A 141,601-nucleotide genomic window follows, 5' to 3' on the forward strand; every position below is an offset into this window, starting at 1 on the left:
GGGCCGGCCGGGCATCCTCCCGCACGCCGCAGGGGGCCGTAGTCGCCCAAGCCCGGGCTGCCTCTGCGTCGGCTCAGAGACCTGCTTTCTCCACCGAGGGCTTTGCTCTGGCCCGGCCCCCACCCTGCCATCCCAAGTGACCGCGGCTCCCCACCTAGCGCCCGGGTACAGCCACCTGCCGCGGAAGGGGCTGCCCCCTGCGGAGCGCGCTCGTTTGTCCCAGCTCCCGGATCCTCAGGTCCCCACCCCAGGCACGCGTCCCCGCCTCTCCCTTCCCGCCCTCCCCTCTAGGGTGCTCTGCCCCCTCCCGTTCAACCTCCCAGCCACCTGCAGTCCCTGATTTCCCGCCCGCTCTCTATGGGGGACTCTGCACCTCATCAGGTACCCCCTTCCAAATCCCTACCGTTTGCTCCGTGTCCCCACCTCACACCATATAACCCCTCTCCATCTTCCTTGGCTCGTTGCCCCTTGACCTAGTGCCCCTGTCCCTCTCTTTCCCCCAGACCCCTGGTGGCGGTCCGTTCTCACCGACGACGCCCACTCAGCCTCTGCTCAGGTCCCTCCCTTTGGCCTCCCGCGCATCCCACCTCGTCCTCCGGAGCCCCTCGGGCCTGACGTCCTCGCCCTCCGCCCCCCGCCCCCATGGTCCCCGAGCCCGGCCCCGCCAACCACAGCACCCCAGACTGGGGGTCGGGGCCGCCGTCGCACCCCGCGGGCAGCGGCTGGGTGGCGGCCGCGCTGTGCGTGGTCATCGTGCTGACGGCGGCGGCCAACTCGCTGCTCATCGCGCTCATCTGCACGCAGCCGGCGCTGCGCAACACGTCCAACTTCTTCCTGGTGTCGCTCTTCACGTCGGACCTGATGGTGGGGCTGGTGGTGATGCCGCCCGCCATGCTGAACGCGCTGTACGGGCGCTGGGTGCTGGCGCACGGCCTCTGCCTGCTCTGGGCCGCCTTCGACGTGATGTGCTGCAGCGCCTCCATCCTCAACCTCTGCCTCATCAGCCTGGACCGCTACCTGCTCATCCTCTCGCCGCTGAGCTACAAGCTGCGCATGACGCCGCCGCGCGCCCTGGGGCTCGTCCTGGGCGCCTGGAGCCTGGCCGCGCTCGCTTCCTTCCTGCCCCTGCTGCTGGGCTGGCACCAGCTGGGCCGCGCGCGGGCCCCTGCCCCGGGCCAGTGCCGCCTGCTGGCCAGCCTGCCCTTTGTCCTCGTGGCGTCGGGCCTCACCTTCTTCCTGCCCTCGGGCGCCATCTGCTACACCTACTGCAGGATCCTGCTGGCGGCACGCAAGCAGGCGGTGCAGGTGGCCTCGCTCACGACCGGTGCCGCCGGCCAGGCCTTGGAGACGCTGCAGGTACCTGGGACCCGCAGGGAGGCCCGGGCTTGGGGGATGGAGAGCCATGAGCAGCCTCTGGGTGCCCACAGGGCATCTGTCACCTAATATATACCTTTGCTGGTGACCTCCAAGTGGCCATTTCCAACACACCCGACTCTTCTGCGCTCTAGACTCAGTGCTGACTGTCCCCAGGACAGCTCCGCCAGCATGCGGGGTTGGCTTCCGGAAGGTAACATGGGCCAAGGGAATTCTGGGTGTCCTCCCCCCCCCCACCTGCTCCTCTCCCTGTCTTTCCCATCATGGCAAGTGGGCACATCAGGGCATCACCCCACAGAAACTTAGGAATAATTTCTCTCCCTCATGCTCATGGGGTTCATTATCAAGGCCTGTTGGTGCTGTCCTCCCGAACACGCCCCACCTCTAAGGCCACCCTTCGGCAGCCCACCATTGCTTCTTTCCCGGAAGCCGTCACTAGTCTCCTGCCGGCTTCCCCTGCTTCCACTCCACACTCACTCGGGTCGACTCTCTGCCCGGGAGCCAGCGCTTGACAAAACAGAAGTGGTCCTGTCTCTCTTAAGATAAAAGCGGAGACCCCTGTTGGGATCCGGCCTGGGAATGTGCCTCTGCCAAGCTCTCCAGCTTTACCTCCTCCCCTTGCCTTCACCAGCCCTTCCGATGTTTCTGGAAGGCACCGGATTGTGGTTGGTGTCCAGGACTTGGCCTCGCTGTTCCCTCTCTGCCTGGCCGGCTCTTCCCCTGGGGCTGTCCTGCCTGCCTCCTTTTCAGCTCACAGGTCACCTCTCCCCAGCGTCTGTCCCGGACCACCCTGTCTGCAGACCGTCTAAGCTCCCTCACCCTGTTATTCTCTATCCCAACCGCAGGTTTATGTGTCGACTTGGTCATTGTCTAGCTCCCCCACGAGAGTGTAAGCTGGGCGCATCCGGTGTGGTTTTGATCCTCATGGTACATCCTGGGTGCTCACTAATGACTTGTGAGTGCTAAGGCCCTGCGGTGACTGGAGTGGGGTTGTCTGCTTTTGTCACTCGGACCATATGGCACCCGAGTCTGACTGTCCATAGTTCTAAACCCCCAAAGAATGGGGCTTTAGCTTGACCAGGCCTGAGGCACAGAGAATTAGGGGGCAGGCCCCGAGGAAGGTCCTGAGGGCTTCTCTGGTCTTGATGTAGTCCCAGGGGGAGGAGCCTCATGCAGGATGGGAGGTACTGGGGGTTTGTGTGGATGGTGGGGGGTGGCTGAAAGGCAGGCCTTGGGAGCAGCTTGCCTGACACCCCCCGACCCCCAGGCCCTGCGTCCTGGAGCTGCAGCTACCCTATCAACCAGGGGGTCAGGCCTTCAGGGAACCCGAAGTCAAGGCTGCAGTCCTACTCCCTCCCTCTGTCTGTGCGCACTGGAGAACATTCCTGAATCCCAGTAGGTGGCTGTGACTCTCACTTGGTTCTCCAGCAGTAGAAAGGCCGCCCTGAGCCATGCACCCTCTCCCCCTGGGTTCTTGTAAAGGAGCGTTTCCCAAACTGGAGGCATCTGGAACCACGTGGGACTTTCTGCCTTCTCTCCACCCACCCATGCGCCTCAGGGGCTCCCTTCTTCTGCATTTTGCATATTTCTCTCCGCTGCCTCACTTATCTTTTTCCTTCCATGCCTTGGTTTAGAAAGGACCCTTCTTATCTCTTCCAGAAATGGAAACTCAGTACCTTGGCCACAAACAGAAGGTGGTCCTAAAGACAGCTGCCGTGCACTCTTCAGGAACCCCAGCTGTGTTGCTGGAGTTCGGAGGGGAGGTCCGAGGGGCCCAGCCCCAGGCCCGTTTTCTCTTTGGTGCTAGCGGGTTGTTAAAGACTGAGTGGCATCAACACCCACTTTCTCTTGACACAACCAGAAAAGGAGCTGGGAGAGTGCTGGAAAAGTCTCATGTTCTCGCTCCGTCATTGAGTTCTCTTACGGGTCATCTTATGCTCCTGCGCCTCGGGGAGCTCTGCGCGAGTGACCAAGGATATGAGGAGGTGGCTGTTCTTGGTGAGGTTGAGGTGGGGGGGGGTCTGGATTCTCCGTGCCAGTGGTACCCGTGACACAATTTCTGTCCCTGAGGCTAACTGGCTGGTGCCAGGATTGGACCTGAGACTGTGGCCCGGAGCCCCGGGGTGCCGACCGCCGCAGTCCCACGGTTTCTCTGTGCCTGCCATGTACTGACACTGGGCTAAGCTTGTCCCCCAAACACCCACCATCATCCCCATGGGGCAGATGGGGAGACTGGGGTTCCGAGAGAGGGGAGGGGTCTGACCCCACCACTTCCCAACCACTCAGCTCCTTAGCCAGCCTCCTGTATGCCTGCTTTCTGGCTCAACTGCCAGCATTTGGGGATTTTGTTCCTGGAACACGGCCTCTCCTCCATTTTCCTGGGTCACAACCCCTTTCCTCCCACCCAAGCTGGCCTGTCCCAGAACCTAGGCTTCCAGCCGGGCAGCGGAAGCTCCAGTGCCTGGACTAAAGGAACTGATGAAAATGAACACAACTTGGGGTGCCTTGGACCCCTTTCCTCCAGTCCTCAGCCCTACTTAGCCCTGAGCTCCCTTCCCCAGTCCGGCTGCTAGCTTCTCCGCAGGGGACGGGTGGGGGCACATGGGTTTCGGAAGCCCCAGCTCGGGTTTGAGGACACGGAAACTGAGCAGGCTCAAGTATTTTAATCGCTCCTCCCCGCCCCGCCCCCCACATCGGCCTCGTTGTGTGAACTGGCTTTTCAGAAGCCACTGGTTAGCTCGGCGGTCTCAGCCAGGGCTTCGTGGCCCTGCGGCTGTGAGGTAGGGGTCTCCCTGCCAGCTGCAGCAGAGACTGGGCTGGGATGAAGAGCGGGGCATGGGGAGAGTGGCTTCAGAGTCAGTGAGATGCTGCCAGTGTAGGGGAGAGAGGGAGAGAGAGACGTGCAGAGATCTGTGCCGGGGCGGGACGCCGCTTGTCCTCGGGAGGGACCAGTGGGGGAGGTCAGCGATGGAGAGCAGCAGGGGAGAAGGAGGTCTGCCGGGTGTTTGCCTCCCCAGCCTCTTTGTCTCTGCGTCAGGACCTGTGCCTTTGGTTCGCAGCCCTTTACCTGCCGCCTCCCTCTGCACATCCTCTTCCTCCGCTTTCCCCAGCCTTCTCCCCTCCAGGTCCACCTCGCCTGCTTCTCCGCCTTCTCCATCTTCCCATCTGCCTCTCCCCCTTCTCTCCATCAGTCCCCCCCCCCCGCCTCCTCCACCAGCCTTTTCCACCCTCCCTCACCCAGCTCCGCATCACTTTGTCTTAGCGATCTGTCTTCCCTTCCATTGCTGTCCTTCCTCCTCAGAGGAGGAGGCTGTGATCACAGAAATATCTCAGAGGGGGTGGAGGGGGCTGAGCTGGGGAGAGGCTGACAGAGCAGTGAGGCTGAGCATGGCAGACTGGGCTGCTGATGGGAACAAGGGGGTCCGGGGCAGCCAGGGCTGGCTGTAGGAGCTTGGGCATCCGGCTGGTCAGGGGTTCAAATCCTGCTTCCAGCACTGCTGATGACTTTGGACAAGCCACTCAGCTCCCACTACCCCAGGAGCAATGCTACTTATGACTTGGGGCTGTTTGAAGGATCGGCGAGACGACGTATGTCAGCCTGGCACACACTAGGTGCTCAGCATGTGTTTGTTCCTCCTCTTTCCTCTCGGTGGTGAGATACGTGGTTTTGGAGAAGTCATCCCTCGGAGTGTCTTTAGGGAAAAAAAAAAAAAACAAACCTTCGTTGCTGCCAATAACAGCATCATCACCAGAATCAAAGAGCTGAGCCGGACTCTAACAACAGAAATGCTGGCTGACGCTTCCGTGGGGCTTACTGAGTGCCAGGCTCTGATCAGCTGACTCTGTGCGTGCTACCTTCGCTAGTCCTTACTACAACCCTGTGGGGCGGATGCCCCTGTGATGGCCATTTTACAGATGAGAAAGCTGAGGCACAGAGAGGTGAAACTCCTTGCCTGGGGTCACACAACCAGTTAGTAACAGAGCCAGGATTTGAAACCAGACCGTCTGGCTCCAGAGTCTGTCTTAGAACCCTCACACTACAAGTAGGTGATTATAAAAATTTTGAATTATACAGGGGAATACATAAATACACTTTAAAATAAAAATCCAGAGGGTGCCTGTCTGGCTCAGTTGATAGACCATGTGGCTCTTGATCTTGGGGTCCTGAGTTCAAGCCCCACGTTGGGTGTAGAACCTACTTAAAAAAATAGATAAAAAAATTTAAAACTATCCAGCCATAGAGATAAGGTGAAAGAACCTCCCAAGTCCCACCCAGCCACCTTTGATTCCTAGGGATATTCTTACTGATTTAGGATGTGTCTTTCCACTCCTCTGTGTGTGTGTGTGTGTGTTTCCATGTTTGTTTATGTATCCAAAGAGACTTAGTGCTTTGTTTTGTGTATTTTTTTTGTTTTGTGTATTTTTTATTTTTATTTTTTTACTTAAAAATATTTTTTGAAGATTTTATTTATTTATTTGAGAGAGAGCGAGTGAGAGCGTGAATGCACACAAGCCGGGGAGAGGGAGAAGCAGGCTCCCCGCTGAGCACGGAGCCCAAGGCGGGACTCGATCCCATGATTCTGGGATCATGACCCGAGCTGAAGGCAGATGCTTAACCAACTGAGCCACCCAGGTGCCCCTGTTTTGTGTAATTTTAAAGCAAATGGAGTCCTGTTGTACCTACCATTTTGAAACTTGCCATTACCACTTAATATTGGTATTATGTCTTGGAGATCTTGTCATTTGACCAATTATATTCTTGGCTCCCGGGGAGGCACTGCCAGCCTGTCACCCAGGCAGCTGCCCTCGGCAGTGGTAGGGGTGTGCAAACAACAGCACATGGCCGCGAGGGCAGAGAGAAGTGGGCAGTTGCAGCTGGCATGAGCTAGACCTCAGGGTGAGGCCGGCGGCTGCCACTGGCTTCTGCCCCATGAGGGCCTCTGTGACAGTGCTGGGGTTTCTGTAATCCCCCGCATGCAAGCAATTTCTGGAGCTAGGAATACAGTTTCTGGGGCTAGGAATGCAATTTCTGAAGCTAGGAATGACTTTGAATCCCAACTCAGCCCTTATCTGCTGTGTGGCTACGGGCAAGTTCTTTTGCCTCTCTGAACCTTATCGGCAAAATGGGGATATTAATACCTACTTCGCGTCAAGGCTGAATGGCACGAGGAAGATCAGATGCTGACACACAGTAGTGCTCCTTAAATGCGGACAAAGTGCTGATTGGGGTCACTTGGAGTGCTTTGCTTTGAGGCCTTGTGCTGGGACAGTATGACCTAGGGAAGGTGCCCTATCCTCTCTGGGCCTTCTCTCTTCCCTTCTGCTTGTGTTCTTGGGTTAAATCTTTGGGGGAGAAGAAGAGAAAGAAAAACCCAGGTTTTTCCCAGGAAGATTCCTAGAGAGGGAACCTGAGGCCATCTTTAATCCCTTCTCTGGAGCTCCTTTCCCAGTGATTGCCTCCCATCCAGATATCTCTCCAGGGTCTCAATTCCCCAGTGCCCTAGAGCTCTGACAAGATCAGGGCTGTCTCTTGCCCCGCCCAGGTTGCCAGAGGTCAGGGGGGTACCGGCGTGAGTGGCTTCTCTGGAGATGGTAGCTCCCTCTTTCCCTATCATCTGTCCCCATCCATGGCAGCAATGTGAGAGCATGGAAGATCTTTGGAGGAAGCAGGAGGCTCTCCAGGCTGACCATGATGGGGCCACAGGAGCCATACAGAGTCTACCCTGGGAGGGAGAAAAGGAGACAATGAAAGAGAAGAACAGAGCCTTTCTCCCTCCCTAGTTACAGCATGGTGAGTCAGAGCGTTTGTCCTGACATCTGTGCTGCTTTGGAGAGGCTGAGCTGCTAGCAGAAGGACGGGGCTCCTGAGGGTGCTCAAAATTCCCCCAGCCTCCAACACACAGCACTGAACCGACCTCAGGGCTACTGTGTATGTAGCACTTAACTCCGCATCAGGCACTGTGCATGCATTTATTATCCAAAGCCTCGCAACGACTCCACAAGCTGAGTATTGTTTTTCCCATTTTACAGATGTGGAAACAGAGACTGTCTCAAGATCACAGAGCGAGTAAGTGGTAGAGGCATGACTTGAAGCCAGATCACTTGTCTTAAAAGTCCAGCTCTTGCCTCCGCACAAGGCGGCCCCACCAAGACGGAGGGGAGAAATCAAAGGCTTCTCTTAGGCTGTGCTTTGTGAATTTGTCCTTGGTATTCATATAACCAGATTTCACCTGGATAAACATACTGAGAGGTGGGAGTTACAGTGTGCTTCATCTCCCCACTCCTGCCTACCGCCATTCTAGCCTCCTTAATCTTAAAGATAGATAGCATCTACCTGGGCTTTCAGCACCATGGACAGGACACCAAAGGGGAGGCAGGGAGAGATGGGCAGGGCTGAAAGGGGGCATTTCTGCGCCAGAGCCGGGTGGGGGTTTGGCTTTGGTGCTCCCGGGACTAACACATCTTCTTGGCTTTGCCTCCTCCACCCCCTTTCCATCTGCGAAGGTTGCCTGGAAATCTGGTTCCCTTCCTGCCTCCTTCTGACTTTTTCAATTACTCTGTACTCAGCCCACCTCTGGCTCCCTCAAGAGCTAAGCTGGGCTCTCCTGCAGTATAGGAAATTTTGGAGGAGGAACACCTGGCTGGCTCAGTTGGAGGAACTTGCAACCGTGAGTTTGGGGCTGTGAGTTTGAGCCCCACGTTGGGTGTAGAGATTACTTAAAAATCTTTTTTGTTTAAGATTTTACTTATTTGGGGCACCTGGGTGGCTCAGTGGTTTAAGCCTCTACCTACTGCTCAGGTCATGATCTCAGGGTCCTGGGATGGAGCCCCATATCGGGCTCTCTGCTCAGCAGGGAGCTTTCTTCTCCCAACTCCTCTGTCTGCCTCTCTGCCTGCTTGTGATCTCTGTCTGTCAAATAAATAAATAAAATCTAAAAAAAAAAAAGATTTTACTTATTTATTTGACAGAGACACACACACACACACACACTGAGAGATAAGTAGGCATAGAGGCAGGCAGAGAGAGAGAGGGGTAAAGCAGGTTCCCTGCTGAGCAGAGAACTTGACGTGGGGCTTGATCCCAGGACCATGAGATCATGACCTGAACCAAAGGCAGAAGCTTTAACCCACTGAGCCATCCAGGTGCCTCAAGTTTACTTAAAAATTTTAGAAAGAAAGAAAGAGAAAAGAAAAGAAAGGAAGGAAAGAAGGAAGGAGAAAGAAAGAAAAAGAGTAGAGGAATCCCTCGCTTCTAAAGGCCAGGCATGGCTCCAGGCTACACACATGACCTTTACATAGTTCAATGAACTGTGCATACCTTGGCATACTGGTATTTACTTAAATTATAAATGTAAGTTGGTCTCACTTTGTGTAAAACTAGTGTATGAAAATCCAAATTGATTACAACATGCACTTTAGAGGGGGGTTTCTATGTCCCAGCAGCTTTTGTGGGCATTGGGGGTTTCGTGGCTGGGCCTCAAGGTGGTCTCTGAATCCACTGGAATTATGGGATGTTTCTTCCTTCTCTGTGTGTGCATGTGTAACAATTTATATGCTTTTTGTTTTCTGGGGAATTGTTTTGTAGATTGCATTAGATTCTCAGTGAGCTCAGGAGGTCGAAAAATTTGAGGTAAGAGCTGGAGAGAAGGATCGTCTAGTTCAGAGCTTTTTAGTGTTTTGGGACTGCTGGTCACCAGTCTGCAAACTCAAATTCTTTTTTTCTTTTATAAGTGTCTTTTTTAAAAAAAGATTTTATTTATTTATTTGACAAACAGAGATCACAAGTAGGCAGAGAGGCAGGCAGAGAGATTGAGAGAGAGAGAGAGAGAGGAGAAAGCAGGCTACCTGCCGAGCAGAGAGCCCAGTGTGGGGCTCCATCCCAGGACCACGGGATCATGACCTGAGCTGAAGGCAGAGGCTTTAACCCACTGAGCCATCCAGGTGCCCCAGCAAACTCAAATTCTAACCTCTTCATGCCTGCATCCCCTTCAACAGCAGTTGGGGGAAGCTCCTTTCTCCTTCTTTTCTTCCCCGTGCTCTAGCTCTTGAGGTCAATGTTTGGGAATGAAGATGTCTGTCAGTTCACAGTGTAATTTGAGTTGTTCAATGCCGAGGTCACTAGCACCCCTAGGAGTCTAAAATGGATTTATTGAAAACATATACTCCGTGCATGTGTTTTCAGAAAAGCACCGTATTCTGTGCGATGTAAGGGTAAGTGTGCAGGCAAAATCATTACTATCTTTACTCCCAAATATGAGGGAAATCTCTCTATGAAGAGATTGCCAGGTCCTGGGCAGTGGCATGGCCTCTTTGGTCAAGTATGGTTTAATTGCAACTAGTTGTTGAAGGGTCAAAGGCTTTGTGTGGTGCTGGGGCTCATGGCCACATGTGTTGACTTGTACTGAGTGTTGTCCTTGGCGAGGTGGGCAGGGGCTCCCCTGAACTGATAGTGTTGGCTTTGTCTTACTATCCTTCCTAAAGCGCCTCGTGTCAGGGTCAGGGCTCAGTCTATTGCTGAACTCAAGCCACAGTCTGGGCTAAGGTTGGGATCAGTGCTCTCCAGGGTCGTGGCTCCGTTTGAGACCTTGGTTACACAGGTCTCAATCTATGGCAACTATCCGGGCTTAGTCTGGGACCCTGAGCAGGGCTTGGTTTCTTGTTGATGTTGGTGCATGGTCTAGAGCCAAGATCAAGGTTTGCTCTGGAGTCAAGGTCAGTTCTGCTGTTGGGGAACCTAGGGCTATATAGCTGGGCCTCGGTCAAGGATCAGAATGGCTCAGTTTATTGCTGGCACTAAGGCTCAGTCTAGAATTAGGATTGAGGCTTAGTCTGTGGCTGGGATTAGGGTCAGACTGGGGCTCTTCCTCAGGTAACTTATGGATGTGGCCTTCCTTCCACAGGTACCCAGGACCCCACGCCCGGCGATGGAGTCAGCTGATAGCCGACGTCTGGCCACCAAGCACAGCAGGAAGGCCTTGAAGGCCAGTCTGACACTGGGCATCCTGTTGGGCATGTTCTTTGTGACCTGGCTGCCCTTCTTTGTGGCCAACATAGCCCAGGTAATGCCACCCCAGGGGGCAGGTGGGTCCAGGCCTCGCTGGGGAGGCCCCGACCTGCACCCCAGCCCAGACATGGGGATAAAAGGAGGGTGGGCTGCCTCTCGGGGCATAGGTGTTTGTGGTGCCTCTCCCACCCGTGCTGGCTGGGGTGGCCTGTGACCCTGCTCCGGGACCAAGCATGACATACGCCATTTCTCCAGGCTGTGTGCGACTGCATCTCCCCAGAACTCTTCGACGTTCTCACGTGGCTGGGTTACTGTAACAGCACCATGAACCCCATCATCTACCCACTCTTCATGCGGGACTTCAAGCGGGCCCTGGGCAGGTTCCTGCCATGTTCCCGCTGCCTTGGGGAGCGCCGTGCCAGCCTTGCCTCGCCCTCTATGCGCACCTCTCACAGCGGCCCCCGGCCGGGCCTGAGCCTGCAGCACGTGCTGCCTCTGCCCCGGCCACCTGACTCCAATTCTGACTCGGGCTCAGCTTCCGGTGGCTCCTCCGGCCTGCAGCGCACGGCCCAGCCCCTGCTGCCTAGAGAGGCCCCCACGGGAGCCCCCAGCCTTGGTCAGGGCTGCCGCGGTGGTCAGTTTCTTCAACATCGATCCCGTGGAGTCCCAGCTGCAGCTCCGTCCACTTGGGGCTCCCACGAACTGACCCGGGCTTGGAGCTGGTCGGTGGGGAGCTGTACTGGATAGAACCAAGTCCCCAAGGCCTTGGACCAGCTCTTGGCTAAGGCTGGGAGGCTGCGGGTATCCTGGGAGCCCTCGGAGGGTCAGCGGGGGCACTAAGCCAGCCCCCACTGCCCCCCCCCTCGGGGGGAAAATAGCTGGTTCAGACGGTTTTCTCCAGGATGCCTCACTGCCGAGTAAAACCTGTGTGTGTGTGTGTGGAGGTGGCTGGGGGACTCTGGCAGAGGGGAAAAGGACTTCTCGGTTCAACTTAGGGTGAAGACAATCATCTTTGACATTTCATGAGTGTGCAGGGGAGGGTTGCCTCTGCTTGCAGAGGTGGATGAGGGCTGGGCTGGCTCCCTCATTCCTCAAAGTGTAGTCCTCAGGCCACCAGCATTTGTGTCACCTCCTTGGAGTTTGTTACAAATGCACACCCTGACACCTCCCCCCCCACCCCAAGACCTGCTGCGTCAGAACCTGCATGTTAGCAAGAGCCCCCGGTGAACTGTGCCCAGTGTAGTTTGAGACGTGCAGGTTTGGATGATCTTTAACTGTGAGGATGAGGATGTTCAGTCGGGACAGCGTCTTGGGGCGGGGTGGGTGGGTTGTGTGTGGAGCCGCACAGAACCTGACCCAGGAGTCAGGAAGACAGAAATCTGAATCTCCGCTCCAGTACTCACCAGCTCTTGCACAGGTCCCTTAACCTATCTGAGTCTGGTGTTCCATGTACAAGTGGGGGTAACAATGCCTGATCATAGGGTGTCACGAGAATTAGGAGAGCACGTACAGACTACCCAGCACCCACAAGGAGTGCTGTAGGTGATACCTGCGGTTGTCAAACTCCCGGGCTTCCAGCCCCCGTGGCCTCTCGCTGTGGGCCAGAAAGGGCTGTTTGTTCCCCCATTTTTCCCGTTTCCCTCCTCTTCTTCAGGCCTGGCCCAGATCCCACCACCTGACTGTCCGTGGCTTCCCAGCTTCTTGCTCTGGATGCTGGGTGGGGCTCCCGTCCCCGCTCCCAGGCTGCTGCACTGTCTCTCCTGGAGAGCAAAGCAGGAGCTGGTAGTTTCTTGCTCAGCACCAGGAATAGGTCTCCCTCCATCCTGGACTTCCTCGGGCCTGGAAGGGAACCAGCTGATGGGGATACATCAGCCCAGGGCCCCACCTCCCCCTGGCATTGCCTGGGTCAGCCAGAGAAATGGGACTGGAGCCTGCTTAGGAACGCAGAGTGGAGCACAAGAAGTTGGTGTGGGTTGCTGCCCTCAGGCAGCTTGGTGAACCCTGGCATAGGGTCCTGGGTCGTTTTTGAGGGGGACTCTTGGTTCCCACAGTTTACCTGCCATAAGGTCCTTTTAGGTCCGAGTCCCCCCGGATCCATCACCCCAAACTCCCAGGGAGCCGTCCACGCGTGGCCTGGCGCTCTCCTTGGTGCTGATTTGATTCAACTCTGGCCCCAGTCACTGGCCACAGAGGGGCCGTGGTGCTCGTTGGGGCTTCCCCTCTGCCCCAGGCCTGCCTGTGTGGACTCTTAATAAACACTAGCTGAGGCCGTGACTGTGGTGTGGACTGGATTTGCCTGAGGGGCCCTGGGGTTGGAGAAGCAGCTGGTGAAGTGGGACGAGACCCTGGGCAACATGAACTGTCTGGACTGGCAGAAGCGGTTCTATAAATATTTGTTGAATGAACAAGCAAACACACACACACACACACACACACACACACACACACACACACACACTTCAGCTCTAATATTCTAGTTCCTTCTGCAGTCCTCCAATGGAATGCCTCCCCTGCCCCGCTCAGAGCTTGTCAATACTTCCTCTGCCTGGGTTCTGGCTTCCCCATCTGCACAATGGAAGACCACCATCTCTGGCCTCTCATTCAAGGACAGTGGAAGGAACCCAGGAAGAGGTTCCCAGGGATACAGATATAGTGGCCGAGAGCCGGGCTCTGGAATCTGAGACTGACCAGCTGTGTGATCTTGAGCAGGTTAACTAACCTCTCTGGGTCTTAAGAACTTTCAGTTACATGAAGATAATAGCAGCGCCTCATTAGGTTATTGGTAGGGTCAGCTGAGACAGTCCATGTAAGCACTCTGTTCCAAATTCTCAATTATTATTTATTATAAGCATTATCTCCCCTTCCTGCTTTAGGAAATTCTTCCCCTGTGTAATTCATCCTTGTCACCGGGCCCACTTCTCACCCATAGTGCATGCTGACTCAGCATATATTCAACATGCTGTGACACTTACATCCAGGGTGCCACATAGCACAACTGGGAGTACCCTTCACATACATCCATGTGGTTCATGCTCTTGGGGTTCTGCAGTGCACAGCCTGCACAACTGTACAGGAACATCTGATTGCACATCCTCAGAGCAGTCAGCTGCTGGCTCCCCACCTATACCCGCTCTGTAGGTGTATCAGTGGTGCCTGTGGGCTGGCGGGCAGCCCTGGCGTGTGGATGGAGGAGCAGGTATCTACCTGGATTTACTGGGGCTGGGGGAGCCCCCTGGGCCCCCAGATGGCCAGCCAGCCCCCACAGCTGTGGCCTGAAATACAGGAAGCCCAAGGCTGACAGGGTCCCTAGGGCTCTGAACTGTGCTGGTTGTCTCTGCAGGGCTCTGGCCTTGCTTCCTTGGGGAGGGGAAGCGGTCTATTTTTGACTCCCCTCCTTCCAGTTCCTTTCTTTTCGATCCCAAAGCTTTCAGCTTGGGAAAGGCACTGATGGAAATTCCGAGCTCACGTGGGGCAGCTGGTGGAGGGCTAAGGGAGTGCTACATGGAGGAACCTGGGAAGGCAGCTCAAGTCCCCTTCCATGGTCAGTCCAGCCCTGGGCAAGGCCCCTGGGTCTCGCTGGCACAATCGGGGCAGCCCAGTGGGTTGGGGCCCATGCCGTGGCTGCAGATCTCGGCGCTCTCAGCCGGGCTGGCAGCGGCAGGAAGGGAGGGTCCTTCACACTGGTCCAGTCCTTTTGGCGCCTGGGCTTGGCTAGAGTCGGTAGATATGGCCAGTTTGGGGTTGTCTCCGGGTGTGGCCTTGTCCGATGAGGAAGCGGCTGCTGCCTGGTGATGCTGCCCTTGGGGCAGATTGCCTGGAGCCAGCAGGAGCCCTGTTTCATCCAAGCCTGGCTTGGTGGGGATGCCCACAGTCTTCAGGATGACTTCCATCTGCTTGGCATAGTCCAAGTGGCCGCTGACCTGCAGAAGGACAGTGAGTGAGGGCCCCGGGGGGCGGTGGTCAGAGCCCTGCCTTCCCCAAAGCCCCCAGCTGAGCTCTCAGGCCTCACACTCTCCCTCAGCAGCCTCAGCCACCCGGTCACCAATGCCAGGACTCCAGCTCTCAGCGACTCTCAATCGAGTGGGGTGGGAAGCCTCTGGGTTCAGGACCACTCCAGAGTTCATTAAATAAAGGTGAAGGATGTTTCTCTATAAAATCTGGATCCTTTGGCGCAGGAATCATCACTAAGACAAGGTTGAGAACTCAGAAAGGCCAACCTTCTTCCTCAAAGAGTAAAGATACCCCATTTTGTGCTGGGATGTGTCAATGCGTAGAAAGTAGGGGAGACTGAGAACATCCGATGCCTCCCGGTGATCATGGACAATGCCCCGCGCGTAGTATGTCCTTAACACACTGTAGATGAATTTATTGGATACAGTCCATTGACAGGTATTGGCTGCTGACTGGAGCTGAAGGAATTGAGCCTTGGAGAGGCAAGGTCATATAGCTAGGTTGCCCGAGGTCATATAGCTAGGACGGGTCAGAGTTGGGTTTTAAATCTGGGCCTGTTCTCTTCACAGAAATGAGCTGGGGAGGGGAGCTTTGAAAACCACTGCCAGTTTACCAAAGAGGAAAGCAGTGTCCAGAGAGGGACGTGGTTTGCTTAATGGCACGACCTGTGAAGAGCAAAGCCCCATGGGGCTCGGGCGTGAGATGATGCCTGGACAGTCTGCTCAGCTCAGATCTGCTCCTTAAATGCAGCCAAGAGCTCCCGCCACCAACGCGCCACCATCCCCCCCACCCCAACGCTCAGTCCACAGGGTCTGCTTCAGTGCCAGAGGCAAGCGCAAGACAGAACATTCCTTTTTGTTTAGAAAGAAGGGTGAGGGGAAACGCTGGGGACACTTCGGGAACCACACAAAGGCTCCGTTGATAACATCTGCATTTCCATTTGAATCACAAATCACTCTGAGCTATTCAAATGAGTTTTCAAGAAAGCAAGAAGACAATTCCCTGTACGGTTTTGTTACTTTCTCATAACCAGAGCCTGCTGACTTCTCCTTCCTCCCCCCCACCCCCTTTTTTTTTTAAGATTTTATTTATTTGAGAGAGAGAGAGAGAGAGAAAGAGACAACACAAGCAGGAGGGGCAGAGGGAAGAGGGAGAGAGAGAGAATCCCAAGCAGACTCCACGCCGCGTGCTAAGCTTGACACGGGGCTCAATCTCACGACCCTGAGACCTTGACCTGAGCTGAAACCAAGAGTCAGACACTCGACCGACAGTGCCACCCAGGCGCCCCTCGTTCTGTTCTTCACAAATGCTTTTAAACAGTGTTCAGTGAACACAGACCTGTACACACCCATACGAGGGACTTTTTAGATCCCTGGGTTCAGGTCAAGGGGGCAGTGTCTTCCCGCAGAGGGTGGACATTACTGACTGTGAGGCACTAGAAAGAACTTAAGCTTGGCATCAGAGAAACAGGGGCTCCAGCCTCAGCTTACTCTTACTAGTAACTGGATGAGTCTTTACCATGTCCTGAATTCCAGCTTCTCCATCTGTAAAATGAGAATCAGGAAAGTCTGCTACAAGAGTTCAAGGGCCCAGCACTTTGTAGGAATCAGCATATGCGACTTCTAACTATTAAGCTCCATATATGGCCCAAAACACTTTCACGGGGAAGTTACCCAATTAGAATTAGTCATACCTACCTCATGGGGTGGGTGGGAAGAAATAATACACACAAACCATGAAGTATAGCACTGGCGCATTGCCAGTGCTGCACAAACCTGAGCTCCCTTGCCTCAGTGTTCTTGGAAGGGGTGATGGGGGACAAAGGGCAGGGCCTCAGCAGGGCTGATCCATTTGGGAACCCAAAATGGCTGCTGAAGCTCTAGCCATCACATCTCAATTCCTGCCAGCAGAAACCTAGACCCACAGAGACAGACAAGAACTGCTGAAGGGCTGGTGCTGGGCTGGGTGGAGGCAGACAGGATGGAAGGGAGATATTCGTGGGCACTGGCTATGAACCTGATTCCAGGTGGAAATCCCACCAGGCAGCTCTTCTAGAATGCATGGCTCTGGCCTTCCTTGGCTTCACGTTGGCCCACGTCTCGGCCAACCCTAGGCTCTGACCTGCCACTCTGAGAAGACACAGGGGAACCACTCGTTGGCAGAGTTCCAGTTTTCCAGTTAGTCAAAGGGATGGGAGAGCCCAGGTGAGGCCAACTCATGAGTGGGAGCAGAATCTCTTCTCGGTGGCGGGAAGGTCCGCTGTGGCTGGTGTAGGACCATCTCCCCGGCTGTCTATGGAAATGGGCCACTCATCTGGATTCACACTGGGTGCCACTGGTGCTGAGAAGCCCTCCTCGACCTTCCCATGCTGGCTAGGGACCGTCCCTGGGGCTCCCCGGTGACAGTGCTTGCCGTGCCCCGTCGTCTTCATCTGCTCATGCAAACGAGGGAGCGCAGGGGCCGCTTCCGACTCCCTTGGTGCCCACGACTGGCCCCGAGCAGTGCCACCTGTTGGCTGCCTTGCAAGGCACCGTAGGACTTGCCCAAACTGGGGCTGCTGTCCCCGCCTCCGCCTGCCACCAAATGCCTTCCAGGCCTCTCAGGTCCCTTCAGGGCCCTTTCCCACTCCTGGGACCTCTGTGTCCCCATCTGTAAAACGGGGCCATTGAAGGCACCTGCACTGTGTGTGCGGGGGTGAGGAGTCAGGGAGCTGACACACGGGGCAGACTCCGTGACCCGGAGCTGGAGGTCACTGACGGCACACGGGAGCACTGTAGCAAGGAGCCTGGGCTCTGGTAGGCTCCCTGGGCTCCAGGCCTCACAGGCCGCCTCGGCTTGCACACCTGTACCGCAGCGCCGCTGTCCCTCCCTCACCTGATGCTGTGCGGGCTGACGACACGAGATCTCTAGTGCAGGGGGGCAGCGCCTGGTACGAGCCAGCTTTGTTATCATGAGTCCCTGCCTGGCCTTGGGCTAAGTTCTAGAAGTCAGATGGCATTTCCTTTGGGATATGAGGAGTCTGGAGACCCCCATGCTGGCTCTCCAGCCCTCCAGAAACCTCATGAGTCGGTCCCGAGGGTGGCGGCATCCCCCACCCGCTGCACCCCTGCCTCCGCCCGGGGGGAGGCCAAAAGGCAGGTGGGTGGCCCAGCCTTCGTCTCCTCCATTCGCCCCCTTAGGAGATGGCCCCCGCCTGGCCACAACAGGGCCAGCCCCTCATTCTCTGCCGGCTCAGGCTTGTCCAAGGCCAGGAGCCACTGCAGATCACGTCTGCGACCACGTCCGAGCACGTCTGGATCGGTGGCTGACGTGGGGCTGGTTCATGAAGGCTCGGCCCGAGTCGGTCCAGCAGGGACAAGGCGACTGTGCAGGCCTCGGCTCTGAGCTCAGGGCATTGGCGTGCATCCCACAGCAGTAACTGAGGGCAACTCTCTTGCCAGGGGCCCCTCCTCCAGCAAGAATTCTCAAGAAAAACAGGAGGGCAGCACAAAGGCAATGCTAATTACCTCCAATTACCCAGAAGAGAAAGGCACTGCTTTTCGTGCTGTGCACTCCTGATGTGTGACAAAGGGCTATGATCAGGTAAGAGCCGGGAAGCTGCCTCAACACAGCCTGACGGGTCTCAGGGGCAAAATGGGGTGGCAGGAGAGGAGGGAACTAGTGTTGAAATGAAGGCCTCTTAGGGGCCATGCGTCTTACATGTGCTGCTCTGGAAGGTGATTCCCTCCATTTCATAGATGAGAGAACTGAGGCACAGAGAGGTTAAGTCGCGGCCTGAAGTCATACAGCCAACACGCCAGCAGCAGAGCCTGGCCTCTCTGGAGCCAAAGCCTGTGCTCTTGCCACTGCCTCCTACTCAGGCTCTTCCCAGGGCAGAATGTGGGTCTTGTCCAGGGCTCTGTGGTGTTTAAAGGGAATTTCATTTATGAGCGTTTCTTCTAATCCTTTTTACTTTTGATTCAATAGGACAACGACCCCGGGACACAGGTTGTGAGGCCTTGCTCTTGTCCTGTGGTGTCGCGGTCTGGTCACTCATCTTACCTCACCCCGCAGGGAGGTGGACTGCACAGCCCTGGGCCTGGTGGCCGGCTGTGCTGGGGGCGGGGTCCAGGTGCCTAGCTCCACCCACCATTAAGGTGTGGGGCTTGGGCCAGCCAGGGGTGGGGGTCACTGGCGCAGGCTGCTTAGGAGCCTGGGGGGGTGGGTGAGGCCTGAGTCCTCCAGAATGCCCCTCCCTCGGGGCGTTTTAGATGCCCATGGAGGGGTCTGGTCTGTCTGCTCTGTCTGCAAGGGGGTGCCTTGTGTGGAACCTTGGGGAACGGGGATGTGCTGGGAAGGGCTTGGCACTTGAGCGCTGGCTGGCAGCCAACAACGTAGTAACTAGAAGCCCTCGGTTCTTGCTCTCATGGGCCGCTCACATTGCAAGCATTTGCACTGGCCCAAGTCTGCCTGGGGACGCGACTACGGCTGAGTGCCCTCACCCTCCGGGTGGCTCACCGCTCTCCCACTGCCGGCCGTATCTCCCCGAGCAGGAGCGATGCCCACTGGCCTGGGTTTGAGTCCTGCTTGGCCGTGTGCCCGCTGTGTGACCCTGGGCAAGTCCCTTCGCGTCTCTGAGCCTCAGTGTCCTCATCTGTACAATGGGGATGCTGGTGTGTGCAAAGGCTCAGGGCGGAGCTGGACAAGGAGACTGCCCCACATGAAGCTCTCGGCTCCCTGTGACAGGCGAGTGCAGGAGGACGAGGGTCCGCTGAGCCCGAGAGATGGCTCTAGAACCTCAAGTTCAGTGCGTCCCACTCCATCCCCAGCAAGAATTCTTTTGAACCCTCTGTACACCTCCAACCTAAGCCTAGTCTTCCACGTCTAGGACTGTTGGGGATAGCGGGGGCCAGTTCGATAGCAGGTGGCAGGCGCTGCTCCCAGAGACCAATCTAAAGGTCTGTGCATGGGGCCCTGGGGTCTGCATTTTATTCATTTATTTATTTACATTATTATTTGTTCTCGGTGTCCCTGGGAAGAGGGGGCATCCTGCATTTCAGTTAAACCCCCAGATCACTCCAAGGTGGGGGTTCCTGGAACACCTTCCCTGCTCTGCATTCCACAGTGTCACAGCCCGGCCGTCAGGGGCTTCTGTAGTCTGGCCCCTGCCCTCCACCTGTGTCCTCTGGGGGCTCTTGGGACTTCTGGGGGAACTGGACCGTCCTGACAAGTAACGGGGTGGGGAGGGCACTAATGTAGGTCCCAGAGCAGGGGCTCTGGAGGTGCACATTCGGGCTGCTGATGGCCACGTGTGTGACAGGAACTTTCCTAAACCTCAGTTTCCTAGTCTGTGAAATGGGCACAATCACGGCCGCCCCAGGGGCTGGGTGAGGTTTGGAGACAATGTGTGTGAACGATGCGGTGACAAAGCGCTGGCAAAGAGACACAGACAGGAGTTACTCCTCCCCACCGCCCTCACCCCCCAACCCCAGCAAATTCTTAAGAACTCCCTTCTCCAGGGTGAAACGGGCCAGTGTCCCTGGGGCCAGGGGTGGCTGGGCTGTAGTCACAAAGCAGCCTTAGCTGGCAGATGCAGAGCCCAAGGGGGGATAGGCGGTACTCACGACAGATGACAGGTCCACGTTCTCCACCCTCCTGTCCCGCAGCTGCACGGGCTGCAGGCCGGCCACGCGGAGCTTCACAGAGGACGTGCGGTACACGAAGCTCAGCAGCCAGTCCCCCCTGCGGGCGGACAAGGGAGCAGTGTCAGCCGGGAGCCCTACCTGGCCCTGGGAAGCCCGGTTGGCCCCGTGTGCGGGCAGCCAGGGCCCCGGCGGCTCCATGGAGCAGGACTGTGGAAAGCAGCTGTCTCTTTGGGGGTGCTGTCTGGGCCACGGCCGCCCCAGAAGGCTGTCCGTTTGTCCCTGTGGGGCCCCCAGAGCTGAGAACAATGCCTGGTGCGCAACGGAGAGCGCCTGGTGGATGCAGGCATGGGGACCCTGGACCACGTCCTCACGAGTCAGCACGTGGCTTTGGAGGGGTTTCCAGTTCCCGGGGTGGTGGGTGACTGCTCTAGGGCTCCGTGGGAAGAGCAAGGCAGCAGAGGTCCTCCAGGGGTGAGCGGACCGTGGGGGCTGGGAGCTACTGTGCTCCGGGGGACAGAACCCGGGGCTCTGGGTTCCTGTGAGCTGGGGGGCTCAGCTTGCCCTCGGAGTCAGGTCCGGCCCAGACAACTTGGAGGTGGAGAGGCTGGCCGCCCAGGGCAGGTCCCGGACTAGGAACACCCTTCCAAGTACGCAGGCGTGGTGAAGCCCGTTCCCGGCACCCTCCTCCCCAGCCAGCCACACCCCTACAGCACTGAGAGAAAATAACCCTGGATCCTATGCTCCCTGTTTCTTCAGGTACCGTGAGCGCTATCCACAGAGGACATGGTAGGAGGGGCCACGGGACAGCCTCCCCCTCGAACCCTTGACATTGTCTGGCTGAAGCCAACCCAGCCAAGAGCTGTGCACTTGGCCTCACTGCCCAGCAGGTCTGTGCGAGGGGACACACCTCGTCTCCCCTCTGCAGCCAGGACTATCCCACTTAGCACATCTGGTTGTCTTTTATTGAGACCGGTTCCAACCCTGGTTTGCATGGCCACGTGAGACCATGACTTCAGCGCACGCGTGTGGAAGAACGTGAGCTAAGAAGGGGCTCGGAGTTGGGGCCCCTGGCCTGTCTCTGTGACTGCTCTCTGGGGCCCGGGGTGTGGGGTCGCTCTCCAGGCCCCCCCGCAGGTGGTCTCTGACCACGAGAGTGCTCCTGTGCTTACACCCCAGAAGCCCCCAGAAAGACTGGGGCGCAGAGTTGAGGGGCCTCTGTAGACCCTCCTGTGTGTCCCACACGGAGCTGGCCAGCCCTTACTCCCCCTCCACTGCGGGGGGAGTGCCCAGTCCCCCGGGGCAGACACCGGTGAGGTGATGGCAGGCCCCCCTTTCCCCAACGACCAGCCCAACACAGTGGTGATTATTACCGGCACACATACCGGTCCCTTTGGCTCCAGCCCTGAGATCAGACCATCCAGCCTCCACAGACCAGTGCAACGGCCTCCTGCCTGCTCTCCCTGCTCCTGGCCTCACCTCCCCCACGCCACCACTGATTTCCTGAAACACCCATCTGATCACAGCCCTTCTCTCTTAGAAGCTGACCGTGCCTCCCCATTGCCTGTAGGCATTCTCTTCTAGAAAATTCCTTTACTCTCTCCAGAGAGCAACGCTTACAAGTCCCAGGGATTATCTTAACACTGAGGGCCCAAGAAGCACCGTCTCTAACCACGGATGGCTGAAGGGAGAGGAAAGATTCACTCGTGTTGCTTTACTGCGCTGACTGTGACCTCTGTGCGTCACATGCTGGGTACGAGGGTGGTCCGTACACATTTCTGATACAGACAGTTAGAAACGAGCCAAGTCAGCCTCATCCCTTCCACATTGTTTCTGTCTTCATCATGACAACACTCTACTTAAAATGTTAATTGCTTCTGGCCTGCAATGTTTCTGCTAAAAAAAAAAAAAAGTTAATTGCACTTCCTTGTGTACATTTAGGGACAGAACAGGGACATATGTTAGAAGGTTCCATATCCTCTAAACTGTGCTGAGTAAACCACAGGGTCTTCCCTGGCACTCGAGACCCCTCTCCATCTGGCATCTGTCTCTCTCGCCCGAGGAGGGCCACGATCCCACGCACGAGACCACACAGAGCCAGGCTCAAGTCCTGCCTTGTCAGGTACTAGCTGTGTGAGCTTGGGCGAGTTGCTTGGCCCCCCTGGGCCTCAGTCTCCTCACTGCATCTTGCCGGCCAGGGTAGGCAGGTAGCACACCATGGACACAGTGCTCACGCACGTGAATACTCAAGAAGCATCTGGTCCGATTATGCCTCCCGCTCTTGGAACCCCTTGCTTGGCCTGGTCTTCCCGTGTCTGATGGGCTCTTATCCAACCTTTCAAAATTCAGCTTGGACACCACCTCCCCCAGGGAGTGTCCCTGAGCCCCTCAACCTGATACTATTAATCCTTTTTGTCCCTCATGTGCCTGGAGTATATGCTCCTTTGGGGACATGAGTCCAATGTCCTTTGTGTGTCCATTCCTTTTTTTTTTTTTAAGATTTTATTTATTTGCGAGAGAGAGTGAGAGAGAGCATGAGAGGGGAGAGGTCAGAGGGAGAAGCAGACTCCCTGCAGAGCCCGGAGCCCGATGCGGGACTCAGTCCCAGGACTCTGGGATCATGACCTGAGCAGAAGGCAGTTGCTTAACCCACTGAGCCACCCAGGCGCCCTGTGTGTCCATTCTTGAGTTTTTCCTTCTCTAGGCAGAGAACTTCCTGAAGGCAGGCCTGTGCCTTAGTCCCGTGTCCCGTATCCTGAGCTGAAACAGCGCTCCCTGGTGGGGACCCAGCAAGCCAGGTTCCCAAAGCCCTCAGGCTTTAGGGATGCACCAGCCACAAGGGAGCTCTTGATTTGCCACCATGTGGCCTGTGGAAGGGCTGCCTTGGTTACTCACAGGCCTGGAGGGCACGGGCAAGCAGGAGTCATCCCCTCCTCACGGGGCACTTGGAGCAGTGATCACAGGAGTGCCCCAGGAGGCTCCCGATGACAAGCTCTCTCCATGGAGGGAGATGCGCCTGCCTCCGTTCCCATCCTGGCTGTGCTGTGTGACCCTGGCAAAGCCCCTGACCCTCTCTGAGTATGACAGAGAGCAGTACCACTCGCCCCGGCTAGCTTCCAGGGGCTTCATGGAAACCCAAGTAAGGAGATGGATTTGCAAAGAACTTTATTAATGTATATGATACATTTATAAATGTGTAATTTGGGGGAGTTTTGGCCTGAAGCTCCCCCATCCCCCACCCTCCGTGTTTAAGGAGTTTTGAGGCAAGTAAATCACCTTTGGGGGCCCAGACGATGAAATCCTGCTTGGTGCTTAGTTTGACCAAGAAACTAGAGTTCTTGCTGGTCTGTGTTCCTTCCCCGACTCAACCTGCTTCCCCCCTCCTCTCACTCTCGCTCTCCATGGCTCAGGATCTCACAAAATCATTGAAAACCAAGCTTATTAGCCTCAGGTTTGCAGCAGAACAGATGGGTTTAATAAGTTTTTGCTGCTTTCATATGCACCCATGCAATTTTAATTCTTTCCCTTTGCTGTTTATGAAAAGCACCAGAAAATCATGCACTATGCGAACGGGCCCAGTTATTAAAACTGCTGGAGTTTAATGGGCATCTACTAAGTGTCTGCCCTTTTCCTAAATAAGATCATTTAATCTCCCCAGAAGCCCTGTGCAAGAGGAACTATTATTCAGTAAGTGACAGGCAGAGCCAAGATTTTAACTGAGGACTTTTTTTTTGGAGAGAGAGTAAGAGCATTGGGGGGGGGTGGTTTGGGGGGATGGGGAGGGGCAGAGGGAGAGGGAGAAGGAGAAAGAGAATCCCCTACTGAGTGTGGAGCCTGACCCGGGGCTCGACCTCACGACCCTGAGATCAAGACCTGAGCTGAAACCAAAGGTCGGAGGCTTCGCCGACTGAGCCCCCCAGGCGCCCCAACTGAGGACTGTTTCACATCAAAGCTGCGGTGATTCCCTTTGAGCACGTGTGTATCTAGTCCAGCAGGGTCGCAGAAATCAGAACGTGTGGCATCAGAAAACTGGCACACTAACAATTTTGGTGGGTATGGCCACTTGTTCTCCAGAAAGTAGTTACTAAATTCAGCTGTCACTAACAGTGTATGGCCGTGCCCAATTCTCCACATCTTCACCAACACTGAGTGTTATTCCCATTTCAGATATTTGATAATCTGATGGGCGATAAATATTATCTGATTTTAATCTGCATTTATTTCACTCATAATGAGATTGGGCATCTTTTAAAAAACTTATTGACTGTGGGGCACCTGGGTGGCTCAGTTGGTTAAGCGTCTGACTTGATTTTGGCTCAGGTCATGATCTCGGGGCCATGAGATTGAGCCTGCACTGGCCTTCAAGCTCAGTGGGGAGTCTCCCTCTCCCTGTCTTCCCCCATCCTCTAAAAAAACCAAGCAAATCTTTAAAAAAGCTAATTGACTATATTTATTCTGTGAGTTTATGTGTAGGTATCCTTTGAACATTTTCTTACTAGATTTTTTGAATTGATTTTCATGGACTCTTTATATATTATGGCTCTGTCTTTGTTTCTTTGTTTTTCCTACCGTATCCTAATTAAGAACTCAGCTTCGAGCCTAAGTGAGAGAGCCAAACTGATGGTCAGAACTCCTGTGTCCTGGCTAATGTCCTCTGTTTGTGGCTAAAAATCATCTTTTTCTTTAGCTCTGAACTGTACAGCTATTGCTGTGGGCTAAATCATCAAATGATAAAGACTTTACCAAACTGTTCCATTTAATTTGGTTCCTACTTAGGGTGGTTTGGCTTAGGTAAAAATTAAATTTAACTGGCCTCAGTTTTCTCATTTGTATATGGGGATTAAAGTACTAAGACCACAAAGTTTAGGGGAGGTTAAGGGAGATCATAGTCACGAAGACAGGGGCAGGCCAGAGAGCCTAATACTCCTCATGTCCCTTCCCTCACATTGGGGCCTAGTTGTGTTTTTAGTTTTGACTTTTTAGTAATTGTCTATTTCCGTATGTGCCCTTTCCACTAGCCTTGAGCCTCTCTCATTCTGCCCATCTTCACATTTGCGTGCCCAGCTATGGTGTTGGGCACAGAATGCTGGATGAACCCATGTCACACCCAACCTCGGCTTGGAGCCTTTTCCTCTTTGCAAACACCAAACATATTCTCTAGACTTGGGAGGCCAGCACTTTGCTTGTTCTCTCTGCTTTGCCTTTCCAGGGCTGTCCCCTGCTCTTTGGTTTCAGTGGAAGCTGGGGACCCCACTGGCCCTCACTCCAGCTTCGGCTTCTCAGAGCTCTAGTGCCCCGTGTCCAGTCGGTTGGGGGAAGCATCATGTTGGTGACCCAGGGGATCTGCTGCTTCCCCGAGTCCTACCTCCTTGTTTGCTAAATTGTCATATTTTAAGTTGTGTTCTTGGCGCCCACAGCCAGTCAGCCAACCCTCCTGTTTTCTAAACTCCAAACCTGTTCCTTGGATCTGGGCTTAGAATGTCACCTTCTCGTCCATACCCAGTGCTTTGTGTGGCAACCATAAAACATGGGTCCCTTATCTAAAATCCAGAAGGCTGAATGTGTTCCAGAATTCAGACCCAGGGCTGTGCAATTCTTAATCACTGCTCTCAACACGGTCACCCCACTGTGGCCTCCTGTGCAAGCTGAGGGGCCGAGCCCCTTCCCAGGCTGCCTTCTTGTGGTCTCAGTGGCGGGCTTCCTCTTTCCTTCCCCAAAGTCTGGGGCATGGCCTTGGCCAAAGCTCCCGAGTCCCTCTTCTCCGAGTCCAAACAAAGGGTGCCTCTCTCTAGCCTCACAGGCCCCCCACATCTGGCTGAGGGGCATTACTCAGGGTCCTGACTCCTCCATCGTTGGCTGACTGTTCTGTCGCCCCGCCTGGAAGGGTGCTTTGAGAGCTCGGCTACACACCCACCCACCCCTCCCTGCACTGCCAGGTAGCACCCCCAGGAGCTCCACAGCCAGCGTTCACAGAACTCCCCCTGGGACCCACATCCCCTTCCCCGGCCATGGTGACCAGCCCGGCCTCTCCTGTCACCTGGTAAGCTGGCCTCCGACTGACCCAGGGAACCCCTTTTCCTTCATCCTATGGGGACAGAGGCCTCCCCAGTCAGAACACGTTGCCCGTAATAGGCCAGAGCCCCACTGGTCCCTGGGATCCTCCAAGACCGGGACCAGGCCTCGGACATCTGCCTGCTATGTGCTCAGTGAGCACCGTCACCCCCCGGGGCAAGGCTCGGACTGACCTGCTGTAGCCGTTAACGATCCTTCCACACACCACCTTCCGGAAAGGCTCCCAGTGCTTGGCCTCCCCTTCCACGGGTGCGCCCAGCAGGACGACATCCTCAATGATCCCCTGGCAATCTGGGAAAAGAACCCCGAAAAGGCGGTCAGTGTCGCTGGCCACAGCAGGTCCTGAAAGGGACACTCCAACAGTGGGGGAGGAGATGGCTGTCACACGCCCATGTGCTCACACACACACCTGTGCTCACACACACACATGCTCACGCAGTAGTGGGGGCCTCCACACACTGAGTCACAGGCCAGGGGACTGATCTCTTCCTGCAAAGCGCTATCATCTCTAACTCAGAGTTAAGGAAAACCACAGACATGGTCAAGGTCACATGGCTCAGAAGTGACACAGCCTGAGACGGGACCCGGATCGATGCTCAGCATCCGTGAAGCTCACAACCAGCCATGGACTCGGAGGGGACATCTTTAGAAGGGACCAGTGCACACCGGGAGGGAGACGCCCAGCCCAGTAGCTTCCTGGGGCCCGGGCAGTGTGGTGGGAAGGTGGGGGCGCCCAGGTTCCAGGGCAGGGGGTACACTCAGCAGCTGCACAGACCAAATGGTTCAGGTATGTTTTAGGCGGGGTTGCTCAAAGTGCGATTCGATGGACCAGGGCTGGCCCCGGGATGGTCCGTCCTGTAAAGACAGACAGAGGGAAGCCACATTTCTTCTCCCCCGTGGCAGACTAGAAGGCAGGAATTGTTGGACGGGGGTGAGCACACCTTGAGAAGCCCTTCTCCTGACGGAGGAGGGGGGCACACACGTCCCTCCTCCCTCCCCATCACTCTCTGTCCCCTCCTCGGCTGTGTTTTCTTCTTGTCCTGACCGCTTGTTTCTGTCTGTCCAGGTGCCGGGAGGGCGGTGCTCTGGCCGTCTCCATCCCAGCTCTACGGCCGGGTCTAGAACAGTGCCTGGCCTGTGCCGGGAGCTCAGGAAAGATTTGAATCAATGAACAAAGAGGAAGTCAAGCGCCGTCCCTCAGGGAAGCCAGTATATGGTCTTTGCAAAGCCTTTGTAAAGCCGTGGCTTCGAATAACTTGAGTTGGGGGCTGAACTTCTCTGAGTCCACAAGGGGGTGATGACACTGGCCTCGAGGGTCTTTATGAGAAAATCAAGTCACAGCGTGGGAACCACCCAGCACAGGGGAAGCACAGCGGAAGTGAGTGTGGTCGCCCTCTGCTCTGCGCCCCCGCCTCCCCAAAGGTGGCTCTTTCTTATGCTTCTGGGTGTCTGCATGTCCCGGGAAGCAGCATGCTCAGTGTCACTCCTGGGGGATGTGCCCAAGAGGGACCACTCTGCCCTGTCTGCCACTCTTCTCTTGTTGACGGACGCAGGCCTGGTGGCTTCCTCTCTCTGGGCTCCCATTTCCAACCAGAGTGATTCTAACTGTTCTCCGTCTGGGATTCCAGCTCAGCGCTGGTCTGAGTAAAGGGTTCCAGGCTAACAGGTGTCCAGGAACCCCTACCGTATCACATGTTCTAAATGCTCCCCTGTCTCTGATCTCGAGAGATGCCCTGGCACAGAATTCTGATTTCACTCCTTTTGCTTCCAGGGAGACGATAACCTGGCAGATGGACCTGAAACCTCAGGAAGTCGGCAGTGTGTGCTGAACAGCAAGGGAGACTGAGGGGACCCTTGAGAGAAGGGCTGTGGATAATGGGGTTTTATCCTAACCCTGTCTCTTGGCAGGTAGGGAAACTGGTTCTCAGAGGGGGATGGGAGAAGTCCAAGGTCACCCAGGTAGTGGGAATGAAGCTGAGCCCAGAGCCCAGACTGCTTGGACAGAAGTGGCTGGGTCCTTGGGGCCATGCTCTCTGCTGTTTGCACTAACACCACAAAGCACCGGGGTCACGTATGGGTCGTCACTGTTCCCAGAGTGCCAAACGGTTGTTGACCCTGTGAGTCAGCTGAGCTCATCGGCTTTCTCTAGGGGCCCGCGGCTCAAAGCACCTGCTCAAGGCCCCACAGAGTCTGGCCTTCTCTGGGGGGCGAGGACCCCTTGTGGCCAGCGGTGGTAACGCAGCATTCTGGATGGGTTGGATCCTGGCTGTTAGGAAAAGCCAAAAAAGGTAGTTGCCGGTGACCTTGAACTGACACCAGCAGTTGAACCTCACAAAACAGTCCAGAACCCAACCAAATCAAGTCAGGATGGGCAGTGAGCTGGAAACACATGTACCCATCAATGACGCCTGGCTGGCTCTGGGTCATCAGGCCAAGGTAGGCCACACTCAGACACGTGCCTTAAAGGTTTGCTGTCTGCGAGGCTGCAAACCCGGACACAAGCCACGTGCGAGGCTCTCAGGAACGCACAGGTGTTAGCTGAGGGAAGTCGGCGAGAATTACTTTAGACCCACCCAAGGTAGACCCTCTACTGCAGGTCATGGCCACCTGCCCAGTCCTGGGAATAGGATGGTCCAGGAAGGAAATCTGGGGTCAGAAGAGGACGCTGGCTGCTGTAGTAGATGCTGGAAAGGAAAAAATGTCAAATTTAACTGTTTGTTTCCAAACCTCATAATACCTGAAGATTTCATTCTTCTGGGTAAAAGAGAGAAAACTCTCACTCAGGCCCTGCTTTAGTGTCAAATAGTGTCCTCGCTGCCTTTCTGCTTCAGGGACAATTGATGAGGGAGCAGGAGGCTGGCTGAGGACAAAGCAAGAGCTGGCGCCTTGCACCCCCTCTTCACCCGCTCCCCTCCATATGTGTGGCATTCCTCAGGCACCCCTGACTGCCATAAAACGATAAATAGTTAACTTGCAGGGATCGCAATCCTGCAGAACAGGAATCTCCGTTGCTCTACAAGATGTCCTAGAGACCTAAACAGGGAGGTTACCTTACCAATAGCACAAATTTCCAGAGGCAAATAACTCTTGGTTCCTGAAGCCCTAATGTCCCCCTCCCACCATAAACTGGAGGAGACTGGAGTAGAAAGGAATGTAAATGATAGCCAGATCATAATGCCCCACCAAGAATCTCCCAATTATCTTGATGTTAATGCCTGACCTAAAGACGACATTGATCAAGCCATAAGGGCAAAGACTCCCCCCCACCCCCGGCACCTTGTAGGCCCTCCCTAGCATGTGAGAACTCTGTCGAAATCTCCCATTCCTTCACCACCTCCCTCCAACCGTGGGGTATATAACATGCCCACCTTCACAACCCGGGGCAGCAGCTCTTCCTGCCCACGGGTCCTGTCCCTGTGCTTTAATAAACCACCATTTTGCACCAATGACGTCTTAAGAATTCTTTCTTTAGTCGTCGGCTCCGAACCTCCTCACCCCACCGAACCTGACTTAGGTTCTGGGACTTCATCACAATGAATGTTTGCTGAAACACGCTTGCATTTGGATTTACTCCTGTTGCTACCATCGACTTTTCTTCTTGTGAATTCTTTTTTTTTTTTAAGAGAGAATGTGTGCATCTGTGGGGCAGGGGAGGAGCAAAGGGAGAGGGAGAGAATCCTAAGCAGAGTCCAACATGGGGTTTGAATTCACAACCCTGAGATGGTGACCTGAGCTAAAATTAAGAGTCAGGTGCTTAAAAGACTGAGCCACTCAGGTGCCCCTCTTTTTATGAATTTTTAAGGTATGAAGATAGTTCTGTAGCTTCATAAATAGACTTCTGATAAAGGGAGGGAGGGATCCAACATGGGTTCGGTCGCCTTCAAGTCAGGAGACATGGCCTTTGAGGCTTGGATGTCTCATTTAAAAAAAAAAAAAAGAATTTATTTACTTTAGAGAGAGCGAGTGAGTGAGGGAAGAAGCAGAGGGAGAGGGGGAGAGAGAGTCCTAAGTAGACTCTGTGCAAAGCATGGAGCCTGACACATGGGGCTCGATCTCACAACCTCGAGATGAGGACCTGAGACGTCAAGTGCTGGACACTCAGCTGACCGAGCCACCCAGGCGCCCCAGATTCCTCACTTTTTGAAACAATTCTCTGTATGTTATTAATATCCTACTTTGTGGGGCGCCTGGGTGGCTCAGTCAGTTAAGTGACTGACTCCTGGTTTCAGCTCAGGTCATGATCTCAGGGCTGTGAGATCGAGCCCCACACTGGGCTCTGTGCTGAGTGCAGAGTCTGCTTGGGACTCTCTTTCTCTCCTTCCACCCTCCTCCCCCCCTGCTCTCTCTCTAATAAAAATAAATCTTTATTTTTCTTTAATTAAAGGTTTTAATTTATTTGTCAGACAGAAACAGCACAAGTGGCAGGGGGCAGGAAACAGGTGGAGGGAGAAGCAGACTCCCCACTGAGCAGGGAGCCCGATTAGGGACTCGATCCCAGGATCCCAGGGTGGATGGATGCACCCGACCACGTGCCTCACCTCCCTTCCTTGATTTTTCTCCATTGCCCTTAAGACTGCCTGATTCCTACCTGTCTTTTGCTTTTAAAAGCCTCATTTATGGGGCGCCTGGGTGGCTCAGTAGGTTAAAGCCTCTGCTTTCGGCTCGGGTCATGATCCTAGGGTCCTGGGATCGAGCCCCGCATCAGGCTCTCTGCTCAGCGGGGAACCTGCTTCCTCCTCTCTCTCTGCCTGCCTCTCTGCCTACTTGTGATCTCTGTCCGTCAAATAAATAAATAAAATCTTTAAAAAAAGGAAAAGCCTCATTTATAGTCTGTCTCTTCCTAGCATGCAGGTTCCCCAGGGGCTGCTCTCCAGTGACTCCCCAGTGCCTGGAACAGCGCCTGGCACAGACACTGAGCTCCCCAGCCATGTGGAATGAACGAATGAATGAAATGGTTGTGGCATGAATGAAAGCGAGCAACGCGACTGAGCGGTAGGAGCCCTTCATGGTGAGGACACATGGAAAGAGGTTCTTTCTTCTTTTTCTTGTCTCCCCGCCCCCCCAGCCCGACTTCTTCCCAGCAGCTATAGCTGGGGATCTCCAAAGACTGGCTAAAAGCAGAAGAAAAGCACTACCCCAGCTGAGAGTAAACAACAGCGTCTTTAACCATGGTTCTCAGCTCTCCAGTTGCTCATTTCCAGTGCTCTGTTCCGGGGGGACGGACGCTACTGCACATGACGGCGGTCTGCAGTGGGCGGAAGAGTGAGCGATCCTTCTGAGGCTACCACTGGCCTTGTCTCTTCCCCCGGCCTCAGAGAACGTGATCCAAAGGCTCAGGCTAACTCTCCCGAGAAGCATCTGACGTCGGCTGTATTTTTAGATTCCCTTGCGTCCAGCCTACCTAAGGAGACTCAGGGTCGCCAGCCCCTTCCGGAGATCCACAGTGCCGCTCCGGGGTGCCCCGTCTCTGGGGGGCAAAGATCCAGAGCGATTCTGGGAGCCTAAGAAACTGCATAAGCACCAGTTGCTGTCGGTCCACCCGATGCCTCCAAGGACTCACACATCAGGTGTCAGGATTTCAAGACCATGAGGGTGCCGTGGGGACTCACACGATTCCGGGTCAAGGTCGCTTGGGGTCATTACCTATCTTCTCAACCAGGAGACTCTGCAAAGGGGACTGCTGCCCTGGGCAGGTCTGCGAAGACATCTGCCATTAGCAAGGGCCCACGTGCTCGAGAAGGCTGGGTATCACGGGTCCAGGGAAAGCGGTCTGGCCAGCAGCATAAGAGATACCTGGGATCAAATCCCAGTGTTGCTGTGTTCTGAACAGAGGTCAGTTATTCAATAATGTGGATTCTCAGCCCTAAACTGGGGTTCAACACTTTAACCCACTTAACTTTTCTTTAAACAGAATTTTAAATTGTGGTAAAAGGCACATAATGTAAAATTTACCATCGGACCATCTTTAAGCGTTCAGTCACTTTTCAGTCGCAGTTCAGTCGAATTAAGAATGCTCCCATCGTGGAGTCACGGACCCTCACTTCGATCAAGCGGAATCTAGATAAACTGGGGAATGTCTTGTCTTGCATATTCTTACACTTCCTGGAGTTCCCACTGTATGCTCGACAGGACCCTTTTACCACTGGACCCTCTGAAGATGGTCTTAGCTTTTCAAGAAAAAAAATCAAGAGCTGGAGACACCTGGGTGGCTCAGTTGGTGAAGTGTCTGACTCTTTTTTTATTTTTTAAAGATTTAAGTTATTTATTTGACAGAGAGACACAGCGGAAGAGGGAACACAAGCAGGGGGAGTAAGAGAGGGAGAAGCAGGCTTCCCGCTGAGCAGGGAGCCCGCTGCTGGACTTGATCCCAGCACCCTGGGATCATGACCTGAACTGAAGGCAGATGCTAAATGACTGAGCCACCCCCAGGTGCCCCCGAAGTGTCTGACTCTTGATTGTGGCTCAGGTCATGGTCTCGGGGTCATGAGATCAAGCCCCACGTTGGGCTCCATGCTGGGTGAGGAGTCTGCTTGAGATGGTCTCTCTCCACTCCCCCTCCCCCTCCCTCTCCCTGTTGTAATGAAAATTAAGAGCTGAGAACAGACAGCTTCAGTATGACAGCAAATTTCTGTTTACACTGTAACACGGGTCTTGAAAATTGTATACAAGTTCAGTTTTTTGTGAAACTAACCATTCTTACAACATACTGAGTAGGGTCTGTTCTTCCAAAGAGCCCTGTGGAGAATCTTTATGTATAGTGGGGGGTCCCTGTGTCCCTGGGAAGGACCCTCCTAACTTCCCCTCTGTCATTTTGTCTTAACCATACAGTGGGCTTCCTTCCAGTGAGGCAGGCCTGCGCAGCGCTTTCTAGGTATTTCCAAACAAACCCCTCTAGGAGTTCACAGAAATCTCATCAAACGGCTGGCGTGGTGACAGGACAGCCTCCCACACGCCTGTCACGTTGTCCGTAACGCGATTCCCCTGGCTTGCAAACACCAAAGGACCTCAAACTTGAGAAGCAAAAAAAAAAAAGCAGCATTTTTCCCCTCCTGGCAGGGGGTCCTGTGTGCACGGAGTGATAAGGCGGGAAACGATGAAGGAAGTTGCTGCCTGACTGCGGATCCGGAAAACAAACCGCATCTAAAACAAACAAAATCCATGCCAAAGGTACATGCGTGCGCGTGCGCGCGCACACACACACACACACACAGGCACACGCACATGCTAAACACACGGACAGAAGTGGCCGGAGAAGGAAGGAGGCCGGTGGCCGGGCAGGAGAAACGGAGGCTCTGACTGTCTGCCTGTCCCCCACCCTCCGGGAATGATGTTCACATTGGGAAGAATCCCCTTGGGGAGCCTGTCTGGACAGACTCTAAGAATCTGGGATGAATTCTTTAGGGAACGAGGAAGCCTTTATCCTCTCCCTACCCCCATTCCCGGCTCGATTCCCGTCTCTTTGATTTGGTCGTGCACAGTGGTTTAAGGCTGTCGCCAGCATCCTGGGACCCTGGAAATTCATCTGCAAGCCTGACCTCTCCTTGCTTTTATGGGGCAGGGTTGGGGGGCGGGGAAGCCTGGTCTGTCTGAGGACAAGGGAACGGGTAAGTGCGGTTCCACGTGAGGGAAATAAATCACATCAAACGTGAGGTCTGCTATCGCGGACATGAAAGGGCCAGATGACCACCCGGCCGTCTGTTCTGCGAGTCAGCTGGCTTCTAGCGACAGCTCAGAAATAGTTTTCAGCCAAGCGGGAGATTAGCGATTCAAGGGCCAGGAGGCTGAAATAATTCTGTGTGAACTTATTCACGAGCTCTTTTGCCTTGGGTTTATCTTGCAGACATCAGGGGTGGTGATGTGGGTCCAACATCTTAGGGGCTGGGAATGAAACTGGAGAGAGAGATCTCATGGCAAAGGTTTTTTCTTCTTTTTTTGTCATAAACAAAACTCTAGAATTTGATTTCATAATCCCTCTTCTTCATTTCTTTATCATCATTACTGTCATCACAGCTTACTTTGGGAGAAATAACATTCACACATGTTATTTCGTTACCCCGCATAAGGATCCCAGGAGGTTAGCCAGACTACTCCCATTCCAGGATGGGAAAATCTTGCCTCAGAGACACTAAGCAGTCTGTCCCAGGTCACACAGTACGTGGCATCATGGCATCTTTCATACACGTTCTCTCCTATTCTCTGTCCCTTTTCCCTTGGCTATCAGATATAGCCTTGAACCAAAAGCCATGTTTATGGATAACTGCGACATCTTCCAAAATTGTGTATTAAATATAGAACATGCACAACCTACTAAGACGAACATTTCCAATGTGGCTGATTCAGGAGACACATTAGCGGGTTAAAATTTGTTAAAAGGTTAATTTCCTGATGCATGCACCAGGCCAAGGGTATGTGGTCTTTTGTTTCGGTAATCTCGGGTACATCTACCAAACCAAGTGGGTGAACAGATACTGCTGACAGAGAGAAAGCACAGTCCTGGGTTCTGGCCATGTGCTAGATGTCCTCTTTGTACTGAGGACCTATTTCCTCCAGATCAGTCTGGTATCGATTATTTGATTTGGGGATTCCTGGATCCCTCAGGTGGTATACGGTTGAACCCTACATCCAAGTGAAGCATGGTCCTGTGTCTCTGAATTCCCTCAGTTCAGTCAAAGAGATGTTTCTCTCCCCTCCCTCCAGCCAAGGAACACGCTCACGGCTCTCATTTTCTGCTTCCTCCTTGTTTCTCATCTTGGAATGATTTCCTTTAATTTGGGGAGTGCTGCCTTACAACACTTTATTCCACTCGCAGTGATCCCTGGCGAGGGACGGCCAGGGCAGAGAGCATGGACCGACCTGCTGCTGGTAATAAGTCTGTAGGACAAACTCTGTCATCTCTTTGCATGAGCTGCCCCGCCAAATGGTAGACCCTGAGACTGTGGGACGGCCGAGATCCAGCAGCAGCCAGCATCTTTGAGTGTCCCTGTGATCATGAGTGTGCCTCTGTGGACCTCGGAGCCTACGCTCAGGTCACCGGTGACCTTGATCATGAACTTGGCCGTTGCACTTCCATCTCTCTGCCAATGACTTTCTCCACTGGGGCCCCTCACCATGGCAGGGGCCTCCCGGTGTCCTCTGGGATGCTGTGGAATTCTCAAAGACAGCCCCACCTGAGAGCCCCTTCATTTTTAAAGCATGCCACACCATCCTGCTTTCGTCGAGTTTTGGTCATTTTCAAAAAAAGGTGGCTTGTCACTGATGGGATCCAATTTTTCTTCGTATTTTCTTATAAGAAATTCTTTATCAGACTATTTCCTCTTGATTTTCATTTGCAAAAATGTGAGGTCCCTGAAATAGCAGCGCACTTCGGGCAGTCGTGCTTGGACGGGCAGTGCTTTGGCTCAGAGAACGTGTAAGCAGGGGTCTGAGACCGGCCCTGTGCCGCCTCGCTGGGGGAGTGGGACAAGAGGGAGCCTCTCTGTGTCCTCATCTGGAAAGTGGTCCAAGAATCCCTAACTTGAGGGGCTGCTGGGAAGGTTCCAGGGATGAGGTCTGGAAACCCCTGTTACAGCAGGGGGGGGGGGCAGTATCAGTTCCTTCCCCTCTCTGTATCTTTGGTGCCTAATAAATTCAAACACAGAGGGCACAGGTGGGTGCCTGGGAACTTCTCAGGAAGCAGGAGCAGTTGCTGGGCTCCTCAATGAGGGCAGTCTGTAGACCCTCCCCAGTCAGCCCTTGCTGGAAACCAGCCCACGCTGGGCTTGGAGGAACCCTTTCCCACCACAAGGTGGTGCTATGGCGACCAAAACGCTCCTTCTGTCTCCAGCACAGGGTGTGTGGGGAGGGGTCCTACCAGAGGGGCTTCCTGGAATGCCATTCAGGTTAGACAGGGTGGGGGCGCCCCTTCAGGGGGTGGGCTGACCACATTGCTGAATGCCTGTTTCCCTGGGGATCCCTGAGAGGAGCCACCATAAGAAGAGGGATCTGGCCCTGGGCCCTCAGGGCACGTTGGGTAACCGCTCAGCTAAAAAATCAAAGGCAGGGGTGCTTGGGTGGCTCCATCAGTTAGGCCTCCGGCTCCTGGTTTGGGGTTGGATCAAGATCTCACAGAGCCCCAACTCGGTTCCACGCTCAGTGGGCAGTCTGCTTGAAGATTCTCTCCCTCTGCCCCTGCCCCATTCATGCTCCCCCTCTCTCAAAAAATGTCTTTAACAATGAGAGGGACAAGTCAAGGGACCCTGTGGGTGGCACAGAGGCCGGCTGTGGGAGTCTTCGCTTGCATCTGTGTCACTGTGGACAAGCTCCCCGGGCTCTCTGAGCCTGTTCTCTTGAGCAGCAGGGATGGCCTGGCACTCCCTCCCCCGCTGCTATGACGGCTGATGATAGCTGTCCTCATGCTCCAGCTCCAGCCCCGGGAACTGGAGTGAGAAAAGAGGCCGGGACAGCCTGATGGGCGGGTGGGCGCAGTTGCAGGGGGAGTTGCCGAGGGACGTGGAGGGAGTGTGGCTGGCAGGGAGGTCCTGTCCCCTCGGAGATGCCCGCAGGTGGTGCTGGCGACCTCTGTGCCCTGAGCCCTGAGCAGTTACAGTCACAGGGGTGGTCTTCTCAGCAGGACTCTGCTGACCAATGGATAAATAAACACAGCAGGGAAAGAGCCGCTAAGATCAAAGACTCGAGGCGGGTGCCTGCATCCGGGTCTCTGCATTCCATTTGGCAGGTCAGGCTCCTGAGTTGTGGGCTCACCTCTCCAGCCTGACTTCTCCCAGCTTCCCGGAGAAACCTGGGCTCCGGATGCCTGCCTTCCCTAGATCGTCCACCTTCCTCCCTCTGGATCTTTGCTCTCGCCAGTCCTGGGCTCGGAGGCATCCGGTCTTCCTCCCAGCTTGTCAAGGCTCATCTTTTCTTCCAGGCCTGCCTCTGCCCTGAAGCCACCCCTGCCTTCTGGAAGGAAAGCCTCTCTCCTTTGAACTGCTTAACATTTGGTCCATGCGATGTAGCATTTGGTACTGTTTTTTTTTGTTTTTTGTTTTTGTTTTTGTTTTTTTTAATGGTATCTATTCTCCTCCCTAGATTATAGGCAACTTGAGGGCAGCAAACTTGTCATGAGACGCAGCATAAGAAGGGCTCACAGGAAATGGTTTGGAGTCAGATGCGCCCGTGTTAGTATCCCAGGTGGGGCTGTGTGTCATCCCAGATTACTAGCTGTGTGTCCTTGGACAAGTCGCTTAACCTCTCTGGGCTTCAGGCCCATCCGTAAACATGGGAAATTCAACACCTGCTTCCAGGTGTAATAATGCCCACACCTTCCAAGATCGAGAGGGGTCCTGTTCTGGCCAGCACACGGCTGGTGCTCCACGAAGATCAGCTCCCTTCCCCACACCCCACCTTGGAAAGATGGTTTCTTGTTTTGGAGGTGAGCTGTTGTTCTCTGTCGAACTTCAGGAGAGCGAGGCAGGGTGAACTAAAAACCGTGCTTTCCACAGCTGTCTGAGCCTGTGATCCAGGCTCAACCACTGTCCCCGAAGCCTCAATCTCTAGCAACTGCTAAATGACAAAACGTAAAATCACCCACATGGAAATGCACCTGGAGACTTGTCACCTAATTAGCAGAGTCTCCCAAACACCTGGCTGCTTGTGAGAGCTCGAGGGACCATCATCTCCCTCTGAGTTTCCAAAGAAGCCCCCGCGCAGACCTTCCTGATAACAGTGAAGCACCCTGGGAAGCTCATTCCCAACCACGACAACGTCCTCATAGCCATTCGAGACCTTTCCAGGGCGCTCAGCTCCTAAAAGTCGAGGGCGCGTGTGGACAGAGTACGTCAGGGGGAAACGGAGCGTCTGGCTCCGCATGGAGGTGGCATCTCCACGCCCCCTCCCGGAAGTGAGAAATCCGCACTCGTGGCTTTCCACGACTTTGTTGGGAAGCTAATAGCGAAATTCCCAGCTCAGTTATAGCAACTGGGTAATAACAGGAGGATGTATAATAAGAGGGACAGCCTGGAGGTTGCTGAATGCCGATTACGTGCCAGCCATTCTGCTGAGTGCTTACGTATGTTATCCCCTTTGCTTAGCTTCTGAAGAAAGTACTATGAGACCCATTTCACAGGCAAGGAGACTGAGGCATAGGGACTAAGGGTCTGTTTGTGGAGCAAGTGAGCGGCAGAACTGGAATTCGGATCCAGGCCAGGCTGTGGGGTCTGAGCTCCTTCTGCCCCAGGCCCTGCTCCCCTGTGTCTGAGTTTCCCGGCCAGCTCAGGCCTCTACTCACACGAACGTACTTTCCACCCCGGATGTTTACACTTATCCGAAAGTTGTTGGATAAATGCTGCACACGGCCCTGGAGGCTATCTGTCCTGAGAAGTCCTGCAAGTCCTTTGAGGAAGGAGATGGAGCTTTGCAAAGTTTAATAAATGGGCATTCGAGAAAATGAGTGACCAAAAGATGGAAGAAATAAACAATAATGAAGACTATTCTAGAGACTGGAAAGGTCAGAGTTCATGAGGGGACATCCCGCACTGGGGCGGCAGGGACAGGGACCCCAAATCTCAGACCCTTCATTAAAATGTCAAGGACAGGACACACTGACTCACAGGAGAGAACGTTTTTATCTTCTGCTGCAAAACAGGCCAGGCCAGTGCTGGCTAAGCAGGCCTGATGATCACGCGCGTCTTAGCTACAAGGAAAAACCCCAACAGTTTCCATTTCAGAATGCTGTGAACTGAGGTGGTTAATTAATATGTAAATCAGTGGGACTTGGGGTTTTTTCTTCCCTGGTTGGAATCCACCTAACCCCCATGGGAGCATGTGTGCTTTCACTGCAGAACGTCTGGGTTCTTCCACGCCTATCAACCGGGGCTCACGCAGAGCATCTACTTACACAAAATTCTGAGTGAGGGGCGGCCGAGGAGGGAAGGAAACCGACAATGGCCATGAGAGGTGGGACCTGTCCATGAGACTGGGGGGTGGGGGCATTTACCAGGGCTGACCATGGCCAGGAAAAGGAACACTCCTCGAGACCATCCCCTCCCTGGCTCTGTGCTCACCACAGAAATTCTGGCAGATCATCTGTTTCCCCAGGAGCCTGGGCAGTGAGCACGGACATCTGCTCCATCTGCTGTCATCAGAGGGTGACGATTATTGGTGACCTAATGAATCAGCATTCAGTTCCCAGTACTGTGTCTTGTGAGTTTGTCTGATGGGACTCTGATCAGCTCTGGGTGCAAAGGAGACAGAATCAGGTTTCTGAAAATCCCAGAAGCAGACCTGGGGATGTGCAGGCTGCTCAGGTGTTGTAGGGCTTGGGGCGCTCTGTCGCCATGCCAGCGGGCCCCCTGGACAGCATTTGAATGTGAGCAGCCTCAGCAGATATCCTGGACAGAGCCTGCTGTTCCCCAGGCCACAAGCCATTGATGCTCAGATGAAACAGACCCGTTCCTGAATTCCTAACCACGCTGGGGCTGAGTAGTAAGCTTCCTGTCACTGGAAGCAATTAAGCAGAGGCTGGTAGACACCACTGACGGATGAGGTCAATGTATGTATGGGGGTCCTGTATGCGTGGAGTTCTGAACCAGAGGATTCCGGGTAACCCCTTGGAACCCAGATAGAAGAGTCTGTACTTCCCGGGGTTCACGGGATGGGAGAATGCACTGAGGCCCTTGCTGACCGACCCCAGGGATATTGTGAAATTCTCCTGGATCAGCAAACTGATTAGACTGAATGGTGAGTGGCCCTTCCAATGTTCTAATACTTTCAACACGCAAACCACCTCCTGTATCATAGCCAGTGATCAAGCATTTCCTACGTGTCAGGCTGGTGCAAGGTGCCTACTATGTGCTGTTTTCTTTATCCTCATGGTATCTCCATGAGGTGGGTATCATTAGGTCTATTTTACTCGAGAGGAAGGCTTGAAGAAATTCTGTAGCCTGCACAGGGTCGCAAGGTTGGTAGTGGAACCAGGATCTGAGCCCAGGGCTCTCTGACCCTGAGCCCATGATTTTAACCCTGGGGTATTAAGAACTGTGGCCTTCTACAACTTCTCATAGAGTTAACCCTCTAACATCACGGTTAGGAGGAAGAAGCATGTCTACAAATGGTTAGGGTAGTAGGAAAGACACTCCAGGGGGAGAGGCTGATTTCTAGAGGTAAGTGGGCTCATCTAGTAGGCGCTGGGGGCTGGGGGTGTGGGCTGACGGTGGAGCAGAGAGGCCAGCCCCAGAGGCCAGGCGAGACAAGCCCACCAATCCTTGCCTTCTTCCTACAACCAACCGGGACAACCCAGGTTCTCCGTGTGAGTAAATGTGTTTCAGCAGGTGGCAACGGCCAAAGTCAAGGGTGTCTGCATCCCCAAGAGAACGCAAGCACCTTTCCAAGGGAGTCAGCGGCCTAATCTGCAGCCAAGCCTGGCAGAAAGACCCTGTTAGTTTAGACGAAAACAGCGAATGGATCCCATGTTCTGATGAATCATTCCTGCCCTGGGAGCCGCCGTTGGAAGATGATCCTGTCTTACGGCAAGCTCAGACCAGTGTGTGTTACAGCCTCGGAGAGAGACACCTGGATGAGCGAATGGAGAAGGGACAAAGGCATTCTTGTGTACTGAGGTCCTCTGCGTGGCAAGCACTGTGTTGTCACATCTGCTACACGGAAAGGCCAACAGAGCGCTAGAGTTGAAGCCCGGGCCCGCCATCCGTACGCGATCGCACCTCTGCCCTGTCCCAGGTCCTGTCCCAGGGGCTGGTGACACAGGGGAGAAGGGAAGTCCCTGCCTTCAACCTCTTCACAGACAGAACAGGAGTGTCAATACCTAGACCTTAGCACTGTCTGTACGTTAAGCAAAGTGCTTAGCGCTGCGCCTGGCCCGTGGTAGGTGTTCGATAAACAGAAGTTACCGAAGCCCAGAACCAGCCCGAGAGGCGTCAGTATCCCTATTTACCAACTAGGCCAAAGCTCAGAGGGGGAGTGACTTGCTTTCGGGGACCCCAGAGAGTTAACAGAATAGCGGAGCCTGGATTTGAACTCGGGTTTCTGCACTCCAGATCCAGTGCTCCTTGATGTCATCTGGCTTGGCGGCCACAGTCCCTTGCATCTTGAAGATCCAGGAAAAGCAATCCAGGGGCACCAGCTTACAGATGGAGCAGGGACTGGGGGGTGGCCAGGACCCACTTAACACATGCACCCCGGGGCCCGGAGTGCAGCACGCCTGGCCGCCTTTTATCTGCGGAATGAACACGCCGACAGGAGGGCTGGCGCATCTCAGACGTCTCGCTGACTATGCGGACAGGGCCACGGGGCAGGGACAATATGTAATGCCTCTAATTAATTCCCCTCAAATCCTTTTGGAACGAAGAGGAGGATAAATGCGTCAATGAACTGAAACGGAACCGATTTTTTGGTTCACGCGGCCATTTCCTGGCTCAGCCTGCTACCATGAGTCAGCCTGAGCTGGGCTCGCTTTCCAGCTACTTAATTCTTGAAAGCTTTTAGAGCAAACACATGGAGAAATGAGCAATCCGTTACGATCGGGGGCCCAGAGCCTCTCAGCAAGTGCCTGGATGGTGGCTCTTCCTGGCACCAGGCTCTGCTCCCCCACTCCTGCCACCTGCCGGAGCCAGAAATACCCTTGGTTGGCGGGTCCGTCACTCCCCAAGCCCATTCATCCCGCCGGCTGGCAGACGGGCCGTCGGAAGGTGCCCGTTCGTCTCTGGGAATTCTGGCTCCATGCATTTCCTGCCCATGGGCACAAACGTTTGTTGGCAGGTGCACATTCTATCTCAGTTGGGAATGGGTAGGATCATGGCGTGGGGAGTACGCGTGCTGGGTGGTCTGGAAGTAGAGCGACCCGGGTGCCCTGGGTCACTGGGAGGCGGGGCCAGGCTGCGGGGGGCTGTGTGCTGTCCTCTGCAGGCAGCGCTCATGGTGAATGTCATGGCTGCATTCCTGGGCCTCCATGAATTAACTACTAACCTGTATTGGGCACCTCCTATAGGCCAAGACCTGGGAAGGAGCTGAATCCAACAGGCAGGTCCTCCATGAGGCTGACCACCCTCTGGTCGGGGAGGGAGACCCGCAGGCCGTCCAAGCAGAATGGCCCCCACTGAGGGCCTGGGTACTGGGCAGGTACCCCAGCTCGGCCACCTCCCTGGCTCTGCCTTTGGGCAAATCCCTTCAGCTCTCTGAGTCTCTGCCTCCTTCTCCGCCTTTCTGGACAATGGGACGAGGACTGCCCGCCTCGTGTGATGCTGTCGTGAGGCTCGGGGATGAACACTGCTCCACGAGGGCCTAAGCACCACGTCCCACCCCGTCGCGGCCAACACCCCACACAGAAGAAAGCCCACGCTACGCCTGTATCCTCTGAGAGAAAGCAACAAGAGGGTGACCTCGTCAATGCTTGTTCCTAAAGTGTGTGTGTGTGTGTGTGTGTGCGCGTGCACGTGTGTGTGTTAAGCATAGCCTTTTCAAGTTTGACTACTTACACCTTTCTGCAAGAAACACCCATTTTCTATTTTTTCTTTTTCTTTTTTTAAAAAGATTTGTTTTGCATGGGTGGGGAGGGGCAGAGGGAGAATCCCGAGGAGACTCCCACTGAGTGTGGAACCCAACGCGGGGCTCAATCCCACAACCCTGAGATCACAGACTGAGCCGAAATCAAGAGTCAGATGCTTACCCGACTGAGCCACCCAGGCGCCCCCCAAAACATGTTTTCCTTTCTAATTGCTCCAGAGACTTCCTTCCATGAGGCTATTGTGCACACAATCCTGAAACGGTGCTGTTTTTCACCCATGCTCCAAGCAACATCTTTGCCTTAGAATAGAAGTGTTTTATCTTATGTGAGTAAGACTACTAAAAGCCATTTGTTGAACTCCTCAGAACAATACGGTGTTTAAGCCACTTGTCAAGAGGGGTTTGAGAGCCACATCCTGAAAAGGTTGTGTCTGAGCTTGCCCTGGGGTTGGGAGAAGGCCGAGAACCTTCTGGGCAGCAAGACAGGGACCCAGTCCGGGAGGCTCTGCCCAAGCAGAGAGGAGTTACCCTGAACCTGCAGTTTTCTTTCTCAGGCACGGGAAGCTCTGCGGGAAGGACAGCTGATGGGGATCTAAAGCCAAAACATCCTAATGGACACACCTGGAAATATCACTTGGCCTCACACGGCGCCTTCGATGCAAAAGGTAGATAATTATCCTGACCTTAGGTTGTCATAAGGATCAGCTGCCACAGTCGTGAATCAGAGCAGGGCCCAGCTGCGGTGGACGCGAGTTCCCGCTGCATCATTACCAGCTCTGTAGCCTAGGCTAGGTGCTTTATCTCTGTAAGCCTCCATTCCTTCATCTGTAAAATGGGGATAGGTAGACTCTCACAGGATTATCGTGCGGATCAAATAAAATGTGGTGTGCATTGTATTTAGCTGTGCCTGGCGCATCGCAGTGCCCGCTGTCAGCTGGGGAGAGGACCAGGAGGAGGAGGACAGGTCGGGGGGTGGGAGAGGGGGCTGGATTCTTGTGTTTCCTTCTGTTTCCTGAGGCCAGTGCTTACGGGAGCCCGTGGTCTCCCCCAAGGGCAGGACACTCAGGTTAAGGATGTCAGCCCCCACCTGGTGGCTGCCCTAGAAGTTGGTAGCACAGGACAGTAAGAACACCCCATACCGAGCACCTACTGTGTGCCAGGTGCTTTCCAGATGACTGACGCACGTCACTGCCGACCCTGCGAGACCCCAGCTCGTGTCTCAGACGGCGGGTTACTTGTGAAGATCGGACTCTAAGGTCCATGGGGAGAGGGGCTGTCCTGACTTCCTCACTGCGGCTTCCCCAGGGCCCTGCACCTCGCCCAGCGCACACCAGGTGCTGAATGCGCAGGAGCTGATGGAGTGAATTTCATTTAGAGAACTGCCATATGGCAGGTGTGAGCTGAGCTGCGGAAGGGGCAGAGAGAGTCTGATGCAGACTCCGTGCTGAGTGTGGAGCCTGATGTGGGGCTCCATCTCACGACCCCGAGATCACGGCCTGCGCCAAAACCACAAGTCAGAGGCTTCACTGACTGCGTGCCCAGAGACACTCCCATGTCCCCCCATGTTTCATATACATCAGGGCAGTGGAGATGCCTCAGTGATGGGCAGGGTGCTGGGTCTGGGACTCCGAGGGGACACTCTCACTCCAGAGCCCACTGCTCACAGCTCCTACTTCCCGGTGGGGGAAGGGCTGAGCTGCCCGTCACCGTCACCGTGTGGCTTTGCAGCCCTGTGTCTTGTCCCCTCCTTCCTGCTGTGCCCTGTCTGCTGGGTGGGGACGCTGGATGGCCAGCTGTGGAGCTCCGGGGGCCAGCGGCTTGCCGTATTGCTGGTAAGTGGGTGTGTGCAGCCGGGCTCTGCGGGCTTCCCTGGAGGGCATCTGTGTAAACACACACGGCTGTGAGCAGGTGTGCATTTTTGTGAGCACGTGTGTGTCCGTGTTTCTATTTGTTTTACTGTCTGGTGTGGGTTAAACAAGGGTGGCCACAAGGTGCTGCTGGAGTCCCGCCTGCGCCCTCGGCCTGCCCCGCCCCCAACCCCAAATGCCGGGGAGTCCCAGTCTTGGGATTCAGGCCCTTTCAGCTCCCCTTCGCAGGTGGGTGGGTGCCATCAGGAGTTCCCTCACTTTCCGAAAGAGAAAGGGAAATGGGGGAGGGGAGGTGCTTAGAAACGGCTCTGAGGCCCAGCTTTGGAGAGGTGGCCCCTCCATGTGGAGCCACTGAGAAGGCCAAGGGTGTGAAGCGGCTACACACCCTGGGCCAGGGAGGGGCCATCTGGCCGGGCCTGCCAGGCCACTGAGGTGTGCCCAGCTGCAGAGGGTTACCGGAGCGCTCTTGCCTCCTGTCCAGATACGGGGTGGGATGGAACATTACTAACAGGGGGACAAGATCAGAACAATCAAGAATAAAGGCTTTCTCAGGGGCGCCTGGGTGGCTCAGTCAGCTAAGCGTCTGCCTTTGATTCAGGCCATGATGCCGGGGTGCTGGGATGGAGCCCCGTGTCTCGGGCTCCCTGCTCAGCAGCGAGTCTGCTCTCCTTCTCCCTCGGTTTCTATTCTCCCCATCCCCAACTCATGTTCTCTTTTTTCACACTCTGTCTCAAATAAAGAAAATCTTTAAAATAAGTAAAACACAAATAAAATGCAGAGGTTTTCTCAATAAATGTAAATGAGCTATGCTACCAACATAAAAAGGCCTCCCTTTATCCTGCAAAAACTTACAAGCATCTGTGCTCGGCATGAAGCTGAGCAGGACCTGGTTCCCCCCTGCAAGGAGCTTCGAGAGTGGGGGAGGCTGACATGCAGATCCCGCCCCAATGCGTGGTGAGGCTCATTCCTCTACTTGGTTCACTCTCACGGGTCCATCGAGTACCTAGTACATTCGGGCAGGTGACAGGCTCAGGGAGCAGGGATGAGAAAGAGCAGCAGCACCCTGGAGCCCATCTGTGTTGCGGTTCCTGGCCGGGGCTGCACGGCGGGGAGCCCCAGCATATTGGTTTTGGGAAAGAATTGCCCAGGTAGTTCTGCTGTGTGCTCCGAGGTTACAGTTAATGGGTCGGCGGGACTGACGAGTAAACAGGCAGTTCTTAACGACGCCAGAGCTGGAAAAGATGCTCAGGCAAGAGCAGAACAGTGGCTTAGAGAGACGGTCTGGCACTGGGGTAGAGATCACACAACTCTTAGCTGGACTGCCTGCTCTGCTACCCGCCAGCCGTGTGATTTGGGCAAGTTACCTACAGTCCATACTTCAGTTTGCTCATCTGTACAATAGGGCTGATAGGGCTGCTGGGGAGGGTTATGTGAGATGACAGGGTGAAGACGGTCAGATGTACGTGCGACACACAGGCTCCTCGGCACAGACCCTTTCACAGGACCTGCTCAGCTGCTCATTTCTTCCATGATTCAGAGGCTGAGCATCTAACCAATCAGTTCCAGCTGCTTAGCCCGGCGTTCGAGACCTTATACCAGGCTCCTCTCCTAACCATCTCCCACTGTCCCACAGTCTCCTTTCCGGGCTACAAAAATGCTGGGCACCCCGAGAATCCCTCCTTTGCTACGCCAGCCTGACTCTCTGCAATGCCCTTCCCTCTTGCCTCACTGGATGACCCCTGCCCACCGTTCAAGGTCAAGGTCCTCTGCAAAGTATAGCACAGGGGTTGAGAGTGAGGTTTCTGGAGCCGGGTGCCCTGGGGTGGAAGCTTGTCTCCAGCACTTGGGATTTGCGTGGCTTACCCTGGAGGTCTGTGTTTTCTTGTTCGCGAAGCATGGAGTATGGCTACCTCCCAGGGTCGCTATCAGACTGAACGAGATCCTGCACGTAAGTGCTTTCTGTGTGGCAGGGTGCACAGTGGGTCCACACATGGTGCATGAGCCCATCAGCCTGTGCTTGAGTCCCTTGCCCCAAATCAAGTTCCTCCATCTTCCTGAGCACTCAGTGCGAGCCAGGCACAGACGGGGCTGGGGGGCTGGGAGGGTGGGGGATTGGAGGGAGGCTCAGACAGACCCTGCCCACCTGGAGTTCCTGGTCTCATGTGGGGGTGGGGAAATGGACACAGAATGACAAGCTCCTTTATCTACACCGCATTCACTAACGTTCCCTAACTCTAAACTCAGAGTTTAGAAGCAGAAATACTCTGAGTGTCCCCAGATCACAGCATCTCCTCCACATACATCATCTCATTGTCTCTTGAGTAGCCTTCGAGGTAACGGGTATCAAGCCTGTATTCACATGAGCACTCTGGGGTTCAGAGAGGTTAAGTGATTTGTCCAAGGTCCCACAGCTGGTCAGCAAAGAAGCTGGGACCCAAATCCAGGTCTACCTAATACAGAAGCCCCAATTCTTATGGGCAGGCCATGAAGATGCAGGGGAAGGAGCAGTGAGCAGGAAGGAAGTCGCCTTGGAAACCAGCCCCCAAAAGGTTGAGGTGCAGGGACATCTCAGTGTCTCAGCACCCCCTTGTCACCGAGGGGCCACTTGTCTCCCTCCTGGCAGTTCCCTGCCTCACATGCACATACACCAGGGTGACCTCACTTCTGAATATCACAGCCAAATGGACGATGGTAATTAATTCAATCTGTTCAGCAAGGAAATTGAAGACTTGGCTTATATTACTGATCTGACATTAACAAGTAACTTATGCTAGTTGGGGCCACAGACATGCCTTTCTCCTCTGAACTGAGAATGTGTCCTATAGAAGACCATGTCCCTCCAGCTAATGAGGAGCCTGGCAGGTGGTCAGCTGCTTGGGTTGAGGGAGAGATGGCCAAGGATGAGCAAGATGATGTCAGCACAGAGGATGACAATTCTTCCAGAACTCCCAGGGAGAAGCAGATTCAGAGAAGCGGGGGTGGGGGGGGGTAGTCTGCAGCCAGTCCTAGACCGGTAGGGGGCCCCACAGTCTGAGTGAGATGCTAGAGGACGTGTTTACCAGGACCCAGCGTGGGGCTGGGTGCCTGACCTCCATGTTCTCCAGCCTTTGCCACTGCCCGCAGCCAACATTAGCCTCTTGCTGCAAACAGACATATGGAGGTCCAGGGAGGCTGTGTCCTTCCCCAGCCCCAGTGACCCAGCCGAGCAGAGTCAGAACTCAGATCCACGTCTCCATGGGCTGCAAAGCCAAGCTTTCCTCACCCTGGCACAGAGTCTGGATTGCTCTTTGGCAATTTGCTCCTCTCCCCCTCATGGTGGGTAGAACACACTGTCCCACACTGACCATCCAGGGCTTGGCCGTCGCTTTCTTTGGCCAACAGAATGTGCGGAAAATTAAAAATTGCCGAAAACGCTTTGCCACGCCTTGCATTCGGGGAAAGCACTTCCCCTCTGATCTCTTGAATCTGGTCTGGCCTGTGACTTGTTCTGACCCACAGCATGTGGCGGAAGTGATACGTTCTGGGACCGCCTTCTGAGGTTTTGCCCCGTTCACTCCTGCCTTCTTGAAATGCTGCCCAGAGAGAACCCATGAGGACATCAGGTGAGCCTGCTGGAGGATTCACAGTCTGCTGGGAAGGACTGAGGCATGCCGGGGACCCCCAGCCAGCGGCCAAGCAATGAAGGAGGTCGGCTCCCCTGTTGCAAGCATTCCAGCTCTGGCTGCAACCACACCAGTGAGCCCAGGCGCGAGGAGGAGAGGAACTTCCTAGTCAACCCACAGGACTATAAGAAATACCCAGTTATTTGCGTTTTAAGCCACTAAGTTTGGAGAGGTTGTCTGCAGCAATGAACAGCTGATACGGAATGGTGGTAAAGACAGCACGGCCAGAGGTCTAGAATGTGCATGTGTGGTTTGCCTTGGCCCTGGCCCTCTAGTGCTCTAACCTGAGAGGAACATGCCCTGGGGGGCCGCTGCCCCATTCGGCTCCACCGTGACACTCGCACATGGGGCAGATGTGAGCGCAGCCTGCAGCCTGGGGCCAAGCCTGTCCAACCCATGGCCAGAAACAGAGCCTGTTCTAGAACAAGCGAACCACCGTAGATCCTGGAACATGGCAAGGGTGTGGTGTAACCCTGTGAGTTTGGGGGTTAGCTTGTTACCCAGCATTACCCCGGCAGAAGCTGACCGGTACACCTGTCTTGCCTCTCTTTAACCCACACATTTTAAGCAAGAGTCCTGTGTCCTGCATGAGAAATGCCAGCACCTAGTTTTCCTGAGAGATTCTGACAGCCCTGTTATCATTTGCATAAAGTCATAGGAGCAGAACATGACATGATGTTGGGGACGTCAGTGGTGCGGCTGTGGTTCCAACAAAGCCCTTTCCCACAGGGGATCAAAGAGCTGAAGGCGGGGAGACACGTGGGCCTCAGGGGGTTCCTCCCAGCTGTCCAGAAGGTCCCAGGCAGATTATCTGTACTAGGAAGAGCTGCAAAGGCAGGGGATTGATGACTTTCTGACTTGCTCTGCTCTGGTGATATCTAGTTAGGGGAAGAACTTACAGAGAATGTATGACGTTCTCTATGCTCGAAGTGGAAAATCACTGATACCAGAGCCCCAGATTCAGCCCTGCTTCCTGGGTGGTTTCTGCCTGACCTCTGACCCCAGCCTGAATTTTCCTGGTGCAGACAGCTCCAAGTTGACTCCCCAGGCCCTTCTGGATGGTGGTCCCAGGTTACCCAAAGCTACTGGAAACAGGACAGAGGCGTCTCCCCGTTGCTTAGCGATGCAGACAAAACCAAGTGACAAGGGGGCTGTTGAAAGCTACGAGGGAGCAGGGTACGATGTGGGGGGGGGGTCCTCCAAAATGACAGAAGATGAAGCCTCTTCTGCAGGGCTCACCCACAGGGGCTTGGGCCACGGTCAATGGACCATTCCATGGTCAATACCAAGGACAGCACACCCGCCTTACTTGCGTGACCAGGAAAATAGCTCTGGTCCCCAGTCCAAGGTGGGGAGACATTTTAGCAAAACAGAAAGAACAGGAATGAAGCAGACCCCTTAGCCCCAGGGTCTGTCCCACGCCCTCTGGGGATGCCAAGGATGAAGAGAACACCAGTCGGGCCGGTCTGGCTCCCTCAGATCCAGCCAACTGCGAACATTCCCCCCACTCCTCGCTTGCTGGCAATGGGTCGGCAGTCGGGTCACATGCTCAGGGGGAGTGACCGGGGGCCATCTTCAGGGCTGGCCTCAGGCTGGCAGCGGCTCTGAGAGCAAAAGCTGCAAACAGACATCCCAGAGCGCAGTTTGGTCAACAAGGGAGGGCTCTACAAGGTGCGGAAATGCTCTGTGTGGAGTCCCTGGAAGCAAGCACGCAGGCCGGGTATTATAACTCCATTTTATGGGTGGGGAAGCCAAGGCCCAGAGAGGCGTTCCTAGAAAATCCCCAGGGAGACGGCCGGGTGAACCCCTCTCTGCCGCCCACCCTCTGCTCCCAGGCCGGGGTCATTATCAGCTCTCTCTCTTGCCTCAGGGGCCTGCTGCTGCTGTGCTCCACCAGGAGAGGGGGGAGTCTGGGTCCCGCAGACTGTGGGCCATTCCAAGAGCCCCAAGCTCTACCCCTCCCTCCCTGAGCTGCCCCCGCTGACAGACCTGCCCGAAACTGGCCCTTCATCCTGGCACCCCTCCCACCCAAGGTCCAGAGCAATGGCACTCAAGCTTCCCACTGTCCCAACACTCAAAGTGCGTCATTGGACAGCATGAACACACACCAGAGGTGGTCTGGTGGCTGGAATGATGGCTTCCCCAGAAGGGACATCCACCTGGAACCTGTGGATGAGAACTTCTTAGGAAAAGGCATCTTCAGATGTAACTGAATTATGCAAATGTTATAAAGTTAAGGATCCCGAGATGAGATCACGCTGGCTTTGGAGGGGAGGAGTGGCGGTGGCTAAACCCAATGACACTGTCCTTACAAGAGAAGAGAAAGCAGGATGGAGAAGAAGACAGGTCAGGACAGAAGCAGAGAACAGAGTGAGGCTTCTACAAACCAAGGAGGGCCAGGGGACTGCCAGGAGCTGGAAGAGATAAGGAAGGATCGTCCCCTAGAACCATCAGAGGGAACGTGGCCTTGCCGATACCTCTCAGTTCCAGACTTCTCATCTCTCTTCCCTCCCACTCAAGCATGCACGTGACAACACCAAGGCCAACATCATTATTATAGGACCATATAATCATTACTATAGGACCATTATTACAGGACCAGCCCCTCAAATTTACAGTACAAAAAAAAATAAATAAAACCAATTTCCAAATGACTTAATGGTTTTGTCTATTTTCAAACCACTTTTAACTTCTTACTAGTATCACCAAGAACTGGGAAGACATTCCCAAGGCTCGTGATCCCTGGCCCGGAACCTTCTGCCTGAGGATGACCTTGGGAAGCGTTTTCATTTGTGACAGTAAGCCAGACTTACCTTTCTCCTGAGCCATCTCTTGCAGACAGAAGTAGATGACCCTGGCTCCCAGGCTAAAGCCAATCAAGGTGACAGGTCTCTGGCCCTGTGGGAGACAGGACACAGGTGTCTGGGTGGGGGGACACTTGCCAGTTCAGCATCGGCCCTGATGAGGATGGCCCTTGTACACTCCTTAGTGCTTGCCTCACGTTTAATGAATCATGCATCTGCTACCCCCACCTCCGATGGTCCCGGAGCTCTGATGTCTTACTTGGGACAGACAGGGCCCTCATTCCTGCAAGAATCCACCTGCTGCTGGAACTGCTTCCTCCCAGGCTAACAGGCAGCCTCTGGCTGGGTTAATTCCTTTTCATCGCGAACCATTACCCAGCCACTGTCTGTCTCTTCTTCCCCAGGGGACAGGACACGTCTATTGGGTGGCAGACGACGACAATGAAGTGGGATATGCCAGGGAGAGGAGGCGGTGGTACCCCAGGCTGTGACGATGGGGACCCAGGCAGGGACATGTGGGGGAGAACTGGTATGTTTCCAGAGGGGAACATGGGACTGAAATATTGGCTTTACATAAGAGAAGGTAGTAAGTAGTCACAGAGAGGGATTTTCTAACTAAAGAACTTGTAGGAAAGGCAACTGCTAAGAGGAAGAAAGTTATGGGGGATAGCGGTGCCAGTTCTACAGGGAAGGAGGGGACAGGAGCAGGGGGGCTCCCAAGGTCTGGTCTGGTCCCACAGTCTCTTCCTTTTCCTTGGTTTTGTGCCAGTACATGAAGATTAACCTTCCCCCCGTGCTGCCCCCACTCCCCGCCATCTATGAGGACAGGAAACCCTTGATCAAATAGTAGCCAATTCTGCTGGAACCATGGCAATGGCTGCTCATCCCCACCCCAACACCTGCTCACCCTGCAAAGTCCCTGCTAACAGAACTCCTGAGTTTTGCTGGTGCACAGCCCTCTGGCTGGGAACAAAGTCCCTCCGACTCCCTTACAGCTAGGGAGGCCCAAGGACCAGAAGGGACGCAACAGTGTGACTTCCATGCCCCTCACTCCGCTTTCCTGCCTCTGACTCTCCGGGATGGGGAGGTCGTGCCAGCAGATCTGTCTCGGACCAAAAGAGAGACTGAATGCAGAGGATATGTGGCCATGACACTGAAGGAGTTGGGGCTCCTGTACTGCAAGGCCGTCCATGTGGGAGGCAGAGTAACAGCCCGCCGAGAATGGCCCCATCCAAACCTTGGGGCCCTGTGAATGCTGTCTTAGAGGACAGAGAGGGAGGCAGGAGGGTCAGAGTGAGACAGGTGACGTGCTGGCAGAAGCAAGGGACAGAGAAGCAGATTTGCAGATGCTGCACTGCAGGCTTAGAAGCTGGAGGCAGGGTGCTACCAGCCAAAGAAGGTAGGTGGCCTTTGGGAGTTGGAAAAGGCCGGGCTGTGGGTGCTCCCTGGAGCCGCTGTCAGGGACCCGACGCTGCAGACCCACGGGAGACTCCTGACCGTGGAGCTGTAAGATAATACACGTGGGTTGTTCTAAGCCCATGGTCATGCGTTACGGCAGCGAGAAGAAGCGAAGACACACATGTCGTCCTGGAGGCTGAGAGCTGGCTGTTCCACGGGAGAGGACGAACGCCCGCCTTGTTGAAGCCAATACCACTCTGGCCTTTGCCTTACAGCCAAACCTGGCGCAGGACTGCTCCATTGCTTCTGGCAAAGACACAGCGATCGGAGGGAGGGTCTATTCCTCAGTTTACCCACTGTGGCGGAAACTGCTCATTGTCCCTCAGTATCCGTCCTCCCCTTTTCCTGTAGCTGAAGGTCAGCAAGGTTCACGGACACACGGAAGACAGACGGCCTTCCCCTGCTTGTGCACCCGTAGGAGTGGTCCTAGGACCAGGGTCTGGCTGATGAGAAGTCAGTGGAAATGCTACCAACCAGGCCTTTGCTCTTTCTTCTCCGACCCTTGCTTTCCCCTGCTGGCTGGGGCTGAGGCTGACATCTGGGACCACGGGGTCCAGACTACGGATAGCAGAGCAACACACCACAAGGCAAGTAGGTCTCTTCACCACGGCAAGCGCTCCGGTGTAAGACGGCCTCCCTCAGCTTTTCCTTGAGAAACAGACTTCCGCCTGCTGGAAACCACCGTTGTGGTTGCAATAATCTTAACCTCACAGTCATCTCTGAAATGCTTCTCCAAACTTTGGTCTCCATTTACTCAAATTCATCTTGAAGGGGGCAGTTTCATTTCCCTGGTAGGTACTGGATTCAGATTTGGAAGTTTTCCAATTTCAGATTTATTTATTTATTTGAGAGAGAGAGAGAGAGAGAACACGCGCGCACATTAGAGCATTAGCAGGTGTGGAGCCGAGGAAGAGGGAGAGAGAGTCCTCAAGCAAACGCCCAGCTGAGCGCAGAGCCTGACGTGGGGCTGACCCTGGGACCATAGGATCATGACCTGAGCTGAGACGAAGAGCTGGATGCTTAAGTGACTGAGCCACCCGGGTGTCCCTAAGTTTGAAAAGTCTGATAGTTATTTATCTTCCTGACCATCGTACACGGTATTTGACTAAAGATCTGCTCAGATGCTCGCAGGAAGAAGCACCTGGCCTTGTCCATGCCCGCAGATGTCCGCTTTTCAGTGCTTACCTAACCACTGGCTAGAAATGCACAATCTCAGATTCTCCTCTCACTGGTTCATCCTGGGATACTTCTGGGACTTGAACTAAGGGGCAGTGAAGACCGTCCACCCCCACAAAGCCACTAGACTATCTCCAAGTGGCTTGTCTCTAGGGCTGACGTCTGTGCACAGGTCCGTTCGCTCACCTCCCCTCTTGCCCCTGCCCCACGTCCCATGGCCAGTCCCAGGTACCTGCTGCCGGGAGAGTAGGATGTGGGCCAGGTGCTTGCCAACCTCTGCTGACCGGTGGAGACACACACCCCAGGGGTTGTCGATGACGTTGGCCACAGCGAGGAGTGAGGCTGGCCAGGTCAGGGCAGCCACGATGCCTGGGGAGGCGGGACATCAGTGAAGAAAGCAGTGTGGGGAGGCCCTTCCAGGGAAGTGAGGGGCTGGTTAATGGAGGCTCAAGGGAACGCATGCAGAACCTTGAACTTGGAACCTGTGAGTTTTCTAAGGGCTGCCAAACTGCTAAGTAGCAACAAAGCAAACTGCACCTTGTGCGGGATCCCTGGACTAGATTCCTTCTGTCCAAGCCTCTGTCATGACTGGGATTCCGAGGATGGCCTGGATTTGTCCCTCCACCCTGTGTCCTCCTCCCACTTTGTGTTACGCTCTGCAGTGCCAGTCCCGTGCCGTGCCAGCCACACAAGGCTCCGCCGTGGGACTGGCTTTGGCCAGCGAGACCTCAGTCGATGTGAGGCTTGGGATGGTTTTGGGGCAGCCTCTCGAGCACTCCTACAGCTGGTGTGGGCTGGCCGGCTGACCCCAGGGGAGGGTGACAGACGCATGGCGCAGAGCCGAGTTGCCCTTGCTGCCCCCGACAAGGCCAGCCCAGATCACTGGTCGGTTGGCTGATCCACAGCCTCCCTCAGCCGTGTGAGCAGGGCCTGGTATCAGTCAAATGAAGCCTCACGACTTCTCTGCTGCTGTGAGAAATGAGTGCTGTCGTAAGCTACCGGGTTTTGGGGTTGCTTGTTACGCGGCAATAGCTACCATATATGCTGTGTGATGATGTGGTTGGCTGTTGGCCTGTCCCCTCCCCACAGAGACCACAAACTTCACAGACAGGAGTGCAGCCTCGACTTCTATGTATTCCTAAAGCCTGGTACAGTGCCTGGCTCACTAGCAGCCTCAGGCGTGCACAGATATGGCAGCAGTGGGCATGCAGTTGGCAGTGGGGTGGGGCGGGGGGGTGCTTACCGGACAACACCGTGTACTTCAGGGCCTCCTGGGCCACCATGTTGGCAAGGCCACTGAGGATGGTCTCCAGGGCATTGCCGAGCTCCATCAGGTATTTGGCCTCCCAGGCCAGGCAGTACTGCTCCCGGCTGTGGGCCAGGGCTGCCCACGGGGCACTGAAGGTGCCTAGGGGAGAACACAGGTAGGTGGGGTCTCTCCTGTCTGTGGCAGAGGGTGCCCCAGCCCAGCTTCCCAGACAAGCAGTGACGGGGGACCACGTGCCCTGGTGGATTGGGAGCGGCAGCTGTTCGCGGAGCAGACGGAGCACTAGGCAGAGCAGAGTGCCACTGCGGCAGTCAGCAGGCTGGGTTCGGGTCCCAATTCTGTGTTCATTAGTAGCGGGGTGACCCTGCACACGACTGTCCCACCCTGAGCTTTGCTGTGCTTATCTGCGCAGGGGGGAGATGAACATGGAGCTCCCTTTACAGGAGTCGTAGGAATGAAGTATTGGAAGTTGTGTGTGTGTGAAGTGCTACTCTTTCTCACCCTGCAGTCCTGGCATCAGGTGCTGAGGATAGATGATAGGAATGTGCACTGCACCAAGCAGCTGGCTCTGGGAATCAGTGGGAAGTCATTCTACAAACTCAGGCTGGGAGACGGTCTAGAAGTTTGGGGCAGAGGCACCTGAGCCCAGCTCTGCCCTGACTTCACTGGGTCACCCAAGGCCCTTGAGCTTCAGCATTCTCACTTAGGGACTAGAAATGGGGGATGAAGACATCATCACGACAGTGACCAACGTCAGACAGAAGTCCAACCCCGACTGTGTCATGTCCCTAGCATGATACCGAGGCCCTCAGTGTGCTGGCCCCCCCTCCTTCCCAGCCCCATCGCTCCCCAATTTCTCACTTATACTCTGCCCTCCCCCCCCAGAAACACACTGCATCTTCTCATAGCCTCTGAAACAGGCTTTGCTTCGTAGCTGAGGAAACTGAGGCATCTAGGCCTCCCTCAGCAGGGGCAGGGACGTACACATATCACAGTCACTATTCTGTGAGCACAACAAAAGGGCACAGCAGGACGCCGAGTCTGGACACCCCTCCCCACCCCCCCCAAGTGCCTTCCTGCCTGCTGGCGTCACAGTGCACAATCACATGGTCTGTTTGCCACGGACTAGACTCCCGAAGCCTGGGGATGGAACATGTAATAAACACTCACGAAAATACGATCATGAGAGAATACGTGGCACCCCCTTCCCGAAGCTTCGGGTTCTGGACATCAGCTCCCTGCCTGACTCCAAGGCCCCATCCGTACTGGAGGGTGTCAGGCCGACACAAGCACCACCCTGGGGCCACCCTCCACCCCCTGCAGACACACGGCCATGGTTGCACAACAACTCAGGGTGGAGAGCAGGGGCTGGGGTGTGGGCAGAGAGTAAGGGTGAGGGTGTGTCCTGGCCGGGTAGCTCCCTGGTTACTTGGCTCAAGGCCAGGCATGCCCCCTTGGGTCCTACATCTGTAAGAGTGGAATGGTAACATCTGACTTCGGAGTGTCGTGGGGATCACGTGAGAGGTCACACGCACCACACTGTATAAACTGTAGAGCAGTGTATCACCCGAGGCCCTGAACAGGGGCCATCGAGCCAGACAGAGTGGTGGTGAGTCCTGCCCCAGTCCCTGGCTAGCCAGGGGACCCTGAGAAGCCCTTATGAACCTCAGTTTCCTTATCTGTAAAATGGGGGTGACCAGGATGTCCACCTCCCTGGCCTGGAGCGAGGGACTCAGTAAGCAAGTCTCCTGAAATGCTTGGATTAGTGCCTGGTTAACGCAAAGCTGTTGTCATTATTGTGCACAATCCTGTTTAATTGGGGCGTGGGCTGCCGAGAATCCAACGGTTCCTATCACGCAGAGCAAGCGTGTGATGTCACAGCGGCTTCTCTCCCAGGAGAGACAGGAAGAGGTGCCGTATCTCCCTCCTGAACTTAATCTAGTTTGCTCCGTTTTTTATCTCCCCTGCCCTCCGCTTGCCCAGACGGCAGGCTGCACCAGCCTGCGGGAGGAGAACACTGAAGAGGGTTTTGGGTTTTGACCTGGGGCCGAGAGAGAGCAAATGAGGGTAAAACAAGGAGAAGGAATGTGCTTTCCCGAGTGGTCAGAATCGCAAATTCCTCAACTTAATGCTTGCTCTTGCTCCTTCCTTCCTGTGTCGGTCCTGCCTGCAGCGTGGTGGCGCGGAAAGGAGTGAAGAGACACCCACGAACTTTGGGTCAGGAGACACGGGTTCGAATCCTCCATCTCCCTGACCTCCCGCGACCCCTCTGGGCTTCCTCTTTTGCTAGATCAGGACAGAAACAGCCCCCACCTGGCGGGGGGGGATGCGAGGATTGGGGGATACAACACATATTGAGTCCCCATTGTGTGGGTAAGATGCCTGACTTGGGGTAGCTATGCACTAAGTGCTCAGTCCACATTAGAGGCCTACTGTGTGGGGACGGGGACTGGTGATCCCACACCAATGAGGCTTGGGCACCTGGTCACGCCTCTGTACAAAGCCTGGACATTTTCTCACTTGCTTTCTTCTGTGTTGTTTAGAAGAGCTGTGCCTTCTACGCTCAGATCCCAGAGATCCGGAAATTCAGGAGGCTGTCAGCATGTGTCTGGCTGGGGTGTTCTGGATTCCCTGGCCCACCCTGCTTGCGCTCTCTCAGTGATGAACTGTTTGCTGAGCCTCACACCGGGCACTTGCAACAGGGAGCCAGGCAGTGGGTGGACCACGGTGTTAGTCCTTGATGCACCCCGGTTAGAACCCCCTCGAAACGCATGTTCAAAAGAGAGCCACAAAGGGGATGTGTGTTTGTGGAATGTCCATGAGAAACCGGGTGCCTTCCATGTGTTAGCTTGTTTAATTTAAACTTTGCAAGCATCTCGAAAGGCAGCAATCATTTGTTCTACTTTACAAATGAAGCACCTGAGGCACAGAGAGGTTAAGTAATTTGCTTGAGGTCACATGGTCAAGATGTACTGATCTCTCACCTACTTCAAGTCCTTTCAACTTTAAGCCACACACCGAAAGTCCTCTGGTCTCTCCCACTTTCTCTGAGGATAAATTCAAGCTCCCTGTCATACCTTACATGCTCTAGCATGATCTGACCCTGTCAACACCCCTGCCTTCTAGCCCCCCCATTCCAGCCATCCTGTGCTTCTTTTGCACCCCTGGACCTTGGTACATGCTGCTTCTTTGCTTGGTTTATACTTCTTCCTCCTTCTTCACCCAGTTAACTCCCGGTCTTTAGCCTAAATGTTACTTTCTCCAGTAGAACCTCGTTCCCTCATTCCACAGAAACACTCTGTTGGTTCCTATACTGTGCCATCCATAAACCTTCCATGAAATTATTGCTCAATCGTCTGTCTTCTGTCTTGGACCACATGTCCCAGGGTTGCTGAGGCCATGATGGTGCTCTCACCATTGAGTTCCTAGGCTCAATGTCTGGCACGTGCTGTGTATGATACTCTAGGAACACTGCTCAGTGGCTAAATTAGTAGGTAAATGGGTGGGTGAATGAATGGTGAATGGAGGGAAGGGTAGATGGATGGTTGGGTGGAGACAGCGATGGAAGCATGCATCAATGAGTGAATGGGTGGGTGGCTGAATGGACAGGTAGTTGGATGACAGGTAATGGATGGATGGGTGCACAGATGAGTGAGTGGATAGATCAATGAATGGATAGGCGAGTGGGTGGATGGTGATAGATGGAAGGGCGGTTGGATGGGTGGGTGGGTGGGTAGATGGATAGTTGGATGGATGATGGATGACAGGTGTGGGGATGGACTGGTGGACAGGTGGAGGGCAGGGGGATGGATGGATGAGTGAATGAGTGGACAGACTGATGGAGAGATGAAGGGTGGATGGGTATGGGATGAAGTCATCTCACCTTCTTGAGCCTCAGTTTCCTCCTCTGCAAAACTGGGCCCCTCCCCCACCTCTCCAGAGGTACACATAGGCAAGAGCATAGGCCAGGATTTGGCCCACAACAGCAGTCCCAGCTCGGTCAACACTTGCCCCACCATCCCCCCATCTCTGCTCTGCCCCGGTCCTCACGGTATTTGCCGGATGCCAGCCATCCTGTGATGGCAATGGTGATGTGCAGCTGCCGGCCTTCCGTGAGAGGCAGAAACGTGAACTCTTCGATGGCCCCGACACGCTTCTTCATCTTGTATCCTAAAGACCCAGACACAAAAATGAGGGTGGAGATGACCAGGGACAACAGGAGTGTTGGTCAGAGTGACTCTCTGCGCTCACACACTCGCAGTGAGTGCCAACTGTGTGCCTTCTCCCTCAACAAAATGTCTCGTTTTTAAAGTCATTTAATTTAGGTGCCATTATTGTCCCCAGTTACAGCCAGGGCTAAGAGGCTTCTGAAGGCCTGCCAGCTCCCGGAGCAGAGCTCGGGTCGTAACTCACTACTTCATCCCGACTCCATTGGTTCTAGATCTTTTCTTCCCACAAACATCACAGGAGTAACACATTCCTCTCAAAAAAGTGGGTCAAAGTGACCACAATTCTCCATGTGGGGAGGGATGGATCCCATTTGGGGAGTGGAACAGGGATCTGTGTGTGGGACTGGGGTGCTGTTGGTCTATGATATAACCCCCCCCAATTTACCAGTATCACCCCCCTCCCCAATAATACTAGTAAATGCAGGAAGCCTGCAGCCAGTTCCTGAAGGGCTGGGACCCAGCATGAAATAGAGCTGTGTTCTCCTCTGTCCCCTGGGGAGCCATGATGGGTGAGAATCTGGGCCTGTATGTGAGAGCCGGGACCCCTGGCGGAACATCCCCCGCTGGCCCCACATTCCTCTGTCACCTCACCTGTCAGGCCAGCTCCAGCCGCCCCGAACAGCGAGGTCATGACGGCGATGCCCGCCACCGAGCCCAGAGCCGCTGCCCCAGCACTGCCAATGATGGTGGCAGCGCCAGCGGCCACGAGAGGGGCAGCCAGACCCCCGGTCACGCCTGCGAGGAGAGCGGCCCATGGTAGGTAAAGGGGAGGAGATGCGGCCTACCCGGTTCTTCCCCCATTGGCCGCCCACCGCCTTCCATGGATGCTTCTAAGAACGTGAATGAACGTACTTCTGCACCTGGTGTGCGCCGCGGCCACCTCCCAGCTGACCCCCCTACCCTCTCCTCTCTAGCCTTGAGCCTGCTAGGATTCTATTCTGCTATGATTCTACACTGCTATTCTGCACTGCCTCAGCGCATGCGCGCCCCCCTACCCTGGCCAACCTGGGCGGGCCTTACCGATCACAGTCCCGCCCCCGACAGTTGCCAGGCCAATCAGGAGATAGCGCTTCCATTTCCTCCGGTTTTCTTTCTTCTTCCGGGATGCCTCGGCCGTTCTGTGGGGGAAAGAGGTCGGTCTTTAGGGCCGGCGGTGCCTGGCACCCCCTGAGACCACCCCGCCTCATCGAGGCCCCAAACTAGGATCAAGGCCGGGGACGCTGCCATGCAGAGCGGGGTACCAAAGTCACCCTGGGCCCATCGATGGTTTTAAAAGTCTGGAAATTTTCTAAAACCCAGCTGGGAAAACCCAGTGTGTGGGATGTGCTACTTACCTAATGGGTCCGTCCTAACAGGGTTGCAATTTGAATAATAAAAAGACAAAAATAACAGTAATAATAGCAAAAGCAGCACAAAAAATATCTTGGAACAGATGGACCCAGACCAAGTACAAATACGATCACAGACTCCATCGCCCCTGTCTGCCCTTCCCTCCCCTGCTCCCTACCCTCTGAGCCCGTCTCCCGCTGGAAATGTCCGCCTTTGGAGACCTCGGCCTCGGGGCATAGCTGGAATCGGCCAGACCTGACCTTTAAAAGCTATAACATGGAGTAGAAGGGAAGCATTTGGGGTGAACGGGGTCAGGTGAAGCGGGGATGGCCGCGTGAGCACGTAGAGAGTCACCAAGCCCAGCCCCCGTGTCAGGTGGGCAGCCCCCGTGCTGTGGGGCCATCAGGAGCACGATGGGGGAGCCAGGGCAGGTCGGTCGGTGCAGTCCTTATGAGGGCGAACTCTGAGCTGAAGTTGGAGTTTGGACAACAACTCAGTGTGTAGCATGACAGCGAGACGATCAAGAGGGAGAATGGTTAATATTTACTGAGGAATTCCTTCTCGCCAGCCATGGTGCTTTGCACTTCACATGGCTTCTCTTACCTAGGAAGCAGTTTTATTATTGTGCCCAAATGACACAATGTCCAGTTGAGGGACAGCAGCAGCCCCCTCCTGAGGGCTGCGGGCGTGGAGGAAGAGAATGTCCGTCAAGCGTTTAGCACCACAGCACCCTGCAAGGGGTGACCAAAATGGTGGCTGTTATATCACGCGACTAGGCGGATTTCCCTGATCCTCTACTTCTTCTTCGGTAAAATGGGACTAACAACAGGTAGCAAGTCAGGTGGCAGGTTGTGAAGATGAAACGCATTCTTTCTTCACCCATCCAGCCAACAGCCTGTCACGGAGGGTAGGCTTCGTGCTGGTCATTCTGTATGTCGTGTATCTGTGAGCAGAACCACGTGGCCCTCGACCAAGACTTGTTTCTTGCCCATCTCGTTCCTCCTGAACCGCACCTTGTATCGAGAAGTAGCTCATCCATCGAAGAGGAGTGGGATTTGAGCGGAGCGTTCAGGAGCTGCGATGCCGTTTGGTTCTCTGCCGGCTTACTTCTATGAATTCTTTTTCTACACAACCCCCTCCCGGGTGTGGAGTATGGCCCTTTGCAGCTCCTTCACTGAAGGGAAGGGGAAACCCAACATCAACATCCCCACGCACGCCACAATTCATGCTAACGGACATGAGATGAGGCCGAACTGTGTGCATTGAGCCTAGAAGGCAGGATGGTGACAGGGCATGGGTTCTGACATCAGGACTGTGAACTTGACCTTGACCCCTGCTGTGTGGTACTGGAACACCATCCACCCGGTTTGGCTACCCCTCCCTGTACTAGTCCTCCCTGCACAAGCCTTACACACCCCTGCCCTTGGAAATGAGGGGCCCTAGGACCCACTGTCACCAAAGAAAGGTCAGTGGAAGGGGTGTGTGTCATTTCTGGAACAATCTTTAAGCGTCACTGCAGGGGTCTGATGAGTCTCCTGCTCTGCCACGAACCAGCAACATTCCAGATAGGGGTCACTCTGTCCCCCTGGGACCTGGGACCAAGACAGTGCAGTGAGGACTAAGGCCACCGCCAGTCTGCAACGGACACATCCTGTGAACAAGAAATGCACCTTCGTCGAGTAAACCACTGAGACTTGGAAGTCACCAAGTCCCTGCTGCAAAAGCCAGTCTATCCCGTTGCTTGAGCTCCTTGCTGTGACCAAGCAGTGAGGATCTGACCCATCTGACCTGCCTCACCCTCCAAGTTGGGATAATAATAGCACTTCCTCCCCCGGGGCGCTGTGAGAGCACAGGAGATAATCCACACGCCACTAGCGGCATACTGTGATCAGTCAGTATGTTTGCGGCTGTACGGGTCCTGTCGTTACTACGGTAACCCCCCTCCACTCGGGCTGCAGATAAGCTTTGGCCCTTGATCTCTAGCACCATTCTGGGTAAACAGGGAGGTTGGAAATGAATTTCTCTGGGCAGAGTTCAAGGTCTGAGGAAAAGATTCGCGCCGCTGAGGACGTGTAACAGGAATGTACACTGCACCAAGCAGCAGACTCTGAGTCAGCGGCGTCCCATTTCACAGACTCAGGCTGGGAGACAGTGTGGGAATTGGGGGCAGAGGCATCCAAGCCCGGCTCTGCCGTGATCTCCTGCGTCACCCCGTGCTCCTGAAGTATCATTTTCTCACGTAGGGACTGGAAATGGGGGGATGAGGTCAGCTCCCACCACAGGGATAGATAGGATAACCCTGATCGTTGGCTTTCCTCCCTCCCAGCCTCCGTGTCTCCTCCCTCGGCCCTGAGTGACGATAGTGCCCCCCCCCCCCAGCATGACACTGAGGCCCCCCGGTGGCCTGGCCCCTGCCTCCTTTCCAGCCATTATTTCCTCCCTCACAGTCTGCCCTTCAGAAACACTGCACTGCCCCCAGGCAGTGCCCCACTGCACTGCCCCACTGCCTGGGCCTTGGTCTCTGTGCTCCCACTGGACCTCAGCTGTCAAGGACCTTCTCACCTTCCTCTGGGCTGGCTACACATTCGTCATCGTTTAAGAGTCACCTCCTCCAGGAAGCCTGTGTGAGCCCCAGGGATGCCTAAATGCGGGACTCTGGGGCCCTTCACCTTCTGTCCTCAGCATGTAAGTCTGGACCACTGGTTTTCAAAGGGGGGGACTTTGTATTAACTGCATCACAAGCTCCCAGGGTAGCTGTTAAAATCACAGCTTCCTGGGCCAGAAGCCCTGGGCAAGGAATTGTGCCCATGGCAAGCCCTCCAGGGCCCCGCTGTTTCTTAAGCCGAACAACTGCCCAGACAAGACCTTTCCTGCTTTCTACCCTCAGCAGCTTGTCCTGGGCTTGGGACCTGGACGGTGCTCAGAAAACGTTCTTTGAGCAGAACCTAATCATTCCAACAAGGACTGGCCGTGGACATGTTTCTACAGTATCTACTTCCCCTCGCACTGCCCAGATCTGTAAAGCCAGTGGGGCATTTTGGCTAAATAAAATATTTAGCCACAGAATGGGCCAATCACCACCAAGAGTAAAACTTCTGAGATACTAGGATCTGTCTGGGATGTTGTAAAATTTTATAAATTTCTGCTTCTAGATTCTTCCTGCAGCGACATCTGTGCAACCATGATAGGAGATAATCTTCCCTTTTAGCGGAGTTTATGCAGAGTAGGGGGGAGCTTATACCCTTAAGGGAATAAAATACATAACCAGTAAATATGGTTCTTGAAGCTGTTTTACTTCAATGTATGAATCCTAGTGTATCGAATCCATGTCACAAAGATTAGATGGGTGATATACTCTAATTGCTAGTGTTATTATTTAAATGTTTATAAAAATTTGCTGAACCACAGAGAATACAACATTCCCCTCCCCGCCAAGTTATTTAGCTAAGGACCTCTCTCTCAGTGTTAACCCAAACTGATTGCCTTACTTTTATTTAAGTACTCGAACGTTCTTAATAACTGTTTTGTACATGAAACGAAGGGCTTTGCCAATCATCATTAACTAACACAGCATTTTACTCCTGCGATTAATTCCATTGTCTGGCTGAATTTCAACATCTGAAGCACCGCAGGAGAGGCTGGCTGGGAGACAGGGCTATAATGCTTCCCATATTTGGAAGTGGGAATTCAGAGCACGATGCTAAAACCGAATGGAGCCCTGTTCCCATCACTGACCGCGCACTGGTCAGATACCACAGCAATCTCTGCCATCATCCAGTCCTGGTCACACTCGTGTTCTGGGATGCCAGAAATGACCTTGAGTTGGCGTTCCCTGTCAGCCTTCCAAGAACAGAGGCCGAAGCCACGGATACATAGTGAAGAGAAAGACCCCTACGTTGCCCGTGTCACGGATCCACAAATAAACGTCACCCCTGCCACCACATCTCCCATGAGAGGGTGTTTCTTATCCTCATCATCAAGGGAGAGCATATTTCTGGGAGTTCACACTTCTTAAATAAAAGTGCAGAAAGCCCCATTAAGAATGATCTTTACTGGGGCACCAGGATGGCTCAGTCAGTGAAACTTCTGACTCTTGATTTCGGCTCAGGTCTTGATCTCAGGGTCGTGAGTTCAAGCCCCGTGCTGGGCTCAACACAGGGCATGGCAGTTGCTTAAAAAAAAAGAAGTATCTTTACTGCTTTCTTCAGAATTAAGGAAGGAACCAGGGCGTGTCCACTGTGCCCTGAGGGAGGCACTGAGTGCCATGTTCAGATGGGTGCGTTGGTTGAAACTGGTGGTGCCACTGGCCAGCGGTGTGACCTTGGCCGAGGCACGTCACCCCTCTGACCTTCTGTTTCTTCCTCTGCAGAACCGTGAAGGGACTGTCTGAGAAGGCATCTTCCGAGCGCTCAGGGACAGCTATGGGTTGACCGTGTCATTCTGATATCATCAGTGTCAAGCGCCAGTAGGACATTCACTAACATTTATGGGCACCTACTAGGTGCTAGGTGCTGGGCCAAGCTTCTGACCAGCATCCATTCATTTAATCCTCCCAATAGCCCTGGTTTGGAGATACTACCATCATCCCGCTGTTGGAGGTAAAGGAGCGAAGGCACAGGGAAGTAAAGTCACTGAACACACAGGAGAAGCTCGCATGGCCTCCAGGCTTGGGGGTGGGAGTCAGGCGGGCAGATCCAAGAACAGATATATCCTACGTGTCATCCTCTGAACCCCAGCTTGCAAAGGATCGCCTCAGGGTGTTGAGTGATCAGCTCACCTTGCAGAAACACAAACCGTGGAACTAAAAGAAATTCAATCCTCTACTTGTGTAGGTGAAAAAAACTGCTGTGGTTGCCCAGGAGGGAAAGCAACGTGTCCAGGGCCACACAGACATTCAGTAGCAGAATTACACTGAGAACTAGGTCTCCTGGCCTAATGGTCTCTAGGCCTCCCCTGGGTCTCAGATCCTTCCAGAGGCCACAGGAAGAACCCGATAGGTCTCCAGAGTCTCTAAAGCAGAATCTAAAAATTACACACGTGGAATATTTTTCTGGGGAAAGGGCCTGTATGTAGGAATGTCAACAATGATGATTGTACTACGGCAAATAATGTTTTATTCAGCCAGTGACTTTGCAAGGTTTGCTCAAAGCACTTCACATGTACGAACTCATCTGAGCCCTCCCAGGGACCCTAGGAGGAGGGTGCTGTTTTTGTCCCATTTTGCAGATGAGGAAAATGGAAGCCTGGGGGCGTTAAATAGAACTTTTTTTTGCATCCTCCCTGATCTGGCATTATGAGTATCAGCAGGACATATTTTTTTCTTCTGATACTAAGATTTCCAAACAAACAGCTAGGATTGTCCTTCATTTCCAAGCATACACATATGCGTGTGTGTGTCTGTGTGCGACAAGGCTCAGGGCCGAGCTCCTGATTATGGTCATGGGCCTGGATCTAGGGGTGTCTTCACTGACACAGCTCTGGGAATCAACACAAGCCTGTTTTCGTGCTATTTCAACTGATCCAGGTGCTTCCTTTCTCCAGGAAACAGCCCCTTCCTTTGCCCTGCTAACCGGGACAGGAGGGCAGCAACCGTTTGAAGCCGGCTTCAAAGCTACATTCCCAGCTGGGTGGAACTGGCACAAACTGGCTACTCTGAGAGAGCCATTGGGCAGGACAAAGAGGACGCTGGGAGACGTGCCTGGTGCGGAGAGCCTGCGATTAGGCTGTGACCGGGACTGACTGATTGCTCTGGTATCAGAACCCGTGTAAGGTGTTCTGGGGCTCTAGCCACGTGACCAGGATAATTTCCCTCTGTACACAGTTGACCCTGCAGAGAGAGCAAAGCCGCTCCGCAGCTGGGAGGGACGGGGGGCCTGCGGGAGAAAGGAGGGACTCCTGTGTTCTGCGCACCTGCTGCGGCCCGGCCCCGGGCCCAGCCCGCTACCCCACTGCATTCGTTTTTCACAGTGCCCCCAGGAAGACTATCCTTATTCCCATGTAACAGATAAGAATATTGTGGTTTAGGGAAGGGGGGGCCCTGTCCAAGGTCAACAAGTAGATGGTTGTCACAGATAGGATTTTGATCCAGGCCACTCTGGCCCACAGACAAAGGGTCACAAGAACAGAGCTGGGTGTCAGGGTCACGGACTGCTCCAGTCACAGACCCATGCCCCCCCCCCCCCCCCCCGGCCATAATCCATTCAATCCCCACTTTGTACAACCGAGGATTGGCACCTAGAGAGGGGAAGTGACTTGCTAGGACCAGGCCACCCAGAGAGGCAGGGCCGCACTGGGACTCTCGGGCCGGTGCCTCTTCCATCTCCCTGCATCAGCTGTTACCGGCGGGGAGGGAAGAGGGGAGCACGTGTTAGCGGGACAGGGCACTCAAGTGGAAATCCTCTATTCCTGGCAGGCAGGGCTGGGGTCACAGGGCTCCCTTACTCAGACTCCTCCTCTTTGGTTTCCTTCAGGCTCTCAAGGAATGTCTCTTCAAGGAGATCCAGCTCCCCCAAGGGCACTCGGAAGACGGAGGTCATGTGGCAAATGAGGACTCGGGCCCGTGCATCATAGCGCCCTGGGAAGAGAGAAACAAGAACAGAGAATCAGTTTAGCTTTTAAAGAGCCGTGCAAGCCATACAGCCCCAGGCCTGGAAACGGCCTCCATGCACTGCCCCACGGAGGCGGTCAGCTAACCCGTGGGCCAGCCTCCTGGGTGGGATACCGTGTAGCACTGAAAACCACTGATCAGAGACAAGGTGGTATTTTCATGAGAAGAGCAAAGATCAATTTTTTTCACCCCAACGGTTTTAAGGAGGTGTTGAAAACAGGTGTGTGCTTGAGGACCTCCCTGGTGGGAAGTGCATATTGATTTAATCACCCGGAGGGCCATTTGATAGTATGGACCAAAACCTGAGAACACCGTGTATCCCCCAAATCATAGAGTCACAAAGCAGAACAGTGACTGAGGGCTGGGGAAGGGGTAAGGAGGGATTCAGTGTTTAGGGGGACAGAGTTTCAGTTTTGCAGGATGAAAAGAGCTCTGTAGGGGTGCCTGGGGGGGGGGGGCTCAGTCGGTGGAGTGGCTGACTCTGGGTTTCCGCTCAGGTCACCGTCTTGGGGTTGTGGGGTCGAGCCCTGTGTGTGTGTGGGGGGTCCGCACTCAGCAGGAAGTCAGCTTGAGATCCTCTTTCTCCCCTCCGCCCCTCCCCCTGCTCATGCTCGCTCTTTCTCTAAAATACATAAATAAATCTTAAAAAAAAAAAAAGAAAGAAAACAAAAGAGCTCTGGAGATGGACAGTGGTGGTGGCAGACACAGTGAATGTGCTTAATGCTGCTGAACGGTACACGTAAAAATGTGTATTTTACCCCAATGTAAAAAGGAGGGGGGAAAGATGTGCATCCCCGCTGGCCCCAGAATTCCATTTCTGAAATGCTAATCTTGAGAAAACAATCCTGGATGTGAGAACTAGGAAGTAAAGGCCTTGTGGAAATGAGAGCATTCTGGAGATTTCTAACACCAGGGTTCCGTTCCATAAACGACAGCACATCCGCCCCACAGAGAAGAAGCCGTAAAAAAAAAAAAAAAAAGAGATTCTTAAGAAGTTTGTAAATCTGAAAAAGATGTTTAGGTAATGGAACAAAATTTTTAAAATGGATGGATTTACTTAGGAATAGGGTCCTGACTAAGGGGGAAAAAGCCCACTGCTGAGGAAAAAGGGAGAAGAAGACGTCAAATTGGATTTTCTCTTCTTCGCTCATTCTCCTCCTCTACCCCGCACACCCCAAGTCCCCGAGACCATAGTTTATCTAAAAACATCTCTACTGGGGGAGGGCAGGAATCTCCCTTGCAACTCTGTCCTCAGCAAGGAGCCTGCTTCCCTCTCTCTCTCTGCCTGCCTCTCCGTCTACTTGTGATTTCTCTCTGTCAAATAAATAAATAAAATCTTTAAAAAAAAAAAGTCCTGACCTCGACTTCTAGAACATTCCTGCTTCAAGGGCCTTTGCACTTGTCGGTCCACCACCTAAAAGGCTAATTCCTGAGATCTACATGTAGGCCTTCTCCTCCTCATTCAGGTCTCTGTTCAAAGTCTCCTGTCCAGAGAGGCCTTCCTGACCGGCCGCCCATCGCTCTTTATCTCTTTTCCCTGGCTTTTTCCTCCTCACAGAGCTCACTATCTCTGATATATTCATTTACTTTTGTTTTTCTCTCCTCCTGAAATATAAACTTTGTAAAACCAACCTTATAAGAGTAATCTTTGCTCTATCTTTAGTTCTCCGAACAGCGCTTGCCACAAAGAACAAATGTTCAATGAATAATTTGACGGACCTGGGAGGGATTTGTGTGTCTAACCCTCAGCAAACAGCTCATCCTTGCTTGGGTGGAAAATGGAAATGGTGAGTCACTTCACAAAGGTTTGAGGAGAGGACTTCCAGTCCACGAGAGGCCCCTAATGAACATTACGGAATTAGACTCCTCCGCTGGGCGCCCGCGATGTGGGTAAGTATATTATACTAAAGTATTACTAAATTATACTACAGTAGTAGTGGCTAGCTTCACCACGCGTGGCCCTCCGAAGTCCTGGAGTCTGAGGTTTCAGCTTCTGCAGAATAAACCAGTCCCTTCCTAGCACTAGGGCACTCTGCGAGCCACGAACTGGCAGCGTTTGCCTCACTGTCCTTGACCACAACTGCCTACGTGCTGCGGAATAGGCATGTCGTGTCCTGGGGTTCCTGGGTCACTTACACACCCCACTATCACAGACTCTTGCATCCAGGTGATAGTTAAGCTGTGGAAAGTAAGCCAGCCTCCGCCATGGTGATTCATGGTGGCAATGATAATTAGCTGTGAATTCATACTACACTGCATAAGGCTGCAGTGATTGAGTTAGCTTCTGGAATATGGGTTGCCAGCAGGACTCGTGATTAGCTCCCTGAGTATACTGGGGCATGGGGCTTGGGAATGTCAGCCCTGTGTAAAGGTCACTGGCAGCCAGGCTGGTGGACTTGGAGGTGAGGTCCCACATAAGGCAAACGGTAGCTGGTGGGGGAGGGGCATGAATCCGAGGTGACCCTGACACTGGAGTTTTCTGGTTCCGGCTCTACTGCCAACTTGCCAGTTGGCCGACTCGCTCCTCAAACACCCGACTCTCCTGTTGTGGAGCTCAGGTCAAAAGCCTGGGCATTGCCCTGGTTTTTCTGGTCGCCCTACCCTGACATCCCATCCACCAGCTAATGCTGTCAGCTCCACCTTCAAAATATATCCTGAGTCGGACCCTGGCACTCCGCTACCACTGGCCACCGTGGCCACTGGGACCACCTTTCCTCTTCAGCCACTGGCCATTACTCTGGTTCTCATCTTTCATGCTTGCCAGCGCTCTATCTGCCGCAGAGCAGCCAGAGGGGCAAAGTCATACGGCTGATTGTGCTCTTTCCCCAACTAAAAACTCTCCCAAGGCACTCAGAATAAAATCCACATTTCTTCCCAGGGTCCATAAGGCTGGACATTACCTGGCTTCTTCCCACCACCCTCTCCCACACCATTTTCCACTGATCCCTGTTTCATGCACCAGTATCTGGCCCACCAAGAAGCCAAGCTCTTTTTCCCACCCCAGGGCCTTTGCACTTGCTATTCTAATGGGAAGGCTCCTCTCCCAGAGCTCTGCCTGGCTGGTCCCTTCTCATCAGTCAGGTCAAAAATATTCTCTCCTAGGGCACCCAGGTGGCTCACTGGGTTAAAGCCTCTGCCTTCGGCTCAGGTCATGATCCCAGGGTCCTGGGATCAAGCCCCACATCAGGCTCTCTGCTTGGCATGGAGCCTGCTTCCTCCTCTCTCTGTCTCTCTGCCTATTTGTGATCTCTGTCAAATAAATAAATAAAATCTTAAAAAAAAAATACAAATTAAAAAAAAAAATTCTCTCCTTACAGAAGCCAGCAGCCTCTAAAGTCAAGCAGCCCACCGCTGGCCAGACCTTCCCTGTCCCTCGTTCCTATCACTGTTGCATCTGTGGATAACTTGACTATCTGGTTCTTCCCACCAGACTGTCAGTCCCACAGGGGCAGAAACTTTTGCTTTGTTCCTTGTTGTCTCCCAGTGCCCAGAGCGATGCCCAGCAATTCGTAAGATGTGTTGGCTCTTTAACTAACTGAAGCTTTCCCTTGTCTGCAGGGTTCTCTGATGTGCCCACCTGTTTCTGCATCCCGCCTCCAGCTGAGACTTTTTCTCTCTTTCCAGTGCCCTCTGAACTCTGCATCCCCAGGGGACAACGGAGACAGTGCGTTTGCTGGGTAAGGCCTCTCTCCTCCTCTGGGTAGGATCATCTCTTACAGTGACGAGTTACTCTTAAATGTCAAAGTCTTGACAATGCCTCAAATACTCTCTCGGAGCTGCTCATCACTCAGATCCTTTCTCAAATGTCACCTCCTCTGAGAAGTCCTCCCTGACTCCACTCCATTGCTTTCTATTCCTTTATCAAAAGGTATTTTCTTATCACCTTTTAAAACTTGATTTTTAGGGCGCCTGGTGGCTCAGTGGGTTAAAGCCTCTGCCTTCGGCTCAGCTCATGATCCCAGGGTCCTGGGATCGAGCCCCACATCGGGCTCTCTGCTCAGTGGGGAGTCTGCTTCCTCCTCTCTCTCTGCCTGCCTCTCTGCCTACTTGTGTTCTCTGTTTGTCAAATAAATAAATAAAATCTTAAAAAAAAAAAAACTTGATTTTTACATTGGCCGACTTATTTATGATGTTTCCCCCTCCGGAATAGAAGCTCCAAAATCACCATACATTCCTAGCATCCAGGCCTGTGCCCAAAGCAAAGCAGATGTGTAATTATCATTGTAAGAGCAAAGAATGGGCAATTTGTAGGAATGAATGAATGAACGTATCTCTGTTGGGAGAGGTCCAAAATAGGGGAGAATAATTATGCTGGATAAGATTTGTATCTCCTTCCAGCAGAAACACCCTATGATTAATACTCATGAATACTGGAAGCTTCCTTTATGCACTGCTTCCTCGAAACCAGACTTGGGACTACCCTCTGCACGTACTGATTCCCTGAATTCTCACAGTCACCCAAGCAGGCGGCTGTGGTAGTATCTCCATCTAATCCAAAGAGGCACGGAGACTGAGACAACTGGGTCACTTGTCCTGGGTCACCCAGCTGGTGGGTGGGAAAGCGGAGGGTCTGACCGCAGACGCTGTGCCCTTGGCCCCACCCAGGACACAGGAACCATGGCTGAGGCAGCAAATCACTGTCTTTACACATTTCTCAGGCCCATATATTGCTTTTGGCTTCTGCTCCTCCCTCCTGGCCTCCCCTTGAGTCTGGATCAGGCCTTGATCTTGCCTGAAGTGGGCAGTGGGCAGGTAAGATAGCCCCCATTGCTCCTGAGGGCTGCTCAGGTCCCAGTCCAGCTGGAAACCCACCCAAAGGACCAAGGCCAGGGAAACTGGTCTCCCGAGGTCCCTTCCAACTCAGAGATCTAAGGGTCAGTCTCAGGGTGCCTGTTCCCCATCCCACCTCCCAGGAGGCAACTTCAAAAGTCCAAGGTTAGCTGGACTTGAAACAGCTCCACAGCAGCCTCTGCCCTATCTTTCATCAACCTCAGGAGACCAGAGTCTGCAAGTCACTGAGGACGTGAATCCAGATAATGCCATGTGGGGTTGAGACCCACAATGGAGGTCATAGGGCGGCTCGTGAAAATTCAGATTCCCCGGCCCCATACTCAGGTCTGGCACGGGGCTCGGGAATGTGTACTTTTCTCAAGCTCCCCACGTGATTCTGAAGCAGGGGGTCCCTACTCTGAGCAACACAGTGGTGGGTGAGCAGGTTAGCACTTCCTGGTCTGAGAAGGTCTGGGCACCCTCATGCCTGGAGGCAGGGGCGTGATCGAGATCCCCTGTGCTACCTGGTCCATGGCGTGGTCCAAACCGTGGTCCAAACCATGGTCCATGGCGCTCCTACTAAGTGCCGAGCACCCCCTGAGGAGCTGGCCCGTGTGATCGAATGCCCATCCTCCCCACGGTCTTGGGAGTTTAGTATGACAATGCTCAGCTTTGCGCAAGAGGAAAAACAGGTGCAGAGAGACCTTCTAAGTCACTGAGCTGAGAGAGAGGCAGAGCTCAGATAACAAGCAGGATTACTGGGTGCCAATGCCTCTGTCCAGTCCAGTGTAGCTGTCTCTCAAAGGCAAATAGTATCCTCTCAAGTGAGTTTGGGGGCTCCAGGATGATCCCATGTGGTCAGCGGTGCATCTTTTCTGTGTTCAGGGATATGTGGTGTGCACACACAATCCCAGGCCCAGCCCCAGCCCAAATAACAGGTCACCCTGTTCTTAGGAAACTCTTTGTGGTTGTTGGTGGTGGTGGTGATGGGGGAACGGAGGGAGCTCCTCTGCTCAGCCACCAGGGGGCAGGAGTGCACCAGCCCCGCACAACTAGCGAGTGGCCCCGGTGCCCACTCCAGACCTACAACCACGCGCTGCAGAAGCCCTTGGTGTCCAACCCGTTCCTCTGACTTAGGAAGAACAAGGGCGTGTCCGAAATCACCCAGTATGTTCACGACAAAGCGGGGGCCAGAACCCACACTTCTGGGCCCTCCTCCCCACCAGTATCTCCCAACAGAGAAGCTATGGCTCCAGTACTTCACTGTCCAGGGCTGTCCTATGCATCAGAGGACATGTGCCCCCCCCCAGGTGTTGTGATAACAACTCCACTCTCCCCACATTTTCAAACACTCCCCCGTCCCCGGAAGGAGGTGGTATGACCTTCACTGCAAGGCACTGAACAAGCCTCTGGGCTCAGTATGGCTCCATCTCTTAAGTACAACATCGGCAAGGCAGGCCCAGGGCTGACCTTGTACTTTCTGCAGAGCAGCAGGATCCCAGACCTTTGAAGAGATCATGGTCACTGCCTTCCCTTTGGGGACTGCCCTCCAGGCCAAAGAAAGGGAGCCCAGAGGCAGAAGCCTCACCTTTGTTGTCACACAGATTGGGTCTGAATTCTCAGCTGCCTAGCTGAAAACTTCAGGCAAGTTTCTTGACCTCTCTGAGCTGCAGTTTCTTTGTCTGTACGACGGAGACAAGAATACCCTTTTAATCTGGCTTTTGTTGAGATGAAACAGGAGGATGCCCACGAAGAGCCTGGCCAACCTGCAGGATGCACTCCCCCTTCAGTAAAGGGTGGCTCGTCCTGCTCTTTTCCTGGATTCTGACACCTCCTCGATCCTTATGCTAAGACCCTGGCTAAGAAGCCGGCAGCTGGTACCGCCCTGCTGGTATCCCGCAGGCCAGGGATTTTACTTCTCCCCCTAGGGTGTGAGAACACCCTTCTCAGGTTGTAGTCATGCAACTGTCACCCAGCCTGCTCTACCAGCACCCCTCAGTTGACCCACTTCAAGAAAATTTTAAAAACCTCTCCCTGTTTTCACTCTCAGTGAACCTTTTTGCATACAAGGAATCTATGCCTTACTCTGATCCTATTCTCTGCCCAGCACTTGGCACTGGCTTTAAGCTTTTACTTCTGCCTAGGGTCCTCACTTTGCGTGGCGGAACATAACTCGGGGAACAGGGCTCTGAGGATGGATCCCCTCATGGGAGGATCTGAACTCAGATTGTTTTTTCCCATGGCTTATTAGAGGGGGACGGTTAAGGGCAGGAGGCTGGTGACAAGGTTCCTTGAGGACTAGTGGTCATAGGTGTAGAGGGGTCACTTCCGAGACTCTCCTTCAGCTGCACCTTTTCGCTCTTCCGCTCCTGCCACCTGGGGCCCCCCACTCTTTGTTCTGACCTTGTCAAATCTCCTTAAAAAGTCAGCTGTAAGGTGGAGGTCTTTTATTACTTTCTATCCGCTTGAGAAGCATAGGGGTAGTTAAGAGAAGATTCTGGAACCACGCCTGTATTTGCATCCTGGGCCCATCACTTTGTAGCTGTGTGACCTTGGGCACGTCATTTCCCTCTCTGTGCTACAGTTTCTTCTTTTGTAAAATGGAAACAGTAATGGCATCTGCGTACTAGGGTCACAGCGGGGGTTAAATGAATGAGCATAAAGCGCTTGGCTCGGGGCCTGCCCATAGTGGGCCTTCCATAGTATCAGCTGTGATGAGAATTACTCCCGGGGCCAGACAAGATCTGGTGCCCAGAGTGGGTGCTTGGTTCTTGCTGATGGATGAACCAGTCAGTTCTGATACTGGTAACAGACTGTATGAGTTTCAGCGATGCTGACAGAAAACCCAGTGTACACAATTTGACCATATCGAAACACCAATATCTCAAACTTTTCTGATTCACCAGGGAGGTAGGGTTTGCAATTCAGTAATAAAGACCAGGTCACAAAGCAGAGTCAAGTTTGCGGTAAGACAGTTGTCCCAGGTGGCAGGTACTTCCTTTGGGTCCGTGGCCTGGAGTCAATGTTATCTTTGGATTCAGAGTCCAGAGGGCGAACCCCGTGATTCGGGGCACCTGGGCACCTGGGCAGAGCTCACAGTGACATTCACTTTGCCTTAAATGGAATTTTGAAACTTACTTTGAAAGGAAACCCTGGGCTACTTATTTAACCTCCTGAGCCTGACTTCCTCCCCCGTCCATGGGGGTAAAACTACCTCCCTTTGCAGTTGGCCTGAGGATTATACACCAAACAGCAATCTACAATCTACATGTAAGACATAGGAAGGCAAGTAGAATACCTTACAAAATTTACCAACTACAAATAAACTGGCCCCACATGACATGGACAGATGTTGGGTTCTAGAGCAGTGGTTCTCGGCCAGGGACATTTTTGCTCCCCAGATGACATTTATGGAGACATTGTTGGCTGTCACAGCTCAGGAAGTGGTACTGATGAGTACCAGGTCAGGATACCACTAGACATCTTACAACACACAGATGGCCCCACCACACAGAAAGATCCAAGTCCAAATGCCAAGAGTGATGAGCCCGAGGAACCTGGTTTAGAATTACTGGCTTAGATTCTGTTTAACCTTCAGCGAGTAAGAGAATTACTTTCTCGGTTGTGTGGGAAAAGAGTTTGGTGGTTGTTACTGGATGAGACCATGGTTATCACCCACAAAAGTCCACCCAGCTGCCGAGATGGCACCGTCTGGTGACTGAGATCCCAACAGTGTTGGTTAAGTTCAACCTTCCAGGAAGTTCTGAGAAATCCAGCCTTTCGTATTGATTTCCTGGGCTGATTCCGTGACTAATCACCCTATCTCACACTCACAAAGAAACCTAGCTGCCTGGAAGGCCTCCTCCTATCCTATCAGTCTCTGTAGAAGATGGTTTAACCCTCAAGTACCTAACCCTTCTAGTACCTAAATGCATTCTCTAAAAAACAGCCATCCATCTATCTTTCCATTCATTGATCCATCCTTCCATCCATCCATCCATCCATCCATCCATCCATCCATCCTTCCACCTATCCTTCCTTCCTTCAACCCATCTATTCACCCATCTGTCCATCCATCCATCCCTCTATCTCTCTATCTATCCATTCTCCCATCTAGCCATCCAATAATTACTAAATGCCCACCATGTGCCTATCGTGTGGTAGATGTTGGGGTGCAATGGTGAACAGGCCAGACCAGGGCCCTGCCCTCATGCAATTTATGGGGGAAGCACCTGAACAAATGGGCCAACTATGACACTGACCTTCTAAGATTCTTAACCATGCTCTTAGAACCAAAGTCAGGGGGGCGCCTGGGTGGCTCAGTGGGTTAAAGCCTCTGCCTTCGGCTCAAATCATGGGATCGAGCCCTGCATCAGGCTCTCTGCTCAGCAGGGAGCCTGGTTCCCCCTCTCTCTCTGCCTGACTCTCTGCCTACTTGTGATCTCTCTGTCAAATAAATAAATAAAGTCTTTAAAAAAAAAAAAAAACCAAAGCCAGTTTCTTTTTTGTTTTGTTTTTTTAAGGAGTATCTGTCTGTGCCTTTATTTGCATATGATGCTGCAGTTCAGAGAGGTTAAGTGACTTGATCAAGGTCACACCATGAGAGCGTCTCAGAGATAGGATGAGTATCCAGGTTTCCTGACTCTCAGGGCTTTGTCACTTTACCTCTAACCATCAACCCCTGTGAGCAGCACTCATGGCCCGCTGTCTGGGGCACTCTGCATGGTACACCTCATTTAATCCCCACCACTGCCCTCTAAGGTAAAGATTACTGTTATTCCCTTTTGACATGTGAGGAACTGAGGCACAGAACAATTCATAAACTTGCCAAAGTGGAGCTTGAATTTTAACACTCAAACAGGCTAACTCCCCAAATGCCGCCACTTCTTTATTCATGAATATGGATAAAGATTTTCGGATACAACAAGGACTGGCCAGCCAGGCCCACCTCTGGGCCTCATTTTCCCATCTACGCACTGAGAGGATGGGCCAGAAGGTTTGCGGATCCGTCCACCCCTGACCTCTGTAGACCTTCGGAGCCCTAGTCCCTGCCCCTTTGGGGTCCCCATGTGCTGTGCACTGTCAGAGCTGCAGAGACCTGGGGAGGCTATCAGATAATAATGGTTTCAATGCCGCTCAAAGAATGCCCCTGGGAGGGCATGAAGTACCAGGTGGTGACATGAGACACACCATTTTAAACCCACTCCAGTTGTTCTGTGAGACCCAGGCCAAGGTCACCCACAGCAGAGCGGGCTAGGTTGTGTCCTAGTTCCTCAAAGGGGGCTCAGGAGGATTTGTGGTTTGCGGGTTGGGGGCAGGAAGAAAGGTAAGATGAATATGAGTCTCTAGGTAAGGAAAGGGAGAAACTGAGGCAGAGGCAGGAGCCCTGGGACACCTGCTCCTCCTACCCGGTGATAAGGCAATGGGGCAAAGTGCTGGCCCCAGAGGCCAGAGACCCAGTTCTAACTCCCAGTCTGCTTCTAGCACTGTGTGTCTTGGGGAAAGCCCCTTCCCCTCTCTGGGCCTTCATCTCTCCACCTGGAAAACTGACAGGCTCATCCAGGATGCCCTTGAGACCACGCGCTCAGGCCTATACCCTCAACTGCCCCTTGGGGGGGCTCAGTGGGCTCCATGCCCGCGCGGCCCTCAGCCACGGGCCAGGCCCACAGCGAGCGCTCAGCAGCAGATGGCATCGTTGTTACAGGCATTATAACAAGAGCGTGTCTGTGCTCTCTCCTGGCATCTCCCTCTGTACGGACTCAACTCCTGACTCTATGAGGGTCCAGGCGCATCAGACATGATGATTCCTTCCTTAATTCTGGTTAAAAACAGAAAAAAGTAATATAATTGGGCCACGCTCTCAGACCGTCTCTGCCACGTCCTGGGGCAAGCCTCATCAGCCAACGGGAGTATTACTAAATGCCGTGCCGGCCCGAGCGCAGGGGCCCAGCGGATCATCCTTGCGGTCCCATGCAGCTGTGAGACGGGCAGTGAAGATCGTTCGTCTGGCTAGAGCACGGCAGTGAAGATCGTTTGTCTGGCTAGAGCACGGCCAGAAATACACAGAGGGCTTGGAGCCCGAAGCCGCACTTCTCTGACTAGCAAGGGGCCGCCTGGGATCTAGTCAGGGAGCAGAGTCCGAGTCAGAGGTGTGGGTGAGGCCCGGGAGTCTGGATTTCTAACAAACTCCTGGCCGCCAGTGCTGCCCGTCCACAGACCGTACTGTGAGAGCAAGGACTTAAAGTTCTTTCTTTTTAAAAAATAAAAAAGAAAATGCATTAGCCTCCTAAGAAGGAGCCCCAAGGTTCAGTGTCCTGTGCGCCCTCCCGCCCTCGTGGACACTGACCGCGCTGAGCACAGCTGTACGAAGCAGGCATGCGTGAGGGGACAGGTCCCATGACCTCTTGCGTGGGGCTCGAGGAGGTCCCAGCGCCCTTCTCTCGGGGTCCCTGAACCACCACTTTGCATGAAAGGGGCACTCAAGACCAACCAGGGTTCCCCAGCTGGGTCCCAACACCCTGGCACCCTGGAAGTCACTAGAGTTCCGGAGCTGAGACATCACTCCCGCTTCCTCCCCCGCGTTCCCTCCATCTGGTCAGTCAGGGATCCTGCCGTCTCTTCTGACAGAAGGACTCCTGGGTCAGCCTTTCACCCCCAGGATCTCTGCTGCCCTCGTGGAGGCCATGTTTCCTCACACCGGACGGATGGGGACGCCTCCTAGAGTCTGCCCAGGTCAAGTACATCCTGCTTCCTCCCCAGGCTCAGCTAGCTGCCCAAGGCCACTGCGATGGCCCGCTTTCCTGCCCGTGTTTCTGCACCTGCTTTTCCTGTTCTCATAATCCCGTTCCTCCTCCCCCTCCCGCCCCCCCACTCCCCCATGAGCTGGGGTTCCAGCGGGGCGGGGGGGTGGGGTGGCTGGTGTGACTTTCCCTACGTAATCTTTCATAAAGGTGTAATGTACTTCCCACGTGATGGTTTGCAGGCTGCTGGGAGTTCACTTGCAGTTCGGTGCTTCTCCTCCCTGCTCGCCGTCAGAATAAACATCGGGGGTCTTTGTGCCCAAATCTCTCATTAGCGCAGGGAACAGAAGAAGCCACACACACAGTGATGGGGCGCCCGGGCAGAGAGGAGGTGGGAGAAATGGATGCGGAGCGACGGGGTCCGGGGAGCCCTGTAGCAGGCTGGTACAGGACACCCTGGGCGCTGCAGTGGGTTGCAATGTTGACCCCCGAAACGATATAGCCAGGTCCTAGAACCTGGGAAGGTGATCTTATTTGGAAAAAGGGTCTTTGCTGGTATAATTAAAGAGCTCTGGTTGAGGCCACCCTATCCAAGGTCTTTGCAGGAGGCACAGAGAATGGGCGGAAAGGGAGGAGCAGGCCCCGGGCTGATGAAGGCAGAGAAGGGACAGACAAGACTGTAGGCTGGGGTAATGCCTGGAGGTAGCAGAAGCTACAAGAGGCAAAACACGTTCTCCCCTACAGCCTTCAGAAGGAGCGAGACCCCGCTGACACCTTGCTTTCTGGATCTGGGCCTCCTGAGCTGTGACGGAATACATTTCTGCAGCTTCAAGCTTCCCGAAGTTCGGTAATTCGTCCTGACAGCCCTAGGAGAGAACGTGGGTCGAATCCCACACTGCCACTTAACTGCGCAGCCTCGGGCAAATCACTTAACCTCTCTGAGCCAACTTTTTCATCCACAAAACGGGGCAGTAAGATCTGTCTCTTTAGTTCATTCACCAGGTATCCACTGAGTATGTGCTAGGTTCCAGGTGCTGGGTTAGGGACTAGAAACACGTGGTGAAGGCAGCCAGATGTGGCCCTGCCCTCCTGGAGCTCCGGTCTAGAGGAGAAGCCTTGGCCACATGGTGCTGGGAGGAACACTGCAGATGGGAGCCCAGGGGCCTCCCCAGGGAAGTGCTCCCTGAGCACAGGGAGGAGGGCAAGAGGAGCAAGACACTCTCTGGGCAGGGGAAGGGCACCCGCGAAGTCCATGGTGCCGGAAGCACAGGCCCTTGGGGAGGGAGGCTGGTGAGGAGAGCAGGAAGGGGTGTGCTGAGAGATGAGGCGGGGCTGCCCCCCCCAGGAAGACCAGTGAGGACACCCCTGCTGTCTGTCGTTCAGGAGGGGGTCATGATGGCTCAGACTGGAGTGGTGGGCGACTTAGCAGGTAAAACCGTGGGGCCTTGTGAGGAGAGATGTAGTAATGGCCCCCCATTACTCCCCCTCATTGGTGCCAAGCCCCCACGGTGTGTGGCACCAATGAGGGGCTCACTGGCTCCCCAGCTACACGACGTTTCCTTTCCTCCCCTGCACCAAAAAGGCCACGGGGGACGGACCCACAGGTGGCGACACCACCTGTGGCTTTGCTGGCCAAGCATGAAGAGGGTCACCCCAAACTTACTGAACTTTACGAAAACATATAGAACTGAGAAAATCAACTCACCATCCTTGAGTGAGAAGCTCAGAAGGTCCTGGGGAAAAAAAATAACAGGAATTAGCAATATGTTGGCGGGTCATTATCTCCTAGCTGAGCCATTTGTTGGCCACACGACCCCGAACATGTCACTTCACCTCTCTGTGGCTCCGTTTCCTTACTTATAACGAGGGGAGGACCATACTACCTACTTTATAAAGTTGCTTGGAGAATTAAATGAGTTAGTATTTGTCAGGTACATAATAAACACGATGTAAGTATGAAATTAAATCAATGGTAAATATTTAACAATAATTTACTGTTAGCTGTGATCATCAATCTGTGATATTATGATGAAATATTTTATCTTTCTTATTTATTTATGTATTTCAAAAGATTTTTTAATTTATTTTGACAGACAGAGATCACAAGTAGGCAGAGGCAGGCAGAGAGAGAAGGAGGGGGAAGCAGGCTCCCCGCTGAGCAGAGAGCCCGATGTGGGGCTCGATCCCAGGACCCTGGGATCATGAGCTGAGCCGAAGGCAGAGGCTTTAACCCACTGAGCCACCCAGGCGCCCCTATCTTTCTTATTTAAAAAGTTTATCTATTTGAGAGAGCGAGAAGGACGGAGAGCATGAGTGGGAGAGGGGTTGGAGGAGCAAAGGGGGAGGGACAGGGACAAGCAGACATCGCACCGAGCGCAGAGCATGACGCGGGGCCCGAACTCAGGACCCTGAGATCATAACTAGAGCCAAAACCAAGAGTTGGACGCTCAACCGACTGAGCCACCCAGGTCCCCAAAATATTTTCTTTCAACTATATCACCCCAACAGAAGCGATTTTCAGACTGACTTTGGAAGGAAATACTTAGTTCTCCTTTCTCCGGCAGCTGCCCCCTGGCGGTGGGCATACCTGAACGATCACCAGTGGGTCATCCTTCAAGATGGGGTCCTTCAATAAAATCGGAGCAAACATGTCTGCGCCTTCGCCTCCCAGGCCTTTGGCGAAAGCAGTCATGGTTGGCAAGACGGCTTCGGGCAACTCCAGCCACTTCACGAGGCCTGCCACGAACTCTGCGCAGAAGGAGCTGAAAGACAGACGTGGCTTGGATCCCCCAAGGCTTCCAGAACAGGCCTCATGAGCCCACTGGGAAGTTTAGGTCACACATGGTCACACGGGTGCAAATCCGCATACGAAATCCACGGTGACTGCGGTCCATGGAAGAAGACGGGGTCCCCAACACCTGAGAGACAGGGAGCTAGTGGTGCAAGACGCCACGTCTGGAAAGAGGCTCCCGGCAGGGTGGGGACAGGCAGGAGACTCACACACCCTCGTGCCATGCGACACACCAGGATGGAGGCAGGGATGGAGGCCTAGGGAGTGCAGAGAGGCAGCGCCCTGACCACCCAGGGAGGGGAGGGGCGGCTGCTGGAAAAGGCATCCTATGGAATGATTTGCCCCGTCGGAAATCAGAGCGGACACTCTCTTTTCCAGGGAAACAAGTGGGCCGCTGCTGAAGCGGCTTAGTGCACAGGAAGGGACTGTCCCCACCACAGTGTCCAAGGATGCTGTTTACTTCAGTGAACACAGGAGTCCCCGGACAGGGGATGGTCGGGTGCTGATGGGGAGACGGAACCCGGGAAACGAATCCGGGAACTGTGGGAAGCACGCGGGATTTGGGCAACGGGGGCGGAGACCACATCAGGCTGTGCTTCAAAGCCGCCATTCTTGGCAGTGACCGTGGTAAACCCACGAGGTGGGGGTGGGGGGTGGGGATGTAGAGCATGGGGTGATGACACCAGTCATCACCAGAGTTTGGAGGTGATGACACCAGTCCAGAAAAAAGGCTGAGGCCTAGAGGCCAAGTCTATATGCAAACCATCATCCCAGCCTGCCTCGACCGGGCTGTCCTGGTGCTCCCTGCACTGGCTTCTGTACCCGGGTGGAATCAGGGCCTCCCAGAAACAATCAGAGCTCCCTGGCAGTGCGGGAAACCTCGGGAGGCCCCCGTGGACACCAGGCAGCCTGCCCACCTCCTCCCTAGACCTCCAGTGCCGAGGCCCAGTGAAGAGGTCACTGCGAGCCACCTACAATCCTGTCCCATCAGTGTCATGGGTTCGGGTTCCCAGGAAGCAGCTCTGAAATGGAGATTATTAGGGGTCCCTGTGAGGGGGAGTAAGGAGGAAGCGGGACTGGGCAGGGGGTACAGTCGAGTTGCAATGTAGCCTCAAGAGGAGGCTCAGCCAGCCCTGCAGGGAGTTCTGTAGACGGGTGAGCCCAGTGGGCCCTTTATACCCCTCCTTGCTCAGGCAATCGTCCAGCAAAGGCTGCCGGGGGAAGAGGGTGGAGGCGTGGGCAACATGGCTCTCTTCAGCCAAGGCAGCCCTCTCCGCAGCAGCGGGAGGAGGCCATTGCCAAGGGGACATCTGAGCAATGCAGCACGGTGCCAAGTAAACTGGCCTCCCCATGCCTCAGTTTCCCTATCTGCAAATGGGTTTAAGAGACCAACCTCATTAGGTTGTTTGAGGATTCAATGAGCTGGCAGAGCCTGGTGCATAAGAGATGCCCAAGGAATGTCAGCTGGCCTCACGACTTTTACTTCTTTTTTTTTTTTAATTAACATAAAATGTATTATTTGCCCCAGGGGACGACTTTTATTTCTATATAGATATAAAAGGTGACCAAGGGAGGCAGTGGAGAAGGGGTTTCAGAGTCGGACTCTGACGTCCAGGGCACGAGGGGAGTCCTGGCTCCCTCGGTGACTGGCTTCATGCCCGTACTTCTCTGAGCCTGGTTTTCCTGTGCTATAAAATGCGGAAGATAACAGGATATGCCTCGGAGATTGGACAGAAAGATTAAGTGACATCTTAATAGGGCCCGGCACCTGATAACCCTCAATAAATGTTGGCTACTGCTCTTACAATTATTGTCATTTGCACCATTGCAATCTACCGGGATAATCCCGGGGCGGTTGTGTGGGTGTGCATGGAGGCACGGAATGACCGAGTGAGCTGAACATTACTTACAGGTCAACGAAGCGTGGCCTGGCCCTGTGTCCAAGAAGGAGGTCTTGGATGTTAAGAAGCATCTCATCATAAGAGAGGACGGGTCAAGAGCACAGACTCTGCTTCCAATCTCAGCACTGTCACTACCTGTGTGATCTTAGACAAGTTACTCAACCTCTCTGTGCCTCACTTTCTTTATCTATAAAATGATGGCGATAATGAAGAAACCCATTACATCGGGTCACTGGAAGTTAACATTTCTCCTTGGGCTTAGAACAAAATCTGGCCCATATAAAGCACTATATATGTGTCTTACAATAAAGAAATGAGGGGCGCCTGGGTGGCTCAGCTGGTTAAGCATCTGCCTTCGGCTCAGGTCAAGATCTCAGGGTCCTGGGATTGAGCTCTGCATGGGGCTCCCTGCTCAGTGGGGAGTCTGCATCTCCTTCTCCCTCTGCAGCTCCCCCTACTTGTGTGCGCTCGCTCCCACTCTCTCACTGTCAAATAAATAAATAAAATCTTAAAAAATATGAATTAATGAGTACGCACATAAAGTAGCAATACAGCAGTGGATTATAAAACAAACAGCGTTGCAGATTGGCAGGACTTTGAGAATGGCCAGAATGGGTCAGAATCAGCCGCAACAATGATACCAAATCATAACCACAGAGCAGCGGTCTGTCAGCCCCTGGACCACAGAAGTGCTTTATTCACACTGAGTCTCTTACTTCTCACCACACCCCACCAGGGAGGGAGGTGTTCTTCTTACCCCCAGCCTAGAGATAAGGAAATGCAGCCCCAGAGAGGTGAAGGGATAACTCTAGGGTTCAAACCCCTGTCTATCTTCACGACACCAGAGGCCTTGCTTACCCACCGGGACACTGCCCCTCCCCAGCGATTAGGTGACTGGGTGCTCACCCAGAAGCACCAAATATTCCCTTAGTCCTGGCCCCCCCCCCTGCTGATGGAACCCCTCGCTGCAGAGGTTAAATCAAGGTTCTCACCCCTGGGAAGGGGCAAAGCCTCACCCCAAATCCAGGGTTTCTCATCCCGAGTCCAAAGCTGCTCCTACTCGCCAGGAGCTGGCAAACTACCCCAAGTGGGCCGGAGCGGGCCTGCACCTGCTTTTATAAATAAAGTTTTATTGGAACACAGCCACGCGCATCCTCTGTGTACTGCCTCCTGCTGCTTTCAGGCTAGGACGGCAACGTCGAGTGAGGACCACAGAAGCTGCACGGCCTGCGAGCCGGAGATCCCGGGCCCTTCACAGAACACGTGTGCTGTCCCCTGCTCCACCCCATAATTTCTCCATGGTGAATAAACAGAGTTAATTCTAGGGAGTGGCATTTGTGATGTTTCTGGCTCAGATACAAAATACATAAAAAAGACTTACTTTTATGTCCCCTGTGGACAGCACACATCCCCAGGGTGCCCTGTAAAGATTACTGAAACCGATGGTGTTTCTGGTTTGTAACATGATCGAAATTGCTTTCAAAATGTGTTTCAGGCCTAAAGAACATGGAGCTTGTGGACGGAACTGACCTTCTGAAAGGGAAGCTTTGAGGAAGGACACCCAGGGCACATGCCTCTGGCTGGGCAGAAGCAGCCACATTTACAGGGGTACCCGGATGTGTGTGTGTTTGTAGGGCGGGAGGCTCACTGGACAATAACTTGCTCCTCTATGTGCCCTCCCAGGATGTGCCCAGCACAGGCCTGGCACACAAAGCAGGCTCATGAACATCTGTTTATGGGAACAAAGTACACAGAGATCATCCCCCACCTGGTCCCCATGTACTGGCTTGTCGGGTACACCCAGCTGTAGGGGAGGCTCTGGGACTCACAGGTGGACAAGGCAGCTCCTGCCCTCTGGGAACCCCAACTGGAGGGGAGGCCGGTGTGGGAAAAGCTGCAGGGCAGCACGGTGGCTGCAGGGCTGGGCTGCTGAACATATGGCTGGAGAAACACCCTCGTCTGGGGTTTGGGGAGGTCTGGGAAGGCTTCCTGGAGGTGACGCCCAAGGAGATGAATATGCCTGAGTATTCAGTCTGGCAGGGGAGATGAAGATAAAAAAACAAAAAAAAAAAAACCCCAACAAACTCAAACCCAAAAAACACCAAACAAATACCCAGCTAAGACCTAAGACCTAAGGGGAAGTTTACTCATGGGGGACGTTTTGGGGGTAAGTCTTGAAAATGCCGCCAACCCCAAAACTTCCTGTCATTTCCTGCCCCCATCTGTTGTTTCCTGTCTCAGTAATGGTATTTCTGTCCTTCTAGCTCCACCTACCACCTGGAGGTTTGGGGCCACAGCAAGCTCCTCCCTCTGCTCCATCCACAGCAACCGACCTGTCTCCCTGAGGAAAGTCTGTCTCACCTGTGCACCCCTCCATCTCCTGGTGTCATACAATGTCCACCTTTTGTTCTATGACACCTGGATGAAACCCATCCAGACACTTAACCTCGTCTGTCTAGTATAATGGCAGTCAGTTATCCGGGTGCCCTACCCAGACGGTGAGCCCCGAGAAGGCAGGAGCCAGGCCCCATTTTTCTCCTAGCACTACACCTAGCATAGAGTAGGTGCTCAATAAATGCATGCTGTATGCGTGAATAAATATCTTTCCTCCCATCAGACTGTGTCCTGTTTGAGGGCAGTGATTCATCTCTTTCACGGGTACCTTCCATGTCCTCTAGATCACACCTGGCACACAGGAGGTGCTCAGAAAATGCTTGTTGTGGGTAAATGAGCAAGTACTGAATGAGGTATGTCTTATGCCCCAGATCGCGAACTCCTTAAAGGTAAGGACAATGACTTTCTCCTCTTTGCCAGTACTATCCGGTAGGGAGCCTGGCTGTCAATAATTGGTTCCCTGAGGTGCCTGGGTGACTCAGTGGGTTGGGTCTCTGTCTTCAGCTCAGGTCATGATCTCAGGGTCCTAGGATCGAGGCCCACATCGGGCTCTCTGCTCAGTAGGGAGCCTGTTCCCCACCCCCCGCCTCTCTGCCTGCCTCTCTGCTGCTTGTGATCTCTCTCTCTGTCAAATAAATAAATAAAATCTTAAAAAAAAAAAAAAACTGGTTCCCTGAGAAAGCTTGACACTCCCTCTGTGAGACAACAGCACTCACCTATGCTCAGGTTCTGGAAAGAGCTGGGACAGGGAGATGCCACAGAGGGCGGCATAGGCAAAGCGGTTGGCCTCGGCCAGCTCGCGGCCCGTGGGCAGAGGCGACTCCCCCGCCACAGCTGGCTCGGGTACTAGAGGCAGCCTCTGGCTCGATCTTTCCGGTGTGGCCATTTCCAAACCTGCAGGAAAAAAAAAAATCTCAGTGAAAAATGCAACCAGGGGTAGGTAAAATTTTTGTAAATGGCACACAATGACTACCAATCATGAAAGAAAAGGCTGATAATTTGAACCTTCATTCAAGATAAGAACTGCTATTCATCATCACCCAGAGACTGAAAATACACACCAGGGACTGGGGACAGATATTTTCAATGGGTATCAACAAAGAATTTGTTCCCATAGTATATAAACAACCCCTATAAAGTCATGAAGAAAAAGAAATAAGGCAAAATTTAAAATAGGCAAAACACCTGAACAGGCACCTCATAAAAGATACCCAATGACCAACAAACACATAAAGTTCAATGTTGTTAGTCATCAGAGAAATAAAGCAAAGCTCCAATGAGACAGTGCTATCTATTCATCAGAATGGCTAAAATTGAAAGTCTGACAATACTAAGTGTTGGTGAGGAAAGGGATACATAAGACTTCCACACACTGCTGGGGGTAGTATTTGTGGTACAACCTTTTGGAAAATGGTTCGACATTTTTCACTAAAGTTAAGTGTATGTCTTTTCTATGCCCCAGAAATTCTACTCCTGAGAAACGAGGACTAATGTCCACCAGAGGGCACATACATGAATGCTCATAGAAGCTCCATTCACAATAGTCCCAAACCAGAAGCAAGCTTCATGTTCCTCTGCAGTGGAACGGAAAAACTGCACCATATTCAGACCACAGAATATCACAAAGCAATGAAAAAGGGTAAATCTGGCTAACTGCAACAACATGAGTGAACCTACAGGCACAATGATAAGCAGACAAACTTATCTGTGGAATCGTGTTCGTATGAATGTGAAAAACAGGTCGAACCAATCTAGGGTGAAAGACGATAGAAGAGAGGTTGCCCATGGCAGGCAGTGAGTACTGGCTCGGATGGGGCACAGTGAGGCTTCTGGATGATGGAAATGTTCTGTATCTATATCACCCATTGTGATTACATGGATGTGAATATACTTAAAAATTCACCAAGCTGTAGGCTTACGATTTGTTTTCTCCATGTAGGTCACACAACCCTGAGATCTTAACCTGAGCCAAAATCAAGAGTTGGACACCTTCACTGACCAAGCCCCTCCCCCGCCAGTGCCCCCTGTCTCCCCGCAGAAGGCAAGCAGAGTATTTGCCATTTTGTCACCTGCTCTCCCTAAGACCCAGACCAGGGCGTCACATATCATTTTCCCTTCTTCATGCATCCAGCACACACCTACTGAATGTCTGCAGTATTCCAAGGCCTGTTCAGAGAGCTAGGGGCATAGCAGGAAACAAAACTATATATATATATACCCCTTATATAGAAGGTATAGAATATATACCTTATATTCTATTGGTATATACAGGTAAACAAATACTTTATTTTATTTTTTTGCTTTTTTTTTCATTTTTTATTTTTTATAAACATATATTTTTATCCCCAGGGGTACAGGTCTGTGAATCACCAGGTTTACACACTTCACAGCACTCACCAAAGCACATACCCTCCCCAATGTCCATAATCCCACCCCCTTCTCCCAAACCCCCTCCCCCAGCAACCCTCAGTTTGTTTTGTGAGATTAAGAGTCACTTATGGTTTGTCTCCCTCCCAATCCCATCTTGTTTCATTTATTCTTCTCCTACCCACTTAAGCCCCCATGTTGCATCACCACTTCCTCATATCAGGGAGATCATATGATAGTTGTCTTTCTCTGCTTGACTTACTTCGCTAAGCATGATACGCTCTAGTTCCATCCATGTTGTCGCAAATGGCAAGATTTCATTTCTTTTGATGGCTGCATAGTATTCCATTGTGTATATATACCACATCTTCTTGATCCATTCATCTGTTGATGGACATCTAGGTTCTTTCCATAGTTTGGCTATTGTGGACATTGCTGCTATAAACATTCGGGTGCACGTGCCCCTTTGGATCACTACGTTTGTATCTTTAGGGTAAATACCCAATAGTGCAATTGCTGGATCATAGGGCAGTTCTATTTTCAACATTTTGAGGAACCTCCATGCTGTTTTCCAGAGTGGCTGCACCAGCTTGCATTCCCACCAACAGTGTAGGAGGGTTCCCCTTTCTCCGCATCCTCGCCAGCATCTGTCATTTCCTGACTTGTTTATTTTAGCCATTCTGACTGGTGTGAGGTGATATCTCATTGTGGTTTTGATTTGTATTTCCCTGATGCCAAGTGATATGGAGCACTTTTTCATGTGTCTGTTGGCCATCTGGATGTCTTCTTTGCAGAAATGTCTGTTCATGTCCTCTGCCCATTTCTTGATTGGATTACTTGTTCTTTGGGTGTTGAGTTTGCTAAGTTCTTTATAGATTCTGGACACTAGTCCTTTATCTGATATGTCGTCTGCAAATATCTTCTCCCATTCTGTCAGTTGTCTTTTGATTTTGTTAACTGTTTCCTTTGCTGTGCAAAAGCTTTTGATCTTGATGAAATCCCAATAGTTCATTTTTGCCCTTGCTTCCCTTGCCTTTGGCGTTGTTCCTAGGAAGATGTTGCTGCGGCTGAGGTTGAAGAGGTTGCTGCCTGTGTTCTCCTCAAGGATTTTGATGGATTCCTTTCGCACATTGAGGTCCTTCATCCATTTTGAGTCTATTTTTGTGTGTGGTGTAAGGAAATGGTCCAATTTCATTTTTCTGCATGTGGCTGTCCAATTTTCCCAGCACCATTTATTGAAGAGGCTGTCTTTTTTCCATTGGACAGTCTTTCCTGCTTTTAAACAAATACTTTAAATACATATTATTTAAGGGGCGCCTGGGTGGCACAGTCGGTTAAGCGTCTGCCTTTGGCTCAGGCCATGATCTCAGGGTTCTGGGATCAAGTCCCACGTCAGGCTCCCTGCTCCGTGGGGAGCCTGCTTCCCCCTCTCTCTCTGCCTGCCACTCCCCCTACTTGTGCTCATGTGTACTCTCTCTCTCTCTCTCTGACAAATAAAAAAATAAATAAATAAAGTCTTTAAAATATATCTGTATCTATCTATCTATCTATCTATCTATAATTTAAGATAAAAATAAGTATTATGAAAATAGAGGAGAGTGTTGGGATAGAGGAGTAGAAGTACTTTATAGCCTGGGAGGTCAGGGAGGGCTTCTCAGAGGAGTTGGCATTTAGGCTGAGGCAGAATGATGTGAAGGCCAGAGGAGGAGTGTCCCAGGCAGAGGGAACAGCAGGGATGAAGGCCTAGAGGACGGACCAGCTTGTGTATTCGAAAGTGCGGTGACAGCCAGTGTGGCTATAGCATAGTGAGTAAGCCTGGTTTGGGGGCATGAGACGGAGTTTGGGGCAGAAGAAACGAGCGGGCGGGGGAGCTACTGGGGGCCACACCATGTGGGACCACATCCTCCCAGCTCACAAGTCAGACTACATCATGAAGGCAGCAACCACGGGGATGCTGAGTAAGGGTTTGTGGGACCTCTTGGGACTAATTTTGCAAGTGCCTGCGAGACTATAATTATTTTCCAACAGAAAGCTTTTTATTTTATTTTATTTATTTTTTAAGATTTTATTTATTTATTTGACAGACAGAGGTCACAAGTAGGCAGGGAGGCAGGCAGAGAGAGAGAGGGGTATGCAGGCTCCCAGCTGAGCAGAGCCCCCGATGCGGGGCTCGATCCCAGGACCCTGGGATCATGACCTGAGCCGAAGGCAGAGGCTTTAACCCACTGAGCTACCCAGGTGCCCCCAACAGAAAGCTTTTTTAAAAGCAGCAGGATGCCTCTACAGATTTTTAAAGACCTTTTCTTAAGTTCTAAGCAAATGAAAAATAAAAGTCCACTTCACCCCAAATGAACTAGTTCATTTAATAAATATATACATGCACCCATAGGCACCAGGTGTCACCCCACGTGCTGTGGCACAGCGGAGACGAAGACAGACAGCAGCGCTCCAACCTGGAGGGATGTTCCAGCAAAGGAGATAGACGATACGCAAACTCGTAATGTTTAAGATGAGACAGCCTTAAATAATGGTCAGGATATGAAGAACAAGAAACCTTAAAGAACACTCACCCAGAGGGGCGCATGGGTGGCTCAGTGGTTAAAGCCTCTGCCTTTGGCTCAGGTCATGATCCCAGGGTCCTGGGATCAAGCCCGGCTCTCTGCTCAGCAGGGAGCCTGCTTCCTCCTCTCTCTCTGCCTGCCTCTCTGCCTACTTGTGATCTCTGTCTGTCAAATAAATAATAAAATCTTTTAAAAAAAAAAAAAAAAGAACACTCACCCAGATTTCAGGAAACAGTTGCGGGCCTCCCTTCTCTAAGTCTGAAAACAGGCTGTTCAGCTGCTTGAAGGTTCTTGGAGAAATATGCAAATTGCCCTGGGGGGGCGGGTAGCAAACTGGAAAAACCAGCCTGTGGGTCCATAGGGTGTGGGATCTGGAGAAGGAGAGACTGGTTAGCCCTGGGGTTCAGGGCAGCCGCGATGCTACTTATATTCTCCTCTGGGCCTTGGCCCCAGCACGTTCCTCTCCCTGGGATGCTTTTCTCAGGAGGCTGGCAGTCACGGCCACTCACTGAGCACAGCCTGGGCCCCTGGCATGGGTCTTCTCGTTTAATATCCCCTTTCTAGCTCCTCATAACCTGAGATGTGGTTATAGCGCCCAGCAGCTGCAGGAAGACTGGCACAGGGTCTCCTTCCTATCTGTCACTGGTGCCTTAAGCAGTTCCCTTGCCAGAGCGGATGCTCAGAAGACATCTGTTAGAGGGGTACCTGGGTGGCTCAGTTAAGCATTTGCCTTCAGCTCAGGTCATGATCCCAGGGTCCTGGGATCGAGCCCTGCATGGGGCTTCCTGCTCAGTGGGGAGCCTGCTTCTCCCTCCAAAGATGTCTGTTACAGGAACAAATGAAGGAACTAGCTTTTAGGCTTAAGCAAGAGCTAGATTTTCTTGCTAATTCTCTTCCCAAAGACACTCCTGTTCTTAAATCGAACATCAGATGAGGAAGGGAGATGGGGCAGGGACCAAGCACCTGGAAGGACCCAGGGTTCCCCAAAACTTCAAATAATCTGAGTTTCCTCCTAATGGCCATTTTCCATGCAAAAGAGCCAGAATATTATTTTCCGCCTCTTTAATCCTTTTGAAAGGAATTATCAGGGATAAGGCCCTGTTCCTGAATAGCCCCTTCCCATGGGGCATGAGAATGTGCCCACACCATGCCTACAAACGACGAGATTCAAGTTATGAGCCCAACCATGTTAAAAAGACACAGAAAAGGGGTGCCTGGGTGACTCAGTGGGTTAAGCCTCTGCCTTTGGCTCAGGTCATGATCTCAGGGTCCTGGGATCGAGCCCCACATCGGGCTCTTTGCTTAGCAAGGAGCCTGCTTCCCTTTCTCTTTCTGACTGCCTCTCTGCCTACTTCTGATCTCTCTCTCTCTCTCTGTCAAATAAGTAAATAAAATCTTAAAAAAAAAAAAAAAAGACACAGAGAAGACAAAACGGCTGGAAGGATATTCTCCCGAATTCTCTATGAAAAGCGAGATACCAGAGACTTTTCAGGATTTTCTCTGTTTCCTGCCATCAATATGTGTTGCTTCCGAACTCTAAAGAAAGTTAGTATATGTGGAGACTGGCAGAGACTGTCTCTATCTTACAGCAGGAGGGTCTTGGATTCTGGATTGTGATTGTTTTCTTTATTATGTTTTATGAATTTTTGGTAATGAGTATATATTGATTTTAAGTTCAGAAAAAAAAAGTCATGATTTTAAATGATAATGTGGTATGCGGAGGCCGGCTCATTCTGGCTGGGGAGAACTGATTCTGCCTGACTCCGGCAGCCTGAGATGGACCACAGCCGAAGGAATGACACCACAGAAAGTGGGAGATGCTACACAGGATGGGTTTTATTTTCCAGAGAGCTGGTTAACAGCACATCACTGGATATAAAATGTGATTCCAGGTAGGTTTTTATAAAACGTTTCACAGACCAAAAAGAGCACAAGCAAATCTATCCAAATGTTAATGACCACTGTCTCTTGGTGGTGGGGCTGTGGGACTAGATGTAATTGGGTTTTGTTCTTCCTATTTTTGTGTACTTTTTTTTTTTTTACAAGATTTTATTTATTTGAGAGAGAGAGAACATGAGAGAGAGAGAGAGCAAGTAGAGTGGGGGTTGAGGGTGGGGAGGAAGGGCAGGTAGGGAGAGGAAGCAGACTCCCTGCTGAGCAGGGAGCCCCCCACGGGGCTCCATCCCAGGACCCCAGGATCTTGACCTGAGCCGAAGGCAGATGCTTAACCAACTGAGTCACCCAGGAGCCCCAATTTTCTGTATTTTTCATGTTTTCCATCCTGAGTGCATTGGTACTTTTATAATGAAAAAAAAATTTTTTTTAATTAAAAACAATTTTGCTCTTGATCCTCAGAAGAGGAGTGCTTTATCTCAGACAGCCTTGGACCTGGGTGGCCCATCGACCTGAGGTCACAGTTAAGTCCCAATCCACTGACCAACAACCAGGTCTTGTAACCCACAGAATGGACGAGGGGCAGCGTGACAGGCTGAGGCAAGCCCCATGCTGGTGTGAAGGAGGAGCCCCTGTTTCCGACCCTGCGGATTATTCGCCTGGATGGGCTGGGCCCCCCAAACTCTCCCAGCTGACAGAGTGTGCTGGCAGCTGTGGGGCACGGAGATCTGTCACCTGAACGGTCTACACTGGTCCTCAGGAGTCTCTACCCCTTGCTCGGTCTGATTTGGGAACAGGGTCTGGTCCAAGGGAAACTGAGATTCTCAAGTATGTCTGAGAAGCTAAAGCAGTTTTCAGAAGGAGTGCTGGCTTCTCGCGTTGAGAAGAAGACCAGTGGTCAGGGCTCATGGTGACTCCTGGGGCCACCTAGAGTGCTGGGAGCTGGTCCAGCAGCACCCAGGGCCTAGGAGGTCAATGACAGATGGAGTAACTTCTGGACATCAAGGGTCTCCTGGGGATCTGTCCCGGTCCAGGTGCTGTGAAGACACCAAGGGACTCTGAGAAAGGTGTTGCACTTGACTTAGAAGAAAGAGCACCCGCTGGCAGGGAGAGGACATACACAGACTGAGAACCAGCAGGGCAAACGGTCACCCATGGCTGGACGGCAAAGGCCAGGCCCAGGATGGACAGGCGTTACGCCAGTGTGGGCGGTGGCCTGATGGTCTATGATTATGAGCTTTATCTAGCCTGCGACATTACCTATGCCAGAAAATGCTGGCTGAAGTCTTATGGTCAGTAGTGAGGGTAGTGAGCCATTCCACACAGCTGTCCTCAGCTCCGCAAGCACCCACAGTAGGTGCCCCACTCATATTTGCTGAGGAACGCCACATAAACCCAGCGGGATTTCTTCCTGGGGGGCGGGGAATGAAAAACCCCCGAGTCAGTGCCACAGAGAAAACAAGTATGATCAGTATCGTCCTGAAACATCCTTTAAATCATCCTTAAAACACCATGACCTGAGCCTTTAGGAGATCCCATGCAAGAATTAATTTCTCTTGTTTCTTATTTTTTTAAATGCAGATTTTCTTTATTTATTTGAGAGAAAGAGAGAGTGCACATGAGCCGTGGGGAGGGGCAGACAGAGAGGGAGAAGCAGAGCCCCCACGGAGAAGGGAGCCCAATGTAGGGCTTGATCTCACAACCCTGCGATCATGACCTGAGCCAAAGGCAGAGGCTGAACTGACTGAGCTACCCAGGTGCCCCTGAACTTCTTTTGTGTTCCTTACATGGCAGCCCATTATGGCCTTTTTAACCCCTTAGAGCAGTCAGTGGAGGCCAAGGTCAAATTTGACGTGAATGTGTGTGTATGGAGTAGGTGGGAAGAGGTGTTCTTTTTCTCTTTCCTTCTTTTTCTGGTGAACTGGTTAAAACCGAGGTCTGTCTTTCTTTCTTCTTTTCAGAGAGGGGGATGGAGGGAGAGGAAGAGGGAGAGGGAGAATCAAGCGGACTCCACGCCCCATGCAGAGCCTGATGGTGGGGCTCGATCTCACAACCCTGAGATCATGACCTGAGCTGAAATCAAGTCAGACACTTAGCTGTCTGAGCCACCCAGGCACACTTACGGTTGAGTGTTTTTTGTTTTTTTTTTTAAGATTTTATTTATTTATCTGACAGACAGAGATCACAAGCAGGCAGAGTGGCAGGCAGAGAGAGGAGGAAGCAGGCTCCCCGCTGAGCAGAGGGCCTGATGTGAGGCTTGATCCCAGGACCCTGGGATCATGACCTGAGCCGAAGGCAGAGGCTTGACCCACTGAGCCACCCAGGCGCCCCTACAGTTGAGCTTGTGGTACAGTAACAGAAGCATCACTAGTGGGATAACAACAGTATTACGTGAGGGCCAGGGACTAACTGTTCTGGAGCCAAAGAGAAAGAAAAGGACTCGGTTGAAGAAACCCTTCACAACAAATAGAGCTACAGCATTGTTCTCAGGCCAGAAACTCTGAAGACAGTAGTTCAAAGTTCATACAAACACATACCCATACCCACACACACACAACCTTGAGATGGTTCTAGAAGGGAGGATTTGAGGCAGTCCCCATTCACTCCCCCCACCTCGCCCCCCTTCCAGCATTTTAGAAGAGAAACCCATTCATTCTATACCTCTCTCTGGAAGTTAAATTGGAAGCCACTGGTCCAGGTAGCATTTCAGGAGGTCTCCATGGCAACAGTTCCAACACAGAAGAATCCAGAGGGTTTCAGAGAATCCCGCTACAGACCAGAAGAGAAGGATGTTGGCATGGAGGGAGAGTTCCTATCCCATCTCACTTCAGCAGCCGGGAGGATGGGCAGGTGGTGGAGTTGGGGGGACAGTGTGCCGTTGGGATGGACACTCAGGTTGTATGATGTTCTGTCCACATCACGGTTGCTCCATTCCTGCCCCGCTAGCGCCCTGGTACAAGCCAACATCATCTCAGGTGGATCCCGGCAGAAGCCGCCCCACCAGTCTCCCGCTCCGTCTGTTCTCCCTGCTAGCTGTCCGCCACGCTGCAGCCAGGAGCTCCATCTCCACCTGAAGTCAGATCATGTCCTCCTCTGCTCCAAACCTCTGCTAACCGCTTTCCAGAGTCACAGCTCTTCCAGCAGCGCCTGCGCCATATACAACCTGGCCCCTGGTCTCTCCACCTTCCTCCCCTTCTCCCCTTCACTCGCTCCGCTCCACCGTACATCTTCCTTGCTGCTGCTGGGGCCCATCAGCTATGCTCTCACCTCAAGGCCTTTGCATGGTCTATTCCATCTGCCCGGAATGCTCTTCCCGCCGACAACCACATGGCCGACTCTCTTCACCTCCTCCCTGTCTCTGTTCAAATCTCGCAGCTCAGTGAGACCACTCTGCCCCTGCTTTCCATCCCAATCCCTTTCCCTGGCTCCCCTGCTTGGTCCCCAGCACGAATCTCTGTCTGCCATACTGGATCATTCACTTGTTTACACCCGTTGCTTATTGTCTGTCCCTTTCCGCCCTTATGCAAGCACAGCAGGCACTTACAGACATCTGCTGAATGAATGGTGGTTTCTACTTGGGAATAACTAAAACATAATGGGAGGCACATATGCTGAGGACGTGGGTGGGGTGGGGAATGGCAAAATATGTGATGTTCACTTGATCTGCTGGTTTTCAAATCACCCCACAGGGCCCCAGGGCCATACTATGGTGGGCAAGAGGAGATAATGCCTCGTCTTCAAATTATAGCAATAAATAATCCAGGGTACTATCCCTCCAAAAGAAATGAATATATATATTTATATATATAATATGAATATATATTATATACATATAAATATATGTATATATACACACATACGTGTGTGTGTATAATTTATGAATGTATTTATTTATTTGAGAGACAGCACATGCACACACATGCGTCAGTGGTGGGGGTACAGGGGAGAGGGAGAAGCACACTCCCTGCTGAGCTTGGAGCTCCACACAGGGCTCAATCCCAGGACCCCGAGATCATGACCTGAGCCACCCAGGTGCCTCTCAGCCTTACATTAAAAAAAATTATTTATTTATATTATTTTATTTTATTTATTTATTTGACAGAGATCACAAGTGGCAGAGAGGCAAGCAGAGAGAGAGGGGGAAGCAGGCTCCCCACCAAGCAGAGAGCCTGATGTGGGGCTCGATCCTAGGACCCTGGGATCATGACCTGAGCCAAAGGCAGAGGCTTAACCCACTGAACCACCCAGGCGCACCCCTCAGCGTTTCATTTTTAAAGAAGGACAATACAGTTTTATATAAAGTGAGGTTCCCATATTTGCTCAAATGGTACTCCCAAATGTAGATTTCATTCCTGAGCACCTCTCAGCAAACCCAGTCCAGTCCTGGAAGCCAGGAGGGGACAGTTGGGGTGGTAACAGGGGATAGGAGGAAATTACCCCCCGAGATGAGTATGCAACTCCCTCCTGAATTAAACCTCCCACACTCCTAGGGATGTCTCGTGGTCTGGGGTTGGGCTCAGATCAGAAGGATAAGGTGATGTTAACCTGGGGAAAGGGAGATACAGGAGGAACGGTGGTCTAGTGGAGCATGTGCAAAGGCCCTGAGGAGGGAGGAGGCAGCATGCTGCAAGCACAGAGGGCTACTGATGAAGTGGCCTGAGATGGGGCTGGAGGTGTAGGCTAAACGGTACAGGGCCTTATGGTCCATGTTAATGGTCTTGTTGTTTGCCCTAAAATGAACAGGAAACCACAGCAGAATTTTAAGCCGAGGGTGGTGCAACTGAATTGGCCCGAATGCCCAAGTGGAGGGCGGCTAAGTAGAAAGTGGACTGGGGTCCCCCCTTTGATTCCCTTCTGACCACTACTGCACACTCAAGGCAGCAACCCCCCCCCCCATCTTATCTGCAGCCCCAGTTTAACATGTACAGCAGTGTTTACAACACACACAGGCCATAAAGGACCAGATGACATTTCTCAGGTCAGAAATGAGAGCCCAGGTAGCTGGTCCTGCCTTTGCGGCCTAGAGCACCAGCCTGGAGCACCTGTGCAGGCTCGGAGAAATTCTGTAGGCTTCAACCTTCTTGAACTCTCCATGCTAAGCTATGGCAACCTACTTGGCCAACCTACTCGGCGCCCATCCAATTGCTCCTGGGCCTTTGGCGGAAAAAGCAAAAAGGCTCCCAGAGCACCAGCGCCAGGCCCTTTGTGGTTTCAGCTACTTTCCTCTTTATGACAACCTTAGAGGTAGCATTTTACAAATGAGGAAACTGAGGCACAGGGTGATCATGTGGCTCCATCAAGATGACTCAGCAGGCCACTAAGCCCCTAGGGACCTGAGCCCACATCTGTCCGCTACCACACCCGAGACAGCAAGCGCTGTTAGAAGCTGAAATGCTGTGGGGCAAACAGTCTGTTTCTGACCTTGAGAGGGAGTCTCAGCCTCCTTGCCTGGAACTCAGCCAACCACCCCCACCTCTGCCTCTTACATTTCTCTGCTGAGAGCGGTAACAGAGTACCCACAGGGTCACTGGAGCCTCTAAATAAATACGCTCTAAGTAAATACACCCTCACTCACTCCTGATGCGGCAGGGCCTCGGCCAGAGGCCACATTTTAGACCGTCCTTTACCATTCAAGAAACATTCTGGGGGCGCCTGCGTGGCTCAGTGGGTTAAGCTGCTGCCTTCGGCTCAGGTCATGATCTCAGGGTCCTGGGATCGAGTCCAGCATCGGGCTCCCTGCTGAGGGAGCCTGCTTCCCTCTATCTCTCTCTCTCTGCCTGCCTCTCCGTCTACTTGTGATCTCTCTCTGTCAAATAAATAAATAAAATCTTTAAAAAAAAAAAAAAAAAAGGCAGCATTCTGACATGATACTATCCACGCCAGGCACTTTTACCACCCCTGTTGGATGATAATGAAATAGAGGCCCACAGAGTTCCTTTGGACCACACTCTACCCACCTAGCTCCTCCCCACCAAATCCCTGGGGAGTCCGGAGAAAGCTCAGGCTGTCTGGGCATCTCGAACCAGGCCCACGAGATAGGAGGTTCAATTGACGCGAGGAGGTTCACTCTTTCTCGGCCCTCGTCACGTACTTCACAGCTGGTAACATTCCAGGTGTCTGTCCTCTCTGCCCAGCCCTTACCACCCCTCCACCCCCCAAATGGACAACAGTGTTTTATTCCACTCTTCCTAGGGTAGTCCGCAAGGGCCACACTTCTCTTGTTCACGGCTGTATTTTCAGTGCCTAAACAGTGCACACACTGGGGCACACAGTAGGTGCTCAATATGTGTCTAATAAATGAATGAATGCCCCTACAATGTAAAGGGGTTTCACATTTTCTGCAGTGAAATGAACACTGAGTCAGGGAAAAGAGAACTAACACGTTAACTCCTACTTTGTGTCAGGCAGCGGTCTCTAGGCCAAGACCTAGAGTCTAGGCCCACTGTGCTCTTAACTCTGACTCTGGAGCAGGGCAGAGAAAGGACGTGGTGAAAGCCTACTTTGTCTCTGTGCCAGGCACTGACTGGGTCAGGCTCTGGAGTCAGGTAACCCAGGTTCTTAAAATGTTCTCCTTCCTAGGGGTGCTGTCCTGGGGGAATTCATTTTTCTGAGCCTGTTTACCTCTCTATATGGTCCCCCCAGAAGTTAATAGCAGTTCCTCTTTCCTGCTACACCAACAGGTGGCAGGGTGAGAAGTATAGCCCATCTGTAATTGGGGGCCTGGGCTTTTTTCCCAGCCCCCCGCCTGGAATTCTCAGTCTGAATGTGTGCTATGAAATCATAGGGCTGTAAGGGCCAATAGAGAGGGGGTGAGGGGATGCCGGAGGCCTTCCCCACTAGTCCGTGGAGGGGACTCTGGGACAAGGGAAAGCCCAGTGACCCTGTGTAACCTTGGGCAAGTTCCTTCCTCTCCCCGGACCTCACTTATCAAGGGAGGTACTGAGCAACCTTTACCGGCTCAGAGCCCTGAGCTGGGAGGCAGAAGGTGCCTGGGTGCACCGCCCGGCCTCAGTTTCCCCATCCGCCGCTCTGTGTAATTCCTAAAGGCGCTTTCCGGCTCTAAAAGCAACCAAGCAACAACCACGCAGCCTGGACCCCAAGCAGGCAGCGCCTGGAGCAGCTCGTGGCCACTCCTCGGGAGGCCTGGCGCCCACGAGGGGCAGAGGGCAGGGTGGGGGGCAAAGGCCCGCAGGGCCTGGTCGGGCCTTGAGGGAGTAACCCTGGTGAGGCCAGAGGTGGGGAGTGGCCCTGGCGTGCGCGAACTCCGCCCGCGGCCCGACTCAACCCGTATTTCTTACCTGGCGGCGGCGGCAGCGGCGGCGGCAAAGGCAAGGACTCCTCCCGCCCCGCTCGCCTCCTCGGCCTCGGCCCCGCCCCTCCCCGCCCCGCCCCGCCCCGCCCCCTCGGTCTCTCCTGGCAGATTCCGCAGCCAGTATCGCCGGGAGCTCCCGGCCACCCCGCCCCTACTGCCCGGCAGGCTCCGCCCCTCCTGCCCGGCTGGCCCCGCCTCTTGCGCATACTGTCCCGGGCGCGTGGGCCGGCCTTCCGGCCCGTGTCTCAAGCACTGCGTGTCCCAACACGGCTCTGCTCGTTGCCACCCCGCGACAGGGGAGCCGGCATCAGGAAGTGACGGGCCAGCTGGGGTTCGAGACGCGGTGTGTGGATCTGGTTGCCTTCCAGGAAGCAGCAGGACCTCAGAGCCAGAGAGGACCCTGCAAGGCTCACTGGGGGACACTGCTAGCCTGGGGGTTGGTCCCAGAGTGAGTGGAGGGCCAGCAAGCGACTTAGATGGAAACTTCCAAAAGTAAAGGGTGTAAAATCAAGGAGCCAGCCACAGAAACAACCCTCCTGCCTGTATATACAGGACAGAGGGAGACACAGCGAGAGAAGGAACACAGGCAGGGGGAGTGGGAGAGGGACCGCTGAGCAGGGAGCCCGATGCGGGGCTCCCTCTCAGGACCCTGGGATCATGATCTGAGCCGAAGGCAGACGCTCAACAACTGAGCCACCCAGGCGTCCCCCTTGCTCTGATTCTTGTTTAGTTTGTCTAGCGCTAGTTTGGACCAATGAGGGGGCCTTCGTGTTTGAGGGTCCCTTGCCTGGCACTCTGCCCAGAGACCTTCCTTTTACTGCATCTGTTTCCAGCTTTCCGTTACCATCTCCACTCAGGGTGTCATCTGTATCTTCAAGGCTTAAATGTTTCCTGTTTACAGTTTATTGTCTGCCATCCCCACTAGAATTTTAAAACTCTGAGTGTAGGGATCTCGGCTGTCTTGTCCTCTGCTGTGTGCCCAGCCCCAGCGACTGTGCTGCGCACTTGGTGTTTAGAATTTTATGAATGAAAAATTATTCATTGTGTATCTGAAAGTCAAACGTTACTCAGTGTCCCATATATTTACCTGGCAATCCTACTGGAGCCCCAACCCCAGAGCTTCTGATTCTGTTGATCTGGGGTCTGGCCAGGCATAGCATTGTCCACAACCTCACCAGGTATTTCTAATGGATGCATAGCTTCAGGAACCACTGTTGTTGGGCCTTGTCTATGGATTTTAGTCTGCACGCGTTTGAAAGTTGTAGAAGGTCCTGGGCAGTGGTGTGACATGATCTGACCTTTTAAAAGGATCCCACTGGCTCCTTGCAAGGACAGAGGGGTAAAAACAGGCACAGACAACCCGTTAGGAAGCTGTTGCAATGTTCAACTCAGGGAAGGGACTTGTATTTGTTGTGTTAAAATGTTCTCCTTCCTAGGGGTGCTGTCGTGGGGGAATTCATTTTTCTGAGCCTGTTTACGGCTGCTACGGGCTAGGTATGAGGAAAGTATATAATGGAGGGCATAGAATCTGGATCCCAGCCCCAGACCTACCCAAAGGTTGAATTTTTCAGGGGTGTGGAAGCCCAAAACTTTCTATTTTTAACAAGTTGCCCTGGTGATCTGATTTGGAACAACTAAATGGTTGGATTGGATTCTCCCAGAAACTATAGAAGTAACCATGAATACTGTTTCAGGGATATTACCCGAAATAGCAGGTGGCTGGCTCTACATGCTTTCTGTATTTACTTTATGTTATTCAATCCTATGCAGTGGATACTATGATTAGCCCCATTTCGAAAAAGAAGGAACTGAGACTCAGAGCGGTTAAATACCTTGGCCAATGTCACTGAGAGACTAGATGGCAGAGCCAGGATTTGATCAAAGACCAGATTCGATTTGGACGATTCCGCTGTCCTGCCTTCCACAGGCTTCAGTATCGACACAGGTTCAGAGTTGAGCTGAGTTTCAGATCAAGAATCCCCAGTGGGAAAGGCTTCTTCATTATGTCCCGTACATGTCTGTCCTTCCAGGATGTACGTGGGGCTGGCCTAGCCTTGGTGTTCGTTGAATGGAACTGAATTATGGGGGTGATGTCACTGGAGGCAGCCCCCCATTCCTTCCTATAGAGTATCCTTATGATGCCCTCATGGTGACTTTGAGACTGAAGGACCTAGGAGATTGTTTATGGTCCCTACTCTCCTAGCTGCCATGGGGAAGGACAGGAGACACCTTCAGAGGAGGCCCAGGGTGGAGGGCACTGCAGACGGTTTGTGGCTACCATGGATATTGTTATATTGCTGTGAAATCTCCTGTTTGTGTTTCCAAGGCATCATTGACCCGGGGAACTGGACATCTTTCTGTCAACTGGACCATCAACTGGCCCCATTAATTGGAATTGGAGAAGCTAAGCAGCTGGGGTTTGGGGTCAAAGCCACGTGGGTTAATATTTTCCCCTGACTCTACTTCTGCATTAGGTGATAATTTCGTAGTTCTCTGCCTTATCTCTTACACAGAGGCTTGGGTGGCGATGACCTCTGGCTGCTTCTCATCTAAGAATGCTTTGCGCTTTCCCCTGCCCTCATATTTTCTAGTGGATGAGACCCACGGCATTAGTGATATGTGAGATCATTTAGCTGGCATGTGACCCTGCATTAACTCTCCCCGGATCATACACGAGAAAGTTATTACCTTTGAGTCTTATCCATTGAAAACAGTTTAATGCCATTGAAATTTTTTTTTTTTTTTTGAGGTACAATTTTTGTTTCCTATAAACTACTAATCAAGGCCATTAATTAAACTCCTATTTAAACCATTTTTCTTTGTGACTTACAGGTTCACTAACAGAAAAGATATCTATACATATATATATACTTTTCTTTCTTTTTAGAAATGTATTGATATATCTTTAGTGTGTAAAATTATATACATTTTTTAAAAATATTTTATTTATTTATTTGACAGAGATCACAAGTAGGCAGAGGCAGGCAGAGAGAGAGAGGAGGAAGCAGGCTCCCTGCTGAGCAGAGAGCCCGATGCGGGGCTTGATCCCAGGACCCTGAGATCATGACCTGAGCCGAAGGCAGAGGCTTTAACCCACTGAGCCACCCAGGCGCCCCTAAAATTATATACATTTAAGGAGTACAATTTGATATTTTGATGTATATATACCTTGTGAAAAGTTCACCTCGATCAAGTTAAATAACTTAACCTTTACATAGGTACCATTGATGGTGTGTGTTTATGTGTGTGTTGAGAAAATTTACTTTAAGGTCTGCCCTCTAAATCAGTATGGAGGTTCCTCAAAAAGCTGAGGAAGAGTAGGGTAGAGCTACCTTATGACCCAGCAATCACGTTACTGGGTATTTACCCCAAAGATACAAACGTAGTGATCTGAAGGGGCACCTGTACTCCAATGTTGGTAGCAGCGATGTCCACAATAGCCAAACTGTGGAAAGGGCCCAGATGTCCATCAACAGATGAATGGATAAAGAAGATGTGGTATGTATATACAATGGAATACTATGCAGCCATCAAAAGAAATGAAATCTTTCCATTTGCAATGACCTGGATGGAACAAGAGGGTATTATGCTAAGCAAAATAAGTCAATCGGAGAAAGACAATTCCCAAATGATCTCACTCATATGTGGAATTTAAGAACAAAACAGGATCATGGGGGAAAGGAGGGAAGAATAAAACATGACAAAATAAGAGAGGGAGATAAAACATAAGAGACTCTCAACCATAGGAAACAAACTGAGGGTTGCTGGAGGGGAAGGGGGTCGGGGGACGGGGTAATTGGGGGATGGACATTAAAGAAGGCACGTAATGTGATGAGTACTGCGTATAATATAAGACTGATGAATCACTGAACGCTATCCTCTGAAATGAATTTAAGTTCAATTAATTAGCATATATTGAACACAATAATTTGAATAATTGAAACTAATTTAAGTTCGATTAATTAGCATATATTGTATTCAATTAATTAGCATATGTTGTATTCAATATATGCTAATTAATCAAACTTAAATTAAAAAACAAGATCTATCCTCTTGGGAAATTTCAAGTCTCCAATACAGTATTGTTACCGTGGTTGCCATGCTGTACATTGGATCTCCAGAGCTCATTCAGGCTTAACTAAAACTTTTACCTTTGATCAACATCTCATTTCTCCCTTCCCCTGCCCCCAGGCCCTGACAACCACCAGTCTGTTCTCTGCTTCCACCCGTTTGACTCTTTAAGATTCCACACATGAGTGAGATCAGGCACTGTTTGTTTTTCTGCGTCCGGCTGTTTCGCTTATGACAACATCCTTCAGGTGCATCCACGTGGTCGTAAATTGGAGGATTTCTTTCTTGTCTACTTCCGAGCAATATTCGCTGTCCTCTAACATTTGCTCATCTTCCTTTTTAACAAAGGGGGAATAAGCCTCCGCTCAGAGCCTTTGGCTCTCCAAAATACCGAGTTAGGATTGGATTCTTCTGTTATTTATTTATTTAATAAACTTAGTATTTGGAATGAGCTCAGATCGACAGAAAGCTTACCCAAGTAGTACAGAATTCTTACCTAAGAACCGTGGATCGTTCGCCCTGTTTCCCCAAGGTTCGTGTGTTACATAATCATGTTACGTTTGTCACAAGTAAGACACCAATATTGGTAAATTACTATTAACAAAAGTATGGACTTGACTTGCTGGTTTTTCTCCTTATGTCCTCTCACCATTCTAGAATCTGGTCCAGGATACCACAGGTGCTCAGTGTTATTTATTTTTTATTTTCGGTCTTTTTTGTTTACTGAAGTGTAATTAACATACATATTAATTTAGTACCATATTAATTTTAAGTGTACAGGGTGGGAATTCAGCCATTCTATACGCCACTCAGCGCCCCCTACAGTAAGTGTACTCTTTCCCCTTCATCGATGCCCGTCCGTCCCCCCACTTACCTCCCCTCTGGCAACCACCTGTTTGTTCTCTGTATTCAACAGTCTGTTTTTTGGTTTGTCTCTTTTTCAGTCTTGATTTCATTCTTAAGTCTTTTTTTATTGCTTTTTATAATACAAATGGTTTTTTAATGGATGACAGTGATCTATTTCCTTTTAGAACATTCAGCAAAGAAAAATGGCATTATTTAAAAAACTATAATGGTAAAAGTGATATGCGGACATGGAGAAAAATATCTCCATTTCCTCTGGATCGACTGCGCTGTGGGCTGGGATGATGGTCACCAGCCCGATGGGTGGTCTTCCAGCCAGACTGGTTTCTCTCACTCGTTTTGAGAACATACGTTTCCTGTAGGAATGGTCGGCCCCTGATGTGACTATCAGACACTGACCAGCTTGGTGACCCGAATCACGACAGTGATGACTCATGGAACGTAAAATCCAGAGAGAGGTGGTTCTAGGGTTGGCCCAGAAGCTCAGTGATGTCAGCAAGGACTTACACTCTTTCCACCATACGTCATCCTCAGCATGTTGGACCTCTCTGCCCTGAGGTCCAAACACAGCTCTCTCCCCTGCACTTATCCTTCAGCAGTTATGTCCAGAAGCAGAAAAGAGGAAAAAGGGAACTCTCCCCATGAGCCTTTGCTCATGGGCTTCTCCCCTATGGTCAGGGTGGAAATGATTTCCCGGAAGCCCCCTTGCTGGGATCCCATGTCTGAATTGCATGACAATCTCTGACTGCAAGGGAGTCTGGGGAAGCAAGGCTCTGGCAAGGAGACTGGCTCAGATCCCCGAAGGTGAAAACAAGCCAGTCCTAACATTTGTGGCGCTCAGGGCAAGAACATGAAATGAGAACGAAAACATGTCCTGACCTTCCAGCCCTGCAGATACACCATGAGAACCACATGGAAGACCAGGCGTAAAGTTAGAATCCGTCAGCTTATCAGAGTTCCATGCCAGCATGTAGCTCCTGGTATGCTGGCTGGCCTTCTTTCTCTCCCATCCCCGTCCCATCCCGTATCACGTGAGGTCTCGCACATAGGTGTGTGGACACTCCAGCCCGCACATCCGAGCTGTCAGCCCCTCCCACAGACAACCACGGGTTGGCCACTCCTCAAACCTAGGAATGTGGGCACTTGGCCGCACCCTTGGGAGAATGGGTCAGGGAAGAGGCTCACTTCTGCAGGTTGGAAGTGGGCTTGGCCCTGCTCGGACAGGGAGTGTTGGGGAACTGGGTGTCCAGAGGGTGTGGACTTAGGTGGGCTTATCCTCTTGGTTTTGTAGACTCCTCTGTCCATGGGGAAGGGCATGGCTGGAGGAGGGTCAGAGTGTGGCTCTCTACTAGATGGGGCCCACAGCAGAGATTACTCGTGCAGTTGTGGATTGGACACCTTGCTGTCCAGAAAAATAATCAGGTTCCTCTTAAGGCAGGAGGTGGATGGGCTGTTGAGCGGGCAGCCCTCTCCATGTCCGCCCCAGTGCAAGCTCGGTGATCGTAAGTCTTACTAACTCCTGCCTCTCTAGGCCCGAATTCTATGCATGGTATGTGGTAGGTGCTCGGTGATGGACTGCGTGAATGAGTGGGTGGGTATCCCTAGGATGGAAGCAGTTGGAGGCCAGCGTTTAGAAGGGAAACCCCGAAGGGTGCTGAACCCCCTCCTCACCATGCTCTCACCTCCAGTGCACACACTTTGTTCATGCTCACGGCCATTGCCTTCCACCCGGGTCTGCCAGCAAGGGTCCGCCGGTGCCATTTCAGAGTCTCAGGGCTGCTAGGAGCTCTGAGCATTCCCACCCCAAGCCCCCACCCCAAGCCTGCCCCGCCGTCCAGGTGTGGAGCTTTACCCTTGGCACACAGGACGGCTCGCTGTCAGGTCTGCCTTCCTTCCCCTGACACATCCCCGGCTCAGATAGGTCTGCTCTGTGCCCTTGGCTATATTGTGTATTGACCAGCTTCCTGCTGCCCGCAGTGCTCTCCTTCAGCCCGTTTTTTGTGGCAGTTCAAATTCTTCCTTCAAGGCCCAGCCACTTCCCATAGGCTTCCTGAGGCTTGCCTTGGCTGCCCCAACCCCCCTCCTCAGGTCTACCCTGGGAATTCACATATACCATGTCCTGCTCCAGACACTCCTCCATTTAACAGACATCACAGGCCTCACCAGGCACCAGATCTTTTGTTGGGGGAGGGAGGAGGTTATCAGAATTCTCTGGGTAGCAATCTTACTCAAAGAGAGATACGAATGCGTAGAACAGGGCCTCATGGACAGGCAGGAGAGGAATGGCAAACAGCGACGACCCACCAAGGCTAGTGATCGTGGAAGCCAGGACAGGAGGCTTCTCTCTCTGCCTCTCAGAGGCCATAAGGCCTCGCTCTTGTCTTCCTCTCTGTGTGTTCCAGCTCCATTAGTCATTTGCATTCAGCTTTCCACATTCCACATGCACCTGGCTCCGTATCAGCTCCTGAACTTTCACTGCACGTGACCTTGTAACTCAAGCATGTGCGAATGAGTCAGGGCTCCTTTAGATTATAAGAGAAACAGCCCAGTCAAAATGGTGTAAGCAAAGAAAGGGCATTTATTGACTTATGTGACTATTGAAAACTCCAGAGGAACATCAGGTTTCAGACATGCCTGGTCCGGGTACTCAAATAATATGCAAATAATATGATTAGGAACTTCTATTAGAGAGAAAGCTGGGCTCAGCTTCCCTCTGGGTTGGCTTTACCAGTAGAAGAATCTCTCCCCTGCGGGTGCCAAGACTGCCACCAGAAAGTGCCCCCAAACATTCTACCAGCTTAGCAGCTCTGGTGGAGAAAACTCTCCCTCCGGAGTGTTACCCAGATTCCTGGGTAAAGCCGTCCCTGGCTTAGCCTGGAACCAGACCCTGTGGCCAGGGCACACGGTGCTTTGATTGGCAGATTTGGGATACAAACTGTCCCCTCAAAAGACATACATGGTATTATTACCATGAGAACCCACCTGGACAGAGTGTGGGTGGGGAGGAGACCAGCCCCTCAAAGAGAATCCCCATCAGGGTGGAAGGTCTCCTCTCATTAGCTGGGGTCAGGTTGGGGGAATGACGCAAACACCTAGGTTCTCTACAGGACCTTCCACTACCATCCATCTGCTCAGTGCCCCTCATTCTTCGGCAAACAGCAGAATGTTCCAAGTCCTTCTCCTCTCCATCACAAGACTCTATTGGGGTTGCCGATCACAGACCAGCTGGTCATGGAGGAGGACATGTGACCCAAGAGGACCAATCAGAGTCCTTCCTTGGGATTTGTTACCATTTACCAATGAAGAAACTTGGTCTCTTTCTTTCTGGAGGTGAAGTGAGAAAGATGTCAGCAGGAGACGGTCAAGTTTCCAAGCTATCGGAAAGAGCTAGTTGGAGAGAACAAAACCCAGATGCAGAGGGGAAAAGGAGGCAGAAATGGGGAGAAAAAGTCTGAATAGAGAAGGCCTGGCCCCAGTGTCATCCTTACCAAAGCTTGCCAGGAAACTGCCTTTGCCACCACTTGGTTAAACCAGCCAGTACATCCAACTCTTTGCCTAACTAGTGCAGTTAATTTTTGGGTAATTGGCATAGAGTCTATGCCAATATACAGCACTAAGTTGTCTCTACCAATTCCCACAATCGGTGATTGTGATGATTTTTCCTTCCTACAGATGTGAGAACGGAGGTTCAGAGAGTTTGAGATTAGGAGCCATGCATACAGCCAGCAAGTAGCAGAGTGGGGACTCAAACCAGACTGTCTCCAGAGCCACCCCAAAGCTCTGTGACCCTAGGGCACACAGCTCAGCAGGGGATTAGCCCTGGGCACCCGTTTCCCCCTGAGTCTTTGTCCGTCAGCTGCTTAGCATTGTTATGTGGGGCTTAAATTATTTTTAAACTATGAAATATGTACAGAAATGCACATGCAGGACATAGGCACCAACACTCTGGGTTGTAAGTCTTTAATCTGTGGAACGAGGATAATAACTCAGTAATTGTTATACGTTTGTCACAAAGACTAAGGATATTTAGGAAATGTGGGTCATGAATCTAACTACATCTCTAACATGTTGGGCACATTTTTGGGGGGGGAGGAGGAATCAGGGGGCTTCTCTGAGCCTCATTTTCCCATCCATAAATGGGAGAGGTAGGACATAGTCTTAGGAGCCCAACAGACGTGACGAGCTGACGTTGCCACTTAAGTGCGACAAGACCCCAGGGGAGTTAGAGGATGAACTTGAAGAAGTCCAGCTGACTTCATGAAGAAGTCCACGCAAGCCCGGGCCCAGGATAGGGGTGGTAGGGTTTCCCAGGGCTATGTGAACAAAGTGTCCCTAACTGAGCAACTTAAACAACAGAAATTGTCCCTCACATTCTGGAGCCTAGGTGTCCAAGAACCTGGTGTTGGTGGGGTTGGTTCCTGCTGAGAGATCTGGGGGAGGAGAATTCCTTCCAAGCCTTCTTCCCAGCGTTGGGTAGTGGGTAGTGTGATGGCCATCATTGATGTCCCTTGGCTTGTAGAAACATCACCTCAGCCCGCCTTCATCCCCACATGGTGTTCTCCCTGTGAGTCTTCACCTTGTCTTCCCTCATGGGCGTCTGTCTCCACATCCACACTTCCCCTTTCTAGAAGGACATCACACGTATTGGATTGGGGCCCACCCCAATGACCTCATTTTTAATTGATTATCTCTATAAAAACCCTATTTCCAAAGAAGGTCACATTCTGAGGTAGCGAGGGTTAGGACTCCAACATATTTTCTTTCTGAGAGGGAGACACAGTTCAACCCCTACCGGGTGCTCAGTGCAAAGTAGTTCTCTTTCCTCAGCAAACGTCCTTATGGAATAAGGTTAGATACCTGGCATACAGCAGGTGTCCAATCAATGTTTGTTGAATAAATTCATGGATGGATCCTAAGTTCCAGAGTGTTCTGAATTCTTCAGAGAGTTCTCTACTGACCCAGGAAATAGCTCCCTCCCCCTTTTAAAAAGGTGATTTCAGTATATTCAGATCAAAGTATAAAGTTCCTAAGAACAGCTCCAGGCAGATTAAAAAACTTTTTAAAATTTCTCCTTGAATGTGTTCTATGCTGTTCCTACAGCCCGAGAAATGGCAGGCAGGTCCTTCATTCCTGGAAATACTTTCCTCTGCCACTAAGAAGTCGTTGCTTTAGCAAGGGCTGAAAAACTTCCTCCAGGCATTTGAAAAGAGGTTCCAGCAGTGAACAGGGTCTTATCAGATGAGATGAGAAAGTGCCTGCGGGTAATGGGTCAGGTGGGTTCCCACAACCCTGTGTCCCAAGCACCCGCTAAGCCAGAAAGCTATAACCAAGTAGAGGAAACCCAGCTCTTCTTAATTCTTTGCCTTTCAGGCCAGGGCACCCCCGTGCCGTGAACACTCATGATATGCCGGGAATGTTCCATCAGGGACAGCTAAGTGACTCAAAGTCCAGACTCCGGAGCTGGACTTCGGTGGTGCACTCCTGGCTCCAGCATGGCCTCAGTGTGTGACCTTGAGCCAGTTACTTCTCCTCTCCGTGCCTGAGCAGCCCTGTTGATCAACTGGGGGCTAAGAATAGTATCTATCTTATGGCCTACGTGATAACATATGTAATATGCTTTGCACGGTGCATTCAGGTCACGTTACAGATTACTTTATTAACTGTTGTTGAGACGCTGCTGATGCTGAGGGTGAAAACAGAAGAGATGAGTTCTAGTGCCCAGGCTTTAGTAGACTTCCTTATCCATACGACTGAATAGAATAAGACGAGCCTGTCCCCATCATTCCTGTTAGTGCTTTCTAGAACTCAACTCATCTCTTTCTCTCTGTCTTCTCCCTCCCTTCTTTAACAACCTGTGATCCCAAGGGCTCAGCCATGGGCTATTTCACTATTCCCCACAACCCGATGAGACAGGTGATGAGGCTCAGACAGGTGATGAGGCTTGTGGATGGTGACGCTGGGATCAAGTCAGCCACGTCTGACTCCAAGGCCCCAGAATGGGGAGATGGTCTGATAGGGATGAAATTTGGCTTCTGCCTGCAATTTCTCTTCATCCTTAGGACCTCAACACCAAGCTGTCTACCAGATTGGCTTAGATAATGCTCCCATTCTGGGCTGGCTTCACCCCACTATCAAGGCCTGCCCCCTGCCCTTTGTCACGCTGAACAGGCCCCAAGAGACTCAATCACCCACAAAGGTCACTGATTGATGATAAAGGCAGACTATTAGGACCTGGGATTCTCATCCAGTAGCACTGAATCCTCCTGGGGGCCCTGGGAGGAGTGTGGCATCGTCTTCCACTTTATAGGTGAGCGAAGTGAGGCTCAGAGAAGTTCTGTAATGTCTACTGGTCACACTTTGGGTCAGAGCTTAGCTCTGGGCTTAGGCCTGCCTCTCTTTCACAGGCATCCTTTCACAGCGCTGCCTGTGTCCTCTGTTCTCCCCCAACCCTTCAGGACAGCCAGCACCAATACCGGCCTCTAGTGCCCTCTATGCGCAGACAGCCAGGGGCCAGAAAGTGCTTGGGACCAGCTGGCTTCCAAGGGGGTGAAGATGGCAGCATGAAGCCATCTTCTGCCAAGGGGATGGAGGGCCCCCTGTTTAGGGACCATGTGCCAACACAGCTTCCTGCAGGGGAGGTTGGGACTGGGTAGTCAAAGTCTATAGGAAACCCATTCTATTTTCATCATTCTCTTTTCTTTTTCTTTCTTCTGCTTTTTTTTAAAAAAAGATTTTATTTATTTATTTTGAAAGATTGAGAGTGTGTGTGTATACATGGAAGGAAGGACCAAGGGAGAGGGAAAGAGAGAATCTCAAGCAGACTCCATGCTTAGTATGAAGCCTGGCACAGGGCTCGATCTCATGACCCTGAGATCATGACTTGAGCTGAAGTCGAGAGTTGGACACTTCATTGATTGGGCCACCCAGGAGCCCCTTTTCTTTCTCTTTAGTGTAGACCATAGATTCCAGAATTCTGTGGCCCCTCTGGGCACCTGACTACTGGAATTCAGAGCCTCCTGGGGTTTCTCCTGTTATCCTTTGCAAGGCTGGACCAGCACGTAAGTGAGACAGCTTGATGGAACAGAAAGAGCTCTGGATTAATTCCTTGGGAGAGTTCTGGAAGTGATTGGCTGTGTGACCTTAGGCAGAGGAATTTACCTCTCTGACCATTAGTCCCTTCATTGGCAAGATGATTTCAACTTCATCAGGTTGTTATGAAGACTCAGCTAGAAAATTCGTGTTAGTGTGGTGCTTGTCACATTGTAAGACTCAGTAAATATGTGCCCATCATTATGATGGTAGAAATGGGGTTGTCATTGGCAACTTGAAACCTTGGTGGAGGTTTCTTCTTGGTGGAGAGCCCGAGAACCAGATAGAACGTGAGTGGAGGTGCGTGGGGGAAATGTTCTTTCTCTATCCTACCATCCCAAATGGCACATGCCCGAGGCCGGCTCAGGAAATGCAGAACAAGTTCCATCATTTGCTCATTGTGGGAAGACAGGGTGTTCTTCAAGCTCACCTGAAGAACTCACACTCACACACACTGCCAGCACGAGGAGTAACAATAGCACGGGTATCCCGGAGTTGCCCTGGAAATACCTTTACAAGAAACAAAGGAAGGCACCCAGATTGCAAGAACAGCTATTTGTATGCATCCTTATGTTTTGAGTTTTCTCTGTGTGAGTTCAGAGGGGATGTGACTCCTGTCCACTGCTCAGGGGCCCAGCTGTGCTGCCGTTCCTGGGCTTCGGGGGACTTAGGAATAATCCAGTCCAATGAGCTCAATGAAACGCAGAGAGGCAAATGATCTTGGTGGACAACATATACCCACGAGGCCAGAGTCCTTCCTTTGGGCTCCAGTGGCCGACTTCTGTCATCCCTCTCTTCCAGAGGCACAATAACCATGAACAAACGCCCAACGTGCACCTGTCATCCTCCCAGGAGGCAAAGTGGGGAGGGACAATGGATCGTGCCCAGTGAGCCTCCTGAGGTTTCAAGTCTGCTTCCCAATTAAGAGGCCTTTGGAGGGAAACAAGGCGTCATCTCCCACCCTCCATACCCCTGGATCCCTAAGCCCCTCCTCTAGCTGAGACCGGATCCTGGCAACCTGGGAAAGTCATTCCCTCCGGAAGAAGCCTCCTCTATGTTCCAGAGCAGCCTTTCAGAAGGCAGTGACTGTCAGGGTGAGGCGGGAGAGGTGGGGTTATTGTCAAGAACCATTGCATTTATGGGGCCTTTTATCTTTATGACAAGAGCTCAGATGGGAGTTGAAATGCAATCACACAGGAAAAGCAACACCCTTACGGAGCGAGCGTGAGGCCGTGCATCTGATGAGCGGTGGGACCTGCTGTTGGGTGGGGGGCGGGGGGAATCCTTGTAACCTTGAGATTCTCTGAGAAGCCAGAGCCCAATGACACGGGCCTGGGCAATCTGGTGGGTGTTCTGGAGCAATTCCCAGACTCCCCTACATCCTCTCCACCCGTCCCCAACTCTGCTGAATGAACGTGGGACCCCCAACAGCCCCAGAGCCACTCCTTCACACAAATTACCCCCCTCCATCCCTGGAGGCGACTCACGGGAACACCCAAACCACCAGGACCTTCGTGGAGCTGGGCAGCGTAGGAGGGCTTCCCGGGGGGGGGGGGAATGCAACTTCCCAGGAGGAAAAATTTGTCAGAGTCACAGATCTAACAAACTGCCTCAAAACACAAAAGACAGAACCAAAACAAAGCGAGAAAATAAAACCACGTCCATAAGTTGCAAAAAAAATGAGTCTCGGTTCTATTTGTTCTGCAGTAAGTTCATCAACGTATACAAAGAAAAACCAGGAGCATTAGAGTAAGGAGGAAACAGAAGGCTCCTTGCGGTGGTCAAGAAATCTGCGCCCCCTCCAAGACCCTGCGCCGTTTAGATGCGCTGTGTCTCGGGCAGACGTTATGTCTATCACCCAGGCACATAGTTCTTGACCCAACACAACCCGGCTTTGGCTCGCAAGTCCAGCAGGTATGTAATCCTCCAAGGGAAGCAGCCTTCGTTCAGAGTCCCTTCACCTGGTCGCTGTGAGCCTAACGGGGCCCAAGAGGCAGCAGGTGCCGTCTCTTGGGGTGCGCTCAGGCGATGGAAGAGATCTCGCTGTGTTTCTGTCCTCGGCAGAATACAGTCCCGGGGGAGGGACAGCAGCTGCCCTGGCTGCTGGCGTGACAGCAGAAGACCGAGGACATTAGCAGGGCCAAGGCGATCACCGAGGCGAGCACCCACCGGATGACGCCGGGGTAGACAAAGGGCAGAATGAGGACAATGAGCAAAACCAGCAGGAGCAAGTGCACGGCCAGGCGCCGGGCAGCCACGCGGTTGGCGGTCGCCTCCTCCTGCGCATCCTCTCCCGCAACGCCGGGGTGCCCTGCCGCCGAGGGGGCGGAATCTGCCAGTCTCTGAGGACAGAGCCGCACCTCCGGCCACGGCCGGCCCAGTCGCCCCACCACGGCCTCCTGGTCGCGCAGGCTGCAGATGAGGCCCCCGGGGACAGAGGTGGCCTGGCGGCACAAGGGGCAGGTGACGGACCAGGTGTTGTCCTGGACACACAGCAGGAGCTTGAGGCAGACGGCACAGAAGGAGTGCTGGCAGCCCAGCAGCTTGGCCGGCCGGGTACAGCTGTAGGGCTCCCGGCACACCAAGCACTCTAAGTCGCCATCCGAGGAGCTCCAGTGCCCCCCTGTCGGGCCCGTGGCCTTGGCGGAGGGGGGTGTGGCTCTTGCCGAGATGGGCTGGGGCTGCTCTGGGACCCGCAGCTGCGGGATGTCTGCGCAAGCCATTCGGAGTCAGAGGGACCAGGCAACTCCGAGCCTGGGCGTGGACGAAGGGTAACTGCCGGTGCCGCTGGGACCTGGATGCTGTCTGGCCTCTGGCCGGGCGTCTCAGTCTCCCTGGCCTCCTCGTCAGGTGCCTGGTGACAGCAGCCGTCTATGGCCCCTTCTCCTGGGGCCGCTCAGCTTGGCTCTTGGCTTATGTCTTCTCCTGAGATATTGTTATTTCTTTTCTGGAAACCTAGGGTTAATCAGTAACTTGTGAGCCTGGGGACCTTGAGTTGCCTGATAGGAAGGCCGGAGGGGGCAGGGCCTGAACTGTGAGTCAGGACTTTCCGGTTGGGACCAGGTGTCTCAGGAGCCCCAGTAGGATGGTAGCTGATGAGCTCTCAGATGCATTTGGATCCTCACCCTCTCCTGCCCCCTGGAGCCTTTAAAAAAAATGCAGATCTCTAGGCCCCAAACCCAAAGACTGCAATCCTCTGGCAGGTCTAGGTGGGATTTAAGAACCTTTGGTCACAGTTAATGGACATCTCTGACCATAATGCTGATGAGGGTGGCCGGGAGAACCCACTTTGAGAAATCTCACCCCTAGCCAGATTTCAGACAAAACCTTCCAGAGGTCAAGATGGGCGGACAACAGTTTTGTGCTTCGAGCACATTTGCTGACAGGTGACCTTGTGTAAAAGGGACACGGAGGGGAAAAAAAACAAAAACAAAAACACACAACTGAGTGGGTGGCAAGGGGTGGTGAGGTGTGGGAAGAAAGCCCGGGCCCCCACAGAAAAACCCAAACCCAACTGCTCACGGGTCTCTCTCGTACCTGCTACTGTAGCCAGGTGCTTCCTTGTCCCAGCAGATGTACGGACAGCTACGGAGTCCCGAGCATCACGCTTGGGGCCTGCTTTGCCTGCACCTATCCAATGACAGGTCCAATGACAGGTGTTATTTTTGGGCATGGGGAACATATGTCCTTGGGGGTCGTAAGAGCCCCTGCCCTTTATTTGGGGTTACTGGGAGCCAAGCCCTGTGCCAGGCGGTCTCCTGGGGTACCAGCACAGCCTGTAAGTGAGGCGCTGTGAGGCCCGGGAGCAAAGACGGGGTGTGGTCAGGGCAGGCCGGCTGGCAGCCTCCCAGGTGGACTCCCATGGGGTCAGGGCCCTGTGGAATCTGCCAGGACCCAAGGTCAGGTTCCCAGGAACTCAGTCTCACCAGCTCACATGGACTCCAGGAAGCCGACTCCACCGGGAAGGACTCCCGTGGAACTGACGGACGTGCACAGCGTGCAGTTAGGAGAATGGGATGCCCCTACATTGCCTTGAACTTCGGAGGGTGGGGTGGCACAGTCCATTCCTTCAAAACATGCCTCCCGTCGGTTGCATCGACTCCAGGAGGACGTGCCGAATGGTCCTTTCCTGCTAATGTCACCTGTTGAGGTCCACACAGGGTCCAACTCTTTCCATCCAGCTCTTTCCTCCACCCCAAGGGGCAGGCACTGCCCTCCTGCTCCACCCTGCCCCGCCCCCGACTGGGCTTCTGTCTTGGAAATCCAGTTCCTCAAATTCCGCCTCTGCCCAGGTGTTTCTTCTTGGCCCTCAGCTTGACCGGTTGTTTCTTCCCACTAATGCTTTCCCCCAAGTCAAGCTGAAGGGGGCCTTGGATCTGACTCTGGGCTTCCGTTTTTACCCCATGCCCAGCGTCCATCTTGCCTTCTCCAGGGGCCGGTCCTGTTTTTCTTTGAGGCAACCACTGTTGACCACTGTAGTTCCCGTTCTGAGGAAGGGGGAAGGGGACGAGATTCAGCAAAACCCGTCAGCGTATTCTGTCCTATTGGCTGCAGCCGTTGATTTCCACCCAGGCAAGTGATCTAAACCAAGCCAAAGAGATTCAACTCTGGAACTTCCGAGGAGAAGCTTCCCTTACTGCTAGGTTTCCAAACTGGAGGATGGGCCCCTGAGCCTGCTAGGACCCCCAGGTCAGAGAACTTGCCTGAGAGTAAGGCGAGCACAAAAGAAAGATGAGAAGAGAGTCAGAAACAGCCCTCATGACATGGTTTGAAAGCCTGGATCCAGCCATACCTGCAGCGAGAGCTCTATCTTCAGATTTTTTAGTTATATTAATCTATGAAACCCACCCGTTTTCATTCTTCAGCCAGCTCAAGCTGGATTTCTGTCCCTTGCATGAGAAAGTCTTCTGAGTAACACAGCAAGAGATGAAGAAAAGCCTTTACTTGGGTGCCTGGGTGGCTCAGTGGGTTAAAGCCTCTGCCTTCAGCTCAGGTCATGATCCCAGGGTCCTGGGATCGAGTTCCGCATCGGGCTCTCTGCTCAGCAGGGAGCCTGCTTCTCCATCTCTCTCTGCCTGTCTCTCTGCCTCCTTGCGATCTGTCTGTCAAATAAATAAATAAATAAATAAAATCTTAAAAAAAAAAAAAAAAGCCTTTACTTGCTGTCGGACGCAGGGTCAAGCATCACAAGACAATCAACCCGTACATGGCCAAGAGTGAACGAGCCTGTGTGTTCCTATGCTCAAAGGGAATCTGTCTTTTTGTTCCTTTGACTTGTATCAAATACTACTTCTCTGTGTTTTCTAAACCCTGGGAAGGGTTGGGGATGGAGGAGGAAAAATTTGTTGAGCTGTATTCATTTATAATGAGAAATAGAAAATCAGGTGGACAACACAGTGATGTCAGCATGGCTAGTGCTCCCCCCTGCCCCTGCACCTCTGCTAGCCAGCTCTAGGGAAAGCGAAATTATCAAGAAGGTTGCTCGCTGGGTGAGCTTGTTATCAGACCAAGGGAAACTATTTATGGGTCGTGTCTAAAGAGGAACCTTTTGATATCATTGGGCAATCATCATTAAGAAAATTTATTACGGGGCATCTGGGTGGCTCAGTCAGTTAAGAGTCTGCCTTCAGCTTGGGTTGTGATCCCAGAGTCCCTGGATTGAGCCCCACATGTGGCTCCCTGCTCAGCGGACAGCCTGCTTCTCCCTCTGCCCCTCACCCTGCTCATGCTCTCTCTTGCTTATTATCTCTCTCTCTTTCTTAAATAAACAAATAAATAAATAATGTTAAAAAAAAAAAAAGGAAAATGTATTGGTTGTAACAGCCCAAATATTACAGGAAAACAGAAAGTAGAACATGGAAGTTCCTTTGACCACTGCTCCTGAGAATGATGGCTTTTCACAGCACATTCCATCGTGTTTCTTGCATCCTGCCATGGCAGTTTGGGAAACTATTTATTTATTTATTTATTTATTTATTTTTAGTAGGGCAACACAGGGCTTGAACTCATAACCCTAAGATCAAGACCTGAGCTGAGATCAATGGTCGGACGCTTAACCCACTGAACCTCACAGGTGCCCCAATACTTTGTATCTTAAAGCTTTGGCTTAACTATCTAGCATTAGCACTGGCTTTAAACTGGACATCCGGTGCTTGTCACTTGACTAGCCGTGTGACCTTAGGCGAGTCATTTCAGCTTCATTGAGGCTCTGATTTAAATTTGGTCAAATGAAGACATTAACATTGTAGGAAATTGTGGGAGACAGTGCTTAAGCCCCTCACCTCCATCTGACTGCTCAGGGAAGACTCAGTAAGGTAGGCACCTTGCTTTGTAACCAACCTCGATGTCATTGATGTCTCCCAGGGACGTGGAGATCAGACGGTTTGGTGATCTGGTTAGCTGGTGCCTCTCAAGGAGGAGTGAATATGTGCAGGGATCTGGAGCGTAGCCTGAATCAGCGCTGTCTCAAGGGAAGTGCAAATGTCTCCAGAGACCTAACATGCAAATTCATCTAGGATTCTCAATTCTGCTCTGTTATGTTTGTGTTTGCTGTAATATGAAAATTTGAAACCTTCGAGTCCTTCCACATCTTCAAACAAAATACATTTGTTTTTTAATTGCTATACAAATATGAACTCATTTGTTCTTTGTAAAGTCTTCCCCCCCCCCTTTAAAGTGCATTTTCTGGGGCGCCTGGGTGGCGCATCGGGTTAAGCCTCTGCCTTCGGCTCAGGTCATGATCCCAGGGTTCTGGGATGGAGCCCTGCATCGGGCTCTCTGCTCAGCAGGGAGCCTGCTTCCTCCTCTCTCTCTGCCTGCCTCTCTGCCTACTTGTGATCTCCCTCTGTCAAATAAATACATTTAAAAAAAATAATAAAGTGCATTTTCTTCTGTCCAGTGGCTTCCTCCAACCCTGTCGCTCTATGGAGCTTGAGAAGTACAGCCTCGAGGGAGATAGACTTCCACAGTCCACTGCCAGTGGGGAAGCCAGAGCCAGTTCTCCTGATGGACCCTCTGGGCACATCGTGCTGGTAACCATGGACTGACACCCTGCAAAGACATTGCTGATCTGAGCTTAAGGTCTGTCTCTCTCAAGTTCACCAGGGGAGGAGTGAGAAAACAGCAATGTCATGAGGTTAAAGTGTTTGATCCATGCCTGGCCTCTGATTTTGGCCAACGCACGCTCACTCCACATTCCAGCATCCACCAAGGACTGTGCCCCAGTCAGATGCCCCATCGTCTTTGGTCCTCTCTGCCTTGAGCTGGCTGGTGTCTCAGCTTACAGCCTTATTCTAGAATTCCTGCCTCTGTGCACATCAGGACCCCGCCCCCTACACCTCCCCCGCACCCCCTACCCCCACACCCCAGCCCCGAGCATCTGTGGTCTGAGGACAGTCTGCTGGAGGAGACAGAGGAATAGCATTTGGAACAAAGTCACAGTATCAAGATGACAAAGATCAAGTACAGAGGAGAGGGAGAGACGAAGCACCCACTGCGGGATGTTTGAACTGTGCTTTGCTTTCTTTTACTGTTTTTAAAAAATAATTACGTAAAGAAAATCCATGTTTATTTATAGAAAAGGAAATTGCTGATGAACAAAAAGAAAAAGAATATCAGTAATCAGCAGCCTCACAAGCCACAGAAAACCAGTTTCAAGATCTCCTTTCAGACTTCTGTCTGTGCATACTTACACAAAGAAAGGGTTTGCCTATTACAAGGGGATGCTGCTATTTATATTTTGATAATCTGTATTTTTACCTATGAGTTTATCATGCATTTCTTTCCATATTAATACACGTACTTCAAACATTCCTGAAGGGGGTGGGATATTCTGTCTCATGAATGTACCGTATTTTTGTGAATCAGTTCCCATGAGGACCATGTCTAGGCTTTCCCATTTTCCAGCATTATCAACAATCCTGGGATGTACATCCCCAGACATGTGTTTTTTGTGTCTGGCCCTTTCAAAGTTTCCATGTGTACATGATCTCTCTAGCAGCCGTTTCGGATGGGGAGCATCTGGTGGGTCAGGTCCCAAATCCAGATCTATGTTGAGTTGTCGATGACCCTGCTTTAAGCCCCAAAGGCTGGAACCGTCAGCTGATGGGCTGTAGATGAACCCACTTTTGACCAATTCAGAATCATCACTGTGCCTCTCTCCCTGAGGTTTCAGAAATCAGGTAACGAACCCTAAGGCCACATTTTCTTTGAATTCACAGTGATTCTAGGGTCTAGACCCATTTCCCAACGCCACCTCTGAAATTACTTTCCGGTCCCTCCCACTTCTTATCTCTTTGCCTGGCTCTAGTTCAGATTTCAACTTGGAATTCTTCCTTGATCCCCTCTGTCTACCTCCTGGGGTCTAGTCCTGAGACCCCAGCCCCTTAACAGCTCCCTCAGCTCCATGGAGCTAAGCCATGGACAAAGGAAACCCCACCCTTTGCATATGGCCCGGGCCCTGAGGGGAGCACGTCTGTCTTCACGTGGTGGAGGTGGAGCGTCTCCTGGGTTCCGAAAGATCCTTGTCTTTGTCTTCTACAATCTCTTTCCTGTGACCTCCAGTTGTGTGAATTGAGAAGATGAGTCCAGGAAAAGAGGGGCTGTAGGAAGAGGTGTTCTTATTACATCACCAGAATAACAGAGCACCGGAAGTTTGGTCCCAGTTGCATGCCATGGCCTTAAGACTACCAATGGGCCAACTCTACTAAATGCCTGGCTGAGAGATAGTTTAGTTGGAGTTTAGTTCACCCATTCTTCCAGATCTTAATTTCTCATACCATGCCCATGCAACTCTAGCTTTCTGTGAGCTTCTTAAAAGGTACTCCTGGAAAAATGGGAGTGGGTGGAGAAGAAAATTCCAGAGACAAACATGGGAGAGAATGCATCCTTTACCTGAACTTGGAGATTCACATGGATGCTGGAGTGTTAAAAGCTCTTTGAAATCCCATTGTTAGAAAACCTGCTTGATTTTGTTTAATCCCGATTTTATCTTGAACTTCTCTGACTATGGAACCGGTTTCCTATAGAGTACTTTTCATTGCCACGTAAAACTTTGGGGGTACTGAGAAACAGTTTGGGAAGTGCTGTTGGATCCAACTAAGTCATCAGAAAATTGCATTTGCCTCCATGTTTTCTACAACTCTCACTGAGTTGTACTTGGGACTATTTTGTTGGCTTTTTCTTTCCCCAAAGGGCACTCTAACAAATAGGCTTATAAGACCACTACTGGTCTTATAGGGATGTGGCCAGGGACACCTGTGTCTGACACTACTCAGTGTCACTCAGTGACACCTATATACACACACACACGTGAAAAATGTCCTTTTGGGCTAAGTGCTAGAAAAACCTTTGTTTCACCTGAGGGCAGATTGTCTGTCCATACTACTTAAATATTCCAAATTATATATTGTAGCTTCCCATTTTTGCTTTGGCCGCCAAGAAGCTCAACCTTAGCCATGGTGAAATATCCTACTTAGCATGTGGTGCTGCTGCAGCCCATCCCCATCCCCTTAGGGTACATTTCCTATTCTAGTTTATGGTTTATTTAGTCCTGAGGTCTGATGTTCCATCTTTGGATTTATATTTCACTTATATACATATACATATATATATTATATAAAAATAATTTTTTAATTTGTACAAAAGAATAATTTGTACAAAGAGGAGATGTAGACAAAAAGAAGAAGAGACATGGAGATAGAATAATAGAAGAATACTTGGTAAATACAGAGGTGGGGGAGGGTGGGTGTGTAACGTGGATTTCCTTGCTTGAAAAGAAGCCCATGGGCTCTCGCCTCCTTCAGCTCACACTGTCCTGGATCCAGGAGCCTGGAGACGATGTGTGCCCCTCTGGGAACACCTCTCTACTTGTCCTCGGCTCACCCCATTCCAGGGAGCACAGACCTGGAATCTGGACCACTGGGCCATGTGAAAATTAGTCCTCCCAGGCATGGTCTGTGACTGTACACTCTGTTCTGCAGAGTGATCAGCCCAAGGTCAAGAGGCAGCCAAATCAGCCTCTCTTTTCTCCACAATGTCCAGTCCTGGCCTTTGCAGAGTCTTCCTGGGAGGAAGACACTTGACTACACATTAGAGTCTCCTGGGAACCTGGGCTTTGAGTCATGGTGGGCTGGCTAATTTTGAGCAGATTGGCAAGACAGACAGAACTGCGTTTATTATTATTTTTTTAATTTTTAACTTATTTCTTATTTAGAGTCAATAAACCAAGATATAGCACATTATTAGTTTTTGATGTAATGTTCAATGATTCATTAGTTGTGGGTAAGTTGGAGATGTGGAACTTTGAGGAGCCAGGTTAACCTGATTCTTAGCTTCCTCATCTACTTAATGGAGATGAAAATTGTGTCTGTGCCAGGAACCTTTTAGTCATAGGAGTCAGAAAACTCAACTCAAGCTTGCACAGCCCATGAGGAAAGGGAGTTTGTTGGTTCATGTGACTGGGAAGTCCAGTGGCATCTGGCTCCAAGTGAACCTTAGCCTGGGGCTCTCACAGGAACTACTGTTTGTTGAATGTTGTCATGGCTTAGTCACTTACTCCCCACCACACACACCTAGGAAATAGAGTTTATTTCTACTCTGTGTATGAGGAAACTAGGTCACAGAGAGGGTAGATGGCACTACATGGCTAGCAGGTAACAGCCAGGGAGAGAGGGGGCCAGGTCTTGCTCCAATGCTCCAGCCGCTCAGTTAGATTCCTCCTTTGCCAGCAACGCGTGTGTGGGTAACATGTACCTTTAAGGGTAAAGAAGGAGCCCCTAACACCCGGCCCTGCCTACCCCAGCACTCCTACCTCACCACCACGATCTGCTTTGAACTCCATGACTGATCTATGATCCCCTTCGTCATTGCGTTCTCAGTCGCCACTTGGACTCCAGACTCCCAGGTCATGCCTCATCTTGGGTCACTGATCTCCAAAAGGCTCTATCATGCCCTATTCAGTCCCTTTCTCCCACTCATCTCTGACTCCTAAAAACCTTCCACTGTGCCCTCTGGGATTGGGTTATCAACAAAAGTATCTCCATATCTTGCACATCTTGACTTTTCCCTGAACATTCCCTTTGCCCACACATACGACCAGGACCCAGCTCCCCCTTGGGATTTTACTGTTCCTGCTGCCCTCTCAGGTGGAAGCTGTTGGTCCTCTTACCACCCTTGTACTGAGGGGTTTGGAGGTGGCCAAGTGTCCTCTTATATCCTTACTGTCACAAGTAGACCCTTCCCCCCGCCTTCCTGAAAGGAAGGTTTGGACTTAACTGTCATCATATACCAATTTCTACTGTCTTCATTGATTTCTGGCGCATTCTCCTCATTTCCCAGTGATCTGGGCTCCTGGATCACTGTTGCTTTCCCCCCTACATCCAGTCTGAATTTGTGATGCTTGTAACACATTTGTGTCTGAACCTTCCAAGCACTGGGACTATCAGTTCCTTGACCATCCCTCTTCCTATGATCTTGACTCCCACCCAACACAGTATCTTAGTCCTCCAACCATGTTTTGCTTTTACTAATAAGGCACAATGTCAACTTTGTGCATCCAACTCTCTACCTATCACTTCCCGTCTTTCTAGTTTACTTTCTTTAATACCCAAACTCTGACAATCCCTGGACATTGGAACCTCCAGTGCTCCTACCAGTGTTTTGTGGCCCCTTGTCTTTTAATGTTCTCACTCCCTTTCTTCCCCAGCTACAATTCCATGGTCACTTACAACAATCACTTGATTTCTTGATGAAATCCAGCTCTCCACATGTTCTGTGCCTGTCCCAGTGAAGCTAAACAAAGTTGGAGAAAAACACACAACCAAGATGACCATGATCTTCCAATGGAGCTTTAATACTTCCAGGCAAGGACCCACCATGTCTTTAGTCCATTGATTTCCCCCTCTCCGGAATGGCTAGTTTGCATCTTCTGCTCTCTCCTAAAACTTCCACTTCTTCCCATCCTTACTTTTACCTGTTGACCTTGCTGCCCATTTATTGAGATAATGAAAAGAACTTCCTTAGTCTGCCCCGCCCCATCTGCCCATCCACCAGGATCTGCCCTCACATTCTCTGCCTCTGTTCCCATGGGTAAACTTCTGTGCTTCTGCTAAAATCAGTGCTTCCATTTGTGAACTCCACCCCCCTCTCCTTGGGTCTGGCCAAGGTCATTACACAGACAATGCTCTCCTCTCTTTTGTACAACATCACTTCTCTTGCCTCCTTCAGGATCATTCCCGAAAGCATAAAAACATCTACTATTTTTCTTATAAATTCTTCTCAGGTGGACATGCAACATTTTTCAAAAATAGATCACATATTAGGCCATCAAACTAGTTTCAATAAATTTAAAGGGATTGAAGGCATATAAGGTATGTTCTCTGACTACCATGGAATGAAATTAGAAATCAGTAATTGAAGGAAATTTGGGAAGTTCATAGATATGAGCTAATTAAATAGCATACTCCTAAATAATTAATTGGTCAAAAAAGAAATCACAGGAGAAATTAGAAAACACCTTGGTATGAATGAAAACAAAACCACAATGTAGCAAAAGTTATGGTATGTAGCTAAAACAGTGCTGAGAAGGGAATTTATGACGACAAACATCCATATTAAAAAAGAAAAAAGATTCCAAATGAATTACCTGAACTTCTACTTCAAAAGTCGACAGAAGAAGAAGAAAGAGGAGGAGGAGAGTTGGAGGAGAAGGAGGAGGAGAGGAAAGGGAAACTAAACCTGAATAAAACTCCCAAAAAACAGAAGGGAGAAAATAACGATTAAATGAAACAGACGATAGAGAAATAATAGAAAAAAAATCAATAAAACAAAAAGATATTTCTTTGGAAAGATCAATGAAATTGACAAACCTTTAGTTAGACTAACCAAGAAGAGAGAAGACTTAAATCACAAAAGTAATGAATAAAAAGGGAACATTGCTACTCACAGTACAGAAATAAAAAGGACTATAAGGGAATACTATGAACAATTATATGTCAATAAATCAGATAACCTGGATGAAATGGACAAATTCCTAGAAAGATACACATTATTAAAACTGATTCAAGAAGAAATAGAAAACCTGAATAGATTTATAACCAGAATGGAGATGGAATTAATAATCAAAAAATTTTCACAAATTAAAATACAGGACTAGATGGCTTCACTGAAGAGTTCTAGCAAATGTTTAAAGAAGAATTAGAACCAACTCTTCCAAAAGAAAATAGAAGGGGAGGGAACACCTCTGAACTCATATATTCCCCTAATACCAAAACTAGACAAAGACATCACAAAGAAAAAAAAATAGAGACCAACATTCCTTATGAATGTAGATGAAAAAACCCTTGACAAAATTTAGCAAACCAAATCCAGCAGAATATAAAAAGAATTATATACCATAACTAGCTGGGATTCATCCCAGAAATGCAAAGATTGGTTCAATATAAATGATCAATTAATGTATTACACAATTTTAATAAAATCAATGAGAAAAGCCATATGATCATCCCAATAGGTGCAGAAAAAGCATTTGGCAAAATTCAACACACTTTCATTATGAAAACACTCAGGAAGTTAGGAATGGAAAGGAACTTCCTCAATTTGATAAAGGGCAACCACACAAAAAAAACCCTATTGAAAACCTAGCTGTTGCTTTGTTTTGTTTTTCACAAAAATTGACAAGCTGATTTTAAAATTCATGTGGAAATGCAATGGACCCAGAATAATCAAAACAGCTTTTAAATAGAAGAATGAAGTTATAAGACCCAGTTCCTGATTTCAAAAATTACCACAAAGCTACAGTTATCAATACCATGTGGTGTTAGCAGAAAGGTAAATATAGAGTTCAGGGGAGTTGAGAGTCTGGAAGTAAAATCATACATTAATGGCCAATTGATTTATTTCCTTTTTAAAAAGATTATATTTATTTATACGAGAGAGAGAGAGAAAGAGAAGGAGAGAGAGAGGGCATGAATAGGGGAGGGGACAGAGGGAGATGGAAGGGGAGAAGCAGCTCCCGAATGAGCAGGGAACCCAACACAGGCTTGATCCCAGTCAGACCTGAGCCACCGAGACACCCCTATGGCCAACTGATTTTCAATGAGGATGCTAAAACAACTCAACAGGGAGAAATTGTCTTTTCTTTTTTTAAAAAAGATTTTGTTTATTTATTTATTTGTCGGAGAGAGACAGAGACAGAGACAGAGACAGAGAGCACAAGCAGGCAGAGTGGCAGGCAGAGGCAGAGAGAGAAGCAGGCTCCCTACTGAGCAAGGAGCCCGATGTGGGACTTGATCTCAAGACCCTGGGATCATGACCTGAGCTGAAGGCAGCAGCCTAACCAACTGAGCCACCCAGGTGTCCCAGAAATTTTCATTTCAACAAACGATGCTGGTTTAACTGGATATCCATGTACCAAAGAGTGAGGTTGGACATTCTATATGAAAATTAACTCAAAATTCAACAAACCTATATTTAAGAGCTAAAACTATTAACATGCAAAACACAGAGATGGGAATCCTCATGACCTTGGATTAAGCAACAGTCCCTAGGTCTGACACGTAGAACACAAGCAAACAAAGGGAAAATCTAGATAACCTGACCAAAACTAGCAAAGACACTCTCACAAATGTGAAAAAAAAAAATCCATAGAACAAAATACTTAAAAATTCTATGTCTGGGGCGCCTGGGTGGCTCAGTTGGTTAAGCAACTGCCTTCAGCTCAGGTCACGGTCCCGGAGTCCCAGGATCGAGTCCCACATCAGGCTCCCAGCTCCATGGGGAGTCTGCTTCTCCCTCTGACCTTCTCGCTTCTCATGCTCTCTCTCACTGTCTCTCTCTCAAATAAATAAATAAAAATCTTTAAAAAAAAAAAAAATTCTATGTCTGGTAAGGTTTTGGCATCCAGAGCACATAACAAACTCTTACGACTCAACAGTAAAAAGACAACCCAATTAAAACATGGGCAAAGGGGGCGCCTGGGTGGCTCAGTGGGTTAAAGCCTCTGCCTTCCGCTCAGGTCATGATCCCAGGGACCTGGGATCGAGCTCCACATCGGGCTCTCTGCTCAGTGGGGAGCCTACTTCCTCCTCTCTCTCTGCCTGCCTCTCTGCCTACTTGTGGTCTTTGTCTGTCAAATAAATAAATCAAATCTTTAAAAAAAAGGGGCAAAGGAGTAGACATCATTTCTCCAAAGAAGATACATAAACAGGGACGCCTGGGTGGCTCAGTTGGTTAAGCAGCTGCCTTCGGCTCAGGTCATGATCCCAGCGTCCTGGGATCGAGTCCCACATCGGGCTCCTTGCTCCACGGGGAGCCTGCTTCTCCCTCTGACTCTGCCTTCCACTCTGTCTGCCTGTGCTCGATTTCGCTCGCGCTCTATCTCTGACAAATAAATAAATAAAATCTTTAAAAAAAAAAAAAAAAAAAAAAAAAAAAAAGAAGATACATAAACAGTAATTGATAAGCATACGAAAAGATGCTCAGTATCATTACTTATTAGCAAAACGCAAAGCAAAACCACAATGAGATATAACTTTCACCCACTAGAATGACTGTAATAAAACAAGCAAACAGTAACTAGTGTTGGGGAAATTGAAACACTCATGATTGCTAGTTGGAAAGTAAATCATGCAGATACTTTGAAAAACATTTTGGCAGTTTCTCAAAAAGTAAAACATGATTACCCCAGTACTTGGCAATTATACTCCTGGATATATACACAAGAGAATAAAAAAAACATATTCACATAAAAACTTGTGCAATGTCCATAATAGCCAAACTATGGAAAGAACCTAGATGTCCATCCACAGGTGAATGGATAAAGAAGATGTGGTATATATACACAATGGAATACTATGCAGTCATCAAAAGCAATGAAATCTTGCCATTTACAACGATGTGGATAGAAGTGGAGGATATTATGCTGAGCGAAATAAGTCAATCAGAGAAAGACAATTATCATATGATCTCCCTGATATGGGGAATTTGAGAGGCAGAGTGGGGGGCTTGGGGGATAGGAAAGGAAAAAATAAAACAAGATGGGATGGAGAGGGAGACAAACCATAAGAGACTCTTACTCTCACAAAACAAACTGAGGGTTGCAGGGGGTAGGGGGGTAGGGAGAGGGTGGTTGAGTTATGGAATTGCAGAGGGTATGGGCTATTGTGAGTACTGTGAATTGTGTAAACCTGGCGATTCACAGACCTATACCCCTGGGGCTAATAATACATTATATGTTAATAAAAATAATTAATAAAAAAACAAACTTGTAAATGAATGTTCATGGCAGTATTCACAATAGCCAAAAAAAGTGAAAATAACCCAAGTGCATTAACCAATAGAGAGACAAAATGTACTTTATCCATACAATGGCATTTGACTGTAAAAATGAATAAAGTTATGACACACACAGCAACATGGATGAACCTTGAAAACTCTGTGCTAAGTTAAAGAAATCAGATAGAAAAAGTCACATATTGTTTGATCCCATTTATAATATCCCCAGCAGGCAAATATGTAGAGTCAGAAACCACACTATTGATGATAGGGGATAGAAGGAGAAGATTTGGAGAGTGGCTTCTAATGGGTTTGGAGTTTCTTTTTGGGGTGACGAAAATATTCTGGAATTAGATAATGATGATGTTGGCACAACCAGGTGAATATCCTAAAAGACAATAAATTGTGCACCTTAAAAAAATATTTATTCATTTATCAGAGAGAGAGAGAACACAAGCAGGAGAAGTGGCAGGAAGAGGGAGAAGTAGGCTCCCCACTGGGCAGGATCCCAGGACCCTGGATTCATGACATGAGCTGAAGGCAGACATTTAACTGACTGAGCCATCCAGGTGTCCCTAAATTGTGCACTTTAAACCAATGATGTGAGTTATAGCTCAATAATTCGCAGGTCCTAAGTTTTCACTGCTGGGGAAGAAAGATACAAATATTGAAAGGGAGAAAACTAGAATAAACTCTGAGGTTTTGAATTAGAATTAGGGATCAGTGTGAACTCTTGGCTTTCAGTGAAAAAAAAAAAAAGGTTCAGAAATAAATACAGATGTGTGTGTGTGTGTGTGTGTACATGTGAATCCTTATCTCTTTGCTGAAGGGGCCTGGGAGCAGTGACACCCCCATAGTGATCCTCAGAGACAGCTAGCCTACTCAGATTTTGTTTCTAAATAACATTCTCCATGAAGGATTCTGCTAAGGAGTCCAGGAAAGCAGAGCACCTTGGATAATGGTTGATTCCAAGGCTGGGGGAGGAGCGCGGAACATCATATGGTTGCCAGGAAAAAAATAAAAAAGAGGAAATGGTCAAAGGGCAATGTTCCACTGTCCAAATCAAGGACAATTTGGCAATAAAATAATTAATGATGATAATGGATTAAAACTCATGAAATGAAACAAGAAGAGTCCATCTAGATACAAATCCATAAAGGAATGAATTGAAAATGTCATGAAGAAAAGGATAGTTACAGAATTTCAAAGTATTAACCCACACAAAGGGAAAGAGAATAACATATGGTGCTGGCAGGCACCACCTTAATCAAGAGATAAAAATGAACATCAATAATGGGATAGATCTAAAGAATGTTCCCCCTAATAGGACAAAGTGAGAACTCAGCAGTGCTCTTCTAGTGTTCCTGCCGATGATGTGAAACTTCAATAGAATCATGAGGAAGTATCAGTTAAACCCACACCCAGGGACGATCTATGAAATCTTAAAAAATGTTAAGATCATTCAAGTCAAGGAAAAGCCAAGAAACTGTTCCATATTAAATGAGTCACAGCATGTGATTTTGAACTCAATCTTTTTGCTATAAAGGACCATGTTGGGACAATCAGTGAAGCTTGCATGAGGTCTCTGCATCAGATGGTGTTTATTTCCTGATTTTTATAGTTTTAGTGTATGATGGAATGTCTGTATTTGGGGGAGACATATACTGTTGTATTTGGGGGTGATGTGTCAGGCTGGCAATTTTTTTCTCAAATGGTCCAGGAAAAAAAAGCTCTTTTTGTCCATGGTATGCTGGAGTCCACTATGGTTGTATTTTCCCACCTATGCATTCAGTAACATCACGTTGGTAGCTTGAAATTGTGGTGGGAGTATTTACACCACGGCAATTAGCAAATGTTACAACTCAGGGCTTGTCTGCACTGGCGAGCCAACAGTTGAACATTAATCAGAATTCTTCGTAGCATCTTTCCAACATTTTGGTACATTTTTTTGTTATTTCAAAAACCTATTAAGTTATAAAAAGGAGGAGATTTATTTTTTTATTTTTATTTTTTTAAAGATTTTGTTTATTTATTTGACAGACAGAGATCACAAGTAGGCAGAGAGGCAGGCAGAGAGAGAGGAGGAAGCAGGCTCCCTGCTGAGCAGAGAGCCCGATGTGGGGCTCAATCCCAGAACCCTGGGATCATGACCTTAGCCGAAGGCAGAGGCTTTAACCCACTGAGCCACCCAGGCGCCCCAAGGAGAAGATTTATTGACAAGTTACTGTTTCAAACCCTCCTTTGAACAAAGCTTGCAATAAATATATAAACATTTGTATTTTTTTACTCAAATAAAATTAAATACAGTATTATACTTTTTTAGCACAGTACAAAATTCAGCAGTTCTGTACATTTCTCAGAGCTCATGATGGTAAGTGTAGTCTTAATCTCCATTAAATGTTTCCCCTGTCCCCTCACTCACCTCCCCTCTGGAAACTGCCAGTTTGTTCTCTATAGTTACGAGTTTCTTTTTGGTTTCTTTCTTTCTTTCCTTTTTCTTTTTCTTTGTTCATTTGTTTTGTTTTTCTTTTTTTTTTTTTTTTTTTTAAAGATTTTATTTATTTATTTGACAGAGAGAAATTACAAGTACACTGAGAGGCAGGCAGAGAGAGAGAGAAGGAAGCAGGCTCCCTGCTGAGCAGAGAGCCCGATGCGGGACTCGATCCCAGGACCCTGAGATCATGACCTGAGCCGAAGGCAGCGGCTTAACCCACTGAGCCACCCAGGCGCCCCTTTTTGTTTTGTTTCTTAAATTCCACATGTGAGTGAAATCACATGGTATTTGTCTTTCTCTGACTGACTTAGTTCACCTGGCGTTCATTTCACTCTAGGTCTATTCATGTCTTGCAAATGGCAAAATGGCATGCCTTTTTATGGTTGAGTAATATTCCATCATGCATATGCCCTCTCTCCCCATTCATTATACCACATCTTCTTTACCCATTCATTTATTGATGGACAATACAAACTGCTTCCATGTCTTGGTTATTGTAAACAATGTTGTAATAAACACAGGGATGCATGTATCTTTCAGATTAGTGTTTTTGTTTTCTTTGGTAAGTACTCAGTAGTGGAATTACTGGGTCATATGGTAATTCTAGTTTTAATTTTTTGAGGAACCTCCATAGTGTTTGCATAGTGGCTGCAATAAAGAGAGTGTTTGTACAGTGTTTTATAGTTAACAGAAGTATAACTCCTGTACTTTCACTTAGGATTCTTGACAACCCTGGGAAGTAGAAATTATCATGCCCATTATAGAGACAAGTAAATTGAGACTGAGATAAGTTGGGATCTTAAATTTTAGAATAATGGCTCTTTTTATGTATCTTTGTGCCCTCAGTGCCTGGCATATTCCTTGACATATACTGGTTGCTCAATAATGGTAATCAAATCTCCAAGCAGAAAAGGCAAGTCTCCAATCTAGAACTTACAGCTATATAAATTCATCCTAAAATGGAATGGACCCCAGGTTGAATCAAACTTCTCCCTGACCACCTATACCAGCACCCCAGGACCCCAATCATAGTCCTCTCTGTCAGTTTGGTCTTCTTCTCCAACACCAGTTCTATGCATCTGAGTTTTCCTCTGGGCCACACTGGGTGGCAAGTTCATGGCCAGCTCTGACAATCCTGGAGCATTAGTGTTTTTCCTGTGAATGAACTCCACCCACCTTCTTTCTCCCTTCTCTCTGTTGACCTTAATTTTCCTTCTCTCTTTCATAAACAAAGCATGAAGTCATCTCGCTAACAACTGAGCCATCCTCCTCTGCACAGAGACTTCCAGAAGAGTAATTGCACATCAGAGTGAAGTCCTGGTTTTATAGCTTTGGCCCCACATCACAGGAAAAATCACCAGGGTTGTCTGGCTGTTTCTTGACAGTGAACTTGTGCTCTAAAATAAACAGCGGTGACTCAAAAAGAGGAGGAAGGAGAGACAGAATATTTTCCTCATGTAAGGAAGGGTGTGAGGGTGAGGGCATGGGGGTGGGTGGAAGGTAGTGCTTGGAATTTCTTTTCTTCCCTTTGGGCACCTTCTGGGGAACTGTCTTCACCCTACAGAGTCAGTATTACCTATTCATCCTCAAGAGATTTGTCTGCCTCCTCTTACAACTGAGACAGGATCTAGGGGGATCTTCATCCAGTTGGTGTCAGGACCATGGTCCGAGCAGGTGGTTGACATTCTAAGTTTTCTTCTGGCAACACAGTTTGCTCACAAACAAGTGGATCTTTCATCAGAAATAAAAGGGAACTCATTCCAAACATTTCACTTTATTTTTTTTTTAAAGATTGTATTTATTTACTTGAGAGGAGAGACAAAAAGAGCATGAGTGGGGAGGGACAGAAGCAGAGGGAGAAGCAGACTCCCCACTGGGCAGGGAGCCAGATGTGGGGCTTGATCCCAGGACCCAGAGACCATGACCCAAGCCAAAGGCAAATGCTTAACCGACTGAGCCACCCAGGTGCCCCTAAACAGCTCACTTTATTTATTTTTTAAAATTTAAATTCAAATAGCCAACATATAGCACATCATTAGTTTTTTGTTTGTTTGTTTAGTTTTTACTTTTTTTTTTTATTTAGGGAGAGTGAAGAACATACTGTAAGGACCTATTTAGAAACTGTCCCTGCTCCCCTTCCCCCAGGGGATTTACTTGGAGACAAGTCCCGGAAACCAGCTTCAGGTAACAAAGCCCAGACACAAAGGTGGGTCAGGCCAGGTGGAGACATCGATCAGTGGGGGGGGGGGGATGCATACTGTCTCCCTGGTTACCAAGGAGTATGGGCCCCGCCCTTTGGGAGCCTTTTTGGTGCTAATCCCAATCAAGGTGTAATAGGCTGGTTCAAATGTCTACTAGGGTAAATTGTAACTCAATTGGTCACCTAGCATCACTGTGGAGTTTCCTGTGTGTGTTACAATCTCATTGGCCGCCTGTGCTTGGCCAGGCCTGACCGCATGGCCCTTGCCCTTAAAAGTTAGTCTGTGAAACAGAGAAGGGTGGCCCTCTCTTGTAAGAGGCACGCCTCTGAACGTTCGATTAGATTCTTGATGCTTGGCGCGAAATAAAGCTTTGCTTGACCTTCGCTTTGTATCAGTCTTGCTCCTTTAATCACAGACCCATTATTGGGGCATAACATATGGGGGCTCGTCCGGGATTAAACAACGAGAACTGAACCAGCATCAGAATTTCTGGGAAAAACCTCGAGGTAAGATCTCACAGATTTTACTCTGTGGGATCCACCAATCTCCAGGTGCTCTGTGAGATCGGTTGGTCTGTCTGGGTGGAGCTCCAGGTACAGCTCACTGGGGTGAAGCCGGACGCGGCCATGATCCCCAGGGCTGGAGAGGATGCGGGGACGCCCCTCCCCTCCACTGGTAGATCGCCAGGGGGTTCGAGTCCCCCTAGACAGTCGGGGGGTTCAAGTCCACCTAGGCAGTCAAGGGGGTTCGAGTCCCCCTAGGCGGTCACCTAGGCAGTTGGGGGTTTGAGTTCCTCAGGTGGTCACCAGGGGTTCGAGTCCCCCTAGGTGGCCAGGCGGTTCGAATCCCCCTGGACGGCCAGAAGATCAAAAAGTCCACTGGTGGCAGGTTCTGGGTAAGATCTGCTGGGCCTGTGGTTGTCTTTGTCTTGTCTTTTTGTTGTCTGCTGTGCTGTTTGTTGTGTTTGAAGGAATGGGGCAAACAGAATAAGGGATCTCTGACTTTCAAATGGCTATAACTGGAGCCAACTGAAGTTAGTCTAACTTAAGACAGAGACTTTAAGGAATATTCCCAAGCAGCTGCCAAAACAACTTTGTTTCAGGGACATTCCTTGCCCTCTCTGGCCCGACTGAGACTGACGAGCTCCTCCCCCTTGCTGGCGGGAAAGCATGGTGTGTGCTCCTCTCTTGGAGCTGATGAGTCCTAGAACTGGGAACCCTTTCTCTGCCTTCTGGTGGCACTTTGTTCTGTTCTTCACTGTCGGGAAACAAGAAGAGCACCCCTGGACCTAACACCCCCACTCCGGATCTTCCCACCCGGGTCTCAGGTAAACCTTCGAAGTGGAGTGGGCCCAGGTGGAACGTAAATCAGTATTGGAACTAAGTTCAGCTTGTTGGGTTAATTAGGATAAACATGTCTTTTGAGTTAACAGTAGTAAATGTGAAACTTCAGAGTTTTTACTTAAGGTAAAAAAAAAAAATCTGTGTTGAAATCTGTTAGCAAAGAGATGACTAAACTGATGGTTGTCTGTCTCAGTTTCAATGGGTAATTGTTAAAGTAGCTTTCAAAGTCTTTGCTAACCTGACACTTCAACCAAATGGGATAAAATGCTAAAGCGCTGGTTGCTGGAACTAGGTTTGTGCTTTTGAAATCTGTTGGTACATATGTTTTGTTCTTAACTAATTGATAAATTTGCCATCTGAAGAATTCTGTTGTAACAGTTCACAATTGGTTTATATTTAATCTTCAGTAGAGGTTAAGGTATTTCTAAGAGTATAAAATTCTGCTAAGTGTAATTAAGACTGATGGAAATAAGGGAAACAACTCTGTAGAAAAGTAGGAAACAGGTAAAAAGGAGAGAAAAAATATCAGATGCCTGGGGCCACTGTTTGAGCTAGATCCATTCCTACACGATGGATGGGGAGACCTGGTCGGGGGAGGTGTCCAACCTGTTTGAATCTGAAGAGTGCCTGACTGTGTGGATGTGTCTCTGTGGCTCCACTGCTTCGGCCACGGAGTCTGAGTGGGCTGCACCCTGAGTCTCACGGGGCATCATATGGCATAACGGTCATCTACTCCACGGAGTATCCTGGTCTGGGGTTTATATGGACAGACCTTAGCTAAGACGCTCCAAATTCCCACGAGGGATGCGAGCAGGACAGCATCTGAAAGATCCCCCTCCCTTTGTTTGCAACATCATTTATGATGGGAGGGAAACCCAGAAAACTCATATCTTAAGGATGCACACTTAAAAATAAAAAAAGGAAAGACACTGGTATAGAAAAGCTGGTCTTCTCTCTGGTTAAAAGGGCAAAGTTTTCTTCAGTTAATTGAAATGGCTTTTCTTTGCCTGCCCAGAGTTGTAAATGAGATCTCTTTGGCTCATAAGGCTTCCTTGATATGCTAAGTTACTGATAAACCTTGGGTTGCATTTGGGTAAATGCTGTAATTATTCTAGAGGTTCTATATATTTCCTAAAATTTTAATGTTCTGATAAGGGTCTTCACTTGATATTTAACTATATCTGTTCTGTGTTTTTTCATTTGTAATTGTTTTAGTTCTCTTGTAAGATAAGTTTCGCCTTAAAGGAAATTCAAACGGGAAGACTTTCAGGACAAATACAGGTCTTTGATATGTTAAAATCCTGGGAACGGAAATGGGTAAAGATTTACAGAAGTAAGGGCTACATTCAGACTAAACCAGAATTGGTAACATGGGACTAGATAAACTGAAAGGTTGTAATGTTGTCTCTTCATGTTTTAGAAACATTATTAGTTCTGTAATGTTTGCTCCTCTAAACTAGGGAAACCTTTTTTTAAAAAAGATTTTATTTATTTATTTGACAGAGATCACAAGTAGGCAGAGAGGCAGGCAGAGAGAGAGGAGGAAGCAGGCTCCCCGCTGAGCAGAGAGCCCGATGCGGGGCTCGATCCCAGGACCCTGGGATCAGGGCCTGAACCTAAGGCAGCAGCTTTAACCCACTGAGCCACACAGCTGCCCCGGGAAACTTTTTTTTAAGTTACCTGTAACTTATAGAGATGTAAAGGTGTTTATTTGTAAATGAATCAAGGCGTTCAACTTTTCTCTCTATCTGAAACCAAAAGGGCTCAATAAGTTCTTCCTTGGCAATTAGTCATTTGCATAAGTTCAATAAAAATCTGTTCTCCTTGTAACAGGACAGCATTGGACACTGGTTATTTTACCAGCTTTGACTGGAACGTCATATTTGAAAAGACTCAGATATGGCCGGCTTAAAGGAACTAAGGTTGACTTTGTAAAACCTGGAGCCGTAAAGGCGTTTGGAACTGTTGGCCTCATACCTTGCTTACAGAGTTCCCAGCAACCTCACCAGGTGAGTAAAGAATGTCACTCCCTGGTAGGAGGAGAAGCCTCAGATTACTTTGGGCACCTCAGGAGTTCGCCCAAATCTGACAGGTACTGCAAGTATGTCTGATGGCGAGTACGTGGCTTGGCTTCTGGCCCGGAGAGGCTAGTAAAAGTTCAACCTAGAGATTCCTTATAAAAAGTTCCAGCAAAGCAGATTCTAAAAGATCTATATGATTACTTACTCTTCTTGCTGAGCTTATGTAAACAAGTAGGCCAAGTTTGTTAAAACTGGACTTGTTTTTCAAACGAGTTAGTCCTGATTTGGCTATCTCTGGAAGTGGTTATTTTAGAGAGAAAAATTATGTTTTAATAACATGGCTTTATGGGTGTTAAATTCTAGATTAGATTGTTATTATTAAATGTTTGTTTACCTAAGCTAGACAACTTAAGGTAAACTTCAGAGAAGTTTCACGATAACTTGTGTAAACGATCTTGCCTTTGCCAGTCAGTCGGCCCCAGATATAAGAAACTTCAGAAAATTGAGGAATTTGAAAGGAAGAATCTGACTGAGTTAGTGGGAATAGTAGAAATAGCCGCTGAGGACTATGGGTCTTGCTTGCAGGGGATGAGAGCTCTCTTACAGATTCTGCAGGAAAAGGTATTGGATGTCAGCAATGAAAACATGGCTTTGTAAGAGCCACACCACTCACTTAGGTTTTGGTCTCCATGAGGGAGTTTCTTGGGACATTGGGCTACTGCAGGCTGTGCATACCGCAGTTGGTGGAGATGGCGCGACCTCTCTGAACTGACTAAGGGAGGACTCACTATGGTAGAGTGGACTAAATTAGACTGTAAAGGAGATTGGACTAAGACTAGAAGAAAATTAGTAAGTCAAATACATAGGGCACTCATTTGGGGACATTGCAAGTTTAAGGAGCTTATGGGCAAGCAGTTCTAGGTTTCTAAATTAGGGCATATGGCTCAAGATACGGTTGATAGATGTGTTCAATGTCAGGTGGTAAATGCAGAAAGAACTAGAATGGGAAGAGGGAAAAGAGAAAGAGGTTGCTCTAGCAGAAATGACTGCTCAGTCTGTGCTCCAGTCACTGCAGGCATCACAGTCTGTCTTAAAAGAGCCCATACAGGGATCTGGACTGCCCACACTGGGACAGAATCGGAGGTGGAGCAACATCCTCACCAACCCAGGGACTTAGTTTGGAAGCGCTGCTGCCAACTGGGAGGCTTGGAGCCTCGCTGGAAGGGACCGTTTACAGTCACCCTGACCACACCCATGGCAATAAAAGTAGACCTGGATTCATGTGGGTCACGTCAAACAAGCCGAGGATGAGAACGCCCCCCAGAGGTGGATGCCGCTGCCAACGGACCCTGCCAATCATGGACCAAAACTAAGACTCAAAAAAAAACCAGTTAGTTTATAAATTCATTGTTGGCCCTGTTGTTAAGATATTGGCGGGAGGTATAAGCAATTATGAATAAAAAAGGGGGAGCTTAACCTACTGTTTGATAAAAGGAGGAGGGGGGCTCTGCATAACCTTAGTAGAGAAATACTGTTTTTGGGTAAATCACACTGGAGTCATTAAAACGGTCTAGCAGCCATTAAAAGGAGGGTATAGAACTGATGAAGTTCTAGAACCTAGGTGAGGTTTGGTGGGCTGAGGTCCGGAGCCGATGACCAAGAAAGAATTCTTGAGACATCTTTGGTGCAAAATGGTGGTTTATTAAAGCACGGGGACAGGACCCGTGGGCAGGAAGAGCTGCTGCCCCGGGGTTGTGAGGGATGGCAGGTTCTGTACCCTGCTGTTGGGGGAAGGGGAGGGGAAGGGAGGTTTCAGTGGAGTTTCATATGCTAAAGAGGGCCTACAAGGTGCCAGGATGTTCCAGGCCTGCCGGAGGCCTTGCCCTTGCTGCTGGATCAATGTTGTCTTTAGACCAGCCATTAACATTAAGATCGTTGGGAGACTTTTTGGTGGGGTGTCACAATCCTGCTATCAATTGTCTTTGTTAGTGAGATTTAGGACATTTGTAAGCCAGTTTTTGCTTTGTCCTCAGCCAGCCTCCTGCTCCCTCATCAGAACCAGCTAAAAAGTCCAAGATTTTGACTAGTCTCCAAAGAAAAGGGGGGAATGTAAGGACCTATTTAGAAACTGTCCCTGCTCCCCTTCCCCCAGGGGATTTACTTGGAGACAAGTCCCAGAAACCAGCTTCAGGTAACAAAGCCCAGATACAAAGGTGGGTCAGGCCAGGTGGAGGCATCCCATCATTGGGGGGATGCATACTGTCTCCCTGGTTACCAAGGAGTATGGGCCCCGCCCTTTGGGCACCAATCCCAATCAAGGTATAATAGGCTGGTTCAAATGTCTACTAGGGTAAATTGTAACACAATTGGTCACCTAGCGTTACTGTGGAGTTTCCTGTGTGGGTTACAATCTCATTGGCCACCTGTGCGTGACCAGGCCTGACCGCCTGGCCCTTGCCCTTAAAAGCTAGTCTGAAACAGAGAAGGGTCACCCTCTCTTGTAAGAGGTGTGGCCCCGAACGTTCGGTTAGCTTTCTTTTTTTTTTTTTTTTTTTTAAAGATTTTATTTATTTATTTGACAGACAGATGATGAAGTCCCAGAACCTAGGTGGGGTTCGGTGGGGTGAGGTTCGGAGCCGACGGCTAAAGAAAGAATTCTTAAGACGTCTCTGGTGCAAAAAGGTGGTTTATTAGAGCACGGGGACAGGACCCGTGGGCAGGCAGAGATGCAGCTGCCCAGGGCCTGTGAGGAGTGGCTGGTTATATACACAGGAGTTGGGTAGGTGAGGACAAAGGGGTGTTCAGAAGGGCTATTGGGGTAAAGAAGACTATCAGGATATTGAAGGCCTGGTTACTATCAAGCCAAGGCCACTTTCCCTCTAATGAGGCACTAACATAAAGACAATTGGGAGTCTCCTGGTGGAATGTTACATTCCTGCTATCAAACGTCCCTGTTAGTGAGATTTAGGTCTTAAAAGAAATTTAACTTTATTTACTTTTCCTTCTACCTCCGTCTCCTTCGGTTTTTTATGGAGGGGAGGGTGACGTTAGGGCTTGAGGAACTGAGTTATGTGTCCTTGGAAATTGGGCTATTGATAAGACAACTTCTTTGTAGTAAATCTCAAGGACATTTGTAAACCAAGAGAGACTCCTGCCTTGCAGGACTGTGATCTCTGCAAGATAACCATTTGCTCTTCTTTTAGGGCCGTCAGGGGTGCCTGTGAAATGTCACACATATTACCAAGGGGAGTGGGTGGAGAGGGGGTGCAAGGCGCCAGCCCCTGCTCCGTTCTCAGCCAGCCTCTTGCTCCCTCATCACAGAGATCACATGTTGGCAGAGAGGCAGGCAGAGAGAGAGGAGGAAGCAGACTCCCTGCAGAGCAGAGAGCCCGATGCGGGGCTCGATCCCAGGACCCTGGGATCATGAACCTGAGCTGAAGGCAGAGGCTTTAACTCACTGAGCCACCCAGGCGCCCCTCGGTTAGCTTCTTGATGCTTGGCTCGAAATAAAGTTTTGCTTGACCTTCGCTTTGTATCAGTCTCGCTCCTTTAATCACAGACCCATTATTGAGGCATAACACATACTACTTGTGTCCTTGTGATCATTTGCTGAGCCATTATTAATTTGTATTTTTGTTCTCATAATGATGGATCGCTTCCTGTTTTTCATCCCAAGAAAGTAGCTAGAAGCAGAAATTTCCAGGCCTCCTTAAATCACAGGCCCAGGACTTGAGCTCCTCTGGGTGACCAGAGTGGATTGTCTGCAAGAGGATGGGGCCCCAAGGGTTGGCAGAAACAGCTCCTAGTAGGGAGGAGACAGAGGAGGAATTGGGAGAGCGCTCCCAGAGAATAGGAAGGATAGGATAGAAAAATGTAACTGGTTCCAGAAAAGAGGAACTGGCAGGATCTCTGATGGGCACGGCTGTGGGCTGAGCAGAGGGAGTTCCGATCCCAGACACAGAGCCCGCCTCTACACCTCCCTGCCCCCCAGCTCCCATCCTGGCCAGGGCCCAAAATGTCCTGTACACAAGCTTAGCTTTAAGGCAACAGAAATGCCACCTTCAAGGTAAGCTGGGATGGTGGGCTGATGGTCAGAGGGTCTCTCCTGGAATGGTCCAGATTGTACAAGCTCCCAAGGACTTTTGCACAATTCTTGGCGGAGGAGGGTTTTTGCAAAATATGACTGAGATGGAATTTTCTGACAGCTAGTCAGGTGGGGGCTCATTAGCTGATATAGAAAATGAGCATTTCTTAGGCCAGATCGTTTGGGAGTTTAATGTACACTCATTACACCCATTATATAAACACTGACTTTGATCCAGGTAATGACTTTATACTTCTTTTACTTTCAGATTGAATCTGTATGGGTGTATTTCACTGAATAGTCTATGAGATTCAAGAAAGCCTTGTCACAAAGTCCCATGTTATCCTCACATTACAATTTGAATAAGGGAGGTATTGCCTGCTTTGTTGAACAGAGACAGACCTGATCTATAAATGGGTCCCAAAGTGTGTCCCACGGGACACCTATTGCATGGTACATTTTGCAAACAAATTTGGGAAATGGGGTTTTAAGTAGAGTTAAACAAGATTCGCTTTTGCATTCCTGCTTATACAAATATGTGCATTTGAATCACCAAGGGATCTATGGAGTGTTTCCCAAACTTCTTTAATCACAAAACTTCCTCTCCCCTTTTCACATAGAACATTTCCTGGGATGGGGATTCAGCAGGACAGTTTCAGAAACTGAGGTTCTAGTCAGCTGAAGACATTTTAGCATTTCACCATGTGGCCCATCACAACCACCAAAGTGGTTTTGGTCTCTGAAAACAGCCAAAGGGGAAAAAGAGATGATGTGCCTTCCCTAGCAAGAAAAGTCCCTTGGACTTCGAGTTGGTAGGCCACCACTGGACATACTGCCCCTCAGGGTCCTAAGCAATGATTAGAGCAGCCCCTCATCTTACAGAAGGGGAAACTGAGCCCAAAGAGAGAAATCAACTTGTCCTAGATCACCCAGCCAAGAGCACAGTTCCTACAATCCCAATGTCCAGCACCAAGAGGTTCAATCTCACTGAGTGGGGGCACTTTTCATACTTTATCTTGTTTAATGTTTAAGAATAATACTGTTATGCCCCAATAATGGGTCCGTAATTAAAGGAGCAAGACTGATACAAAGCGAAGGTCAAGCAAAGCTTTATTTTGCGCCAAGCATCAAGAATCTAACCAAACATTCAGGGACGCCCCTCTTACAAGAGAGGGTGACCCTTCTCTGTTTCACAGATTAGCTTTTAAGGGCAAAGGCCATGCGGTCGGGCCTGGTCACGCACAGGTGGCCAATGAGATTGTAACCCACACAGGAAACTCCACAGTAACGCTAGGTGACCAATTGTGTTACAATTTACCCTAGTAGACATTTGAACCAGCCTATTATACTTTGATTGGGATTGGTGCCCAAAGGGCGGGGCCCATACTCCTTGGTAACCAGGGAGACAGTATGCATCCCCCCAATGATGGGATGCCTCCACCTGGCCTGACCCACCTTTGTATCTGGGCTTTGTTACCTGAAGCTGGTTTCTGGGACTTGTCTCCAAGTAAATCCCC

At 51.2% G+C, this 141,601-nt stretch overlaps 3 protein-coding genes and 1 long non-coding RNA gene across 7 annotated transcripts; 2 read left to right on the plus strand and 2 right to left on the minus strand.

The window, feature by feature from the left end:
- The first annotated feature begins 617 nt into the window (after window positions 1-617).
- Window positions 618-12,652, plus strand: HTR6 (5-hydroxytryptamine receptor 6). Its single transcript, XM_045063857.1, is given in 4 exon segments — window positions 618-1,356; window positions 10,275-10,433; window positions 10,634-10,972; window positions 10,974-12,652. Coding segments are annotated over 4 exon segments (1,323 nt in total). The 5' UTR covers window positions 618-642; the 3' UTR covers window positions 11,085-12,652.
- Window positions 12,653-13,196: 544 nt separating this feature from the next.
- On the minus strand, window positions 13,197-99,712 carry TMCO4 (transmembrane and coiled-coil domains 4). 3 transcript variants are annotated; one of them, XM_004741309.3, is made up of 16 exons: window positions 99,632-99,712; window positions 94,995-95,102; window positions 90,658-90,811; window positions 86,229-86,406; window positions 81,014-81,188; window positions 80,132-80,159; window positions 66,751-66,883; window positions 60,001-60,098; window positions 59,572-59,715; window positions 58,802-58,921; window positions 54,728-54,892; window positions 53,717-53,853; window positions 50,860-50,944; window positions 26,196-26,313; window positions 19,933-20,050; window positions 13,197-14,298 (listed from the first exon to the last, which is right to left on the minus strand). In XM_004741309.3, exons 4-16 carry the CDS (start codon window positions 86,396-86,398, stop codon window positions 13,921-13,923), a joined length of 1,869 nt encoding a protein of 622 aa, XP_004741366.1. In that variant the 5' UTR covers window positions 86,399-86,406; window positions 90,658-90,811; window positions 94,995-95,102; window positions 99,632-99,712; the 3' UTR covers window positions 13,197-13,920. The 3 variants fall into 3 exon arrangements, with proteins under 3 accessions (XP_004741366.1, XP_004741367.1, XP_044919791.1); XM_004741310.3 differs by lacking the exon at window positions 90,658-90,811; XM_045063856.1 differs by lacking the exons at window positions 13,197-14,298; window positions 19,933-20,050; window positions 26,196-26,313 and adding an exon at window positions 26,328-28,706.
- Window positions 62,633-70,839, plus strand: LOC106004165. Of its 2 annotated transcripts, XR_006601679.1 has the most exons (6): window positions 62,636-62,994; window positions 64,679-64,907; window positions 65,851-66,060; window positions 66,780-67,136; window positions 68,580-68,806; window positions 70,541-70,839. It is a non-coding gene; the product is annotated as an uncharacterized LOC106004165 (long non-coding RNA). The 2 variants fall into 2 exon arrangements; XR_001177068.2 differs by having other exon boundaries at window positions 62,633-62,994; window positions 64,679-66,060.
- A 13,648-nt stretch (window positions 99,713-113,360) lies between the features above and the next one.
- RNF186 (ring finger protein 186) lies at window positions 113,361-114,572 on the minus strand. The gene has a single exon (XM_004741585.2). The coding sequence runs from the start codon at window positions 114,390-114,392 to the stop codon at window positions 113,691-113,693; it is 702 nt and encodes a 233-aa protein (XP_004741642.1). The 5' UTR covers window positions 114,393-114,572; the 3' UTR covers window positions 113,361-113,690.
- Window positions 114,573-141,601: the final 27,029 nt, after the last annotated feature.

This window comes from Mustela putorius, unplaced genomic scaffold (assembly GCF_011764305.1).
Source record: "Mustela putorius furo isolate JIRA1106 unplaced genomic scaffold, ASM1176430v1.1 tig00003853_pilon_pilon_pilon, whole genome shotgun sequence".
NCBI classification, from domain to species: Eukaryota; Metazoa; Chordata; class Mammalia; order Carnivora; family Mustelidae; genus Mustela; species Mustela putorius.

What these genes read in the sequence shown, in the direction of transcription:
- TMCO4 (XM_004741310.3), bottom strand. Translation starts at nt 86,398, where the DNA reads ATGGCCACACCGGAAAGATCGAGCCAGAGGCTGCCTCTAGTACCCGAG. An exon ending in GAGCTTCTCACTCAAGGATG is followed by an intron (nt 66,884 to 80,131) that starts GTGAGTTGATTT and finishes CTCTCTTCCCAG; the next exon opens with GGCGCTATGATGCACGGGCC. An exon ending in ACCAAAGAGGAGGAGTCTGA is followed by an intron (nt 60,099 to 66,750) that starts GTAAGGGAGCCC and finishes TTTCCCCCACAG; the next exon opens with AACGGCCGAGGCATCCCGGA.
- RNF186 (XM_004741585.2), bottom strand. Translation starts at nt 114,392, where the DNA reads ATGGCTTGCGCAGACATCCCGCAGCTGCGGGTCCCAGAGCAGCCCCAG.